The 103,664-nt window shown below is 42.2% G+C and overlaps 2 protein-coding genes and 1 long non-coding RNA gene across 6 annotated transcripts; 2 read left to right on the forward strand and 1 right to left on the reverse strand.

Moving 5' to 3' along the window:
* Nucleotides 1-35,781: 35,781 nt before the first annotated feature.
* Nucleotides 35,782-73,896, reverse strand: LOC142992951 (uncharacterized). Its single transcript, XR_012961089.1, has 4 exons — nt 73,789-73,896; nt 73,560-73,690; nt 72,211-72,257; nt 35,782-35,830 (listed from the first exon to the last, which is right to left on the reverse strand). It is a non-coding gene; the product is annotated as an uncharacterized LOC142992951 (long non-coding RNA).
* Nucleotides 73,897-74,443: 547 nt separating this feature from the next.
* Nucleotides 74,444-77,134, forward strand: LOC142993008 (zinc finger protein 503-like). The gene is made up of 2 exons (XM_076143603.1): nt 74,444-74,982; nt 75,568-77,134. The coding sequence occupies exons 1-2, from the start codon at nt 74,728-74,730 to the stop codon at nt 77,005-77,007; spliced, it is 1,695 nt and encodes a 564-aa protein (XP_075999718.1). The 5' UTR covers nt 74,444-74,727; the 3' UTR covers nt 77,008-77,134.
* A 22,513-nt stretch (nt 77,135-99,647) lies between these two features.
* Nucleotides 99,648-102,678, forward strand: LOC142993028 (hydroxycarboxylic acid receptor 3-like). Of its 4 annotated transcripts, none has more exons than XM_076143626.1 (5): nt 99,648-99,861; nt 100,609-100,664; nt 100,753-100,840; nt 101,119-101,695; nt 101,876-102,678. In XM_076143626.1, the coding sequence occupies exons 4-5, from the start codon at nt 101,315-101,317 to the stop codon at nt 102,587-102,589; spliced, it is 1,095 nt and encodes a 364-aa protein (XP_075999741.1). In that variant the 5' UTR covers nt 99,648-99,861; nt 100,609-100,664; nt 100,753-100,840; nt 101,119-101,314; the 3' UTR covers nt 102,590-102,678. The 4 variants fall into 4 exon arrangements, with proteins under 4 accessions (XP_075999741.1, XP_075999740.1, XP_075999743.1 ...); XM_076143625.1 differs by having other exon boundaries at nt 100,785-100,840; XM_076143628.1 differs by having other exon boundaries at nt 100,789-100,840.
* Nucleotides 102,679-103,664: the final 986 nt, after the last annotated feature.

Below are 103,664 nucleotides of genomic sequence, written 5' to 3' on the forward strand. Positions count from 1 at the left end.
GAATGATCCGAGTGCTCATTTGTATTTATGATGACAGCAAAAAAATTGTCAAAAGTGGCTTACAAGGTTCTTTAGCAGAGAGCTTAATTTATTGATTGTTACTTAGGCAATTCATCATGCTGGACGATAGTGCATAATAAACAGAAACTCTATCCCCTTCAAGACAAGACGAGAAACAAATCAAGACTGTCTGTATATTGTACACAGAATGTACAGTATTACAGTGATGGGATTCTTGGTTCCATGCAGCCAATAAATAAACAATAAATAATCAGTACAAATCACTTTAATACAGTACTATGCATATGTTCCAGCTCAGTTGCCATAAACATATCGTTAATGTAAGAGAGGTTTGAGGGATTCTTGCTCTCAAAGTGTGAATGATGGTAGTGACGGCACTGTATACAGCACAGTGATATATCTGTATCATAGATTCCTTGTCCAGCCAGCTAAGGCATCTTCAGTCTCCACTAGAGGTCTCTGTGGCTCACCCCCCTTTGCTCTATATTATATCCCCATACAGGGACATGTAAACACATTCCTCTGCTTGAAGAACTGTAAACAGGGCCAGAAATGAAATGATGAAGGAGATGGAAATGTGACTTTATGTTGAGAAGAATTGTGACAAACCGCAGGACAGCGTAAAAATTTGTCATTTACATATTTTCCGAAGCTCTCTTTAATCAAATCAAATTAAAATCAATGACCCAGAATCCTCCAGTTTGTGAAGACCCCCAAACAAACCCAGTATTTCATGTCACGCATTCGGGCCTCACAGAAGAATGAACTACAAGCTTCAGCAGAGGTAGGTTGCCTGGCATGGCGGGGCATTCTTCACACACTGGCAGCATGAGCGATGTGGGTCACTTAGCGAGTGGCCAGGATTCAAAACAAAGAAAAGGCCCAAGCAATGGTGTCCACTGGATGAATTTGTCAATGTCTTGTGCCTTAAGGCACCCAGCCTCGCCTGACCCCAACCTCCCTTCTCAAGATAAATACCTCTGTCACCATTCACCTTCAGTCCCTGGACACAAATTTAACTTGTCATCCATCATCCTTGTGCGGAGGTATAATTTTCCCCCTCCCAGTAATGAGTTTAAGACCCCAAAACAGGCCAGGGATGGGACCTCGCCGCTGAACATGACAAAGCATTTTGGAATCCAGATTTTTTTGTGGTTATTATTTGTACAAAATGACTTGATCTCACTCCCTACCACAAAAGCTTGCCAACTGGATAAATGATTGACTGTGACATTCATTGCAACTGTGGGTCCATACAAAGTTCAAGCTGTGGAAGGTGGAAAGCTTGGGGTATTTGTTTCCCTCAAATGGCCACAGCTGACAACCTTGTATGATAATGTGCCCACTGTACATCAACTTAATTGACACTTAAATCTGTCAGCAGCGGTACAAATGCCGACCTTCTTTGGGGAACAAATCCTTTTTAATGTGCATTCTTTGTGAGTGATTGTGCATGTGTGTGGGTAAGGATGCCGTGTGTGGGGGTGTGAGGGAATGAGAACAAGATGAAGAGATAGCTGCTGAGATAAAAACGCACAAAGGACTGTGTTAAAGCTAAGCGCGCTGTTTATATTGACAATATAAGCGGATATCAAGCAAAATATGAAAACACTGGAAAAATCTTATCTACATCTTAAGTCATGGTGTCTATTATGGAGGTCTGTTTTTTATAAAACCAATGGAATACAGCCTCAACATGCTTCTAAAATCAAACAGTTTGATTTCATATAGGAAAAGAGTCACAATCATCTATGTACACTGGCATTATTGTCATTTTCATTCAGATTTCTTAACAACTAACATTGACAGTATCTATGAGTAGCAATAAGTACTTCAGGTTTCAGGTTTTTGCAGTGTTATTAAGAGGCCATCGCTGAGTAGTATTCTGAAGGAATTAAGGAATCTGTGAATTTGAGACCATTTTGGGATAGACAACCTTAAATTTGATTGCAATCCTCTCACGACTCTTCCATCTACAAGGGTCCCAAATCTTTAATTTCTCCTTTACCATCTCAGTACTCATCATCCCATAGCCCTATACTATTTGGAGTCCTGACACAGCGATTGGGAAACATTGCTTAAACTTTTTATTGCACATCATATATGTTTGGTTGTGTCAGGATGATTAAGTACAATATTTTCCTCTGCAATATAATGAGAACAAGTATAAGGTTGCAGGACCATGTACCTACGTCAATATACTTGGCCACTTTTCTATGGATGGAGTTTGCACAGTAATACGGCGTTCCAAGGAAATGAAATCAAATTGCTTCCAAATCCCCTTTCACCTGTCTGATTAGGATATTTTTGCCATGTAATGTTATTAGCAACCTGGTTAAAATGGAGCCGCTGTGCACTGGGGGTTGGCTTATTAATTGTTGTTTTCGTGTCACCGCTGCTGTGTGCACCCAGTGATTTAATCAGCTAAATTCACTGCCATGGGAGCAGGGCTGAGCCAGGTTTACTGCTATAGGTGTAATAATAATATAGTGGGCAATGAAGCTGTCATTACAATTCATTTCTGGGCATGATTAAGATCCGTGCACGCTGAATATCACTGATTAGCCAAATGGGATGAGCTTATTATCTCATTCCTTCATTGCATTAATCCTGCTGTTTCATTAATTCAATTTTCACTTACTCCTCGTAGCCCCATCAGTACATCAGCATGTCAGCTCATCATGAAACATTGCTTTGACTGGCTGACAGTTTAGGGCAAAATAGTAACCCTATTATCCCCTGGACATTGATAAGCACTGAGTTGTGTGTGCCTTCTGCTTCCTGCTCTCAGGGCAGTAATGACCTGGGGGCAGCGGCTTCAGTCTCCCTCACAGGTACGATCTTGTTTACCTCAATCCCCCAAAGACCCTGCGCACCTTTCTCTCCCCGGAGACCTGATCTGGCTTCTTTATCTTCATCCCAGTCACCCTAACGGAGCCCTCGCTCTAATCACAAAAGCTTCTCCCTGATCCAAACGCTGTGTTATCTGGAGGGGACGAGGCCTCTGGCACTCACTGCAATTAACCTGGGGCCTTGTTACCAAAACACTCAGTCAGTCAGTCTCCAAGGGCGAACGGTGCAAACGAGGCCTGGCTACCTTGCATCCATTAATGAGGGTAACAGTGGTGACAAAGCCTTTGAGTGTATATTTGTATAAAACCCACAGTCGGTAAAATCAGTGCTGATAGAAGCAGTGACATTTTAAGTCCTGGGTCTATTTATGTAAGAGGAAACGAGTAATAACTGTTATGTATCCAAAGTTAAGGTAGTCATATTGAAGAAGAGTATTGTGTAACAGATGGAAGGAAAGATGCCAAAAAAAAGTAGTACATGAGAATTAACAAGATAATGGAGGGAAAGCAGAAAAATAGACCTTATCTCATGTTGAATGTCAAATCTGAGCGGCCGAAAAATGTTCCCACAGCTGTCGTAAAATTCTTAAATGTCAAACGTCATGCCAAAATAAAGAGTAAAGTGGATGATTTTAAGACTCTCAAAGGCTAGAGGTATGTTTTTCATGTAAGAGTGAAATACTTCCAAAAGTAACTTCATTATACACATTTTTTTAAACATATATACCGTAGATTGATGTGTCATTCATCGCTAATGTTTGCTAGCCTAGCCTAGAGCATCTGTGTTAGCTAGCAGACTTGGGAGGAAAGGTTAGTGTTTGGCATATCATTAAATATTGCTGACAGTTTGGTTATTCAGCAAAATAATGAGCAAATGAATAATGTTGGCTAGTTTAGACACCGACATAAAGATTTTACAGTGGTTTTACAAAATAAACTAGTGACTAAAATATATAAATGTCTGGTGTGGAGTAAAAAGTACAATTATATGTTGTGGGAAAATACTGCCTCAATACCTCAATTCTGCACTTATGTACAGCATTAAGTAAAAGCACTTAGTTACTGTTCACGTCTGTGTAAAAATAAATAAATAACAAAGGTCTGATTTACTGTGTTAAGCCTCAAAGTTCAGAACAGCAAGGTCAGGTGAGATTGTGACACGAGGTAATGAAATGACACTACCATTATTCCGAATCCTTTTCCCGGGCGGAAGGGTTGCAAATTGAGGCTCCTACAGCCATCACTCCTCACAGCCAATCCACTGAACGACAACAGACGGCTACAGTGATGTAAAGACGGGTGGACAGAGATGGATGGATCGATAGACGAGTGCATATGCAGACGTGCCTATTGATAAACTCCTGCTGACAACGGGCGAACACTTTGGGCTTATTGGTGGAAACGTCAGTCATGCCGACCATTAGTTTGCATGCATTTCAGGTCGGATGTCCTCAACCTGTGACCACGAGGTATTAAGGCCAGCCCACAAGGCCCGCGACATGCCAAAACACTTTTTTATCACTCGTCACTTCAGATTCCTGCTGGTGTCAATCCAGAGTTCTTCACTATGTGACAAGGAAGTCTGATGTTTGACTTTAAGTACCTATTGATTATGCAAAACTGAACCAGGTTTGATGTTGTACTACTGTTTATTTATGAATTAAGTATTCTTAACATACTATAACTAATAACTTCATATGTTAACAATTTTGTGAGTGATTTTCATATTTTTGTTCAAGGGCAAGAGATCAGTCTCTCCATCGGAGGTCATAACCTTCCAAGTCAAAGTGTATCCAAATTAATGGGCTATAATTGTTCTATAATACATTAATAAATTATTTGAACTATTAATAAAGCCTGTCGTATATGAAAGTGCTACCATGTTTCAATGTCAATAACAAATGTTAAACCTGAGCCTTTTCCATGTCTGCCTCACTTTTTCAAAGCAATGCCAATGTCTCTTCTGTGGCGTGTCTGACAAATCGGCAGAACCCTCGGCGGTGCTCTACCCACTGATGGGTAATGGCTCATCGCTGTAAGAGCTCCCAACTAGCTCCACAGTGGAGAAGTCATGTTTGTATTCTAACAAGGCCATTCTGTGTTGGGAATGGCAGTCAAATCAAAATTCTGCTCAGGCAGCAGAGAGAAAAATGCCTGATGAATTTGCCAATACTGCAGGAGTGATGGGACTCATATGTGTGTAATGGACTGGATGCTTCACAGTACAGATTGCCTGTCGAGATAGGAAACAATAATGAATGGCATGGAGCAGCATGGGAAAAAAAACCTGGCATTTTACCTGCATTAAAAAGATGTGACATGGTTTTAAAGAAAACGTTTATATATCCTCACTCTTCAGTGAAAACAATGAATCCCCAGTTTTAGGTTTTCAGGTAAAATGAAGGATATGTATATATCTCAAACACTAAGCTTAAAACATAAAAACAGATTCATTTATACTACATTTTGCCTTTATCAAAGTACAGACAAGTAAGAATTGACTTACAATTGACAACAGTATTCCGTCATTAACTGAATATACCTGACTTGTTGCTTATTCCTCTAATTTCAAGTGGAAGTTTGCAAAGTGTGGAATTGTGTAAAATATTTACACGAGTACAAACTGATGGAGCATTACATGTATGGAATTCAAAGGATTCCAAGGTCTGCTGAATATACAAGCATTGCATAACCGCAGTATGAGGAAATGCATACACAAGCAGCTTACACCAACTTTAATGTTTACTTATAGTTACACAATCTAGTCCCAAATTTACTCATAGTCTAGACATCTGAGTATCCCTTATCCATAAATAGAGGAAAATACAGTCCGCGTGAACTAGAAATGGGTAGAAATTCATGAATAAAAGGTGGATTTGCACAACAATTACATGAAAGCACAAAACACCTGAAAAATAGAATAATACAAATATGTTTTAGATTTATCATTGTGCATCTACTGAAAAAAAGAGGATGTATTATTTGCGATGCTGACTGCCAAAATTAGCTCCATAGAACAATAAATATATGTATAAGTATATATTTGTAAAAGTATTTTTGTTTTTTTATTTAAATGTTCAATTGGTTTCTAACAGGCAAGTAAACATAATGAGTTTGGTCATGCATGATTTTCACAGGACACTGAATTATATTTGTGAAAATTAAAACGCAAAATAACTGGATTAACACCAGCATTGAGCTCTACATGCCCACTTAGCTACAGTTTTTGTAGGAGGGCTGAGGAATAGGGTTTGAGTAAAACCTTGGATGAATAATAGACTGCTTGCCAAGCAGCGGCGCTCTTGGTGGTAGGAGGTTAATATTCTCACATGTCATTAGGTCTGCTGGCTCGACTGATGGCTCATTGAATCAGGCAGCAAATGATTTCCTCATGCTGCAGAGGACAGAGCACTTCAAAGGGAAGGGGCTGAGGTCAGGACAGCACTCCGCTTTGATTAATGACCGGGGCTCAGCAGAGGTTGCCCGTAGGTAAGAATGTGACGCTGGATTGGATGTGAAGGGGGCCGACTTTAAAGCTTGATTTGACCCACCTCCAGAAAACTTGCAGATACCATCATGAAGGCTGGTTTGATAAATTGTGACTGAAAAGCCTTCCGACCCTCTGGCCTTTACAATCATAAAAATCAAACGCCCAAATTGCCAGATGACAAGCTTACCTGACATGATTGAATAATAAACACAGACACAGCAGCTTTCACTCTATTTTAGTCGTCCAGTTCTTGGCTGTATGATTTCCACATGCATACACAGCTGTACAGTCAGGCTTATTCATTCATTTGTCCACTAAATTCAAAACATTGCATAAAATACCAGTGATAGTACTACAACGGCACTGTAAACTCAACTATGTAAAATCATCATACACCTACATTCTGTGTCTTTACATTTTTTTGCTTGCATTGTGATGTTTACCTCTATATCGCAATTTACTCTTCAATTTCAACAAGCCTACAAACTGCACTATTTCAGACAAGACAACGTCTCATAGCCACTGTCACAGGCTGGTGGGCTCAATGATAAGACAGTGGATTTCAAAGGGCATTCAAATGTATTGTTTTCCCTTCTCTGCTTCTACCTTGACTTGTCAAAATGTCAATTGTGTTATAACAAATATTCCATTCATGTTAAACCATCTAATTGTTTAGGGGCATTAGTCTTGAGAGGGACTTAGGCACAGCACCACCTGGGTTGTCATTCTCCTGGGCCCCATTATCGCCCTCCTTATTAGTTTTTGACTCGGCAGAGTAAAACGTGACCGCCTCGATCTTTGATCTCTCACGCGCTGACACAAATCCTTTCAAGCCACCCGACGTTCCTCTGCTAAGGTAATTAGCACTAATTAAAAGGTTTCCAGCTGCCTTGTGTGCATTTTTGTTCCTCCGCCACACATTGTCTACACAGGTGCATTTCCCATGTTTACTGTGGCCGCGTCATTCACATTCCTCTCCGCTTGTTCACAGAGGATGATCAAGGAGATTAGGACCATTGTTTGGGAATGATAAAGGACATAAATGCCCAACTCCTGGCCAATGGGAAGCCATTATAGGAGTGCAACGCATCTGGCATAGGACTGGCTATTCTATCACTTGGCCTCAAGCAAAGAGGCCATGATAGAAAAGTAAGTTTAACAAAACAACTTCTTGTGTTATTGCATCCCTTTGCGTTGCTGCAGTGCATTTCATAGCTGATTTGAGAGCACATGCAATATCTATCTCCATATCTTTTGAGTGACTGATTGTAAAGTCAGGTGCATGGCTTTAATTAAAAAGTGGATGCCTGGTCTTCCAGAACTTGTTTCAACCATTGTTCTTGCGGTGAACTATTCAAATTCAATGGCATCTACCGAAGCTGCTTTGATACAACAAAGTAATGCTCTGTTATTCACAATCAAGTGTCAATAGGCAAGTGGTTAGTCTCATTAGCATTGAAATAAAGATGAGTACAAAGCCAGTCCTTTCCTTTGTCGGTCATTTCCCTTTAAGTAAAAAAAACTTTTCAATGAAGGAAAATAAAGTCTAATTTTACTGAGAAAACATATAAAGTGGTATCAAAGACAGTCTATATGTCTACATGCAGTTTTAAAAATGAGATTACACTGTTATGCAATGTAAATAGATGTTTTAATGCATGAACACGTCTTAATCAGAGTATAACCTACAAGGGCAGGCTCACCTCCTTCTGCTATTACGCAAAAAAACACCTAATGTTTACTCAGAGAACAGCGGAGTCCTATTGACTTCAAGCATGTACTGTATATATGACTCACATTTTGGCCTTTAATCACGTTGAGAACAAATAAAAGTATTGACTGGGCTTCTACGTATTGACAGACTGGCTGCTTGTAATACTTTAAATTAGGTTCATATGAATACAGCTTCTACTTTCTAAATGTTTACAACACGTCTCACTTCTTTGTAACTTCAAAAACTCAGGTACCCACAAAGAGGGCAAATCTTGTAAATTCAAGTGCAAGTAGAGGAGCCCATAAACATCATTAACCATCATTTCCCAACCCACTCCAGTTACATGTGAAGTGTTCTTTATTGTGTAATGAGCCAAGAATCTGAAAAGATTGCCACTTCAAAGCCTCCCTAGAAAGCTGTCGCCCATGCTGCCTGCTGACATGTCAAACTGGGATTAAACGTTCCCCCATAATCATTTCTTTGTTTTCAAATGAGCCCATTGTTTATCTGCACCTTGGGTGACAGCCGTCAGGGCCATACAGATTTGTGGAGGCACTAGAAGTGGATATACAGATGCTCCTAGTGTTTGCGTGACATTCACTTCGGCACATTTTCAAAGTTTTGCCGGGTTTTGAAAAGATTTGTGGCTCTTGGAAATTCGGATTTAGTTTTGTGTGACTGCCAGAGTTTACTGCCAAAGAAAAGGCAGTTTGGGAGATTAAACAGAAGTTATGAAGAAAATTTTGAATTGAGTTGTGTTGTGTTTCTCTGCTACCTCAATAAATCCTCTGATACATTCTTCCGCTGTGTCACTTTTTCATTACTTGGCCTGAGAATGAAAAATTCCGGATGGAAAAAAATGTCTTTGTGGACAATATATTAAAGACTCGATTATCTTATTATTTTGCAATCTTTTAACAAATGTCGAAGAGCTTGATTTAGAGCACACAAGAGCTGCATTCAAACTGCATGCACGCCTCGTCTCAATTGTTATGCGGGGAGATGCTCCCTCCATCATGTCTTAGAAAAACAGGTCTTTGTCCAAGACCAGCAGTGTGTCATCAGTGCTGGGCCTCCTGTGAGGCGGGGACATTGAGCCTGGGCAACAGGGGGACACTTCTCAGGGCCTGTAAGAACTACAGTAAATCTTCAAACAATTTATCCAAACAAAGGCCACTGTGTAAGGAGGGAGACAAGACACAGGAAACAGATGAATAAGCAACATCAATTACTAGGCCCTGACCTTGAGAGCCCCAGACCAGGGCGCACATTTCATACCAAATGACTGCAGATTGGGGCTGACAAGCTTGGAGTCGAAAGACGAGCCCCCACAAGGTTACCCACCATACATTTCTGGGGGCCAGGGAACTGGGGGAGAGGAAAGTGGATGTGGAGGGAGGTGGGTGAGAAGTAAAGGAGCCATGAATGAAAGATCACCATAATAGATCTTGGTTTGTTTTAAAGTGAAACAAAATGGCTCAATTTGAGCACTGAGCCTGACAAAACGGTTGCTGGAAGGATACAAGAGTGACATACAAGAGGTGAGCCAAATCAGTCAGTACGTTCACAGGCAATAATACTAATAAATTAAATGAATCAATATTTGTAAACACCATAATTAGCCAAATCAACCCAAGATAACGACAAGTATCAGACTTTTTATACATAGAATAGAATTATAATTGTAAATTGTAAAACAACACTCAACACAGTTACATGGTTAAGCTTGTTGAGACGACCAAAACAAAGGCACACACCACAATCTGCTCTGCTCTCGGCACTTGGCGCTCATTATAGTTGGATTAGGCAATTATAATTAAGTGTAATTGGCATTCCTCAGAATCTTATGAATTCCATCCATGTAGACACTTTACTTTACTTTGAAATATGCCTGAATTGCTCGCAAACAAATCTAACACTTTCGGTGTATACTAAACGTTTAAATGTGTTGGTAAGTGGTAAGTAGGAGCCTGTAAAGACAAATGTCCAAAAAAGCAAAACAACTTAAAGGAACACCATTGGATAAAGTCCGATTTAATGACGCTGTGGTTCATTCAAACATAAAATTCATTCATTCATGTAAAAGAAACAGAAAAAGAGGGAATTAGAGAGAGAGAGAGAGAGAGAGAATTAATATGGTTGGCACTACATATTTCCATCAGACCTATCATGTTTCATCTGTCATATCTAGTCTCATCGTCATCTAGATTCTTGACACATCACACTCATTGGCAATGGCTGCCATCACCATCCAGGCTGAAACAGCGAGCTGACATTGAACCTTCGGAAGGGGAATGGCCACTTGACCTTAAAACGCTCTATGCAGAGCTCTGTGCCATTAATTACCCGACAACATCCCTCGATGACATGCTGTCATCCCGCACAAAACAACAGATTCGTGCTTTTTGCATACTGAATGCAATGCACGCAATTAATTCAATCTCAGTCACCTCCAATTAGCCAGTGAACCAAGAGGTCCAAGCCCAGACCAGCAGACCACACACTGATGACGCTAATACAAACTGACAGAGATTTTCAGAAAGGAGGTGCAATGATTGGATTCTACACTTATTGTCAAATAAAGTCCATAATGTTTGTGACTTTTCCATTGTTTTTCCTATGGCATAATAAGAACAGCAACCATTACAGCCATGCACTATAACCTAATCACTTACTTTGTCTTCAACTTTAAGCAGATAAGCCTTTATTAAAGGTACATTTGTCTGGCTTTGTGGTGGTGACTCCTTGCCAGCTAACTCTAGCCTAACAATGTGTGTATGCTATGAATAAAAGCATTATTTGTGCATCATAGGCAAATCCCAGGCAAGTTTCCTACCTCTTCTTGAATTTCCGCGGTTTTGGGACATTTCATCCTTTCCTCAAACATATTTTTAAATTCCATTACTTTTCCAAGACTTTCATCACTGCAGAAGTTCTTCATTAGTGATATAATCATAACCGTTTTGAGTATGATCCTAAGAGTACAAGCAGCTACAGAGAATGAATGAATGAACGAGAACGAATTCATGTATAACCAATCGATCTCTTTCTTAGCTACAGTGTTAAAACTCAATGAACAGTTAAGCGAAGTGCTAATAAAGTACCTGTGCACTGCAGCTAAACCTTCAGCTATTAACTCACGCCCTGATTGAATTAGTGCACCCTTTAATTAGGGAACCATCTTAAATCAGAATCTTCAATCTGCTGAACTTTTTCACGGTGTGCTCTGGCTCAGCAATTTGTGGTGGAAAAGTGAATTAACGCCCTGTCCATTCCTGCATTGATTGTCATAACATTAAGAGAGTCCCCGGAGTTTCGGTGCTGAAGGGACCAAACTGTAAGGCATTACTCACAATAACACATATGTAATAATCACAGAGAACTTACTTAAAATTCAATCCACTTTGGCATCATTATCATGTATCAACATAATGAATGACTCCTTCAGAGTATGGTAATTATAATTTGATAAATCATCAGCAGAAAATTAACTAGATGTCAAAACATTCATTGGGAAGGGTGATGAATCGAGGATGATTGTGGTGATGAATTGTGTTAATCTGCACAGTATGTATCCAGTGAAATGGCTAAACAGCCCAAGATGGATGGAGCACAGAAGCTGCAAGGTCAGACCACAAAACCGCAGGAAGGGGGAGAAGAGAAGAAAAGCTCTGCCTATACACGTGTTTTACTGAGGTACTTTCTGTTCCTGTTTTTGCTTCATTAAATACCAGTCTAATGAGTGTAAATTACATCATGGCTGCACTTTGTTTGTGCGCTAATTAATAGTGGAAGCGGTCCTTAAATCCTGTACTTAAGTGCTGATAATACATGTAAAAGATTATTGCAAGTTAGAGGCAAATAGGCTATGAAAAAGTTCTAATTTAAGGCTTTAAGGCGAATTGGTATGCAAGTTGGAATTCGGTGATTGCCTGTACATTAAGGTTGTACTTACTTGACTTATATTGTCCAGAATCCCAAGTTCTTATTAGTACTATGGTCTATTTCTAAAACTTTACGTGTGCAGTATAGGTGGTTGGATTCATGCGATGAGATCAACATGTTACTAATGTAAAAGTAAAAGCAAAAATATAACTTTTCCTACAACATTTTCCTATGGAATGCATTGGATTCAAAGCCCAAGCACAAGTAGTTCAAATTTGGACTGAAAAACTATATTTGAATGAACGTTCTTAGTTACATTCCACCTAAGTCACGGAAGGAAAAAATATATACCAGCCTCCAATCCCCACAGCCATGATCATGATTCCCTCCTCGATGATCCCAGAGTGAAAGATGTGTCTGCTAAGTGAGAGAGGTCAAACATGAGTCCAGATATTTATTACATGTGCTGAAACCAGATGGAGGCAACACATTCATCACAGCGCCCTGTCACCGAGGTAACACCCGCTCCCCATAAAAAGTGCCTCCCTCTTCCCAGCATGGCCACTGGCCTCGACTGGTGTTTACAGCAAACCAACCCTGGCTTAGCACAACAGTCAGCCACCTTAATCATCCCCACCTCGCTCAACCTCGCTCTCGCCGGCGTGGGGTTATTTTTAAAACTTTACTTTTATCAATACTTTTCAGAGCTGTAGCTTGGGGGGGAGATATTAAAGCCGCGGCAGGGCAAAGAAGGGCGTTTCTGACACTTGCTCCCTCATTTATCAGTCCCCTTCGTAGGCCCCGTCAGTGACAATGAAAAGATTTCACAATACCGCTAGGCAGAAACTCATTCCACCAGTCATCCATCATGCTCAGCCCAGCGGCCGTTCCACTGACCTAATCGGTAATGCCTGGCTGCGTGCGGGAGACTTCTTAAAGCCCCCCTCCTTCATTAGGCCTAGTTAGAATGAGGCTGGCCTGTGGCGAGTCATGGGGCTAAACCCTGATGCTGGGTGGGACCTACAGTAAAGCCCTCACACCCCTACCTATTAGCTTCTGCACCACGTTGGGCGCATCTTCATTTCAAACTATACGTATCTGTGACTTTCAAGCCCAAAAGGTTTTACAAAATATATATTTGCACTTCCATCTACAACCTGAGCGATATCACCTGGCTGATATTACCATTATATTACCATCGGTTTGTTTTAAAGCAACCCAAGTTGTTTGCATCACACTCGCAGGCACAAGGCCATGCGTGTGCCGCACGAGCATGGGAGTGACATGTGAGCGACCCGACAGTGGGCGCTAATGCTGATCAGCAGCCGTTGGCGGTAATTGGCTGTAAGAGGCTGCAATGTGCCAATAAAACAGTGAGGTGGAAGAATGTAGGTAGGAAAAGAGCGTTTGAAAATGTTTTATGAGGTATGGAATGCATTCAACGTTTTTGTTGGACCTGGAGGATACGCAAATTGAGTGAGAAACACTGGATATAGAAAAAAAAACTGTTTGTTTACTATAAAAAAAAGTCCACAGGGGAACTTTTCATATGTTAATTACCCTGCCCCTGTAAATATATTCTAAACTACATTCTCATAGCCAAAACTAAACCAAAACCCTGAAATATCAAGTATCAGCATTGAACATCTAATATCAGTCAGGCTCTGTTGCCGTCTATATATCAAGGGAATCTTTGAAAGGCATTAAGAGTTTCATAAATTCCATGCTAAAAAGATTTATCCTTTTATGTAACCTTGAAAAAAAAAAACAAGGCACAACAACTGGGCGGAAAAATACACGCCATTAAACATGTGATACACAAACGGCACATAAAACCACACCAACTGAAACAACAGCAGTAAATACTTCACTGCACTCCCAACAGAGATAATTTGTGTTTTATTTCAAAGTTGTATTTTTGCTGGGAGATGGAGATGGAGGAGGAGGAGGAGGAGGGGAGGGGGGGTTAAATCTGCCTAAATCAGCCTTTGAGTGGCTCGGAGGACCTCTTTGGCAGTTCCCCCCCTTCCCTCCGAGGGGGCAGGAGGCAGAGGTTCAGCCAGGTTACGGCGCTGCTGTGAGTTCGGATCCCTCTCCGTGCCTCTGCCAGCCCTGGGTTCAGGCGGCACACTGGTGAGCGTTAGTTAACACGCGGGAGGACAGAGGGGCTGGGAGTGCTCTCTGACCCTACACTGGCTATTATAGAGAGATTATTCCCTTACCCCCACAGCGGAGTTTTCTGGCACATTTCCCTTATCTGCACCACTCCTTCTGCTGCTCCATCCATTACGCCTGTCTAATGTGACCCGTCTCCCTTTCGAAGTCACTCTAGGAAAAACGGGTCTCATCTTGCCAACATTTGGGTCAAATTAAGTTTCAAGAAAGATCTTCATTGTCAGATAGTTTAAGGGAAAATAGAACGCAAAACACTTCTCCTGCAGTGTGGTGCCAGCGCTGTTAGAAAGTAAAACTCAAGAAGCACTTTGGGCAAAAGAGCAACTTTACATAAATACTAAACTCTGGCTTCTTTATTCAGACTAATTGGGCTGAATGGTTTTAAAGATATCCAAATCAGCCTGGAGACAGACCACTATGAGACCCCGGTGTGAAGGTTTTGGATATCCTGTCAATGAGAAACCCTGATGGTTTCATAAAGTGCCAACTCTCTAAACAGAACACAGCGCGCAACGTGTTCACTGACTGCTGCACTTTTGAGGTCGCAGTTTGCTCTCGTGGAGATCAACCAAGAAAATAATGAGGGAAAAATAACCCCTGACTTGTACTGAGGGGGCGTGTGGTTCCTGGTGACTTTGAAACGGTTGTGTTTGTCCTGTGGTGTTCGGTACCTTGTCTTGTTAGCAGCCACAGGCAGGAGTTGTTGTTGTTGTGGAGGTGTTGATGCTGGGCGAGACCACAAATGAGATCACTTGACAAAAAGGCACATATTAAACAAATTACTAAATTAAATCCTTGTCTGACAGTAAAATAAGAAATGATTATCCCATGTGCTCAAACGCATACAAATGTTAGAAGCATTCATTTGGATGAATCATAACATGTACTACACACTGTATATGAATACTTATTGTCCAAATATAAATACTGCATATACATATCATAGTTTATCCTTGTGATTGATAGAACATCTTGGTGTGTTTTGGCACCTGGAGTGCTTTTTCTCATTCACCGATGAAGATTAATGTTGTAACGTGATCTTAGTGGGGTTATCCCAACAATCAGCTTTACACAGAAAGGGTTTTGGTGAGTAATGTCATTCAGATAACACAGTAAACCTGTTTTTGGGAACAGGCCTCAGGAGATCCAGAGGTACAACACATAACTCACTCTAGTAGACTTTCATCTCAAACAATGAGCAACCTCTAGAGATCTGGTGTGCAGCAACAGGATAAAGTTGAGCAAGAACGTGCAAACATATGTTTTCTGCAGCTCCTATGACATCTGAGCTGGATTGTCCAAATCATCTACACCGCACACACACACACACACACAGTTTCATCTGTGTCTATTGTAGTTGCTGAAGTAGACTTTTTTGATAGATTATTGACGGATTCTCTGCAGATGCATTGCTGTGGTGAGATCTTTTCTCTAGCAGCAGATTAAGGGTTAGCTGAGTGATAACCTACTGCTAACACCTGAGTCCAATACGTCTTCTTCCCCTATTTAAGAAGTGTGCTGGCCTAGATTTCTGCAAAACACTGATGACGTTCCAATAACTGAAACATTTGTCATGTCAGTTTTTCACCAGAACTCTTTTTGCATTACGTAAGCATCTTTTCCGAGTAAAGAAAATATGTTTTTTCTAATTCCGGGCCTGCCGGATGTATATTTATAAGCGTTATCAGCAGAACTTCTATTTCAACTTTATTACCTTTGAAGCAAAAACTGTTCAAGGCATCCACAATTACACTTTATAAAAAAAGCAATAAGCTTTTGATGTTATTGCGGGAACCTGCAGAAACATCACGTGTTAAATCCATTTAGTTATCATTGCAATTCATCTTTGGCAATGTAGAAGAAAGCCTTTTTTGAAATCCTTAGTTGATGTCTTGGTTCTGTTCAGCCCCGCTTGGGTTAAAATACCGTGGTGTAAGCACTGCCAATACCTAAATAGTGTGAGGAAAAGGCATTCTGAAGTGTGTGTAACAAATACCTTTAAAGCCAGTGCCGCTAGTAACGCTCATATCCTATTATTCTGCTAACTATCAGCAATTATCTCCCTGTCAAAGCTCCAGGTGACAAATTCCCCCCATATCCCGCCTGGCAGTATCATCAACCGGACATGAGCTTCATGTGATGGAAACTAAATCACTGGCTCTGCTCACAGCTCTGACAGACAAATGGGGTGCCTTGGAAAAGCTCGGCCCATCATTCTGGGTTGGGAGGGGAGAGAGAGGGAGAGGAGGGGGAGTCGCTCTCCCTCCCAGCTGACCTTTTTTTATTCGCCAAGAGAGGAGATTAAATACCACAGATTCTGTATGTATGGTCTGTTTCCAAAATATGAGAATTATTAATGGCTTTTGCGGAGGGCCCTTTTAATCTTCTGCCAAGTCGCAGTCATCGTTTTTACCTTGGGCTGTGGGTTTTTTTTTCTTACAGATGGTCTCAGGAAAAACAGGAACTGTGCTTTACCCTTACTGCAAAGGCAAAGGAAGTGTGTGGGCAGCGTCTAGGCGGTAATAATATGACAGAATAATCATCCCTCTTGAGGCTACATATAACATTACAACGCTGACACTATTTTAAAACATGTCATGAAGCCCATGTGAACATTCTATAGACCTGGCAAGGAGGCCAAACACATCTCAACAAATTAGTTCCTATGGACACTTAATTGTTTCGCACGTTTAGTGAGGTTTCTCACTGTGCCGCATGATTATTTTCACCAGGCCAGGATTAATATCTTGTGTTGTTATTAGCCGTGTGCTAGTTTGGACCAGAGATGCCAGAAAGCTCACCTCCCCTGAAGTGTGCATACCTACAACCACATGCCACTTTTCACACAGGGGCCACAAATCAAGTCCCAAAGCCAGAATGACGTCTCAATCACAGCAGCACGACACAACTAGTAAATTATTGCCGTGTCTTTTTGACCTCGTGGCCCATTGAACCCTGGATGAACAACTGACCTGCTCGGTTAACTTAAATAGATTTGGGGAAAAAATTGCATTTGCAACTGGGTTATTTGCATCTCAATGAAAAGCGCCTCGCTGTGCACGGCTGTGTCAGCAACTACTTTACTGCTTTAGAGCTCACTTCATTTTCATTCTACTTTAGCAGCAAATAACTGGGGGACATTAGTGTTACACAACCTGCTGTGTTTAAATGAAAAGAGAGCTAACTTTAATGACACCAAAAATTAATTGCCCTAACAGACAGACAACTATGAGACTTCATTAGAGATAATGATTGTACAAATTAGTCGCTAGGGTCACCTTGAGTATCAGACACACCGACATATATGATGGATTTGACCAGGAATTGTGATAACGCAGGCTGGAGGTCATTCAAGAAGCCGTATACTTGTAATACTATTCAATTTATGTATACATATCGACATACTTCTACTACCTAATTCAACATAGTCTGTATGCTTACATGTCAAATTTCTATTATACTACTATTATACTATCAATTATGGCAATAAATTGTTTTCTCAAACGTAGTGTAAACACCATAATTAGACTGAAAGCTGCAGTAATTGACATAAATTTACTTTGAGTAACAGAGTAACCTAGATTATGTGACTGTCAATTGATTCACTCAAGCATAAACACATTAAAATCAGAGTGACCTAAGCCACCTTTGCATGCATGGCAAACTCTCCCCATGTGCATGCATTGAGTCAAGCCAGTTTACTTACAATGAATTCTCTCTGCATTTTGCCTTAATCACAATGCAAACACGAATCATATAACGGTGTGCATGCAAATGTGCTGATTGACACACATTTTGTTATACTTCTAATAAACTGATAAAAGACTGAGCTCACATGTGCACCGACTCGTCGCGAAAGGCAATGTTGCTAATGTCTCTACCCTCTTCAGGTTTCCTTTGAGGGAGATTGAGTTATTGATACAGCAAATCCATCAGCCGCCTCCCCTATGACAGATCACAGAGAGCAGAAACTGCCTGTTACATAATGGTCACTTTGCCCTTGGCATTCAGTGGGCTCTGGCAAGGAATCCATAGCGAGGGACATTCGTGCCCCCACGGGATCAACAATTTAATTAATAACTTCTACCTCGCTTTAGAAGCTGCTCCTCCTATCTTTACCAATATATCACCTGGCAGTGTCCACATATTTAGAACTTCAGTAGCCTTTTCTTTCTGACCTTGGCATTTCTTCTCAGCCGCCGATTATTGATAATTTTCTGGCTGTGGTGCCTCTCCTCATTTGTCATGATTATTGCTGAATTTTTAAGCTGTCATCCGTGAGCATGGATCAATGGCTGTCGACTTCCCCTTTGTCATATTGGCAGCACAAACAGCCCTTCCTCTCTAAATGAGGCTCCTCTTGCTTCTCTATCTATTAGCTGTCTGACTCTCTGGGCACTTGATCCTTTGTTAGGTCAGTCTATACATCATTCCTCCAATCAAAGCCTGACACTTTTATATCATGCATGGACAACGACCAAACACTTGAAATACTGCTGGACTGTATACGTCCTGCACATGCTGTTACGTGTACATGTATATTCACCATTAACAATACTGTAGAGGTGGGTGCCTTCCAAGGTCAGTGCAGGGTGCCTCAAAGATAACAGGCCTCCCTGAATTACAACAAGAGAGCATGAATTTCGCTTTGAATTGCATTTATAATAGGATGCAGTTGACAATCCAATTGCTCAACTGTCAAATATTCCTTGTAATAGGCCAGATGTGTCAAACTGATTAATGAATTGTCGCATTCCAAAGGAATCAGTTGTATCTGGTAGCAGTCACTAGTGTCTGACTTTATCGTCTCATTCCAGTACATGTGCTGTACCTGTGGCCGGGCCAGTGGCACGCAAGCGCGCTTCACCTAGTTCCACTACGTCTGTACCTATTCCACCATATTCCCTCTTCCTCCCTCAACTGGCTGAACAGGTCTGACAAGCGGATTCCTTTTCTTTTCAATGTATTAAAGGCACTTTCCTGCTCTGACAGCCTGCTCTGTTCTGCCACCTTCTAGCTGGGGCTTCACACTACTCTGGGCAGCCACTGCGTCTTGACAGACCACTGTCACTTCCCATCATCCTCTCTGTAGATACTGCTCTCCCCCCTCTAAGCACGCAGACCCACTTTCCAACCAGTGCAATTATTTTTTTTGACAAGCCATCCATCAGCTTTAACTTTAAAGCACTTTCCACTGATACCCATTGTTACACTTCCGTGCCTTTTTATGCAGGCGGCAGGAGAGAATATGATACCAGACATTCAGACTACCCAACCATGTAAATCTACTTTGTTCTCTTCTTTATTTCCAATTTTCTGTTCCATTTTTGCCAAATTATGCATATTTGTTGTGCATAATATGCCCTTGTCAAATCCAATTAACATGTCCTAGCTGGCACAGTCAGAACAGGTTATAATTTGCCACTTACTCGAGGAACAGGGGCTAAAGTCAAAGTTAAACGAGTAGTTTAACTCCCTATGAGTCATGACACAGAACTGACGTTAGAGTAGCTTATCAGCCCCAATAGAAGACAAGATAACAAAGAATTAGATCATGTTAAATATGAGTGACGTCACCAAATCCCCCCGTATTGTTTAAAGTATGTTTAGCTGAACAGAGCAGAGACCTTTGTGGCTCGTGTGTCACTATGACAAACTGACATCGATACTAACACAAGGCCGAGCTGATCCATCTTGCCCTGGCCTATATAATTAGAATGACAGCTTAGAAAATTTGGTGTGATGCAGAATCTGTTTTATGCCGCGAGGAGTCCTAATTACTATCTCAGTGTGAGAGTTAATGATGAGAGGTGAGAGCAACCAGGGGACTGGAGGGGACACTCTCCCTGCCATGTCTTAACAACTGGGCCACCTATGGCCCTCAGTGGTCCACCCAGCGGACACACACTCATTACATGTATATGGAGTTTAAACAACGATTGCAATAAGGTAATAAATAGATTAAGTGTACACCTCAATACTGGATTCTGTATATATGTATGTATTTCTGTTGTCATTGTCATGTAAATGCGCTGACCCCTCTGTAAAGCATGTGTGTGTGTGTGTGTGTGTAAGAGGGGCACGCAAGACTGACGTGTTCGCATGTGTCATTTGACCCAATACAAGTTTATATTCTATTAAAAGTCAGAGAAAAGCAGCTTCCTATTGATTCCATCACAATATTTGTCTTATTGGAGGAAAGATAGTGCTGCTTGTTTGTGTCCTACTCTCTTGGCGGTCTCTGACACTGTACAGTCCTCTTCCTGTAAGACGAACTTCACATGAAATATTCAAGTTTTAAGTTCTTGGAGGGATGAAAAATGATACTTTTGATCTCAGCTGTCAGCGGTCAGCCTCTGTTGCAATTTGTCAGCTTTGGCTGTAGTCGTGTGCCTTGAAATGGGACTTGTGAACCCTTTGTTGTCATAGAAAGTTCAGTAAATAATTGTGTGTATATCATATAAACGCTGAAGTTACGTGAATAACAATACAAAGGTTTTTTTTCCCCTTTCAAAGTGATTTTCTGTGTTTCATATATAGATTATCTTTGGTTTTATTTACTATTTTTCAAGCTAATTACATTTGAAAACATTAGATATGGCATTGGTAAGTACCGATAATAGTGTGTTCATAGTTTTTAAGTTTTATATAGACTTATATTTACTTTTTCTTGTCATGAAATATCAGGTGCAAAAGTACATTTTGACCTGCCTGTAGCAGCATTCAACAGATTGCCAAATCATTGTTAAAATGTGAGATTGTAGGCAATGGGCTGACATCCCCTCTGAAAGATCACTGCTCTGCAAGGCTGTGTGAGCATGAAACTCAGGAATTACCAATCAAACAAAACCAAAGCCTGTTTTCATGAAACCTGCGCAACAATAACAAAGTGAGACCATATGGCAATGTGTGACCCAGATGGCGCGCTCATTCCACAAGACTGTTAACTTAACTCCTCCATCATGAGATTCCTGAGATGCTCAACAATTAAGCAGGTGTTGATAACACATAATGAGAAAGTCCTCATTCAGCCTTGAGTCTATGATTTCCTGTTTATTGGTTATTAGAAGCATTAAGCAGCGTATGTAATCTCGCCCTACAGACGATGACACGTTTAGTCTTCGTCTCTGCATAATCAGCCGGGGAGCTAATAACACGAAGGTTGTCACAGCTGTAAAAGACTGAGAGACACACTGCCCTAAGTGACAATATGTCAGTGATTGTCTACCAGATGAAAGCGCGGATATTAATAAATCAAAGTGACCCCTAGTTGAAACCAAACAGATGCAACACCTGGACATGTAAATTCTTGAGTAATGGATGCCATAAATTTAAATCGGAAGACCTCGAATTTAATAACCGTGCAGACAGCTGCAAGTGGGAGCAACCATTTGGTTTAATGTAAAAGACACTTTCAGAATACCAAGTATCATCTGTTCCCATCAATCAACTCTCAATTGTACAGTGCTGGGCAAGCAATTGAATTCCTGCAAGATCGTTTCTCTTCCGCTCCTACAGTATATCAAAGAAAACAGCACTGCAGCATGTATATTTAGGTATGTAAAGGTGTGAACAGAGTGTGTTTGTCAGTGACAGTAGCAGGCTGGCAGCAGGGGGTTAACCTTCTGGCTGCTGTTGGTGTATTAATCACCACTGATGTGTGTTGTAAAAGGATTGCTGCAGGAAATAAAGACACCATGGTGTCAGCTGCAGTGCCCTGATGTGACTCCATCAGACAAGAGGATGCTTATTGACAGGGCGAGAAAGGGGGACAGAGAGAGAGACAGAGGGAGCAATCAGTCCCGGAGTCAGTCACCTTGGCACTGACGCAATGTCATGAAAGTCCACACCATTACTCCTCCGACCGCACAGGAGTATTATTTAAAGTCAAACACCTAGCAAGGGCTGAATGTCAGCAGAAGGGCACCCAGTCAGACACTCACACACTCGCACCGGCACATACTAATGTGACACCTGAAAATTGTGGGGTTATTATTTGAGTTTGTCTTCGGAGGTGTAGCTTGGTTATAATAAGTTGACGTTCACGAGTTGATTCAGATAAGTTTTCCACTTTTCCAACAGTACAACTCACTCACTTCCCTAAACAGGCATTATGGGAAATGTAGTCAAAAAAAATAAATTGGCCCTTGAAAATAAGAACATAGAAATCTGTATAATCTATCCCCTATAATTCCAACGCTTGTCACAGACAAGCAGATTTACATCTATGCAGCGTTTTCAAAAGACTAAACACATGCATAGCTGATTGGAAGCACTGTAAGTCCAGTTTCCATAATCAGAAAATATCCCTCTGACTTCATTTTGCTCTTTGAAATCAATTCTAAATTCAATATCAACAACATACTCTTTCATCTATGAACTAATGTACCTGGTTTCTTCTCTCTCTGCTTGTTTCACCCTCCTCTCGTAGATCAAAGCTCTTCATCATGTCCACTGATAGCTGATAGGATACACTGATACAGCATGACCACTGGCTTTTCGGGGAGCACACACACACACACACACAGAATCTTACTTCTCTGCATATTACTATTCAATACACTGGACACTCCACATTTCATGCTACGCGATGTCCACTAACAAACACAATGACTGTTCCTGGGCCAAATTCACAGAGTTTTATAGTCGGTTGTGCGTTAATGAGCAATAGCTCCTGACTGATTCAGTGTTCACATTAATTACACGCTCTTCTCACCGGAGAGGTCGGATCGTTATTGCATACCTAAAAAGTTGAAGTAATTTGATTTAATCCACTTTATTTCATTTGAGCACCTAAAAAGTCATTGCAAGAATATATTACACAAGAGGGGTATAAATGTTTAGGACGACACTGGAGAGAGTCTGGGGAGAGTTTAATAAATGCAGTAATAAACCTGTTTGGGCATGTGTTGATAAAATACTTAGGAATATATTGAGGGGAATTACCTAAGCAAATGCACAACTCAACTACTTAAAGAATTTGTGCTCCTGTCCATATTTAACACTTTTCCTATTATTTTGCATACATTTTAGTCAGACAAAATGCTTTACAAATGATGCCAATGCCAAGGCTCAAGTTGCTAATGGGGGATTGAAGAGAGAGAGAGGGAGAGAGCTGAGATAATGTTCTATAACGTTATCACGCAGAGGCAGTAGGTCTTAGCTCCTTGACCCTTCTTGGTAGACTACCTTTCTAACCTGCCTCAAAATCGTGGGTTATTTAAGAAACAATTAGGAGCATACACAAAGCAATTTGCAGGCAGTCTAACTCCTCACGCTCACTCACTGAAGGGCCTTTCAGCGCTGATTTATCGCGCTGTCGCCTTCACAAGGCAACATAATTAATAGGAGCATGGACTTCTAATTCCACCCGCTTCCACGGCCAGTGGATTCCGTTTGATTTATGATGGCCGAGGACTTTGCATTTTATCAGTTCATTCGCTCGTTATTTATGCTGATGACCAATTTCAATGGGTCGCCATCACCTAACTCACTACTAATCAAAGAGAATTAGGGTTCACTGCATTATTTAGAAGCTGCTAATTTATCTTCGCAACAATGGGAGGAAACGTTGGCACGGTGCTGCAACAGATCTCTCTGCGGTTCAGCCGTAGCTCTGTTTGGAGCTTTAGCTAGTTGCATTTCCCTTTACATTTTCTAAAGTTAGAATAAAAAATAAATAGTGCATGATAAGACATATTTAGTGGATCATGAGTATGCATTGTGTTTTATAGTTTGATGTTTTCTGCCAGATAAATGATATTGAAAATTACAATAAGATGTGTTAAGCAATATCATATACAAATCTTGATTATTACAATGCCACCGACCACATACAAGTATGCCTAGTGTTTTGCATACATACAGTACAGATCATTGAGTGAGTAAATTAGGCTAAGAGACAAGGGTCCATTCCACTGTCCCTACAGAACTTAAACTCATCAGATCTCACACAACAGCTGCAAAGACCAGCATGAAAGCACAACTGGATTACCGTTGTTACATTTTCTTCAGTAGCAACGCTGAACAATAACAGTGAATTATTGTCCTGCTGAAATACAGGGTCATGAATGGCCCACAGATTAATACAATGTATTATACGAAACAGAGATAAATTGGGTCACATTGCAACTCTGTTTGTTAGAAAAATTACACCTGTTCCAAGTGTTATGAACCTGCAAATGCTATTCTGAAGGTTAAATTGTGTATTACTATAAAACAAATTGAGATGGAGAAAACGGTTGGCAGTGGAACATAATTTAACGTCCTTGCAGGCAGTGCTACAAAAGGGTAAGATTAAGATGCAATAAACCTTACAGAGTCAAAGAAAAATAACCCTTGTAAACAATGCAGTAAAGAAACGCATTGCTTCACAGCACATGCAGTAGGTTTAAGGCTTAGCATAAGTCATATTAATGCGACAGCAAACTTCCCAGACAGGGATATTACATTCAAAACTCCTTTAGATTAGGATTTGACCTTACTTGCTGCAGTAAAGCAATGCGCCAGATAAAAAAGCTATTGTCATTTTAATTTCTCAGCCTGTTTTGCAGAGGCACCATATTTCCTGACGGTCTTATTGTGTTTAATTATTTACAACAGCAACTGATACGGTGTTTTCTGACAAAATTAATCGCCCTGTTCAGCAGTGACACTCGCAAATGTCGGAGATGCTCAGACATCGACTGAGCTACATCCTCGCTGTTCACAAGGTGTATCATTTATCCAGGGGGGTAATAAGATGCAGAATTTACACAGGCCTGTCAATAGGTGTGTCGATAGAAGGACACTTAGCATCTATCATCCAGGGAATCAATGCCATTTTTCAGCTATGAATCCCAGGAAATGATAGCTTTCAAATAAATGGTGGAAAGAGAAACACAACACTCCTTGGGGAGAGATAGAAGCAGAGCGGCTCGATTTCCCCTCTTTCTCTCATCCCTTCGTCCTACAGCTCGTTGCCATCCAGCTCAATGGAAAAGGTCAGAGGACATTACGAGAGAAGATCTCCGTAACAAGACATAAAAGAGCAGCGGAGACATGACAGACAGATAACTGCGGCGCGAGACCAATTTCTATATCAATATCAGATAAAAAGTACAATGATGGCACAAAGGCACTTGGAAGTTGTGAACTATCAATTAGCAAGGTAGCGCTCAAGATAGCATCTGTATTTGTGGTATGTTGTCCAAATGAAACTGATCTCAGATCTTTTCCCTTTTGCCTTTCCATATGACGTCATACAATGAGTTGTTTGCACGTTTGATGATCAAAAAGCCCAAAATGTTTGAGTGTACGACACACGGTCCTGCCAACGCATTTTGAACCATTGTGGTCAAGACAACAAGCGTTTCTTCAGTTTGCAGTTTGCTGACCGTAAATAAGACACAAGCGCATTCCGAAAGAAGACTGGCAGCACGACTGTCAGCCATGTCAAGAACCAACATAAACTGGATGATTATACTGTCAGCTTTGGACGGGGTTAGATGGGCACGGCTGGTCGAACGATACCCAAATGCAACAGGGAGGGAGGAGAGGACGGAAGAGACACAGAGAGGAAACAGTTTCCTCAGCTTGGGGATGTGGGGCTCCTCGAAGGCTCAATCGGGAGCAGAACTCAGATTAATGCTAGGTAAGAGCCTCAAAGGACCAGTCAATGGATCACACTTCTGCTTTAAGATTGCCGATCTCCACATAAGGCGCAGTGGGAGTATAGACAGGTGCTCATATTGTTTTAACAGGCTTGCTTCAAATTCTCAGCCATCTGATTAAAAGCTTAATTAAAGCATCTAGAGTGACAATGGTTTATGTTTTCATAAAGGTTTTTCAGGTCAGTGTAGCAGAAAAACTAGCAAGCAAACTGCCAACACTTTCAATTATGTTACATGTCTGTCAGTACTGCTTCAAACTCTCAGTGTCAAATACATAAATATAGCATTTTCCTTTCAAACAGTAAAGCTCTACAGTTATGCAATGAATGAACTAGTCAAGCTACACTAAAGTAAACTATACAGAGCCATTCTAAAGTCCAAACGTCAACAGTAAACTCTTTTCAAGCGACTAGCAATGCTAGTTGTTGGTCAACACTAAAGGTAGCTTCACATACTAATAAAAAAGCAGTTTCTAAATGATCAAATATGTTATCTTTAATTATGGTAAGAGGACTTCCTCTAGTAGATGTCGTCAGTGAGCTAGCTTAAGTATTCACTCTGAGCTTTTTGGGGAACTTTGGATCATTTTCCTCACTTGTAGCAGAGACTGAAAAGGTGTGGTAATAGCTTGAGACACGCTAAAGCTATCAGACAAGCTACAAAGTTGGCAGGGATTTACTATTGATGTGTGGAGGAAAAGGCAATCTAGAGTTCCTTAAGGGTATGTTAAAACATGCTTCTTAAATCACACTAAAACAAGTCCACTTCTATACTTTAGTACAAGCTGGCAGAAATAAAAACAGCTCCTAAATCAGATGGAGTTAAGGTGGAGATTTTACAGTGATGCCGATATAACAAGAGTCCTCCAAGACAGACCTGTCATGATTCCTCAAGGTTGATTGGCAACTTGCTAAATCAACATCAGAACTACAGGACATTAATGACATCATGACACAACTGATTTTTATCCTTTGTATCATCAGTCTAGACATGGTTTGAACTCGTGCTCCTTCTACTGACAGTTGGGAATGGTGTGGCAGCTCATTAATCACCAGGACAGCCTCGAGGAGCTACACTTAATCCCATGATGGTATCCTCACCATCGTCTGCTGCTATTGGCGATCGTAAAAGACAGGGAGAGAGCAAAAAGGAAAATGATTTACACAAATCAATCATTCAGTGCTCTTGCTCATCAGCTGTAACACTGGCAGCCTGTCTTTACAGCTCAATTTTAAAGGGCGCCTGCTGACAACCACACTTGATTAAGGGTTGTGACTTCCTAACCTTTCATATGAAGAATGACTGCCACCGAGTGACACAAACTTTTTGAAAAATCCTTTCCAGGTCGTTTCAAGGCGACGATATTGGCATTCAAATTTGTGGCTGCTACTGTGAACAGATGTCACCTCAGGTGTGTAAGGGTAATGGCAGCAGCAGGTTTACTCATACTCCTGGGGCTAAACACCACCACACTCCAAAAAAATCTCCATTTTATGCAGTCATTTTTGATTAGGATTGAGTCTTGAAGGCTTTTCTTCCTCAAAACAAGTGAATAATACCTGACACAAACAAACAAGGCCTTAAGATTTGTTGTCGGGGCCTCATCGTGTTTGGCAGAAATGGCAAGATTTTCACAAGCAAAACTGTGTAGTGCTTTACAATTCATGATTTGTAACCCAAATCATTTAAGTTCCAGCAACTTCTCACTCTGTATAAAGGGAAATGTCTTTTTTAATACAGTAGAAAAGGAAGATCAGTTATTCTAGTGTTCCAATTTATGTGTGAGGTGACAGTTAAAGCGCATCCAAGGCGTTGATAGTTTTGCAACTCTCCTGGTTGAATGTTGTAATTGAAGTGAAAAACACAACACAGCACTTTGTAAATGTTAAATGTCAACTACAACTCCCAAGGAGCTTTGCAGTAAGACTCATCAACTTATGAACCACAAAATGAATTTCCTCATCCAGCCAATATCAGGCTGAAGCAAGAGCTGTTAAATACCCGATTGCACTAATGAAGCTTTCTGTAGTCGCTACAACTCTCACACCTCTAGCTAGCATCCTCTAAAGACATTGCAGCTCATAGGTATTGTAGTATTTAGAGATTAGCCTTGTAGGAATTTTCCAAAACAAAGTTGGAACACAAGTTACTAACTTACTGGTCTTTAGCATCACCAAACTAGTTCAAATATTTCACTTACCCCCATTGGATTTGTACTAGATAGTAGAAGGATACTAGATTACAGACTGTCTCACTTGTTTGTTATGGGATACCTTTTGCAGTGTAATGGCAGCAGCAGGCCCACACCGACTCCTGGGGCCAAACAACATACCAGCACAGGGCTTCAGAGGGGGCAACAGCCCTCAACAAGTGAGCCGTTTGCGAGCTGCCCTCCACACTCCTTTTCCCTTCTCTGCAATTATCATCAAAGAACATCTGTTTGTTGTTCCTCAGGCGCCCTCCCCTCACAAGTGTCCTAGCCTCACCTTGACCTACACTTTCAATTGTATTGGATGTTATGACTAAAAATAAACAGCACGAAGGAGTGCGGCTGGCCTTTGTGTGAGCAGGGCGTTTTCCGTCGCCGCTGCTGTGAGGAAGGATATCCCCCGACTAACACAGCCACTTCCTCCTTCTGCTCACAGCTCCTGACAGGTACATGAAGACCAGTGCATCAGTGGTGAATCACATCTGAAGTACAATCGGGCTCTATTTGTTATCAGCAGTTGGAGCAGCTTTAACGTCTCCAAAGCTATGTACTTTAAGGGAAACAGGATTTAGGCTTTCAATATCCAATACCTTTCAATAGCAAATCACAGGATGCGATACAGCACCAATGTTGACAGACTTTCCTGATAAACAATAACACGTGTTTGTTTGATCTGGCTTGGACGACTGCTAGGTTTTTTTATTCACACGCTTCACAAACTCTGCCCTGTTTTGGCTTCACTGCACAGGCTTCTTGTAAAATAAAGGGTCAGCTTTAAGATTCTCTTGTGCATTTACAAGGCTCTTGGCTATATTTGTGAACTTTCAATCCCAAATTCAGTCAGTTGGTCTCTTGAAGCCTCTGATCGGGTCACCCTTCGACTAATTTTAAGACCAGTGGTGACGGCGTTTGCTGTCGTCGCCCCAAGGCTTTGGAGCAGCCTCTCCATGAAAACATTCTTTCTGGATGTTTGCATTTTTCTATTTATACTGGCATTAGAAAAATGCAATATGAATAAGCTTTAACATACCCCTTGATGACTTTCTCTGCCACTGTAGAGAACATACTCAATAATAGAAGCTATTGATCAGTGCTGTGGGCCTCGCAGACCAGGAACGAGTCTCTCAGGCAATGACATAGAAACGTTTTACAAAAATCTGTTTCTTTGACTGCACCAAAGGTGTAAAGTATCCACGGAAATGATTCAATGTACAAGACTTACTGTAGGTCTTTTGATTATCATAACTTCTTATTGACATCTCGATGTCCTTTCGCTGGCGTCACGGTCCAAATGACCATCGAAGAAAAGTTCAATCGTTGCTGGCAAGCAATCCGATACAGACCCGAGGTTGTGGTTTGTACCGTTTCTGGTCAAACAATTTGGTTTACAATCTATATCACAGGGCCAGAGATGTAGGCCAAGTAAAGACAGAACGCTCTGGAAGACGGATCACTCACAAGCAGCTCAACGATTCAATGGTCACAACTAAATCAATTCTGGAAAAGGTGTGTTACTGTGTTACTTCTGAATTTGTTCATAGTCACAAGATTCCTTACACTGCTATGTAACAAGTGAGTAGTCGGTGTGGATGTAATAATTCACCCGCAGTTCTCATCGGTCACTCAGGTCAATTAGTAGAGTTGTGTGAAAAACAGCACTTCCTTACTACAGGGTACATCCAAAGTGCAGCGTGATTGACTGCGTGTGATGTATGTGGAGGATATACTGTAGAGCCGAGAGTCTGTGGTTGTGTTTCTTTTTACCAAATTCCACAGAAAATACCCAGATTTGTAACCCAAAGCATTTTTCTTCCAATTTACAGCTGATGAGAAAACATAGATGAGCTACTTATTGGTGTCAGTTTTCCTTCATAAAAAAAAAAACAATTACATACTGTATATTATAATACTAGTTAAGCCACAGCATGCCTGTTCAACAAATTCAGATTTTAATGAGCTAATTTTTACACATATTAAAAAAATTATCGATAGTTTCTTTTGATTTTAACTTTAACCTTTTTTAATAAATAAAATATACATTTGTCTCAATAATGTCAGAAGAGTTTATGCAGACCTATATAAAAATTATCGATTGATAAACAATAGAAAATGTGGGTGGTTTGTTTGGTCAATGCATGCGGGTTTGTCATAGATATTAAAAAGCACAAACTCATAAGTATGAACACAAACACGAGCTCTGTGTTGAAGGGCTCGGTCCTGTGCAGTAATTGTCACCTGAAATTATTGGGTACTATACAGTGTGTCTGCTCCCTGAGGATGTGTGTGCTGATTTGTGCTGCCTATTAGCCAAACAGCCATACCTGGCAGAGTGCAGCAATAAAAACAAGCAATATAGCTCAAAACAACAAAGTTTGATTCTTATAGTTTCTCCACCACATACAGAACTTAACATGTTTTGTTGGATTGCCCAGCCAGTTTCAAAATCTAAAGTGCGTGCATGTGATTTTTGTTCTGCTGTTTGCGCTGCAGTTAATACACCCAAAGGAACGTTAAAGATTTAATTTATGGAGACTTTTTGTAATGACTGATGATAACACAAAAGTTAAATGTGTCCTAAGGGAGGGCCCCAGCTGTGCGCCTCGGGATCATCTATGACCTGTTAGGCAGATGTGACTCCTACAGCTCTTCCAGGAAAAGCAGGGTTTCGTGTGATGACACCATGTAACTCAGCGAGCGTCTGTCTTCCCTCCCTAATCACTGCGGATCATATTACATTGCATGAGACAAGCTGTAACAGTGTTACTTTAATGATCACAGTCAATTAAAACAGATATGTATCTCTGTCTTTCACTTGGCTTGTGCACATGAAACTTTGTTTAGCAATTCAATGCTGTGACTTGCAACAATGGTGGAGTCAAACTGACAGCATTACAGATGACTGTAATTAAATAATGCGTAAGGCCATTGTGCTCTGAGCTGGACTTTGGAAACTGGATGGGTTCCAAACCATCTGTGTTTATCGGACTTCAATGGGTTTCTAATGTGTAAAAACAAATACAGATATCCTGAACATTAGATATGCTTGTGTTATGGGTCTTTGTTTGAAAGTCCCAGGAGAAATGTGACGGTTGTTCTCAGATTATTTCAATCACACAGCACGAGACGGATACGTCTGTCAAGCAATCACAACACGGCGGTAGTCAAACAACTTTATCAGTGTCAATCACTGAGCTGGAACCAGTGAAAGCCAATCATTCTTCACTGGGCGGGATCAGCAGAGCTGCTCTTACAAAGATTGAAGTTTGTAACAAAACGTGAAGGGTGACAGAGGTTATTATGATCTTCACATGGCATTTTTTATGCAATTTTAACAGCCTGTTTTCAATCCCCAACTGGGTGCTGAAAATCTTTTTTTTTTAAATAAATAATGATGATGATTAGGATTGATTGATAAATTCTGAATATTGCATTAAAAAGCTTTGAGTCGATGGTGTTACAGTTATGTTTTCACACTTCCAACTTGATGTAACATGTTCTATTTCTTCCATAGAAGCATCACAGCACTTGTTTTGCCTTGTATATTAGGCTCAAAACTTATCAATCTACCATTTGTACTGTGCAAAAAAAAAAGAAGATTAAATGCATTCCCAAAAGAGGTTGAAATAATCTCACTTTTTCCCACAAATTTTAAGATAATACTTTTAAGACTTAATAATGGACAAAATTGTCTTTCTTAGGATATAAATACAATACGGCTGACTGTACAGCAGCATAATCAGAGTACCTGACATGTGAGTGCCCTGTGTGCTTGTATTGTCAAAACAAGATGGAGGATAGTTGTGGGTGGGTGCAGTTTGCCTCTAGGATGGTCAGCGTGCTAGCATGTGGTCTACGATGTGCCAATAAATCTTCCTCTATCTTCTCTGTGGTGATAGCAGAAAGGGATGAGTCGCTCCCCCAACCCCCTTCCATCTCATTCACATGTCTATCTGCCTGTTATCCATGCCCTTGAGCAAAGATTACTGATGCCCTGCCTTTGATATATGACACATCATGTGCCACAACGTTTCATCCAATGAATTAACCCAGAGAGGGGAGGGGGAAAAAAAAAAGTGAACCCTGACTGCTGTCACTTCCTCGACTTGCTCACAATTCCCTTTTTGTGGCCTGTTCCTCTCTGTGGCTGGAAGTGTTATGGTTTGCCTAGCTCAGTTGTGAAGTGTTATCTGACCTCTGCAGGGCTCTGCTTTGTACTATCTGCTATGTGTCATATTAGATGCCATTCACAGGACACTTTGACCCCATGAGAGTTGCTTCCTAATCCGAAAAAATATCAAATTCTATATAGATGACGGAGTTCTTCGTTTGGATCTTTATGGTTTTCCCCAGTTTACGATACAATACCAACCACAACAAAGGCTACCTGGATTAAAACCATGATGTATTTGGAAGAAAGAAGATCAAAATACTTAATTTAATGTGGAAAAACACACATTGATGCACTTCTCCTCTCCCTTGGTGCACTCACTCTGGTGCGTCTCACTGGATTGTCACGTCGACATGTCCCGGAGATAAAGGTATAATCAAGAATGAAGCGTTCAGGGGCAGTCAGGACCTATGGGGTTCATCTGTCTAATAATGCTCAACACAAACTCCTATATTTCTCTATAAACTCTAGGGAAAATAACTAAAATCCCCTTTAAGATGAGCATTGGAAAAGAAAAATCACAGTTTCCTCCTATCAGTTTAGATTGTGTCTAAGGGTAATTTGATGCAGCTCTTAATTCCAGAATAAATACTTATTTCACCCACTGTCATAACTGTGAGCTAGAGACTCTGCAGCATTTATGAAACAAAATAAAATTTACGGCTGCGTGTTTGGCAGCGATGATACAAGAAGTTGAGTAAATGCGTGTTTCATCTGGCTATAAACGAGAACTAGCCGAAAGGTTGCATCTCCCCTCATTCATAAAAGGGCTCCATTAACAAGAACTGAGGGGGATACACGAATCAGACGCTGCTGTGCAACTGGCAAAGGAGAAACTTGGCGCGTCTGTTACAAGCTCCTGCATCTGACGGGGGGGTATTTGCCTTTTTAATTTGGCCGAGTGCCGCTCAGCCTCATAAACAGCCCGAGAACAGGCCTCCAACCAGGAACTAACTGTACAGATCTGTTCCATGGTCTTACAGCAGACTGATTCCTGACACAAACAAACTGTTGTGCCTCATTAATACTCCATAATAGAAGCTAACTGATTATTGATTACTGGGCTTTTTCCACCAGCAACGTCAGTGCACAATAAGCTATTTATGAGACAATGGCGGGGAAACAAGTGCGAGTTGAATGTGTAAGTAGTCATCATTTTGAGACACGGACAATAAATTCAACCTATTATGGTGTACGACACATTTTAAATATATGATCTTATATCTTTGTATATCAATAACTGTGTATCTTTGTATATGTTTCATTTTATCTTAATCATTGTGAGGCACGAGGCTGGAATTCTGCTTGATATTAACTGCAGATGTGTAAGGGGGCTGCCAGACATCTACATTGGTTTGAAGCATCAGTTGTGTACGTCCAGACTGGAATGGTGCATTTCTATTTTTACAGACTCCAACACTGCAATAAGTCATTTTGTCTCAATACAGATGACACAAATGGAATAATCCAATGTTCAAGAAAGTAAGAGTCTTAAGTCTCAGACATTTTTGCAGTGCAGTTAAATCGACAACTGTTGTTTTGTATGTTAACCATAGCTTTTTAACAAGTATAACCACTTCCGAAAATGTCAAAATATGCACAATTAAGGCATAGCGTGTAGTAAAAAAAAAAGTTCAAGATAAGGTCAACAAGCTGTGCGATGCAAAGTGCCGGCACACACACACGGCAGATGACAGGAGCTATAGAACGCCTCATCATAAACACTGACAGAGAGTCATTGTTGGGAAAATATGGGGAAAGCAGCGGTACATGCAGCACAGCACGCCACAAATCTTACACAAGTCTCTGAAAACAGTTTGTATCCTCCCTGTTATTCCTTTTACAGTCGAATCACCTGCCTGATACCCTTCAGCCATTTTCTTCAGAAGCTGTCACACACGCCAGCTATAATATATGGCCCCACCAATGAGAACAGCTGTAGCCAATCTCCATCCTCCCTGTCCTGGATCCTACTGCCTGTCCAGCATAAAATAATACATCAGGATTAATTGATTTCCTGTCAGTCTCATGGAAACGAAAATAAATTTTCATGTAGTCTGTTTCCTGCAGCACTATAATTTTGTACATGGCAAGTAATTTAAGTTTTTTAATTATGCATGAGAATGAAAAAGCGTGACAAAGTGCGCTGTCGCCAGGCCCAAGGCCACAGCTCCAGCCTTTGTATGTGCTGAGACAACAGTAGCACTTACTTAAGCATACATAAATAATATATATGTATTTACATGCTACACACCTCTGTCCCAGAACTATTGTAAGAGCCTGAGCCTGAAGGTCAAGGGCCAGTCGTTTGTCTAAAGCCCTGACGTTCATTTGGAGAGCATGAAACATCATTGCGTGCACCTTGATTCCAAAAGTCAAGAGCAGGAAAGTCAGGATCACTTTGAATCCAAGCCTCTGACAGAAAAACACATAATGTGCAAACAAAATTATGAAATACTGGAGCAGCTGCATCAGACGGGGGGAATATATTTCAAAATCTGTTTCTGTTTATGACAAAAACACTGGCCCCATAAAACAAAGGGACAGAAAAGTAAAAGCTCCACATTAAAGATTTACAGAAACGTTGTTTATGTGTGGCTCCTTTCATTGTTCGGCCGGATTAATGAGCGGAGGAGGGAATGAGCAAGCGTTTCCCTAAGTCGAGCTAAACGAGGGACAGAGATAGAGCAGGGAGAGAGAGAGAGAGAGAGAGAGAGAGAGAGAGAGAGAGAGAGAGCGGCAAACAGGGTCATCAACGGGCCAGGGTCTTAAATCAGACCAAAGGCCAGCTCTGGTGTCAGCCCGGGGACCAGAGGGGGAGGAAACTCACAACAACAACCAGGAGGGGCTGAGGAGAGGAGGGGGGGGACTATTTGTTGTGGATTCTTTTTTTTTTATTGGCATAACCAGCTGGGCCTGAAAAAGCAGCTGGGCAAAAACAGGCCGCAGTGTGAAAAGGCTGAACAAATGCCTCAGGGTCATGAGGAACTGCACTAATTCTCCCATATGAATGTCAACACTGCAAAACAGGGGGATTGAAATAAAGCCTCCAAGCAATTAGATGTACATTTTTCTGATTCCAATAAAAACAAAGTTACCGAGAACCACATGCACAACATTATCAGATCATTCATCATTCAAGTAGTTAAGGCTGACTAGAAACAGAAAAGCTGATTGGATGGTTGACACAATGATATCCAAAATATCAATGTTATGAGAAAACATAATAACTTTGCTTATTTCAGGAATATTGCTCTCTCATTAATTGTTTACCAGCTTGGCATTTCCATTACAAGATATTAAACAAGCTGCGGCAAAAGACAATAATGTTGTTTTTGACTTGAATTTCTTAAGTTTCATTATATATCAGGCAAAACAGGCTTCAATCTGATTATTATATGTTAGATTTAACATCACATCATGCATTGTTGTGACTACATTATCTGTTGTTGTTACTTCACACTAGATTTCCATCAGACTACTGAATAGCTTGCTTATTTCTAGCATGGCACATTTTGCAGTGCATGGAATGAGTTCCATGAGGTAATGCATTGGAAATGATGGCAGGCTTTGTTCGTTCAAGTTGCTTGAAAAACACAGTTAGAATGATTGATTCCATACCTTTTGTGCTCTTTCCTCCAGCAGTTGACTGTCTGACTTTGGAACTGTCGAAAAGGCAGAAATTACAGCGTCATAAATTGCAGCAGGAAGGATTTCTAGCGTTCCCACATTGAACCACATTCTCATAATGCGGCGGCATTTCAGCAGGAGATAAACACCGTTTATCTCCCGCTGTGTGTCACATCTGAAAACGTTTGGGGCCAATTGGTATTAGAGCATCAAGCAAGAGTTTTTGGGGTCAATATGATCTTTTACATGAAGTGTAAACAAACTTTTTGGGGGTATAACAGTCAAGCAACTTTATCTGGAAATCTCCTTTATTTAACACCAAGGTACCAAGGAACTATTTTGGTAATGGACGTATAGTTTCAGTGCCATTTTCAGCAAAACATATCAAACTTAAAATAAAGGAAACCAAGCTTGCAAATCTGACAACAGAATACAGTTTCTGCAAGCCAATAATGGTGGATAGTGATCAGCCTCACTGAGCTCCATCCTGCAAAAACCCTTACGTGTTTATGGACGCATACATCATTTTCTCCTCATCAACTCACTTGCTTTTATCCACAATCTCCACGCAATGAAAAATTTACCGTTGTATCATGAGAACACTTTCCAGAACATCAAAAGGATATGGTTGGACAAACAATCTGATATCCAAGGTTAAGAACACAAAGATAATAAATGGCTTGAGTGTCATGTTCAATTTTCTGGGCGGCATTACCCAGCATTATCCATAACAGGATTTAAATTGTTATCAGGACACTGAACAATCCACTTTGTGTCCGGCGAGCATCCTGCCGCTCGTGATTCATAGGGAGGAAACAACTATCACATTTTCCACCGTCCCACAGACGCGGCACAACACAGCGGCACTTCATGTACCGGGATGATTGGTTGAATAAATTGCTTCCATCCTGGCTGCTGTTGACACTCGTGTGACGAGTCCTATCACTTTTAATTGTCTGTCTTCCCTGGCGCAGGCCGTGTCGATGACTCCTTCCTGCCTCTCTGGTGAACAAGGCCAAGATAAATTAAAGTTCAAACTGGGATTTGGCTCTGAGCTGTAAAACACAGCCGAGAACAACAAATCTAATGTTTCATAAACTGCATCACATCTGCCACCACCTCTTTACAATCAAAGCATAACGACTTAATGTTGTAGTATAAATCACTGAAATGTATGTAACTTAGTTTGATTATACTAGGATTAAGATGTTTTTACTCAACTCTCATGTAAATACCATAATTAGACTGAAACTGGCTCATATCAACGTATATTAAAAAACTATATTATGCCTTTATAAATCAACTTACTCAGGCACGTAAACATCATAGTCACCTTCACATGCATTTCCTCACCTCGCGCCCTTTCCTCATACTACTGATTATGCTCTGTGTCATGTATAGTCGCCGGACCACAAAATCCTATTAATTCCATCCATGTATAAGGCGGCAGAGACAAAAATCAGAGCACTGAAACAGCTGCTAAATTTACCAACTCAATACTCTCCCCCTCGGACGAGTGCCTCTTTCAAACCTGCGTGGCGCGGCGACATGTTTAGTGCACCATCACAAAGCATAATGACCTGAAAGGAGCAGTGAGTGATTTACCTGCAGCCTCTCTTTGTGTTAGAGCCCCTTGACTTATTGATATACAATCCGTCCGGCTTTTTCAGAAAATCTGAAAACAATCAAGGTGCAGCGCCGCACAATGCCGAGGCATTAATCACAAAAGGCAGTATTTTATTCCACACAACCATGGGGACTGTTGCAACAGCTGCTAAGCATTCTGGTAAAGGGAATGATTTATGGCTGCGTAGCAATAACGATGAGACAGAGTCATTACCATATCGACAGGCTCCGAGATGGATTATCCTCATTGATTACTTCATGGCCTGTTGATAAGTATTTGTTTGAAACGCAAGTGGGGGAAAGAAATCTACAATATGGCCCTGTGCTATGGGCCAAAATAACCTGATGCAACAGAAAACATTTCCAAACCATCTCATCAATCAAACATCACAGGCCCTTTACTACACCAGAAAATGAAATCAGCACTAACTTATAAAAAAAATATTTTCAAACATTCGGAAAACAGGAAGTCAACAATTTTTCCGATGATTTATTCTCTCTTTCTCTCTTTTTTTTATTAATTTACCATGCCTACATATCACAAACCATACGGTAAGTACAGAGGTCTCATTTGAAGGAGAAACTGCATTAACAAGCCCCATGATTGCTAACAACAAGCTAAGCTAAGTGAACTAGAAAATGTTGTACGGCCCGGGTTGCTGCTGTACAACAACTCACAAATCTCAAATCTCACACTTGCTCCCGGCACTGTTTGAGAGGTCTGGTTTTAGGGTTAGATTGCACTTTAATAATTAACCAGTAACCAATACTGGTAATGGTGGCTAACTTGGCTAAATGCTGAAGTTTAGCCTAATAGCATGAGGACAAGAAACAGTAGAATTAGGGCCCAGACTGTCACAAAGACAGACCCTAAAAGTAGATAAGAATGTGTATAATACTATAATAATACCACTAAAATACTACTATTTCACTTTCAAGCAATCATATGAAGCAGATTTTTATTTCGCACTTGAAAATAACTACAGGATATGCTCTTGTGACGGGAGGTAAATAGTGTGGGTGATGACCAACAGCACAGCGAGTTCACGTGTGTAGGATTTCACAGCTAATCACTGGCCGCCCCTGATTCATGGTGCACCTCGCTCCTCACGCTCATATATCATCTCGCACATTCTTTTTTTTCCTCCCTCACCCACCCAAGCTTCCCATCCTAAAGCCTCGCCAAGGTCAGCTGAAGGAAATGATACCGCTACACCACCAAGATTTATGAGAGATTCACTCCCATTTCCCTCCCTGTTTACAGAATACATTGACTCCCCACCAAGGAGCTTCCTCAGTTCCCCAGCGGTTTTGCCATGCGGTCCTCATCTATTGGGTGTCACCCGGCGCCTGGACCCACCAGCTCATCTCCTGTGACAGGTGCTAATTGAGAACCAAGCACAGGTTGCATCCAGTTTAAACCTTTAAAATCCTCTTTTTGCCCTTCTGGTGCTGCACAGGCACAATGTGTAACCTTGAGCACCGACACCAAGACACAAATCGTTTATTGCTCTACATGAATTATGCTGATGGTTCGCTTTCTCAACACCTGTATGTTTTTAAAGCGGCAGATTGGTTCAAATTGATTTGGTTACAGGTCCCATTTAGGATCAGATTGTCCATTTCTATTAACCGTTTATGTTTTGTTTACCCCTTGGATTCATTCCAATATTAAGGAACCGGAAACAGGTGTGGACGGCTCAAAATAAATTTGTTTTAATAGAAATTTAAGAGGTTTTTTGTACAAATAATTCTATCAATACAAAACTTTATATTAAAAACAATTATCTGCAGTTCTTGTTGATCCCAATCTGACATCCCTGTGAGTGAAAGCTGAAGCTCCGCGGTCAGATTAATTGGAAGTGAGGATCGAGGGGTGACTGGCCTTCACATGTCCTTGGTGGCCAACCATAATGAAGGGAGAGTGAATGGGTGCGAGTGTGCACCTCCCCTCCCCCCGCCCCCCACAACGGTCAGTGACAGGGTGTTGCCCTGCCCCTTGCTCTGAGAGGACCAGGGCTTTAAATTGCTTCCATCTCTGAGACTCTGATTAATGAGAATACTTCTAATCGGAGTTCCTGAGGCCAACAGCATTAGTCTTAATCTTCCAGGCCCCATCCACCACCAACACTGACATTTAATGTAGTGCTAGTGCAATGGTAATGAGAATTCATTCCCCAACAAGGGAGCTGACTCGTCTACCCCCCACATAGGTTGGATTTGGGAAGGTTATTGGCCCTGAGTTTCAGGGGTTATTAGTTCTCTTCAGGCCATGAGGCACCTAAAATATCTCCTGTTTTACGGTTCACTTTGAGACTCCGCAAATGAAAGCCTGCATGAGCGCACAGGCGATTTAAAGGTCCTTTGCACAGCCAAAGACGCACATTCTGGATGTGCCTTTGTATCTGTGTGTAGGCAATAATCACAGGGGGATAACACACACAATGAAAATGTTTTGCACTCAATTACAATATGTCACAAGAACTGTGCTGTAGGATCACAGATCGAACCTTTAGTGCATTTCTTGCGTAAAAGTACTTTGTTACTTAGGGAGAAAGATGAGTACTCTATGAGTTAGGACTCAATTTACTCCAAATTCGGCAGTTGCCAGACTAATTAATTCTTAGAGTGCAGTTTGAGAAGGGCAGCAACGCCTGATTAATTGCAATCGGATGCATTTCTAATACATCAGAAATTGCGGTCGTCTCTCTTGCAGTTTGAGTCTCAGGAGCCAATTTCCTGAAGTTACAATTGGATTTTGGGCAGATAACAGCAAAGCCACCATTAGTGTGTGCCAACATCTTGTAGACGCCCCCATACTGATTTGAAAGGGGAAAAAAGTTTTCCTGTCCAGGGGTGGCGTTGAGTGGGATGGAGCTTTACAGAGTGAACAATGAAATCACACAATGAGTGTTTCAAATGAGTTAGATTACTAAAATTGTACAATCTTTGCTTGGCAGTACACAGCTCAAAATAGTAGTCATAGTTAAAGAGACTAGCATTCTGTATATCATGTGAATTTTTGTGTCCCAACAGTAGCAGGAGGGTCGCCTGTTCGAGTCCCCGTGTGGATCAAGAAAGTGGACTGGCAGCTGGGGAGTTGCCAGTTTGCCTCCAGGGCACTGCCGGGGTGCCCTTGAGCAAGGCAACGAACCCCCAACTGCTCCAGGAGTGCCGTAGAGGGGCTGCCATGCAATTTCAAATTACGTGTAATAAACATTGTGAATTGCATGTGATCTGGCCAGAATAAAGTGTCTTATCTTATCTTAATGTGCATTTGTCCGTGTGTGTCTGTGCGTGTGTGCAGGGGCATACACCAGTGGGTAAGATTAAGAGAGAGTGTGAGCTCTGGCACTTAATATGTATGAATTTGCCTGTATGTGAGAAATGGGCAATCATAAAACAACAATGTAAAATCAGGGAACTTCTATCAACTAAATGAAAGCCATTCCCTCCGTCAGGCTCACTTGTACCAATGCAAACAATCCTCCAGTGCTCAGTTAGCAGTAAGTAAATTGCTCTGGGATTTGTATTGCCGGAATGCTTTAGCAGGTAATTCCTCTCTGTCTTTCATTTTGTTTGTCTGTGTTAAGTTCCCACTCTGGCCCCATCCATTCTCACATCCAGTTCCCGGCTTTGTCCATCCATCAATGGGCGCACTTTGTCAGTGCTGACTTCATCCTGGCGGCTGCAATCACATCCGAGCAGGGCCTTACTGCCACTGGGGAGCTTTTTCACCTCCCATCTGCATCTCCCCGATCTGCTGACGGGGCCCCTGACGTGCAGTGTTTTCTATTGCACAGGCAAGCAAAAAACACTAATGCTGCACCTCATTTCTCCAGACTACTCCTGGCCTCGCACGGCAATATAGAGCGAGCGGAGGGGGAGAGGGAGAGCGAGGCAGAGAGAAGAGGAGAGTGAATGAGGTGAGATTGAGAACGGCAGGGAGGTAAAGAGGGGGGACATTTTTCAAGAGAGATTGGCTCGCTGGTCAGGCTGCAACTCAATTTGCCTTTTCTTCTCAAATACATCAATAGACATCACGGGGGAGAAAATGTATCACTAATTAAGGGCTTGATAAGCAGCGAGTCAACTGGACTTTGGGAGAGAGGGAGTGAGAGAGGAAGAGAGAGGGAGAGAGAGAGAGAGAGAGAGTCAGACAGAAAGGAAAAGAGGGAGTCAGCAAATGGTAGTTAGCAACCAGGGGGTTCACTGGCACGAGTCCGTCTAAGAAAATGCAAAACATTTCAAAACCTTTAAATTTATTGACAATGGAAATTTGGGATAAATTGATTTGAAACTGAATCGAATGAATTGCAAAAATATAAGTTTGTCAGCTGATTGAAAGGCCCTACCGTCTTCTATTTACAAGCAATCTTCGTCTTCGTCTAACACTATTAATCATTAATAATTCAGATTTGGTTGTTGACTGCTGTTCGCCTGTGTATTAACCTGTCAATCAATTTGAAAGCAATAGCAGCTTTCAATACTGCCGTTTGATTTTTTTAGCAGTGGATTTCCCTTTTAGTTCACATATTAAATACATTAAATGATTGGCTGCCACTGTGTTATAACGGTACCAGGCTGTGAATAGCTGAAGTTAGAATAATACTGCAAGATGACAAAGTTTAGTTTAGTGGTCCATAATGATGTTTTCTGTTTTTTAAGTTCACAAACTTAAAGTGACAATCCAGCAACTTTACAAACTGTCATGACTTTCTGGTAAAAGTGTGAAGTAGGTCACTGACAGTTTTTTTTAGTAAGTTGGAGCATTCTTGTCTATTTCTCATTTATTTGCCAGGTCTGTAGGCCCTTGTTTGTAGGCCATGTAATTTAGAATTAGATTTAAAAAACACAATTAAGGTGTGCTTTAATGTTTTTTTATAACGACAAATCGGCAAATTGTCTATTTGCCAGCTGCTTGTAAATGACATACATGCTCTTTACCTGCATTGCTAACACATATTATTGATTTCGAGTTTATCATTGTATTAAACAAGCTGTCACATCATCTTGAGTGACAGCAGCTTCTAATGCTGTCTTTTCATTTTGACAGTGGGACGACCCTCGTGTTTACATTCTGATCACTGACTTACACTTTAAAAGAGGCACTGATGACACCAACAATGATCATTATAGGAGAAATTCACATAATTCTTCCACCGTTCAGAGTCATTTACGTCAGGGAGCACTAATTAGACTGCAATGGAGGGTTATTAATAGGCTGGACATTCCAGAATGATCTTGTTATAAATGGGCCCTGTCAAGGCTTTCCTCAACCTCCAAATGAGTATTCTCACTTCACTGCCCCCATCCCGAGCATCAGCACCAGCACCGCATAACAAATGATTGCTATTAACTGTATTGTTAGTAATGATGCCTGAGAACAAACAAAAGTCCATAAATAACAATTTGCTGGGGAAAAATGAGGCCTTAAATAAGACAGATACCGAGCGGAGTTGTGGTAAATGACATCTGAGCGCCCGCAGAGAAAGAGAAGCGGCTGCTGCTGTTGGGGAAAGAAGAAGAAAGAAGAAAGAGGGGAAGAAGGCCCGACAGAAAACGCCCAAGTCTCGTATAATGGAATGAAGATTTGGCCGCACTGACCTGCCCTGTGCACCGTGCTTCCCATGCAGGGGTGTAATGTTATTCGCAGATTACAGCTTACTCCACAAACCCCCTCACCGCCACCAAGCGCTCAGCTGAGTGGGCTTAAACAACAAAGCGGCTCCTGCTCAAGTCGTTTACCCGGACACAAAGGCAATTCCTCATATTAATTAAGCGCTGTCACCGACGTGCTCGCTCCCTCTCGCCAAGCACATGTCCGCAGCTCTGATATGTGGGCTAAGTGTTTTCCCTGATGCCTCACTCTCGGCCTGCTTTTCACATAAAGCCTCTAGTCGGAGCCGCTGTTTACAGAGTCAGTTCCACTTACGCAAATCCCCTGCCGTGTAAACAATATCCACGGCGACTACACACGGCTCGGCGCTGTATGTTTACGCCATGAAAAATGTTTATCCAATTAAGTGACACTTCAATAACATAATCCCAAAACCATGAAGGCTTTTAACAAGATTACATGACCTATAGAGAGGCAAGTAAGTCGCCCATTCTGTTGCTCTATAACATTACGAGCTGCTCCAAAATATTGAGCAGGATTTTACTTTTTGGCCTTTAACTGGAACCTTAAGTCTTAGCGCCAAAATTCAGCTTCTTCATCTATCGATTTAGGTCACGACCATGCGCCTAAGATTTCCTGCCATTTAGAGTTTTTTTCTTAGTTAATTTGGATCTCCTCCTACAATTATGGGTCAATTATTGTCTTAGGTTTTTTATATAATTGCCAGCCAAAGTCAGTCAGCTTGACAGTTGTTGAACCTGACATGGTAGAATCAAATGTTTGCTGGGTTGTTCGGATGGTTTGTAAATTGAGAGAAGTAGTCATTGCTGGAGGACTTCTCGGCCTTGGCAGAGGTATGCACTCTCTGAGCCGGAGCCTGTTGTTTTTAGCTTGAGGTGACAAGAAGCAGTCAGTCAGAAAAATTTATTGGACAGTTGCCACAGTTACATTCCGAGTCATTTTCTCCTTTATCGACTCTGATTTATATGTACCCCCGCTGCGAATAGCAGCAACTCTTTGTAAACACTGATTGTTTACAGGCGTTTATGGGTTCAGTTGAAATGTCAAAAGTTTTCCCAAGCCTGTAGTTCTGTTTCTTGTTACAAAATGAGCTAAATTGCAGCACAAATACTCAAGTAATAACCACCTTTCTGCTGCATTTCTGTTTCTTTCTGTTCCGTAGTGTATGAAGCTACAAAGACAGTAATTTTATGGTTGGCCTGTTGTGCTGCGCTTGAATTATACGCTCACTTTTGCTTTACCCCATTAGTCAGTGTAACTACGGTAAATATGCTGTGTGATATTTCACCAGATTACAGCTTGTATCGAGTGTTAGTTGTAGTTTTTGCAGTATAAAGGGAAAATAGTGACGTGATCAGAGAGCGAAACACCAAAAACATGAACAGAAACAGATTAAACTCAAGTCAAGATAATGAAAACCTAACCTCCCATGATTTCACAATGGCTCTGAGCAGTACAACCTTTAGTTAGTGCATCAAAGTAATGGGACACATAAAACCAAGGCCCCGTGTTATGTGCAGAAACAAAACTGGAAGGAAAAGGTATCAAAATAATGAAAGATTGTTTACGTATTGTGGCATGAAATGGGAGGGTGTGTGAAAATGGCAGTGCTGGGCGAGGTGATGGTGACGGATGGACAGAACTGACAGTGCGGTATTCATCCTGCACGCTAGAGCGCACGTCCTGCTAGTGGCGGTCGACAGAGCAATAAATCACAGGCCCTCCATCCTGTATCTACAGCTTATTACATCCACCATGACAAATAAATAATAATCCCTGTCAGCACAGCCCTTTGCTCAAGGATTGAGTCTGAAAGCGTTTGCTCATCACTCCTGCTCCTGAGTGAAAACACCAGAGCCGCAGAATTGAAAGCCATGCTTTACTGGCACTGAAACTTTGAAAGACAGTGTTAAAAAAAAAAGTGACACAGCAGCCAAAGACATGAAAAATATGTCAGTGACTCAAACACTAGAACACGCTATGGCTGCAAATAATGAATAACTTTCAACCTATCTATCAATTTTAAGGTAATATTTAATAACTTATTCTGAACTTTCTCCAACATAGTAGTTTTTGAGCTTTTTCCATGGCCTTTTTTAACATAAAGTAGACAAAAAGGCTCTTGAATCAGTTCAATCAAGCTCTTGAGCAATCTGAAGCAATGTTACTATCAAATGACCCTGCCAGCCAATAGGAAGCAGGCATGTCTGTAACAAGCTGTGATGTCACCAGAGATGTAAATACACAGCAATATCTTTGTCAATTCTGATCGTTGTAAACCTTTAATAGTCACTGCTTTTCTATTTGGGTAGATCCAGCAGTTATCTAATTGTATCATCAATAAATGTGCAAAGCTGCTGGCTGTATTGTTTGGATCGATACAAATTGATTTACATGTGTCTGCAGAGTAACACATCCTCCTCACTGCTCGTTTCCCAGCTCGCCTCCGACTCCCATCACATTATTCAGAGGGCGCGTGCTGCGAGAGCTCATTCCAAGCCTTTGTCCCACATGCCCTTATGTTTCTGTAAATCGTATAAGACCGCTTAATCTTCCTTAGATGAGGAACCGTTTACTTTGCACTGTCCTTCAATAAAAATTAAAAGCTCTCATAAAAACAGGCATGAGAGTGGAACGCCCTCCACTAAATCAAGGCATGTCGTTTGTTGGAAAGCAGAGTCTGAATAGTTCATGGGCCTGTTTTATTTTGACATTTGTAGATGAGTTGGAGTGTTAGAAAGAAAATAAAATGCTGATGAGAGCCTGCTGTCGTTAAGGTTACTGGACTGTAAATGGCGCTCTCCGTCTTCTCTTATAATCCGTATAAAAAAATTGTTAACACACCGACGGATGTGAGCTGGCGTCCTGCAGCCCCCCTTCAGGGATTACATAAACATTAATCATGGAATCACTCGGCCATGTTTAATCACAAGTGCCAGATCACACCAATCTATGAGAAGGAATCAGAAAGTCATTACGGCTGTCTCGTAATATTGACTGTGACTGGAAAGCGCACAAGGCTAATTTTAATCGCGAGGAAGTGATAATGTATCAACATCAACTACATAATCAGATAACTTCTACGCATAAACATGACGACTAAAGGCTTGTAAAATATAGTACAACAGCAAGGTATGTTTCTGTAAATTACGGACATTTCTCAACCATTTCGTCTGAGGTGAGTAAATGTTAAAGGACCAAACAAGTGATTTGATGTGTTTTAGCCAATGACAGATACGAATGAGGTCAGTAGAACAACAGCATTGATCAGAAAGTGATCAGACACCTGGTAAGGATTCATTTAATTGCCTCGCTTATGATTTCTGCTGTCTCTTTCGCCTTTAAAACATGAGTGGAACATGATCTACTTGACTGTTGCCACATTTATTGAAATTTTCCTTCTATTTTAGCAAAATCAGAAGGAGTTATTATAGAAGCTATTATTTGCTGTTACTATTTGGCAGGTTGATATGGGCAAAATTCTTTACTCTCTAGATTCAATTGGGTCTGTTTGCATCCATGCATTGCCTAACTGGATTTTGTGCACAATTGTACATGCGTTTTTCTAATATATACTGCAGATACAATAACTTTTGCACCTGACAACCTGACATCTAAACCTAACATTGTAGAATCCAAATTCCTCAGAAGTCAATGTCATTCTGCATGGTAGGAAAGTAGATTTTGAAAACTGATGCAAGACAATGAGCAGCCATGCGATTAATGCACCATTTGTACATGTAAAACTTGCAAAAACACAACTGTGGTTGACTGAAGATCTGATCTCTGTCTGCGTGAGTAGAAACCATACATCATCTCGAGAAGACAGAGTCTAATTAACACATTTTTGGGAAAACAGTAAATCCTTCCCTAGCAAACACTGCACCTGAACTCACAAGAAAGGCCAAAATTCCACACAAAGACCGGGTGAATATTTGGTGAACTAAAGCATGTGTCAGGCTTTTAGACGGTGCTTGGCAGAGATGAGTCAGCGGCTTTTTCTCATTTAATCACTGAATTATTCAAATAACACCCTGACATTTCAATTTTAAGGGATTACATTCTCCTAAACCATTTCAGGTGGGATGTGCTTATTTAGCCTGAAGGAATACACTGAAACCACTTACCAAGCATCGCATTTTGTTCTAATGCTGTGAGAATTAGTGGATTAATGAACTAGTCCATTTTAATAATTGCCATTTTTTCTGACTCAAGGCTAGTAAGAAAATATTCCAAACATTACATGTCTCCAGCTTCTCATGTCATCATTTACATGAAAGTGGACCGAATTTTGAACTTGTGATGCGCATTTGCCTCTACTTTTGTTTAACTTTTTATAAATCAAGTGCTTAGAGAAATAAACAGACGAACTAATAGCTGTGGTTGTGTACAGTTCCATGTTTCATGCTATCAGATGGATGGCGTATAAGCACCCGGGTGGGAGGAGACAGATAAGAACCAGTTTTCCACTGCTTACCCTGTTACATTCAGGGGGTCACGAGTTCACGCCCCTCTCTTCAACTTTTCAGGCTGGGTTTTGAACTTCTGACCTACTGGGAGGTGTGTGTGTGTGTGTGTGTGTGTGTGTGTGTGTGTGTATGTGTTGGGGGGGGGGGGTGCTCTGTGCACAGTAGCCGCATTTACAAATGCATGCTGACTCCATGCCAGCAAAGCGGAATCGAGAGGGCTCTGATAACATCTCTCTTTAGAAGGAGCTGTTCAGCCAAGCCTTTGTATTTATGGGCAAGTCTCGTGGTTACCCCCCCAACCATAAATCATGTTAATTGGTTTACTGATAAAATGTCTGTCAGGCCCCATTCACGTTGTGCTATGGCACCCCCAGTTACTGTTTAATCGTTGTCCTGCAATAGTTCATCTGTTTAACTGACTGAAGGTGAGAAGGAGTGTAAAAGGGAATTCTCCTCCATATCACAGCACAACACAGTGTGATGCTAATCCTACCCATTGCTTGTTTGACGGAGATTGATTGATAAATGATGTGATTTTCTCTTAAAAACAATTGACTAAACTGGGATTCTATTCAATTACTACAGTTTGGTACCAAATAAGTAAACCACCTTCCGAGGTCATTAGATAAGATTTCTTTGACAATAAAAAGCTATTATCGAAAAACACAAGCGACCTTCTAATTAACATTCTTCACGTGTGTCTCCTCAATATATTGTGCGACCGCTCTGTCAGAGATGATGTTGTCGACAAATAAAAAAACAATCTGAAAAGATGTTTTCTGCAGCGATAAGCCGTAGCTGGGGTTAAGACTTCTCAGTAAATTGTATTGACTTTCTGGCAAGGACACTGAAGCCCACAGGACTTAACCGTCCCTCGTGAACAGATAGACTACACACAGACTCTCATTTACCTGTCAGATTAACATTAAAAGTGACTCTGCTTCAGGCCATATGGCAAGCAACCAGAAATTGTACTTGAAGAAAGAACTACTTGTCTCTTAAAATGTCATAGTGTATTAATTCGAGAAAATCAAGACAGTTTAGCAAACAAAGCACATTAAGACAATTGGGTCTATTGGAACATGCAAGAACAAAAAGGAGAATTTTAAACTGTGAAACTTTTCTCAATTCATTTTCGGCTCCAAATAATACAAAAAGCAAACAAGAAAACCAGCTGTACCCGAGAGCTCTTGGTCGTTTATTTATATACAAGTTACATTCTAAGTGGACCATGTGACTCCATAAGGAGTTTGAGCAATGCAATGCAATGCAATCCCCTCTTATTTGGCTGGCGTTGATCTTTGTATGATTAATGGTTCCAAAGGATCCAGAAAAAAGGTCAAATTCGGAGTTGGGGATAGAGCAGCTACGCGGGGTAATTAAGACAAACATGATTAATAACCCCAAGCTGCCACTGTGTTCTGTAAACAAGATGCAGCCAGATGGGATGCATATTTCGCACATGACTGTGGCGCATTTGTTTTCCGGCAGCATAAGGTCACACTGCTATTCAACACAACTTCAAATACGACTGATGTTAATGTGATTTAGAATAATTTGTGGGGTATGATTAAGCGTAATCATTCACACTGTACTGTCCATTTGAAAGACCCTACGGAAAAAGGTAATTTGACTGACCTGCTCTTAAGGTCTGTATTGTCTCCAGAATATAATAACACAGGTGCAATATAATTGTTCCATCATGGAGACTTTCACAACAAGCTGTAATTATAGTCCTGCACTCTTATTCAATCCATTATTTGGACTGCGTCTCTCCCTCTCTCCCTCTCTCTCTCTCTCTCAAGTGACTGACAGTTTGGAGGGACCAGGTCCAGCTTGCCGCCAAAGCAGGGAGACAGGTGTCAAAATGGTCCAGCAAGCAAATCAAACCCTCGCTAATCACCCCCGTTGTTCCTCCACAATCCATGTCTAGTCCACGACTCTCGTTCCGTATGAGAAACAATTATGCAGGCTTGAAGTTTAGCGAGCACTAACCCACCCGTCTCTTCTGATAAGCATAAAGACCGAACGAGGGGGGAAGTAGAAACTGAGGCCGGCGAATGAGAGAAAAGTGCAGAGAACGAGATCTAAACCACTTCATCTCCAACATACTAGCATATGCTGTGTTCACATCATGTGGAAATTTACAACTCTCTGGTCGTCTACGTCTACACATTAGCATCCAGGTGTTTCTAAAGCAGTACAGGTCTTCTGCTAAAGCCCCCCTAGTGTTGTGTTATTGTAATTGCATCCCTTTCGTCAGCTTTTCTCCCGGGTCCACTTATCTTTTATTCCCAAACAGGCTTTTGTTCATGGAGCTCTGTCCTCTGATACAATCACCAGACCGTATTAGAGGACTCGCAGCTCAGGTGTCTTTGTGCATCTCTTTTCACAAGCATTCACACAAGACTGTCATGACGCAGGTTTGTCTTAAGCGGATGTGACCAGACAATTCCAACTTAATGGAAATACAAAACTTAAGAGGATCATTACACCCTGCCAGTCTGACATGCCGAATATGATAGATATGAGATATACTGAAAATAGTCATATATTCTCATGAGAAAATGTAAAAATGTTAAGATGATATATGATAAGTGCTAGCGGCTAGCAATTTATTTTGACAGATTTAATAAAACCGACGTAGCCCTTGACATCAGTTCCTAACATGGTGCAAGCGAGTCATTTGACAGCTTTATCATGTCGTTAATGAATCTTCACCACACTCGGGTCTAGTCTTTGCCTAGAATCCCCTTTTCTTGCCTTTTCACTCTTTCATGTAGCTAGCACCATTAGCAAGCAATAACACAAGCTAGCTAGCTAACGTTAACGATTTACACTGATTATATCTGAAAATGATCATCGAGGACAACTGCAATTTTACTCAAAGTAGTTAACATTTCTTTCATCATATTAATTACATGGTTGTTGATTACAACAATTTCAGTCGAGCTGAAATCATTACATAAACAAACTGCAAACTGGAGATGGTACACAACACAAAACCAAGACAATTTAATTATTTTTTTAATTGGAAAAAAGGTCAGACCAGCTCAGGTTATGACGAAAACTAGAAAAAAAAAACCAGAAAACCCAAACAACAGGTAAAAACAGTCTTAATATCCTAGAGCATGCACCACTACTTCAAAGGGAATTGTTCAGAGCAGGTGGAGGATACGCAAGCTTCAGAGAAACGAGGAAAGACAAGGCACCACACTCATGTATTGAAATAATAGCTGACAAAGATCCTCAGCATTCGTGTCAGCGTAATGCTCAGTGGCACCAAAAGCAGCACCGACCACCGAGGCCCGCGCTTTAATTTGTGCTGATGGGCCTGGGACTCTCTGTGGACGAGGAGGCCCACTGATGCGGTCGGCAGTCGGCCTTAATGCGCTGGCTTGATGGGAGATGAGCGAGGAGGGGGGAGGGGAAGGGGCGATGGCAGCCAATGGGCACTTGCTGAAGTAAGACCACAGTGACAGTTAGCAGCTGTGAGAACTTTCACTCCCACTCAGCAGGAGTCAGCGCTAAACAAGAGCGTTTGAGAGGTTTGACAGAGGGGTGTCGCAGAGCCGTGATTAAATGGCAACTATGTGCAGACCTCAGCGAGTGGCTGCGGGTTGACAAACAAGCCGACCAATCAGCAGGACAGTGACAGCGGTATCACTGAGCGTATTTCATCCGCCATTCATGTCTACGGGTTGGGAAAAAGCCTCAACTAGACTCTAGAGGGCGCTGTTATTGAGTTCCGACAATAGCAATACTGAACGACTTCCAGGTGACCCAAACAATCACCGTTTGCACCAGGAAAAGCAACACAGTTAAAGTTCCAAAAAGGCCTTTAGATTAATCTGAACCAAAGCTTAATCGTTTCAAATTTGGCAAGTGGCCTTTCACATTGAAATACCTCGAAATGTGTGAGGATGTCATTAGTGGCCCTCGTGCAAAGACCAAGGAAGAAGCATTTGTCTGGACTGCTATGTAGCTAACTGAAATCCACTCAGAGAACAGATTTACGTGATTGGAACTTACTAATGCTGTTGTCACTTTGTAGTACCACAACGGGCACAATGCCATCCAGAGTAAATTTGGAGGAACGTCCTGTCCCCACTGCCAATGAGGTAAGTTTGATGATAATGAAGTAAAGGCAATTCCTGCTGTCTTAGCCTTCCTTAATGTTTTATCAATTTCTGTCCTGCTTATCATATTACAAAACTGTAATAAATTGCAAATGACTTTACTTCAACGTGTGCAATCCAACCCCTACAGGGAGAAAAAGAAGGAGCAATAAAAAAGCCACAACTCCCGGCTTGGGACGGCTTCACTTTCAGGGTCAGTAGACTTTCCAAAGTAACAAGCTGAGCATATGCCGCGGCGGTTCCCCTTATGTCCCAAGAAAGACCCAATTAATTCATCAATCTGTACACCTCTGTCACTGCCTAGTGCATTTTAGCCCCTTGCCAGCAGAGCTCCATCCATTAACGGCCAGGTTGTTCAGCTCTCTCCCCCCCAGCCAGCCTGCCAAACAGCCAGCCAGGGTGGCTGCTGGGTAATTACACATTGCCTTGACAACACACATGATTGTTTTCCTAGCAGTATATTACTTCATTAGTACTTCCCAATATGCCGTATTTTTTAAATGTCACTTTTTCACCCAACTCCGTCCAATCTACACTCGTCTGTATATCATAACACTCATTAATAACTGTCAGTCGGCAGCATCAGTTCAACACTCGGGCTGCCTCATTAGCATGGCCCAGCATTTGTTCTGTGGAGAGGCTGATTATTTTCTACAACAGGCCAGGCCAATTACTTTAGCGAAATGGTATCACATAAATCAAAACTTAACAAGGTGGCAAATTTGAAGTTATCAGATTCCAAGAGACACCATAACTAATATGTCACTGTCACAAGTGCTCTCTGCAGGTATGCCTCAGACATACCAAATATATCATCCCACAGGGTCTCGCAGGCTTTCTCCGGGAAATTACCATATTCAGAAAAATGGTATGAAAATGTAAGCGCCGCAGTTCAAACAGGCCGGTTTTGGGACACTGCGAGGCTGAAATGATAGAAAGAGACTGATCCCGCTATAATGTCTTTTCAGGCCATCCCGAGCAATGGAACATGTCGGCCCTCTCCGCCAGCTCAGACCGTTGCTTTTACTCTTTACATGATGATGTTCATCCATCACATCATGACAGCTACATCAAACCAACAACAAACATGCAAACCCAGCAATCTAAAATATGCTGACGCCACGCGCGGACACATAAATACAGACTACTTTAGCTCGGCCCTGAGTGGCTTTTTTCTCTGTTTAAACTAGATTTTTCCCTCTACTGGGAATTCCCACAAGCCAGAATGTGTGATAAAGTACACTTCTGTCAGTTAGCCAGTGACATGAGAGGGATTGCAGGGGCTGTGTAAATGGGTTTCTGTTTGTTTGCCCTTGTTTCTCCCTCCTCGCAGAAGCCGTGCACTGTACAATGACTGGTTTTTAGTCACTGTTAGTTAGAGAGGGATTACGTCTGACTAAAACATTCGCCTCATCTTGATGTTATTTGTTCCATTTGTTTCCCACTGTCGGCGGCGGCGCATCTGCCCATTTCTCATTTTCAAGCGAGGATTGAGGACAGATGGATGCGAACTCAAAGTTTCTGATCTTTAGCAGAAGTTATGGAGGGTTATCTTTGGCTGTATATCTCCGCTCTGGCAGCGTTCCCCTGGTGATGAAGGATTAACCACCGCAGCTGTCTCTTCCCCAGGATGATGCAGTGCACTGCTCCCCGACACGACAGCATCACTTAATCTTAATGTCCGCTTCTCCAGAGCGGCCGCACAGGACAAAGCCAATCAGCATCACATGCCATGGGGATGGACCTACAGCTTGGCCCTGGAGTTTCTCACCCTCACAGGCCTATTCATCAACTTCAGCCACACCAATCCCCGAGTTCTCTTCTCACAAACCACAGCTGAGCCGGCCAGTGATGTATGGGACAGAGGGGGGGCCTGGCGTGCGCAGGAGAACACTTATCAGATTGCACATTATGCACTGCTTTGTGTTCTGGAGGAGGAAAAAAAACTGGGAAGAGAAGTAATGAATGTACTCAGCCTTCCCTCAGCCCAGACCACCTATTTGCTGTGTTTAAAGAGATATCTGCTCAATAGTGCTCCGACATTAAGGATGGGGTAGATCTAGAATAATGATCACTGTTCATTTAGATAAATTGCACTCGGGGAATCCATTTGTAAAGATCTGAATTCAGCTGGAAGCAGAGGGCAATACTTCATTTGTTCAGCATCCTCCCAGTTAACATTACTGCGTTTAAGCGCTTCCAAAGCTATGCATGCAAAGCAAAATATGAAAAGGTGCATTATAAGATATAATCCCATAGAGATCGCAACGTTTATGATATAAAAACTGATGCACGACATGTGTTACTCATTGACTTCAAAGTGGAATGTACCCATTTCCTGCTCATATGACGTCTAACATGAATTACTATTGAAACGGAGGCATAAGTTAAGACAGTGGCACATGAGGGAGAACGTTTCCATATGGAAAAGTATTCAGAATGGATCATTTAGAAGAAATATTCAGCTAATATTAAACAACCAGGCCTGCATGAAAGCACAAATACAGACATTTAATCCTTTAAACGTCAAAGACCTTTGATCAAAAGATGACACTTTAATGTATAACCATATCTATGACATATCCTGACCCGGGCTCATAATGTAAAATTATGCTAAACAATATCGGGCTGATAGCCTTTGCATAGAAACGCGTGCACTCTGCTAACACAAGTCATCAACCCCCATTCTGAACCCGATAATAAAGAGATGACACTTTTATGATACCGTAATTAACAGCGCTCTAGGATGAAATTAAATCAATATGCCCATCTAATATCATTTTCTCTAGTTATGCAAATCAAACATTCAAAGCCCTCGGAAAATGATATGAATTGCTTTCACATTTCAGTTCACACATATTATCGTATCAGACCTCTTGGGTTTGATGACACGGAGGACGAGGCGAGTTAGAGGGAGCGACTTAACGATGTGAGGACTCGGCTGAGGAGAGAGGCTCTGACTGCTGATTAGCTCGCAAAACACACGCGCGCACACACACACATGCACAGGCACACACACACACAGCCGAGACAAGCAGGTGCTAATGTACTTACATTAAAGTGAGCCCACTTCATTGTAACATGAAACAAAAGGCCTGAAGTGTATATGAACGTTTTTACTGGGTTTGGTTTCGCTGCAGTTTTTAAAGAAATCCTGATTCAGTGTCAAATCTGCATATCACATCTAGAATCCCTAAAACAGAACACAAACACCAGTATCATCAATTTCTATTCTGTTCCTGAACAATACTTAAGTAAATACATCTAATTTTAACAGAGAAGGTCTATATCATTCTTTTAAATCAGACATTAATTTGTGCGAATCTGCAGAATGACACTGATGAGATGAATTATTAAGGTATTGAACCTGAGCAATGAATGGCACCGCATCTTTCAATACTCGATATTGACATTTTCAATAACAAGTTTATGCAGCAAAGGTTATTAAAAAAAAGGGATGCTTTAAACAAAAACAGTTTATTTACTGTTTGGCATTTTACCTAATTGCAAACAAAATCGGCGATTAAAACACAACCCGACTGTTACGGATCCAGTAGACATCCGCTGTATAATGTAATGTTTGACCTCGGAATCAAACGCCTTGTTGGAAAACCTCTGCTGAAGAGCAACAAAATATCTTCCAGGGCATAAAGAGATAAATTATAACTTTTAATTCCCCCCAAACACATGCTCGCACCCCTTTTTAGCCTCCTTGTATCTCTGCAGTGGGAGGTGAGGTGAAAGTATACGGCCTTTCCCTTTATGGATATGAGACAAAAGGGAGGCAGTGATGGCTGGGCGCAGACGAAGCGAGCGGCGGCGGTGGGGGAGCCTAATGGCCGTGATTAATGACAATGGGCCAGAGGAGAGCTGGGACACAGGCGCTACATATATCATCCCTTCTCATCAGTCTATGCACCTCTGTGGCCCCTTCTTCTACTGCAAACCAGCACACTACTGTCGGGTGGGGGGGAAGAGGGGGGGGGGAAACACCTCATCTGCTCTCAGTCAGCACGCCAGCGAGGAAGCTTCGCTCAGCTTTCTTTATGGGCCTGGCAGACGAGAGCTGAGCAAGGAAATGACATGTAGAATAAGATATAATGAGTAAAGGGGAGATCGCTGTGTGTGATCGCTCATGTTTTTCATGAACTGAATACTTCCTGTGCTTAAGTCACATTTCCAAGGTCTAATCTTCCATATGGAGGGGATGAGTTATTGGCTATTTATGAATAGGAGTGATGATGAATGGTGCTGCATTTATCTGCATAAGTAACTCCAAGGGCTGGCACGGAGGTTCATCCGGCTATAATAAACATAGTTTGCTCTGAGGGGGCAACTCTTTATTTATGAGGGGCTGCGAATAGATATTACGCGGCCACCATCAGTTCCTTTCGTTCCCTCGAGGAGAGGACATAGAATAGCTCCACTGTAAAGCCGTCGTTTCAGAATTGAGGTTGGTTTATTTTAACTAGACTGGGTGATCAAGTCTGCATGGTTTAGTTAGGGAACCATTAATGAAGTATGGCCTTACGGGAATTCTAAGACTCTCTGGGATTGGTGGTTTTAATTAGGAGGAACCTTGTTGGATCCCAGTTAATGCATTTAACTTGGTGAAAACATGACAAATTAATCCCTCATTAACACTTTGGGCAGATTTAGTCATTATGGAAGTCATTTCTGTATAAAAGGGATAAAAATACTGCATATGTAAATGCTTTAACCTTTATTTTGTGACGGTAAAGATCCATCCATGCCCTATGCACCCACCAGAGGGTAAACCATCACCAGCCTGACCTCCACAACGCTGCACAGAAGTAGCTGAGAGCTGCTTTATGATGTGGACTTACAATAAAAATGACTCATACGCCGCAGCAGAGCTCTACATTAACTTTACAACCTGCACACCTGAACACTTTCTTATCAATTATAGCAGATAAGCACATTTTATTTAGCTTTTCAGCTTTCCTACACACTCCCGAAAACAGCAAATAAGGTCAAAAGGATTAATAGCCGAGAGTAGATCAATATTTTTGTCGGGCCGTGAGAAAGGAAACTGAAAATCTCTAAGTCAGTAAAATATCAATGTAAACTGGAGATATCAATGTAAACCGACCAGCCTGGGTTTGATGAGTTTACCTTTAGATTGGTTCCACAATTAAAATAAATATGTTGTGGATGTAAACACCAAATCTGATGACGTCATCACCCGTAATAGTGGCTTTGAATCACTACAGTGAGACAGCAAACGTAGGGGAAATATGTCTGACATTCACTTCTATTCCAGTGTGAGTCCTGCATAAAAAAGAAACCATTCCTAATCCTAGCAATCGCCTTTTCATTTGTTTTTCATTTTGAAATATGGAGCCTTCATGTAATTAGTCACGACTCCAGTCAGCCATGTTTTCAAGATGTTCCCACTGACAAGATTCCTTTTTTTTAATATTCTGTTTATTGCTTATTAAATGCCTCATGCAACATCTTGTGAGGAAACAAGGCCGCTTTTGTCTCACCAACTGTTTTCGCTTATTTTCCATGGGTGCTGTGTATAATTAATATCTCAGCGGTGCCGGGGGTTGTCATTTTTCAAATGGTTTCCCTGGAAATGTTCTACACCTCTTAATGGCCCCGCTAATGCTGTAGCTGTCATGTCTTGGACAGCTGCACTTTTACAAGACAAACTCGGCGGTGCAACGGGCCTCTGTGGACACGCTCACTCAAAAGGCTTACAGGCTGGTGCTGCCAGCTGGTGATAGTGCACATAACATTTGATTAATCTTTATCTTGTGCCCACGACTGGCGAGTCACCTTCCAACAGTGTCCCCGGTGTACCAAATATTTTTACTATTTTATGATGGATGACAGATCGGTTAAATGGCCCCCAAATATAAATGGAGCCAGGTGACCGAGAGCAAGTGGCGGCCAGTGTGCTGCGGCACTGAGATGAAAAGATGAGGAGAAAGTGCTTTCAGACAAGTTTAAATGATAAATAATCTGAATTTATTTGTACTTCAGGCACAATTTTTGCTTAGAACTGATATCTTTTCTAAGTGGCCCGTATCTGAGAACTGTGAAACAACTGGAATACACAAACAAGGGTTTTGTTTCCTAATGCAGAGGGCAACAAAATGCTGCAATGGTTGCAAAAGGCTACGAAAGAGACTGAAATAATAAAAGCAAGTCGCTAACTATACTCTAAGGTGGATGAATATTGTCAGCTTGGGCATGTGCAGCTACGCGCATGACTAACTCATTCATATCCGCACGGACGCGGTAACAAACTTGAAATAGCAAGGAGTCGGAATGAGAGCCGGAATGGCACAGAAGGTCCAAATTGTGTGTTTGGATGACGGTCACACGCGTGACATCAGATACGCATTGGATCGTATCTGAGAATATCTGATACCATGTTCACAAAGTCAGCCTGATATGTGCCACGTGTAAGCAAAAATGGCAACTGGGTCACTTGTATCTGGTTTTGTGAATGTGATATGAAAGTCATTGTGCTATTGAGCTGAACGAAGGGTTTTTAACAGATAATGGCAATATTTAATTTGTTGCTGTCATGTTGAATTTGAAGTTGTAATCTGCAAAGCATTGGTGACTACAACATTCAGAAGATAAAGTAGCAAACAGTAGAATATTTCCCTGTGAAATATCGAGAGCAGAAAATGGAATTATTATTATTTAGAATACGTGCAGCACTCACGTAAATGTCCTACGTCCCTCTGCTTTTGCAATCTTGCTTAGTTTCAGATTTGCGATTAATACTTTGGCTTTCTGCACGCATCATCCAGGACTGACCACCTAACATTCTCCATCAGGGATATTAAAACTAAACATGCGGTGAGGCCAACACTGTATGGCAGCCTTGATAAGTAAATCACCATGATGTGTAATATAATCACTCCCAAAGTACAAGTGGCACTATTTTCTTCATTTCAAACACTATCTCTCTATTCCTCTTGTGAAAGCAGATACTGTTGTCTGTGAGATGGTTATCATAATTCATGAGGGTTCAGCCCGAGTTCAGGACAAACACTCCACACACTTGTTACTTCCTAATAAGATGACACGGCACAGATAAAATCCCTGTTTGGACATGTGGATAAGTATGCAGTATGTATGGTGGGAATAAAGAATCCATTGTAACCTATAGCAACGCAAAGAATTCAAGAAGAATTGTTTTTTAAAGATGATTAAATAACCTTAAATGTAGCGAAGTTTCTAATGCAACTATATTTTCCATAGCTTGGCGGTAGCTGAGCCCAATTTCATTAATTACATGTCATGTGAAGTGGAGACTTGACGAGCACAGCTGCCATAACTGTAGCCAAATGTTATTCAAATCACACACACACACTCACATTGAACTCTCCAACACACGGCTAACAGCATGGCCTACACCTTTGAACACAACCTAGCATGCATCACTCTACCAACTCAGCTCACGTAGCCTTATGGGAAATGTAGTCTGTACATAAACAAATCCATCACAATGACACATCGGTTTTCCTTAAATTGCCCAATGAAATCTATAGTTTTTGTTTTATTGCAACTTTATGCATTTACAGACAAAGAAATTGCTGTGTACTCTCAGTTTACCAATCAAAAACAGGTTTCAACCTTGTTTCATACTGCAACTGTCGAACACATGGCAGAAAGTCCTAGAGATAAATTCCTATAACCACATTTTCCTGCTTATTCACTATAAGATTAAAACATCAGATTTACAGCAGACGATATAATAGTAGCTTCAATGTAGTTTGTCACTTCTCCTGTCGCTAGCTACTTTATTATGACTAGTTTGGCTGTGGATGAACTACTTTAAATCGTGAAAAATACCACGTCAAACTAACTCTCATAACACCGCAGGCGACACCTCAAACAGTGTTAACATGCTTGTACTTGATAGTAGCTCCTGGTCATAAAGCATCGTCTACTTTACAGGACACACGAAGCTTAACCACAACAACAAGTTAGCAAAAAGGGCAGACACCTTACAAATGCTAATTTTCAACATGTTTTCAGCAGACCCTGAACAAGCCAGCGAGGGTTTACGTCTCTATCTTTGTTTGAAGCACAGCATGATGGTGGCCCTTCAACCCCCATTTTCCAGAAGCTTAGACCTGGCTGTTTGATGAGGGCTTATCCCTCAGCTGACATATTATCGTTGGACAGGCCTCTGGCTGCACCGAGAGAACAAGCTACGCAAAGGATTAGCCCGCACACTCGTGCTAATGCAGTCAAACTGTCAGAGAGATCAAAGCCACTCACTCCAGATTAAGACCAATTAAAGTAGGTGGCCCTACACAAATTAATAGCATAGAGCGCTCACCTGTTAAAAGGAGGAAAAACACTGACAGGCTTTGTTCTCTCGGTTGTGTTTAAGGTGAGAATTGAGTATCATTTAAGCTAATTTGGATTTACAATGACATACATTTAAACGGACATTTAGCAACGGACATTAGGTCCTTACAAAGTTAGAAAATGCATTGATGTACCAAAACACAGTGTACTAATGTCTAACCTTGTTACATTAAATCACGTTAAGGGCTATAAATTCATTTGATTCAAAAACTTACAAAAGTACATTTCAAAGGCTCCAGATGGAAATGTAGCTTGTATGCTATCAGATATGTACTGATTAGTGCCTTGCATATGGTAAATGTATTTATAATGACATAGAATTGTTTCTTGAACTTATCATTTCATACTCATGAAGGAAACTTGGATACTAGAGAAAGCCTCCATTTCGGTTTTAACATATTTCTGACCCACTTGAAAATAGAACAAAATGCCTAGTTTGCTCTCAATTCCGCCTGTTACTGCTGCCATTCCTGTTGTTTGTAAGTGAACTCTAAGTGCTACAAGTGCGGCCGTTAGGTCCAAATGATGGAAAAGCTAACGCGACACAATTGTGACTGCCTTCCACCTTTAATGGAGCAATTCTACATAACTGCCACTTTGCTTTAAGGGCACCTCTCCATTATTCACCTTTGATTTAAGCATTTACAGGACTGTACATTATGTGACATAGGTTGCAAACGGCTGCCAAATCCACTATAATCCAGGCTACGCTGAGCACATCTGATTTCATCTCTCTTTACTCCAAAGATGCACATTTTGAGGCAGTATGTCATGCTCGCGTATTTGATGGTGGGTTTTGGTTGCGCCCCACTACTTTTCCTTCACTGGTTTTGCGGTGGCAGTGTTCATACAGTATATCATTACATCATTGTACCAAAGAATGTATCTATGATGTGATTTTAGACGAAAGACTTAACTGTGTAAACGTTAATGTGTGATGGTTCACTGCAGATTCATTCACCAGCGCTTTCCCTTGTTTCTCCTTTTTAGGTTTATACTGTATATACGTGTGTGTGTACATCTGAGGCAAAACAGTGTTGGAATTCACTTCTCACTTGTGGATTCTTTTTTCGTGCGAGCCAGTGACAGCGCCAGATTAGCACAGCCGCAAACAGATGAATTATTGTTGCGTTCGCGGCAGTGCGGAAGGGGTTAATCGTCCCAGTTATTACAGTAATGCGAACATCTCCGACTGAGGCATCTGAGCCACAGCTGGTCAGATGCACTGCGGGTCATCCCAGGGCCAACGGAGGCTCTGCTGATCAAGGCCTCGGCTCACGACAGGGGGATGAATGATGGCCGCAGAGTAAATGCCAAAACTATAAATTTCATCCCACACTGACCCAAAGCTCCTCTAAAGTTTATTTACATTTTCACATAGCATCTACCCTCGAACGTCACTGTCAAAGTCTTTCAAGGCAGGATGAATTAGTGATCGCACTGCATGCTCTCTAAAACACACACTGCTGGGAAAGTTCATTTCGCTCTGACATGTCCGTTGTGAGCGCCACTGAAGAGCCGGCTGAAAGGATCTTTCATTAACTTGTCTTTACTTGTTACTCGCACTGAATCCCGCTTTCCGTTGGATCCAGCCGGGGTTGAGTAAAACCTGGTGCCACGTCAAAACTGCTTTTGAAATACAGCCCCGAGTCCCGTAAATTAAAAACACTAATTTTTATACGTGGAAAATAAATAAATAAGCTCGACACCCCCGTGGTTCACTTTTCAATGGGCTTTGCCGAGCGCTGCTTTTTGATGTGCATGCCTAGAGTCAACTGTGTTTGGACAGTCATGGGGCGGTGCTGCCAGGCTTTTTAACTGCTCCAGAGAACACAACCCACCACAGAGCAGCACATAGGAGTCCCTCTGTCCTGAGGCGGGACACGAGCTGTCAACTGAGAGAATGAGAAGGAACCACAGCGGGATTCCTTCTGCTGCAAGCCTTGGAGGGGCAACAACGGCACCCCTAAAACTGTGGAAATGTCCTGGACGTGTCTGTGCCATGGGTTCACAAAGGAGGTCTTCACTGCATAGCTGAACGACAGGAATGTTGTGTCTTTGATTCTGGGCAGAGGAGGAAGTCCTAACCAGATTCTGACCCCGACTTTGACATGACAAACTCCTACTGACCCCAGCCAGGTCCCATCATAACCCAGACAAGCGTAAACTTAACTGTCGCAGCTTATAAGTCCACAATAAACCCCAAACCTAAACTTCCGGCCGGGTGGGCAAATCACTAGACTTCTTCTCATAACCCTGGTAATCATTTCACGTCCACTGCAAGTGATTAAAAATGGAAAATCAATGCCAGGAGTACGGACCGTGCTGAGTCTTTTTGTATTGATTTTCCGTATTCAGTATCTGTGTTTGCGTAATATAAAAAGGCAACCATTAGTTTTCAGCAGAACCCAGTCCTCGTTGTGAGCTTAAGGAAATATTTTAACAGAGATCTGTCAAAGCAGGAAAACACACACAGGGATTTATATTTGGAGGAGGTGGAAAGAAGTCATTGCTCCTGTTTTGTGGTGTGGGAGGGAAGCGTTGCCTAATTTGAGAGAACGAACATGCTTAAGTTATTACTGCAGGAAGGCAATCTGTCAAAGACGGGCTGTTTTGGCATGGAGCGTACCGCTGCTGAGATCATAGAGTCAGATTCTGCTTGCAATTACTGCTGAAGGACCTTGGATGCAGGCAGACGGCCATTAATTCTGTTTCTGGCCCCGGACGCTTTGACATGTCCAAATCCTTGCTGTCCTCAGTGCCACGATTCAGGAGAAAAAAATGCGCCACAGTGGCCAAAACCTCACCAGAGGAGTAATTGATGCCATCATTAATGTAATTAGCTTCACTATGTCCACAGTATGTTATGATTTACTTTGTATTGTAATGTAGTAGAATTTACTGGAGGAGAGAGGAAACCACAGACATTTTCAGTATTAACTTGATTGCAGGGGGGACGATGAAAAATTACCAACAAATTTTAAGGTGCTCTGTGGCACAACCAGTGTTTGGGTGAGTAATGCAGCACACACACACACACAAGGATGCACATGCATGGGGCACAGCAGATTTATCAAACAATGAATGTGCATTCCAGTCTGATTTGTTTTGGGAGTTTACAGAGCTACAGCTTGAGCAATGACGCTTGTTTAGCTCCTTATTTTGCAGCAACTTTCGATACCTCTCAGCTGTTTCTTACCCACAGACCCCACGTGCATCTATATAAGGTGATTTGCTCATGCATTAGTCTGCCTAAAGGGTTGCGAGATAGCCCTGCATGTCAGACACAAACCCTCAAAAACTGCTCATATACAATTCCACATACCGTATTGACAGTTGGTGGTGGTAACAGTAGTGCAGAAGCATTAAAGAACATGACCACCAGCCAAACTAATCAGGCCAAAACCTTGAAAAATGCATGCATGAATGAATGTAAACAAGACCACTTCTTGTACCTTCAGCAGTCCACTACACTAGTCGAGTGTGTAAAAGGTGTATAGGATTGCGGCCTTTCAGTTGACATCCATACGCACGGCAACAATGCCCCGGCAGACACACTTGGAGAGCTCTATTCACTCTTTGTCCCTGTCACAAAACAGTGTTGTTTACCATACAAAGACTGCGGTTTCATCTGAGTGAAAGCAACACAGACGTGCTGAAGAGCGTCCGGCTTCAAAGGAAAGGGATTCATCATCATGTCGGCCCCTCCCACCCCCACTACACCTCCGCGTCGCTGTGATCAGGTCATTTAGCTGTTTAATGTGGTATGACATGATATCCCCGCCTTGAGTATCTTAAAGTAGCGTGTTATGCACAGGGGAATTTCACTGTCAGCAAACGCCTCAAGAGTTGCTTTAACCCTCTGAAATAAAAGGTGGAAGCCTGGAAGATCCAAACCCTGTAAAACAAGACGCTGGTGACAGTTTCAAAACCTGAAGATGAAGTTAATTTCACAAAGAGAAATGCTGTAACTTCAGATCACTGGCTGCTTACCGGGGACATGTGAATGACAAATGCTGACAAGTAAAGCAGGCGGGCTTGGCAAAGGCACAAATGAACCTGTAGGAAATGCTAGCGAGTCAAAATCCCATTTGACATTCCGTGAACTGTAGCGATAAACATTTTGTCACGCGTCCAGATATCTGCATAGAGGCTCATGTTATGCCCGAGCATCTGTGTCCGATCTGAATAACTAGCATGACTCCCATGCAGATGGTCACAGGATGTGAGCACCTCATATCGCCTGTTCCCATCAATCCACCAGTAAATAGCCCCTTTGACACTGCATATCCCATTTTTTTTTTTTGTCTGAGGCGACACACACCATCGCTGCCATTTTGAAAACAACGCACAGGAAAGTCGAGGCAGGGGGAGGGGGGGAGAGGAGATTTTTGCCATGCGGTTACAAGAACCTCATACCGTACATACTGTGCGCGTTCAAAAACTTTTGACCCATTTCTGACACGCCGCGGGTCACAAGTACGCCATGTCCCTATCACTCCTTTGAAATCTTAATGTCCGCCTGCCCCCTCCGTGTGGCCCCTTGCCCAACAGCTAAATCAGATTTATAACTACTGTCACAGGGAGGGATGACAGATAAATTAATCTTCCCTTCATGAGTTTACATCTTGGGCATCTGGACTGCTGATCTGGCCCTAACAAGCGCGGAGGTCTCGGCGAGCTGTCTTTTAATGTTGATGTGTTCATGGCGGGAGATGAATGGCTCTGTCATAGGAATCTATTTATACTGCAGTTATATGGCAGTGCCACCAGATCCAGGACATTGCACTTCCATGAGGCGAGCACCAGCATCTGTCGGAGGAAGTCAGCAAATGACACTTGTTAAGGTTTTAGAGTGGACAGTGCAGCTAACAAAAACAACACGCACAAATGCCTGCCTAGGCTGCTCCGACGGTCGAAATGTGTTATTTTGAACCGTGCTATGTCATTGTAATGCCACCTATAGGTAAAATAACGTTTTGTGGGATTAATCGGAATTAATTGATGTACACCAGCAATGAAAAAGTCATTCATTGGTCCGAAGGAGAGGGAAGAATACAAGACACAAAGGCAAAAGAAGAGGACAAAAATGAAGAGAACAAGGATGTGTGATGTACATGTGAATGAAGGTAAAGGGAGAACAACCAGAGCGACAGCAACCAAGAGGTAAGCACATCTAACAAGACATCAGTCACACACACATACACACACACACACTTGTACACTCTGAGATGAACATGTCAATATCAAACATTCACCATAGAGAACAGCAGAGTGAAATATTTGAAAGAATGCATAAAAGACCAAGACCACCGGGACGGCAAAGTCCGAGCTTGTCATTGTCTGGGCCCACCCTCCTCCTCCTCCTCCCCCTCAGCACCTACCACACCTCCTCACCCTCATCACATGAATCACAGGCCACCACCCTCCACTGCCTCCTCACACAAAAGATGCTTTGAGGTCATGCTCCTCGTCTTTGTGGCGGCCGCACGGTGCGAACAGAACCACTCAGGACAAGAGCGACTTACAGAGGAAGCTCCCGATGTAAAGGAGTCCATCATAAAAGAGCCATAATGGGGATATTCAAATAAAGCAGACGTGCCATCGTTTTTTGCATCTGTGAAACATCGAAAATTAAAGCCGATACATTTGTCATAACTCACAAAAGTATCTCCATTTGACTTCTCATTTTCATTTTCAGCTTGGTTGATAATATGTCTGAGCTTTAAGCTGAATCCCACCCCTCCAGCTTTTTTTATATATATTCATCGGCCCAAAGAATCCTCCGTGGGGGTTTAAAACTTCAAACAGAGCCTCATGAAAAAGTCAGGAGGTGTCAGACATGTGTTCCCCCACTGCCACCCCCCTCCCCCATCCGCCCAAACCCCGCTGGCTTGCCAACACCAAAGGCCAGAATTGATTTTTATGTGAGGCGGGACAAGCTCCGCCTCCTTCAGGGATCACCTGCCTAACCCCCACCTGTGGCTCTCACGCGGCGGCAACAATTAATACCAACCGCCAAGAAAAGGGAACGGCGAGGCAGAAACACCATTATTGACTTCGTACTGCCGTCTGGCTTGTTGCTTATCGTCGCAGGAAACGCGCGAATCTGCATCTGAGTTTGTTCTGCGGCGCGCGATTTCCTGTGAGAACTTTCGGAAGAGCGGTGAATTGCAACGGTTAAAAAAGTCCTGCTCCGATTCCACACGTGCAATCCTTGTGTACGAGTTAATAAAGTGAGGTTTACGGATGATTCGGCGCAGATTATCCAAGGTAAGAGCACTATCCTAAAGCCAGTGAGCAGGGCTTTACAGTTAGTCCGGCTGTACATAAGAACGCGCCGCTTTTAAAAGGTCACGAAAGAGCCAGCGGAGATAAAAGTCTGAGGTGGCTTTCATGTACGCTGATCCAGTGACGATCCCCTTTAAATTAAACATTCTTTCCTGTTTGTCTGTTCCGTGTTCATTCTGCCAGGGAAGAACACCGCACAGAATTTTGCGTGATGTTTAGCTCCACATGTGTCTACACTAGATGGAATGTTAGTAGAAGTAGAACTGATGTAAGAATTGAATTCCTAAATGAAAATTTGGACTTTGGCAATGGCAAAATGATGGAAAATACCGTCTCACATGAATTGATGAAGTTCATAGAGGAAGTGATATGCCAGTAACGGTCACTAGAGCCCTCTGCAGCTAATTCAGATTAGAAGTACTAACATTGATTAGCTACAATCTCTCCCAATTTTGCTCTTATATATGGCAAAACAAATGCAGTTGCGTGCAAAAATGTTTACTTTTCCATCCATCCTTCTCATATTGGTGTTAAAACACAGTATTGCTCTATGAACACGTTTCTTTTCTATAAGCATAACAACCATTCCAAAATAAAAGCTGAAAATAAAATGCTAATGAAAGACTATTAGTCAATGATGTGTTTATATACTGTGACTACACTTTATGCACTATAATAAAGAAAATCCATAAAGTTTTGAGTTGAAGTTGATTCCAAATAGTGAGATCAGCGTAACTGCTTAGACTTTTACTTTCCTAATAAACAAAACTATGCCTACCACAATGGAAAACACTCCATTTCAAGATGACATACAGCATTTAAGATACACTGGTACAAGAAAGCAAAACTCCACAAATGGACAATACCTCACATACATGTCGCTGATGTGGATGTTCAGTCAATGTACAGTACTTAGTTACTTCATTCCTCTGCACATAACACACCATGTATCAGTGGGTACATTTAAATGCACTTTAAAACATTTACTATGCTGCGATTAAGGCACTAAACCTCATGCTGTGATTACGCAACACATCGCCTTTACTCTGGAGAACGACAGAGTCCTATTCATCTCGTCCACGTACGTCTTAATCCTGGAGTGATCTCAGTCTGCAGCGTCATATTTGTCTTACTGTAAATGACTTATTAAACTGTTCATAACGTGGAAGTGCTGCGGCTGAAGCGAGTAAACAAGGAGGCATCTGTGACTTCACTTCCCTTTTTGTGAACGGTGGACGTTTCCACCACCGGCTTGATGTCAGCCTGCTTTTCTAATGGACAGCCGCGCAGCTGACAGGCCGTAAATCACCGCAACTATGGAAAGCCATTAGTCCAGGGATACACAATAAAAAGCGGTAATGGTCTCATAAACCCTGCAACACCGCAGCAGACATTCTGATTCTGTCTATTAAGGCCTGCACGGCGCTTTAGACGAGGGGGGGAAATCAGGAAGCTATTTTTCTATTGTGCATTGTTGCCCGGGGGGTCTCTTGTATGTGATCAATGTACGGTAAGATGCATGGCACCTAGAGCTATTTATTTACACTGTACTCTGGCTGAGTGAATACTATAAGAGAACATTGTGATTATGAAGTGGGTCTATTGAGCTACATGTTACAGATGCCTCATTGATTTACAGTGAGAGTGCCAGATGTGCTCAGAGTGCAGCTTATAGCATCCAGGACAGCTAGAGTCTACTTTAAAGTCATAATGGGGGGAACAATCTGCTCCTCGCGCCCTTTTATGGTCACATTAATTATGTTTACCTTCGCCCCAGTGCTGGGACAGTAAATCAGTCTCAACGTGAGATGTGAGCAATGTTATGTTGACATTGACTGCCGCAAATTTGGGCCTAAAAAGATGGAACCTGAAATGATTACATTATTAGTCAATCATTAACAAGAGTTTATTTTGTAAATTGGCAAAACAGAACTACTATATTCATTTACAACAGCATCATCTTGGACTGTTAGTAGGTGTAAGCATACAAGGATTTGTACCGATTTAAATCCAACTACTGTGTTTGAAAAAAAATGATGTGTAGAAAACGTATCGTCACTAGAACACCTCTGGATTCTGATAAAATATGCAATTTGAAGGCGTAACCTTGTGCTGTGGCCATTTGTCACAATTTATAATGTTTTAGAAGCACAGAAAATCAACTCGACTTATCAATACTGACCTGAATACCTGATTGCCTTTCAGACTGTGCCAACCTGTTTTTGCTATTCATAAGCAGTGAGCTAAAGGTCAACAGGCTCGTCCTGAGTTAGGCTGCAGCACACAGAACTTGCCTGCACACAAGCTACACTCTTGTCTGATGTCACTTCCCATTTCCAGGCAGGCTTCTATCTCCCCTACTGGCTTCTGCCAATAATAGCTCATCAAAACAACACAACACTTCTTGGCACCAAAATAAAGGCACGAGTCCACATCTGTGCCACTCTGTTGTCAATTAACGGGCCTCTTCACTCTGACACTTGTGACTTAAAAGAAACAGTCAAGACCGTGATGAATCTGAGCCGACAGACGAGAAGCTACACGCTGCACTGCGGCACCATAATGTGCTTGAGATATGGATAATAACTGACACCAGTGGCAGCTCTTATGAAGTTTGATTTCATTTGTCAGGTCTCCTCTACTTTGTCTTTCAGCCCTCCCTCCCTCCCTCCCTCTCCCGCTGTCTTTCTCTCCGTCTCTCTCTGTAATAGCTCACTCTGATAGCCTGAAGGCATTCACCAGACAAGCTCACTTCCAATGGCACAAATAGGTGCCGCTATATCATATACAGTATATATTACAGTAAATATATCACATATATATACACACATCTTAAGCTTCCCAAACGTAGTATTTATTGCGGGCCTCTTCCATTGGATTGCATTAGATGGTACAGGTGGTAATTCAGTGTGTGACGCGTGCTCAGATCGAAGAAACTGCAACATGGATATACATATATATAAATATATATAAAATGCATATCAAATAAACCATAAATGACAGAGGAAATAACCTTAGCATTCAGTATTTGATCACTAAGAAGACAAATGGAGCAGTAAGTGTCCAAGCATGTCTTCACAAATACCTTGCATACTCGTCTCCAGTCCACCGCTTGACGCTAATTCCTACTCCTCCCTGCGAATCCCTAATCCTGAGCGTGAAATGTGACAAGATCATTCTTTAGGCCCGCTTTAGTCGGAGGAATCTGCCCATCACAGACATTCATCCCAAACGGCACAGTGCTTCCAGTGTCATAACCTGATACCTGTACGTCTGCACCCAGATTAGGCTCCATAAATTAAATCTAGACATGCAAATCACAAGGGATCCACACATGCTGCTGCTGCTGCACACTGGTGGGGTATAGTCCGAACATTATTGGACCATATAATAGTACTCTTTCAACTGTAAATACCCACAATGAAAGCTGAGCTAAGGGTAAAGGAAGGAAAGGTTTGTGTATCGTTTGGATTTGAAAAAAGTGAAACACAACAATGAATTTCTCTTAACCCATCTATCAGTGCAATAACAAATGCATTATATCTGTAATTAGTCAATGTTTGCCAACACTGACTTACAGTAAATATACACCCGGTTGTCAAAGCAATAAACTGAAGTGGCTTGAAACAGAAAACTCTCATACGGCTGTTAGACAGGTAGATACAGTCTGTATTAAAGGAGCTCCCTGAAGTTTCCACAAAGTTCAGAATCTGGTAATATGGCAGCTGTCGGGCTGAGTTGAATCAACTGTGCCATGCATTGGTTCCAGTGCTAACAGGGGGGTGCATGTGAAGTTAACTCCCCTTTACAGCATGACTACCACATGCCAACATCCTCACCTGCCTGACGGCAAGTGGACGACAGCATAATCTCTGCGGGCTTTACATCCCGCGCCCGACCAGCTTTGACTAATTGAGGAGACAAAGTGAAAAAGACCCTTCAACCGACGCGATCTTGGCTGCTACTCAACTTTTCTAACTCCTTCCGTCATGCTGTGCTTCTGCCCCCGTCTGACTTCCGCCACCGTAGCGTAAATTCATGTCAGTTCCCCGAGTTGAGCTTTTTTTTTTTTTTTTTTTTCGCAAAACCATGTCAAAGCTACAGTTTTTGACACAGATGGAGGGGAAAAAGTGTACCATGGGCATACTCAGAGGAAATGGCTATGACTTCTAAGCATGTGAAATGTCCCGTCCTAAACACATAATATCTGTAATACCTCCTGACACGTCCTTCTAACCTCTTATTCCGTTCCAGGATATGTGGGGACCTTTTTTTTCTCCCTCCTGTCTGGGCGACCGCGCAAAGCAGTCTATTTTCTTGTCATATTGGGTTGAAAGGCAACTCCCAACTCGGAGTCTAATTTCCTGCACTTTAAGACAGTCCGCATGCAAGGTGCATTACCATGCTATCAAGGTGATGGGAGCAATTTCAAACTGTCAGTCAGTCACAGAAATATCAGAGACTTAATGTCTGCTGCACCCTGTCAGAGGCTCTTGTGAGGTGCCAGAGAGCATAATCTCACTCACTCAACACCACTTTCTTGTCGCTTTACATCTCTGGGTGCATATATATATACAGTACAGCTTCTAACGTGCTAATAAACAGTAATAAGTTACTTTTACAAAAGAGATGGAGGCAAAAAGGTTGAAACCGAAGCTGAAATCTGCACTGCTACACATCGGACGCATTCAGATTTGCGTTCTTTCTGCTTTTTTGTCTCTGTTTTTATAAAAAATGTTAAATTCTATATCAAATCACACTTGCACATGTGCATCCTGGATCTGTTTCATGACCACTGTGGAGTAGTTGGATCGGAATTCATGAGGGTTTAGTTTGAATTACATCTTTCAGGTTATTTACAGACTTCAGTCAAATCGCTTCTTATTGCTTTAAGGTCTGGGAAGGTGCACGTACACATAAAAGGACCGTAAGTGTGCATCACATCTATGTTATTGATGGGTTACGCATTTTTTCGGTGCACATCCATTTGAAAAGGCTGCAAAAGCGCACATGATTTGCAGTAAACGGATTAGAACATGTAGAGAGGCAAAGTTTCCCCCCCTCACAAAGATTTACTACTACACTTTTTCCTTTCAAGCACGGTCCTCTATGTGTCTCACTACCATCATTTGTTTTAATTCATCCCAGCTGCGATCAGATCCTCCACTTCTGTTATACGCTTTGCATTGTGGGACACCGGTGTCCATCGACACCCAAATGAAGAATCAAGCGAGTTTAGTTTGCATACAGGGATTCATAATTGTCCCTTTTTAGAATCGGAATATCACGCAACTGAGCTACAATAAATAAATAAGTAGAGTCTCAGCATAAAACGGCGGCGCGCTCTTCTGATGGTGCATTTCAGGCTTCACAGACACCAGTTAGTTAAGGCTGTTAATTTCCAGATAGACGCACCACTCTGGGTGACACACTGGGGCTGTACTTAACCATTATTAATGTGACAAGCCTCAGTGCAAAGCAAATCAATTAAACAGAGGCAATCACCGTAGTCTGGATAACGGCCTTTTAAGACCGTTTCTCGAGTGACAAGGAGGTCCTTGATTCAGGCCTCTGTGCCGGGACCTGACAGGTCAAGAAAGCGCTGTGAAACAATAGCACCTTCTAACCGTCATCTCCCCTTTTTACCTGTCACATCCAAGTCGGCCTGTCTCGCCGGCTGATGTGGCGTGCCCCTGTGCCGGCTGCCACCAGGTGAATTTTCATGTCATGTCAAAAAGGAATTTCTTTATTCCATTTGCTAAAAATTACAATGCGGCGTTTATCGGCCGGGATCCTATTTTTTTTTTCCCTTTTTCTCGCTTATCACAGCTTTTTGCACCTGAGTGTTTTGTGTGAGGTTTGTCTGCAGAGCGCTGACTTACCTTCACGCCGGATAGATGCTTCACTGCCGCTTGAAAACTCCAGATATCTAAGAGAAGGTAAAAGATAAAGACATGTTTTGTTTCTTAATCATCAGTCATCAATAGTTACTACAACATCTCAACACAACAGTTCACATATTGGACATTATACAGAGCATTGCATTGTTATTGTGTGAATGTGCTTCTTTCAAGGTTCATGTTTGTGGATTCATGCACCAGACTGACTTTTCCTATCCAACTATAGCCCAGAAAGTCAAATCAGTAAGATCATAAATAAATACAAAGAGACTATTCATACTTTTGCACTTTTAATGTGCATATGAAAGCATCGCAGGCCTGCTTCAACTCAACCATTTTGTCTTCTCTTTGTCCTTATCTTTAGTCTTGCCTGTGGTCAGACCACTGAAAACATTTGACCCAGATAATTTGCTGAAACGGCTGAAAATCCTTGTAAAGACATTTTTACATTTCCTTGGTTTGAGAAATACAGTAAAAGTACGTCTGCGGGATGAAAACAGCTATTAGTCATCTTGGCAAACAAACTGGTGGGGGAGATTTGTTTCTTTCCACAAGACCAATTAAAAAAACGCACCTTTTAATTTGCTACAGTGAGTTTTGTGCTTCGTTTTTTAAAGTTGTTTTGTTTTTCTGCGTGATGACGTCAGGCTTGAGGTCACAGTTTTGCCCTGCTGCTTATAAATGGCTGGATTTGCACGGGCCGGCTAGTTCGGAAAAAGCACCCTCATGAGAGATACCGGAGGGGATTTTCGGGCTTTCTTGTTTAATCGCAATGAATTATGGCAACGGAAAAAATGTGTAGCCATTTAAGGATAATGCAGAGAATTTGGTATCTGCCGCTGCGAGCCATCCATCATGTCCACAATAAAGGAGTTTTTGCCTGACGGTCGAAATTTATGGTCGCCCTTCTCTGCCCTAATAACTCAAAGCACTGTGTCAGAGCCTGACAGCCGTTGCCGAAAACAGCGCCCCTGTTATCAATCAAAAAACACTTGCATATGTTTAACTTTCGCCTGATCAGCAAGACATTTATAGGCTATTGAGTAATAAGATAAGTGGGTCTATTTTGGAGGGGAGAAACGTGTAAGCTTTAATGATTAATGACAGGCACAGGAAGGTTTTTAGTCCTGTTTAGGGCGGGGAGATAGGAGCAACTTTTGGCTTGGATGTGGTGCCGAAGAGGAGGAAGACTTCAGATTTCTGAGAAGAGAAACTCACACCCTTGTAAAATGGCAACTAACAGACTGAACACCTCAGGGGTTTGTTGCTTGGAAGTACTCGCGTTCTATTAATTCAACAAACCCCCGAGTCCGAGTCGCCACAAGACTTACTCGCAGGCCTGGATTATGATGATGATGGAGGCCGGAGGAAGAGACGGAAGTGCCTCGCAGTCCTTTTCTTTCCACACGTCTCACAGATTCACTTTACAGTGGCTGACCTGAATCTGACTGTGAGGAGGGCGCTGGAAGTAAAAAAAAAATCAGTAAGACAGCTGACAGATAACTGGCGTGCGGGACAGAAGTGACAGATGACAGAGAGTGATTGAGAGGAGAAAGTTACTGAAAATGTGGAACATGCCGACGGGAATGGGTGGCAGTTTGACTGAGTGCCTATGAGCAGAAACTCCAGAAAAGCACTGAGCTGGTCATTTCACTTCCCAGTTGTTCACTAATGAGTCACTACAGTGCAAAAAGAATCGGTTTAGGACGCACAGACAAGGCTGTAACACACTCAAGTGGCCAGAAACTGTGATTTCCAAGTTAGAGTGTAAGTATTATGCAACTTTTTAAAATCAAAATACGGAGAGAATTGATAATAATTGGGCATTGATTGTCCTTTTATCCTTTTACCTTCGCACCTAATGGTTGTTAACGATGTATACTTAATGCTTAACTAGTTAAAACTGAGTCAAATGTTGTCATGGGATGTTTTGGTCACTTCTAATTCTTATCAAGAGTCCACCTAACCAAACCACCCACGACGCACCGCCATTGCGCATGCGTCGCCGCTCCAATTACGCATGTTTAAAAAAAAAACTTCAAATTAAAAGCCTCTCGGAGTGGATGAAATATGAAAACAAGCAGTCCGTGTGAGGAGTCTACGTCAGATTCCCTCGATCCTCCCATCAAGTCGGTCTCTCTTTTGATCGAGAGGCGATGAAGGGGAAAAAAAAAAACAGGGCTGTGTGATCTGAGGAGTCGTTGAGATGCTGCAGGATGGGAGGGGGGGGGAGTGTTTTTCCTGCCCACGACCCGCGTAGACTGAGTCTCCTCTCGGACCCGAAGCCACACACACTCAGAGCGACGCCGGGGATGAAGCTGCACCACATAGTCGGACCACGGATTCGTTTGTTTTTCCCTCTGACATTCCGCGTCTCTTTCTGAGGAAAAGGATTTCAAACCAACGTTTTCTCGCAACCCGCATGACACTTTCGAGTCTTCGAGTCTTTCTTCCGCCGTTGCACATGCGTTTTGCCACCATTTCCACGAGAATTGGGTCATGATCACATCGCCCACGGTCTCTGTCCTGAGATATAGCACGAATCCGGCGTGGGAGAGCGGCTCCTTTGGGGTGAGGGGCGCAGTGACGATCAGCCAGCTACACGCTCGCAACTCCGGCTCTCCCGCAGATCCTTCACGCCAAGCCGGGCGCCTTCCCATCAAGGTTTTGAAAATGCTTACGGCTCGGGCAGGACACATTTTACACCCGGAGTACCTCCAGCCTTTACCGTCCACCCCGATCAGCCCCATCGAGGTAAGAAACGCAAATTTAAAAAACTCTTTTCGGTTGTTGTTGTTGATTTTGCCATCTTTGTTTTGGAAATCGAATCCCCTAAATCTTTAAACGTCACTTCTTAAACTTCAGACCCCGTTTTATTGGCTTGATTTCGCGAAGAAAGTGTTACAAAACGGACGGCAACCTTCATATTTACGTGAGAAATTGCAATATATTCGACATTTAGTGCCTAGGTTGATCCAAGGTCTTTGTCGTTCTGGAACATTTAGACGTTTTTTGACTAATTGGCTGATCTCTTTCTCTCTCTGCGTTAAAATGAGACGTTAAATATTAAGTTATGGCGCAGTGCCCGTCGCTGTAACACATTGATCCCCCGTGTCAGCGCAGTGTCATCCGAACGGTACGGAGAGTACACACACACGTCGGTCACACACACACACTTCCTCACACACGCTGAGTTATACTGAGTTTTATCGGGAGACAAGTTTATGCGCAATGCGTAAAATATGCGTAAAGGCCGTACGCGTGTTTTTGCCTCAATACGTCGATCAGTAATGAGTTTTTTGTAACTTGTATTAATTTTGTTTTGTCCCGATTTCACAGCTGGATGCCAAGAAAAGTCCGCTGGCTCTTTTGGCTCAAACGTGCTCTCAAATCGGCAAACCGGACCCTCCGTCCTCCTCCAAACTCTCCTCCGGCTCGTCCAATGGATCTACCGACAAGGAGAGCAAGTCCGGCCCGCTGAAGATGAGCGACATCGGCGCCGAAGACAAATCCAGCTTCAAGCCGTACTCCAAAGGGTCGGAGAAGAAGGAGTCGAGCGGCGGTCTGAGTGGAGATAAAAACAGTTTCCGAGTGCCTAGCGCCACCTGCCAGCCGTTTACGCCCAGGACAGGCAGCCCCAGCTCCTGCACCTCAGTGTCCCCGCTGCCGTCTGAAGGCAAACCGGGGGACAAGGAGGACAAGAAGGAGTCTGACAGCAATAAAAGCGCCGGAGCGACAGAAAGCAACGGCGGCCATAGGATAAGTGGGATTAACTCCGACGGCGGCCAGCACCAGGAGAACACGTCCGGGTCCAAAACAGTTACGTCAGACTCTACATGTGTAACTACGTCGGCCTCCTCCGTCCTCGGGTCTGGACTGGTGGCCCCCGTTTCCCCGTACAAACACGGCCACACCGTTTTCCCGTTGCCTCCCGCTGGTATTTCGTACCCTGGAAGTTTAGCGGGCGCGTACGCGAGTTACGGCCAGCCGTTCCTCCCGCACGGAATGACCCTTGACCCCACCAAGTCCAGCAGCCAGCTTTTGAGCGCGCAGTTCGCCGCGGCTAGCTCTATGGGTTGCAGTAAAGGGACGAGCCCCTTAGCCGGAGCCTCGCCCCCGACCCTTATGTCCGCGGGTCTGTGTAGAGACCCGTACTGCCTCAGCTACCACTGCACAAGCCATTTGGCCAGCGCGGCCAGCGCGAATTGCGCACATGACTCTGCGGCCGCAGCTGCCGCCGCCTCCGCGCTCAAGTCCGGATACCCACTCATGTACCCGACGCACCCGCTGCACGGCGTGCACCCCTCGGCCCCGGCTTTCACCGGGCACCCGTTGTACCCCTACGGCTTTATGCTCCCCAACGACCCCCTGCCTCACATTTGTAACTGGGTGTCTGCGAACGGACCTTGCGACAAACGCTTCTCGTCCTCCGAGGAGCTTCTCGGCCACTTGCGGACTCACACGGCCTTTGCCGGGACGGAGAAGTTAATTTCCGGCTACCCGGGGTCGTCTTCGCTCGCCAACGCAGCCGCCGCAGCCGCAATGGCGTGTCACATGCACATGCCCCCGAACGGAAGCCCGGGCAGCCCCGGCGCGCTGGCCCTCCGGGGTCCGCATCACCCCCTCGGACTGACCAGCCGCTACCACCCGTATTCAAAGAGCCCCCTGCCCGCTCCCGGGGCGCCGGTGCCGGTGCCCGCGGCCACCGGGCCATATTACTCCCCCTATGCTTTGTATGGACAGAGACTGACCACAGCCTCGGCCTTAGGATACCAGTAGAGACAAAGAATTATACATAACATTTATAATAAAAGGAGATTTAGGCCCCAATGAGTTTTATATTGTACTTCATGCAGGGACTGGATCCATGTGGTGGATCAGTGTATTTATTTGCGATAGCTTCAAGCGTGACTAAAATAAAAAATAATTATAATATAACTTTCAAAAGCCTGGGTGTGCATTATTTTAGGTTATTAAAGTGTATTTTCCTGCTGTGCATTGGAGTTTTGTGGGAGATTAAACGGGCTTGTTGGTATATGTGTAAGTCATTATAGGGTATATAGATTTGATACTTTGTGCTGAGTAAACTTAAGCTTTGCACATACAAAATATTGTAGTTTTGCCTCATGCAGCCGGTTTGTGTTGTGTTGCTGCCTGTTCAGTGAAATGACAGAATGATGGAGCTGGAAAATCAATCAGAACTACTTCTAAAATGCTCATTGATCCACTCTGAGGAGCTGCTGTGGACATATTTACTTATTATAAAGTTGAACAGAAGCTTCTTGTGCTGAGTCATAGGTCAACACCCACACCGCTGATATTAACATCATATCAGTAATAACCCAATCCTAACCTTAACTCATTATCATATTAACAGGAGAAAAATTATATTTTTTGCGTGCATCTTACCAAATGCTTTAGTTAGAGGTATTTATTTAGTTTTCCCTCTTCTGTTTTATTTTTGGAGGTTGGTTTTGCTGTGCAATGAAGCTTAAAGCCTGTTTACAGTTAATGTCAGTGAGCTTTTCAAAATAGTCTGTGTCCAAAGCTATAGTGCTCAGAAATTCTTATTGAGATTATGGGTATTGGATAAATAACTTGAATAATAATAATATCGTTAAGAATTTGTGTTATATATTCTGTCATAGGTCACTTATTTTTCAAAATAAGCCGTACTTCATTTTGAATAATAAGTGAAATATAACACCATGATTTGTTTTGACAATGCAGAGCCACCTAATGCCAAACAGTTATTGGATTAGTCCTGTTTCTATTTAATACAAGATCATATTCGTGCTTCTATTCATACAGTTCTATGTTTCTAGTTTTTAGCTTTTTAACAGAAGCCAGGAATGGAAAGTTGTAAAGTAGTCCTCAGTGTGTGTGTGTGTGTGTGTGTGTGTGTGTGTGTGTGTGTGTGTGTGTGTGCAGCATCTCCTGGGCTTAAGGGCTTATCTAGGAATGTTGAGTTTTCTCAATCACGAGGTCACCGATTATCCTTTCTTTAACGAAGACAAATGACAAACTGATACCCATGGCAATCTGACTAAACAATGATTTACAGCGACACCAGATGTGGAGAGCCCTATTTTTTTTCTCCACAGCTTTTGCGATCGCCATAATGAAGCCGTGACGCAAAGAGCAGGAAATAAAGCATGGCCAAACTATTTAATCAGGCCCTTAAAACCAAATCAACTAAATCAAGCCGGCGGTGTCATTACTGATCCTCAGTAAATCACACTGTTCCCCGGCAATGAAATCGCCATCATTAATGCTCAGATGTCATATTCATCAAATCCAACCATTCTTCTTGCAGATTAGCTCCAAACATAGCTCAATGATATATGGCAACATAGCCCCTAACCCACAATTCACTACTGCAACCAGTCAGCCATAAAGCCAGTGGGGATAATAAGCTACAAGCCGCCTCTTCTCTCATTTACAAACAGCACAATGATGCAAAAGGAAGCAATGAGATAAAGATTTTTGCGCAATAATTCCCCTTTATATGGATGGATGCAACAACTGATACATTATTAAGTAATCTGCAACTATATATGATCAGATAGTAGCGGTGGAAGAACAACAGAGCCTATATACTTGAGTACACAAGCTGCATTCTGAAGTAAACCCAAGTAAAAAGTAGCGAGGCATCCACACTGACATGCACAAAGTGTTGAGATGGATCTTATTGTTGTAGCTGCTGCAGGTGTGAGTACTTTACGCACAGCTAGGTAGTTAATTCTATAGCAATGAGCTGAGTCTTACGAGTGAATATGTTTACGTGAAATATGTACATGTTGGTGTGAGTACAGCTGAGCAGAAGCACCGTATTTCACTCACCGGTGGAGTAGAAGTTGCATAAAAAAGGGGAAATATTTAAGATTAGGACACTCAAAACTGTACTTCAGCAAATGTAGTAAATTTTGTCAGATAGCCCTAATGTAGACGTCTATTGGCTCATTTACTATACATAAATAACATACATATAATATAATTTAAAAAACAAATAAGAAATGAGCAAGTTGATTTGTTATATTATTGCTTTTGTTTCATTTAGCACTAACACAAATTACAGTAATGTCTAAATCTGCTTTTATACTGGAAAGCTACAACGCGTATTTGCCTCTTGTTAATTTGACAACATCAAATATAAAATAATAATATTGAAACCGGCTGCATCAGGGGCAAATGCAACGTCTCTGTTTATGACATTAAGTCTCGCGGTGCACTTGGTGACATCACATCTATCCATCCTTATAGGACATCAATCACCTGGCAGCGGAGGATCTCTTCCCCACATGCTCCTACGTTTAAAAAAAAAAAATGCAGTCTGGACAAGAGTGACTGGATGTCTTTTGTGACCGCTTTGCTGAATCATGGGACGGCCCCACCTGTTCCGCTTTGAACTGCGGCATGAGGAAGACATGTGGGCCTTTTCAACTGAGCAGGAACGCAGGCGCACGTCCCGCGGTTGTAAATGGCCGACGCGCATTACGGCCTGGCCCCCCGTCACATCTGCGCGCCACGTGTCGCGCCGGCCTCGACTCTGTTATTGCCAAGAGCGGTGAACTTCATCGCCTGCCGAGCTCGACCTGATGTTTCTCGTCAAAAACGCCCGCAGACGTGCACGAAAACGGACATGTAGGACGCCTTATTTGCTAAATAGACTCGTGTTCATGCATCAAATACATACATCAATACTTTACTGCAAGCAGCTTTCAACTATGTATACACAGTGTCCTAATATAATGAGTTTAACGCAGTTTTGTCAGCCATATTAATGATCCAATCAGGGGGATTCCCAGTTGTTACATAAACTGTTGCTGGTTTGAATAAACCCAACTCGATGCTTATGTACTTTGGAACGCCGGGCGAATCGCTGTTTACAGATGCAAAGGAAAAAAAAACGAGGACCTTTGGCTCGTTCAATCAACTGAGAAGTGTGTCTTCCATCATCCGGCGGGTTTATTTTTGCAAGAGAACAGCTTTGCGTCTCCAAACATGCGCCGTATTTATCATCACTCCATCATTTACTCCCTTCCAACGGGGCAAAGTAAATGGCACGGATGCAAAGTTGAAGCAGCGTCTTGCTCGACCTTTCGGAGTGCGTCCTCTTCTATTAAGTTTAAAGTTAGGCGCCGTAAAATGGCGGGCGGAAGCTAGCTCGGGCCTCATCTTAACGTGCATAACTTCTGTGTGTGTGTTTGTGTGTGTGTGTGTATATCCAGTGCGACTCACAATAAAAATAGTAAGTCTTTTCCGAGTTGTACACCAGCCAATGGGGAATGGAGAGGTTTGGAGGTTGGGGGTTTCCCTTGAAGAGAGTCTGTCAACACACAAAGCGAAGGAAAGAGCAACAGTGAGCTAAACAGTGGGCCCTTGTCTTTCAGCACTCAACATGCCCTATAATTTACACACCACTGACAGGGGCCATTTTGAAGTCCGTCATAGGCAGCAAACTTTTTTTTGTCTCCAAACGTCTCGCTCACAGCAAGCCGACTACTGGTAGGGGCCACGGTGATTAATGACTTCTGCCCTTATTGTGTGGAGGTGGCTAATTAACTACAGACTGACTGAAGACACGCTATGAAAACCCTCCGCCGATAACCCCGACTTCTCCCCTTTCCTCCTTTCGCCTTGGCATGTGGAAGCTCTTACTGACAAATTTGCGAGAGGCAGAGCGGCGTTGAGCAAGATGAATGGTCCCTGCGAACGGTAAACAGCCTTTAATTTAACAGTTTCTAAATGTATGACATGCCGGCATTGTACTTCCTCTCCGTTCGTGCTCTCTGGTTGGGGAACGGAGCCAAAGTCTCTTCCCCTGCATCCCCCTCCACCCTCCCACCGCTGTTGGTTTAAAATTAGGCCTGGCATATTCACGTGTGGAGTTTGAGGCTATAAGGGCTGGCGAGCATGTGTTTGCTGCCTCTTTAAGTTTTCAACGGTTTCTTCACACTGACGTGTATGAGACAAATACAATCAGTTTCTGCAGCGCGCCGGCCCAAACTGCACAAACTGAGGAGGGAATATAAGGGGAGCGCGTACAATAACAAACTGTGTCATGTCCTTTGTACAGCTGGCAAAAAAGGTTCAACTAGACACTGATCAACAATAAAGTGCAGATACTTCCTCTACACATTTCCACATTTCTTCTACTCCAAACACTCAATGATAAGACAACCGCTTTGCCCTTTGTGACCTCAAAATTGTCTGAATTTGGTGGACGACTTGACTTTTAAGTGCAAATAAGTCAATATTCTTAATTGGACCTCCACTATTTTCGACAATATGAACAAAGTAAGACTTCCTGTTTCAAAAAGCGATCTGTGACTGACCCGGTCTACAAAGCGTCGAGGTTTAAAACATGCCTGAATCTGACAGCAAAGTGGTTTAAGCCAGTAAAAGAGAGAAGTTGAGCAAAGGAGAAGGAGAAATACTGATTTTAAATGGATGACTTCCAAGATTGCCGCCATGTCATCTCATTGCAAACTCCCTCTGACATCACAGAGGGAAACCCCCTCCACAAGCTGCTCCTTCCTGCAGCAGACCCCCCCCCCCCTCCCTCCCTATTATTAGGTTTGTTAACATACTGTATTGCCATGTTTGCACTCGTGTCGACAGGCCAACTTAATCAAGTTACTATTGAACTTGTGCGCTTCGCCCTCCGCCGTGTGCGACAGCTTTAGTGGCAGAGTTACGGCCTTGACCTATGAGAGGAAATTAGCTGCGGACAGAAGCCGGTGACTTTTTTTCCCCCTTTCGTTTACCAGGCGTGTGACAATGATGAAAAATACCGAGGGATAAAAATGTCCCTTCGATAATATCGCCGATGAAAAAACGCCACATGGACCCAAAGCTGCACAACACGCATAATGCCAGCTGGCAGATCATTACAAGTGATGGACATTTCACTTACCTAAGTCAAATATAACAGACTGCTGTTCATTAATATACAGGAGAGCTGCAGAATCAAGGCTGCCATCTGCTTAAATCGACAGAGTAATCTACAGCTCGTGATTAGGCCTGAGGAGTAAAGTTTCTCTTTAATCTTTTTCAGCTTTCAAAAAAAATTTCCATCTGCACCATGTGGCACATCATCTTTCCTAAGACAAATGGACTGTTTCTGTATGATCCAAAATTAGATCTGCACAAAAACAATCCATCTTGTAAAGAGCCTGGGAAAAGAATTGAGAATTGGACTCCGTCTTAGGCGTCTCACCTCTCACTCTGCTTGCATCAGCATTCCTCCCATGATGCTCTATGCTCAGTGCCATCACACAGCACACTGGGTCCCAGCATGGACAAAGTGATGAATATGAAAATATGCATTAATATAGAGATCCCCTCTGCAGCATTGTTCCCTCTGGCACTCCACAACAGATGGTGACCTGTGAGCGTCTGTGGCACGCAACTTAAATCGACACTGTGGCAGAAAAAGAAGACAAAACACTCAGAGTCATCCTGTCTGCAAATTAGTGAGATGACACAATTGTCAGGTGCCAGCCTCTTGTGACAGTTGTCCCCCATTACAGGAGCACTGATGCTTTCACTGCACGACAAAAGGGAAATGGCTCCGTGTTTTTTTTTCTCTCTTTATAGGAGACCTGTCTGTCAGCTGGCTCTCAAGTCATAACAAATCACCGGCACTCAGCTGAGGCTGAACATTCAGGGCGTCAGGAGGAAGACGGATGACCTGCAGGCCTTTGAAGTGCTCTGGCAGTTCAGATGGCTCAGCGGCGCTGACAGAGAAATATACACAACAGAGCAACCAATAATGAGAACATTAAACATTCCAGCCACCTGACAGGCTGACAAAAACAGCCTGGCCCCGCATCAATCATCTGCCGAGACATAACCTTGACAATTAGTCCCCTCTGATACTCCCTGTAACCCCTGGGCCCGCACTGCAGTGTGACTCCACTTAAGGACTATGAGGGGAAAACCAAAGAGCTTAATGTAATTCCTTAATTCTGATTGATATAGACGTGCTCGCAACAGAGGCCGCAGTAGATTGGTTCCACATATGATGGATGCAGAATTGGTTGGAAAGCTCTTTGTAAAGTAATAGCTCTCTCAGGATAGATCTGAAAATAGAAAAATGCACACACTGTACTTCAATTATTTTTCCTGGCCGCTTCTGATGATGTCGTGGCTAAGGACAGAAATGTATCCAGCATATGTTTATGGCTCTGCCTGCTCAAATATGTGTATTAATGACGCCCCACAGGCATTTGGAAGCTATATAAACGCTTGCAGCAGAGCCAACACTTATGTTTCAGTGCAACTCCAGGCATGGATCAGCATTAAACATGAGCAGCGCCTTAATGCACACATGCCTAACAAGGTTACATATCTTACATCTGAATCTGTCCAAACAGGTCCTGAATGTCAAGCCTCCTATAAAAAAAAAGCGCCATAAATTTGACTCACTTTCGTTAATGATCTAAAAAAGAAAAAGGAACACCCGCAATTGTTTGCCTTGTAAGCGTTTTCCTCATTAGCCGTGGACAGAATGAGACTCTTTTTATAACTGCTCTTTAGGATCTTTGTCAGAGCCGCAGAACTCTACACGCCATCGTTCAAATCTAAAGCAGTTGACCCCCGGAAAAAGTCTCTGGGCCACATTGTCAACACTCTATTCACTCTAACTACGCAGTTACCGAATGACAAATGAGGCATGAGGAAACGACATTTCCCTTTTGCCTTCACACCTGTAGAGAAAGACGAAACGGCTGCGACAGATGGATGGATGACGGAGCCTCAAAACTACTGTATCTCCTTCTGGTTTGGTGAAACGGAATGAGCTCAGGTCTCCGCCGGGCCAGCAAATGTTTACAACAAAAAGTACCTGAGACGAAGCTGCGTGCTTCCAAGCCCCGAGGATGATAAATGACTTTTCTAACCCTGCGGGACTGCAGACCCAAATGAGGACGGAGCTAATTGCCGTGCGAAATACTTTGGCATGAATGGAAAGAAAACGCAGGCGAGCCGTAGCCAAAAAGAAAAAAAAGAAGGGCCCACTCGCCGCTCTGAACTCTTCGGGTTGGCTTTTGCTTACAAGAGTTCACTCGCCGTCCATAAATCACCGACTGCTTACAGTTGAAACTGCCCTTAGTCATCAACATGCAATAGACTGAGTGACAGATTCCATCCTGACTACATTAGCCTCCAGTTCAAACGCGGCTCCTTTTTTTTTTTAAAAAAACTCTCCTACCATCTTGAACCTCGCAGGAAATGAAAACCAGATGTCTCAGGATTTTGGCGTATAGCGTAAAGCTCAGCACGGATGAGAGAAAAAGACACAAAAGAGTCGGAGGAGAAAAACATATACGTTGTTGATGGAAATGACAGGGGTCAATTTGAGGTATCCAGCATTTCTGATACTGTATCCTTCAAAAATTGCCTAAAATACGGCTTCATCCCCAGGCTACGATCTGCAGCACATTACTCATTTTGGACTGACAGGCGAGCTGAAATGCGGCTGAACGTCTCCGTTACACCCACACAGGTGAGCGCGAGTGCAAACTCCGCACTCATTGTCAGCTGCGATCATCACTCGTCACAGATTCACATGTATTTGATAAGTTGTAAGATTCAATTAAAATCTCTTGAAAGGATCGCAAACAGATTGAAAAAAACTCTTGCGAGTCTTTCGCCGTGCAATCATTCAAATACAATAAAATAGTTCATACTTGTGAGAAGAAAACAAAAGCAACAAAGCGCCATGTGGAGGAGATTATGAGCCATTTGAAAATAAATGGTCTTGATCTGTGTTGGGATCTTATTCAGCCGTGTTTTTCACTTTCATCCGAGTAGAAACGGTCGGAAAATCGGATTGGATGATTGACACAAAACTATTATATTATGAGAAACAATCTGAAGAACGCTTAGCAAGTCATTTAGTTGGTTGTTAAGCTGTATGTACGTTCAATTTCAATTTCCTAAGCCTGCTTGCTGATATGATCCTCAACATTTTCTGCAGGTTTGAAAGTCAGATAAGGATTTCTAGTGGCTACTTTCACTACACGACCGAAGATAGATAGATACGTATGTTAGAATTATATAGAGAGAATACAGTTCACACTTAATTAAGCATTGTCTCAGTAAATCTCATCTAACTCTATCTCCAAATGTCCCTCCCTGCTCAGCTTTCAAATCTCTTTTTAACTCCTTTGATTCTTAATAGTTGCAGCTAATGTTTGCTCATGTGCCTAAGTACCAGCGTGATTAGACCTTCAAAGTTTCTCTTTTCGTAATCTATAATGTAAGGCCATGGAAACACATTATGCGCCGCCGGTTAAGTAAACATCAAAGTTAAGATCGCAAAAAAAAGCCTCCTGTGGACATAAAGAGCTGCGTTACAGCTATGCCGCCTCCTTCTGCAATAAATGGCTGCAATATGGGGGGAAAAGCAATTTATAGTGCAAAGTAAGCCTTTGTTTTTAATAACAGTGATTTATATATATTTATCTCGGCAATGTTAACCTCACAATAGATTCCTTATGCGAGCTGCAATCTGGTACGCTTTAGGTTCGCTTGCCACCATCAAGCAAACCAGGGTAGACCTATGAAATATTCCCACCTGCCCTTCATGCTTACATTATTTGTGGTTTATTTTATGAGGAAAGCTGGTGGTGACTCATTTTAATTCAACAGCATGAACTGAGCGCGAGCAACAATGTGGTTTTGATGTTCTCTGGCTCCGTGCTGAAAACACCTGCCCTGTTTCTCGCAGCTAATATATTAGCTGGTAAGTGCCGGAGCAGATGTTGGAGGGTCAGCATGGAGCCCGGGGGTGGGAGGGGAGGTTTGGGGGGGGAGGCACACACACATATGACTGTCGGGGTTTACAACACTCTATATTTATTGGGCCAGATCAGAAGGCTTAGACGTGACCTGTCGTTCCTGTTGATAAATCACCTTTTACAAACAAGTAGAGCCCCAAAAATCAGCCGCCACCTTCCTAGAAACACCTTTTCCAATTAGTTGACCCCTAAATCAAGGCTTAAGTACGCTCAGCTGGTCATGCCACAGGGAGCTTGGTACTTCATATCAGCACCAACAGTATAAAAAAAAACAGTATCAGACTAAAAACACTTAGCTGAACACACTAAGGGCTTTTACTGCTAACATACTTAGTTGAGGAATTAACTAAGCAACTAACTCACTTGGTTTTATATCACACGACAATAACAGATGTGAACACTGTACCTCAGTAGAAGACATGCTTGCTAGTTCCTGTTGGTTGGTCCCTTCAGTATGGTCACTAATTGATGATGTCATCAAAGCCATGGCTCCAGGAGAACCTTGGGAAATGTAGGAAAATGGCAAAAATGACAAAATGACAAACACTCAGTTGGGTTCAGTTGAGTTAAAGATGCTTTATAAAGTAGTTGCGCAATTTAAAACATTCTCTGTGAAGATAAAAAGGTATCAAATTACTATTAATAAACTCTATTATTACCGCACAACTTTACGATCAGACGCTGGAATGCTTTATTTGTGTTTGCTTTGCCATCATTCAGAGATCAAAGCCCACGCTGAGGGCCTCTGTGTCAGTGCAAGACATGGCTGACATCTTCCATTCACGCTGTGTCTTCTCGTCGCGTCTCGCACGCGCTCAGTCATCGCATCCCACAACAAAGCGAGATGCCCCAAGTTATCATCCATCAAACCCAGCCTTTTATGGCCCATCAAAAGACAATGAAGTGTCAGAGTAAAGGAGCGTTTGCAACACGATGTGACAGCCAGCGCTCCAGACACGTATTAAATAGTGTCGGAAATGAAACAGCTCCATAATGTTTGGGTAATTTGTGAGAATTAGATATTATTCATGTTTATGAAGGGAAGAAACCTCACACATAAGCACAGCATGAGTCCCCACGCTGGTATTTCAGGCAGCTCAGATTGCTTTGGTTTTGAAGTATGGGCTTCATGAAGTTACAGAGTGGAACAGTTTGTTTTTCAACCATCATAAAATGTCTTCAGCGCCTTAGTTCTAAGGTACGAGTCTACATGATGAGATCAAAAACAGGCTTATTTTCACTTGAAGGCACCCAATTTATTCCATCTTCCATCAAAACCAGGAGGGGGTTTGGGGAATAAGGAGAGCCACTGGCACTAACTGTATACTTCAACATTGTATACAATGGAAGGCTTGCAACATCAACGGGTCTTTGTATATTATCTCCCATGGATTATTCCTCTCAAGTCAACCATCAAACACTGCGGGTACGGCGATGTGTGCACAGTCCTGGTGTCTCACCGCCACGTGCTGGCTGGATTTTGCTGAACCATCCAGCAGAGCGGCAGAGTGAAACAGAACACTGCCATGATTAAACTGTATCCTGTCTGGGCCTGATTTATTGTGACAGCAGAAACTCCCCGCAGAACCAATGTCGTCAGGTGCTATGACTTGTGCTGCGTGGGATACATGATAGGGTTCAGGCTCTCAGTCAAGACCTCCTGAAAAAAGTCCCCCAGAGACACGGCTGAGAACGCTCAAAATCCTCATTACTAAATATACAACCACACGTTGGCTAATGTTGAACGGAAACAGAGCGGTCATGTTTGACTAGAAGAGGAACAGCTGTGAATTTTCTCTAATCTAAGTGCTTAAATCCTGCACATCTCCTGTTCTTCTGGCACTTCCTTTGGTAGCAACTAGTCACTGCAGGGGGGTTTCTGCACAGCACGTCTCAATTTTTGGAAACAGCTTGGTGCCGTTCTTTTCAACGGTATTATGATTCAGCAAGAGGATCTTAACAAATCCAATAATGAAATCTAATAAAAAAAAATGCTCCAATGATTGATGGAGTCCTGAAACAAAAACAAATTGCATCATTTCCTGCTTTCTGAGCTACCTGACACCACACATTGAGGACAAAAATTAAAGCAACGAGTCTCATAAAGTGCTGCAAGGCTGAATCGTGTTGCACTACAATTAAGTCCATTCAATGGTGCTATAGCAACAGGCAAATTAAAGGGATAGGAACAGGGGGGGTTAAACATGTTGGGTTAAATAACATTATGCACAGATATGTACTTATTTGTGCATAAGTGTAACCGTTAGATGAGAGGGTTGCACTAAGAACGGTCAAGTGATCGAAAATCCAGAGGGAGCAACCAATGTCCTGGTGTGTGTTTGTTCCATTTGTGATGACTGGGGCCCTTGAATAGCTCAGTCACATACTTAATCAAGGAGCTGAGCTTTGGCTGTCAGTATCATTTGTCCTTGTGATTCACAGCAGTCAGTCATCAGTCAGGTGCAGGGATGCTGCTGACAGAGCTGTCTTTAGAGATCTGTCAGGAGGCCGTCCCTGTGTAACCCAACGCATCCGGACACCGCTATCAGCGACAGGGGAGCGTCTCACTGCGGGCGAAGAGGGTGGTGGCACTAGTGAAGACGGGGGGGGGGCAGGTGGGTTGAGGATTAGCTGGTTTTCTGGGCCGTGGTGTTCCTCTTTAGATCCCGCTTAGAGGGCTGTCAGAGCCACTAATTTGACATAAAATCTTATAAAAAAAAAAACAAAACAAACTACAGTATGCATCATTTCTCAGTTGTCATTATTTAATTCCAAATTTAAATGCAGTGCAAAGCTTTCCACAGTATGTCATTGCTTTCATATCGTACTATTGGGCAGTATTCTTCCATTTCTTTGGTGTATTGCTACTTTTAAAAGAATGAGGAGTATTTCGTCCTCCGTAGCCTGACAGAGGGTTTATTGCTCGACAGTGACTGCATGTGTTCCGCCCTTGCGTTGCACAATGGAACATCTTAATCATTGCTTATCACTCCATTGTCTCACATCACATGACGTATGCACAGCCCTACGCGCTATTTTAAGGGTCCGGATGAACGCTTTTCCATATGTTGCTCCTCTTGTTTAACGCCCTGCCATTAAAAAGCTGCATTCAAATAATTCTAATGAGATATTCTGTAGTCTAAAGTCAATAATTAATGACACGTTGTTGGTTTTTGCTTTAATCCCATAAAGGAGTAATTCAAAACACATTTAATTAACACTTTCATTAAATACTTCCCTGAATAATGTTGCTTGTCTTCTGTCAGCCATGATATGTATGTTGTAATGTATGTTTGCTGAGGGTGGCGGGGAGTAAAGAACACAGCTCACAGCCGTATCACCTGAACGCAGCACTTTGAACATGAAGGGAGGCATTTTTCAGAATAAATGGATTATCAGGAAACCAGCATAAACGACTAAATAAAACTGTTAAGCAGGCAGCCAGCGGTGGCCACCCATGATTAATCGCAGGCATTCCAGCTCCAAGATTGGATTTATTTTGTCTTTTATTTCTCCTTTAATGACTCGCCACTAACACCACTCTTAATATATTGCCCGTGTTTCTAGATTACCAGTGACTAATGAGGATTCAAAATGGCCGTTATCTGCATTAATGTCTTTTTATTTGAAAAGTCAATACTGCCCATGTGAGTGCGCAGAAGAGGAATATTCCAGCGAGAGAGTCTTCCACTGGAGACATTTGTTATAAGCTGTCCAATTAAAAGGAACCCCTTGCCGAGCATTAAGGTGGGCTGGCATTTATGTGAGACCGGGCTCCGTTGTTAAATCTGTAGTAATGAATGTCCACCAATCTTGCTATTACTCATCCCAGAAAAGATGAGTCTATCTATTATCACCCTAACTACACCTGATTATTAAAAACTCAAAAATATAGCCTCCGAGAATGATACACCCGGTGCACAGTGAAGCTTTTTGGGGGTAATTCATAAGAAAATGAGCGTAGTGACTACAAAGCCTCATACCGAGTAAAGCCAAGCTTCCCAGACATTAATTAGCACAGCAATCAGTATGTTTACATGCCGTTAAAACTGCAATATATATGCAATAAAGCCAAACAGCGTCAGGTTTGAGGCATGAAGCAATGCTGTACTCATATGTTTGCCTTAATCGCAGTACGTAGTAATTATCATAGTACGGAACGCATGTAAACACAGCGAGTGTCGCGTTACCAGTATGTTGTTGTAATGGGGGGTCCTAGTAATAGCCAATTAAAATCATGCGAGTTGATGAGCGGCTTCATATTTAAGAGGCAGGCCAAAAATGGACACGTCAATTTGTTCACTGCATTCTGATACTTCCTTGGGGGGGGATGGGCGGGTAGACGGGCTGTTGTGTGTAAATAAACTGACTAATCAACTGAATCGGCTTATATGTCACTTGTATTGATCACCGACATGCGTGAGACAACATCAGACAGATTTTATACTGCTGAAATGTTGCTTTCAGTCAGACTGAAACATGTAATCATATTCTGTGCCTGTGTGTCATGAATAGCTTACATGCATGCTGCAATCGAGCGGATAAGCCTACAACGGCTTTTGAGAAACGTGTTGAATTTAATGAATCCGATTAGGTCACAAATACCAAAACAACCTAACCACCTACCTTGAAAATAACAAATACATCTATTCTATGCTATCATATCATAATTCCTGCGTTCGTTTTTACAGTGTACAGAGGATCGATGTTCTACATTTGTGGGATAAATTAAGCCATCCTTTACACAGCCATGTTGCCGTTTTCAAAGTGTCTTTTTCCCTGCGGAGGCGCCGCACATTCTTGGTGGAGCTCTATCAGAAGGCCCTCGTTGAAGCCGAAGATATAGTTCATTTTAATGAAAGAGTCCAGCGCAGTAATGACCGCAGTGATTCATACATTTGTAAAGGAAATCAATCCCACATCAGCTAAGTGCGGAAACAGGATCTGCTGTAGCCTTAAATCTTGGCACTGGGTAATAAACGCTGAACTGTAGATTACATTAAACTGAAACTGAAACACTGATGTGCGGAATAAGACGGATGAAGTTCATTATCGGAGTGAAAACAGGTATGCTCAGATGCAGACGAAACATCGACTCCTCTAAGGGCGGTAGACAGAATATAAAATGCGAGCCCAAGGCACTGCTTTGTCACTGAGCTCAGGCCGGACTGTTGTACCAGCAGACTGTTGTTCTTTCCGCCTATGATTTACCACAGCAGAGCCTGGCTCGATGGCACCCGGGAGAGGACTTGATTTTCATGTTTGCCAATCTTCTTTTATACCTGCCCACGGTGACCATAAATACACTTTTATGCCTCCCGGAGAAATGCTTAAAGAAGCAGTTTGTCCAAGTCCTGTACGGACTCGCATGGCAATATTCTTGATTGATGACAACGGCAAAGTTTAGATGACGCCCTGGAGAGTTTTCCCAATCTCATTTGTTTGGGAGTTTTACATTTGAACATAATTCCCGCTTGGTCTTTATGTGGGTTTTGGACTCCACTCTTCAGAATGCTTTGTTTCCAGTCGACACTAATGAGGAAGATCGCGAGCACCTCAAAAGGATCTTTGTGTTTTCGGGCAACGCTGAGATCTGGTCACTCCAAAACCATGACAGTGATTCTCAACGTGGCTTAAGTCTAAGAGAAGGACGGATTCACACAAATACTTTTTTCAGTTTAGAAAGAAGCGTGACCTGATAGAGCTGTCATGCACCAGTCAGGCCTCCATCTTTGAACCATTAACCTTTGACCCAAAACCTACAGGCATAATTAAACACATAAAATATGGCCTGCTTTCTTCAAAACAACCTTTGACAACAACAAAACACTCATAAATTACATCACATTTACATTTTCAGTATCCCGTAAAAAGAGTCATAGGGTCCACAGTGATGCAATGAATCTAGATCTTTTAGTATTTTAATTTGGGTTAGCTTTTAACTTTTTTGTACAAATGTGCAGCCAGTAAATGATCGCAAAATACTATTAGATTTTGGGTTGATCAGTTAATCTATGAATTGTAGTTTTCATGCTTTCAGATCAGGCAAAGTATTACTATGTTTCTTGATGGATAAATATAATTCACCACTTTTGCAGGACTGCTTGTATTAAGCTACTGGTGTTAACATTTTTAACTGGACACATTGATTCTCAGTGCAAGGATGAGCCAAGAGTTAAGATGTTGAAATAATCCTCTACAACAAATTCTACAACTCACTTTGTTGCTTCAGATGGAAGTACTCATAAATACTGTTTACATGAGATTCAAGTAAACGTGGGTATAGTTGAATAAAATCATTTTCACCGTATCCTGACTGCGGCGTGAAACAAGGGGCGAGTTGCTGTCAGCGTTGTTACCACCTTGCCACCTGCTTGACCCTCTTTAGTCGGGGTTATACTCAAAACTGGGGGGTCTGTCCAGGAGATGAAGCGACACCCCAAAATAACAGCCAGCTGAGCTATACATAGAGACGTGTCCCGGGATTGATATATGGCAGCAGCCTGACAGAGAGGACTCACGTCAAGCTGTCCCACCCCACCAGCTCCAAGATATCATAAATGCCTCGTTTTATATAGCAATGGGGGGTCAGTGCTGTGACTTGTTGGTAATATTTTTACTTTTTAGGAGCAATGACAACTATTTAATGTGACATCTGTTTACGTATCACATCGCAGCTCATTTATTTACTCCAGGCACTTTCATCAACGTCTTAGGCCTCGGTGTCACCACTTTATTCTTATGTCAGAGATATGCTGATGGGTCACTGACCCAAGCGTAGCTATTTTAATACACAGTATTACATTCCTAATTGCTGTCATCACATCAAGCCGAGGCCGAGCAAAGTGAAACAACACAGGGACAAAATTAACATCCCTCAACAAATATGAGCAATGTCATTACTCCTTCTAAAACAAACGGACACCCTCACATCTGCATGGTGCCACGCCCTGGTGTGTGTCGTGTTATCGCCAGAGCAATGGGCTGAAATCTGTAAACAATCATTACATGAGAGGCTCAGCCTGTGGCTACATTCAGATCCTATACAGGGAAAAGACTACAGCGTATGACAAAATGAAAGACTGCACCAACAGATGGAGTTTATCACTCTAATCTCCACGTACTCGAAGGACATTGGGAATGCAAGCAAGGAGCCCAGTGAAGGAATCGTCCAGATGCACCAAGTAACAGTAATACTCAGATCCTTTACTTAAGTTTTAAGTACTAGTACCACAATTTGTTTTTGAGTCTGAAAATATATACATAACTGCCGCTCAGTAACTGGTTTCATTCTATAATTCATGTTTAATCAATTCCCTAAACCTACTTTTGAACTATTTTTCATTCATTTTCATACATTACTATTATTATTAGTAGTAGTACTAGTAGTAGTAGTAGCAACAGCAGTAGTCGTAGTATTAGTACTACTTCATGTACTAATACTATTTTAACTTTTCTTTATTTAAACTTTAATTTAACTTCAATTTGCTGGCTGTGCAAATTGTTCCAGTGGTCTCCATGTTAAAGTTAACTTTACTAAAATATTATTACATTACTATTGTTGTCTTGCTATTAATATTCATTTTGTTATAATAGTTGATACTGCTGTTGCTATTATTGTCAATCCTATACTTTCTTATTTCTGATAAAACTACTACCACTAAAGGAATTTCCCTCTGAGATGTGGAAAGTAGCGAAAGTTGGACGTGTACTTTAAAAATATACTTAGGGGTTTACTTGAGTGTGTTAAGTTACTTGTCACCTCTTCAAACAAAACAAAGATGTACTTAACTTTGCTGTACCTTGAGCTTATTCGTTGTCATCTTTGTCCACCATCATGAGATTCTGAAGTATTGACACATCAGGGAGCCGGCCTGAGGCATGCTGGGTAATGTGAGCAGAAACTGACACAGAGGTGCTGTGGGCCAAAAAGAACAGAGAGCAGAATGAATAAATGGACAGACGTGCTGTAATGTAGCATTTAGAGTCACATTACAGAGCCGTATGGTTTCTCGGTCAATAACGAGATGATTGGTTGGCAGCGGCGTGTCTAGTTAGCGGGACATTGTCGCGCTTGACATTTATCATCGTTCCGGGGTCGCGAACTCGAGGCTAAACAGCGTCTGAATCACTGAATGTGAATGGCCGCAGCTTTGCCCGTCTCGAAGGCATTGACCTCAGTGTTTTCATGCTGAAATGAGTGACTAACTTCCGCTAAGCTAAACACGTCTTTGTTCAAACTGGGACACTGTGCGCTGATAGCGACATGCACTCCAGGGTTGGTGAGACAATGGTGGCTTTAACAAGAAAATAATTTGCTGCATTTGATGTAAATACCAATTACTGCTACGGATGGATGTCTTCCTGTAAACCAAGTCATCTCTTTTGTCTGTAGAGGCCAAAAAAAAGGAGCAATTATCCCAATTTAGACTGAGGAAACACTCACTTCTAATACGCTAGTTAATGGAGATTAGCATAATAACTGCACCATATCAAAAACACTTCACACGAGGCAATCGAGAGAGACGCAGATGGCTAAAGGAACTACACCAAACAATAGCTCTGCCTTATCTACAGCATTTAAGGGAGGCCGTTTACCTCCACTCGGCAAACTTTCCCTCCCCGCCGCCGTAGACTTACATTAGCCGTGTCGCGCGGCTAATGAAAGTCCCTGCTTGATTCACGCAGTGCGGCGGCTTGGAATTACACAACAAAAGCAGTTGGGTTATCAGATAAATTCATTTGGAGTGCACAGTCTTGTGGAGGAATAAAACAATCCAAATAGCCCCATTCCTACTCCTAGCTTAAAGCAAATAGGATTCTCAATAAAAACATTGCGGCGGCCCTCTCTGTTAAGAAAATCAATAACTAGAGGACAAAGAACCTATAGCCATCACTTAATTCTCTTATCACAGTGATTTAAAGGACAAGGATGATGTTAAATAACTGTAAATCCTTATCTTTGACTTTGTGGGTGGTTTATGGCAGTTTCAACAGCAGTTCAGAGACAGAATGTCCATACCTTCTGCCCGGATACACGATTTATAGCTTTATTACTCTTTGTCTAAAACAGAAGAGAAACATAATTGAAAGGAAGAGATAGCAGCTCGTGGGGTGGAAGCACTGAGCATCGTTATTGCCGGGAACATATCACGCCGACAGGTTTATGGCGGAAGGATCCAGCCCCCTCTGTTGTTGCTTTTTTTTGGCTCCCTTCTTTCTTTTTTATGAAACAAGCCAAGATCCAATTTTCTGATTCATCTGCAAATGGTCCCCACATTTGAGATTTGAGTTTAGTATTCTGACACGGCGTTACCGAACCAGCCCAGCCCCTCCTGCCCGAGCATAGAGGTCACCGCCAGGCCTTGAGGAAGTTGAAGTCATGAGTTTGTGCTCACACTGTCACAGCCCCGCTCATATTTTTTCACCCCTCGGTGACAACGAGCCTATTGTTCTCCCCCGATAAGGCCTTCAGTGTGCACGGTAATGGGAATTAAGCGGGGCATAAGTCAGGGAGAAATTGGGTGACAGCAGATCAATAGATAGTGGTGAACCCTGAGGGACCATTAGTGAAGAGGACCCCTTTGTTTGTGCAGCGGCGGGGAGAGTTAGTGGACGTACGGCTCTGAATTAACTGTCCGGACTAAGAATGCATTGAGCTCATAACAGAGGGGAGCACAGAGAGACACTTGGTGACACGAGCTTGTTCGCCTGACACGAGTGTTTGTGAAAATAGTGAGAAAACAAGCACTTACAACACAGCTTCTCCTCAAATTACTACTCAATCATAAAAATTAATCAAAATAGTGCTTTCTGACCTTTTATCTATAAAAGGTGTTGGTGACATCGAGGTTCAAAGGTCATCCCCATCAGAATGTTAAACTCTTAATTAATCGATCTGCCTGTTTCAAGTTATTCCAGCAATCGGTCTTTTCTGTTCTTATGGAGAAAGAAAAGCTTCTCTGTGTTCCAGGCGATTTTTTGAGGGGAACTTTGCGAAAAGTGCGTAAGAAGATCATAGACGGCCCCTCAGCTTTACAGCCTGAAGATAAAACACACTCCCTCTCATCTTTACACTGTTCAAAATGATCCTCCAGAACATGTGACAACTCGAATAAAACACATTCCCCCATTAAGTTCCCAGTGAAAGATGCATATTGTAGCCATCACTCCGAGTTCTTTCCCACTTAAACGCACAGATAATTTGTTGTTGCGTCGCGTTATTCCCACCGCATAACCACACTGCGGCCCGGTGGGCAGCGTGCCAGCCTTAACTAAAGATATTAATTAGTATATCATGATGGCAGCACATGCATTTTCACAATTAATAAATTCCAAGCCATCGGGTTGTGATTTAATTATGAATTATGTAAATGGTTGCCATGAATCATTTAGGTCCGTGCATTTTATTAGCTAAATGGGAGAGGAGAATGGAGGCGTATCACAACGATGAGGATTTACACACTCAAGTGATGACAGCAGAAGTATGAGAATATTTAGTGACCATATCACGGCCTCGCTAATGGCGGAAAACATTTCACATTAATGAATAATTAACAAAAGATGATGTTTAATGGCTATTAAAGGGTTATGTTTACCCATAGGTCCTCTGTTTTAAAAGTTTTGTGCCGTACACATTAATATTACGGCTTTAAATTATGCATGATTGGAACCAAACCATTCACATATACAGTATAAGCATGCATTCCTTATAGGTTTAGATCCACAAACTAATCCGCTTGTGTCCATTCAGTGCATTAAGGCGTCGTTGCACCAGAAAAGAGAGGAAATGCTTGGACATTTTCAGACATTTTGCGGTAGTAAACTGAGAAACAGGCAGCAATAATATCTTACAGATCTACATAATTTTCTAACCACTTCCATCGTGTCAACTTGATGCAGTGCCAAGAACAAGACGTATACGTTTAGTTTGAAGAGGCTGTCAAATCAATGTGTCAGGCCGCACACTTTCTGATGCCGTTGTATCACTCGCTCGTCTGTCAGCCAAAGCAAACGACGGCTGCCAAAGTCACATTTGAGAGTGGCGAGCTGCAGACTCACGTGACTTTTCATCGCCTGGGAGAGAAGACGAGGCTGACATGCATCGCTGAGCTCTTCTTTTAAATGCATTTGAGGAGAAGTGCTGTGAGTAACAACAAGGTGTGTTACTAATTCATATCTCCCTCAGAGAGATATTAGATTCTTAACTTCATTTCCTGTACTTTGTGTGTACTTGTTCTAAGGCCAATGCTGACATGAAATATCAAGGTGGTAATCTTCCTAAATATTAACGCAAGAAATGTTTGAGAAAGACCTTCAATAACAATGTAAATACAGGGCAAAACTATCACATACATGTTGATAATTAGATCTATTAACAGCCCATTTTATGAGTCCAAGAAAAAGCATTCTGATGGAAAATATGCCTGCTGCGTTTCCAAACATTACTAATGTATACAAACCATTAACGGCATCAGTGCGCATTAATAATTCAGATTTGGTTGTTGGCTAATGTCTCTGTATTAAAAGACCTTTCAATCAGTGGGATTGTTGACAGCAAATCCTATGATTTCTGGTTACTAGGCGGCTGTTTTGTTGTTTGGATCACAGATTCGAGCGTTAAGGCTTAACAGACGCTAAAAGGGAAATAATAGACTCCTAATGTTTCCTGTAGCATATTGCCTCATACACACTTGCATAATAAAAGGTCTATACGTATTTCTGAGCATGTGTCACACAAGCCTGTCACTTCACACAGACAGGAAAGACTCCTGCCAGCCGACAAAACGCAATCATCACAACAGTGTCACACATTGTACTGACACACCAGAAAACCCCCACCACCACCACCCCCGACCTGGCAGTGTGCGTCTCTGCTGGATTGCGTTGGTGTTTACTCACACAAGAGGCGTACCCCCAAGGCAAAGCTCCACACCTCAATGGGGCTGGATGTGTGTCTCACAGTCCCCCCCCCCCCCCCCCAACCCCCAACGAAGACTCTGTCTCCCCTGCTGTCCAGACGCTGTCAGCAACCAACAGCTGCCGCCTGGGAACTGGAGATGACTGTGCAGAGAGTGTATCAGCTGGCAAATCATACATCAGACAGAGCAGGCAGGAAAGAGCTGTAATTTACAAAACCAGTACAGGTCCAACTGTCTTCCGTCAGAACACTGCGAAAAGAGGAACACCACAAAGCCTCATGATCTTGTGTGAAAGGGATTAAGTCTTATTTTTCATATCCTAGGACAATTTTCAAATCAAGCCCTTGTGGAAAGTGAACTGGCTGGATGACATACTCATATCCAAAACATCTGTTACGATGATAAAAAGGTTGCTAATGTTGCCTACTTCAAAAATTTAAGCATTCTGAAGAACTTTTAGCACGTCATATTGTCTGTTATCAAATCCTGAAAGTCCAACGGCCAAAATCATTTCAACTTGTTTCCAGAAAAACGTATCATATGTGTTGCATTGGACTAAGTTATTCAATATGAACGTAGTGTTGGTCATCTGAAAGTGATTGTATCACTCCTTAGTGGTGCTGGTCAGTCAAACACCACCACATATAACACAAACATGTCTTTTGTTCCGTTATGAATGTCAGTATAATCACAGCTGTGGTGATCAGAGTAAAGGCAGATGTCCGGGTCTCTGAGCTTCATTGCTGTAACAACACTGCCCTCGTCTGGAGGAAATGATGTATTACATATATTTTTTTGCTTCCAGCTTTATGGTTGTACAAACCCCAATTCCAATGAAGTCGGGACGTTGTGTAAAACGTAAATAAAAACAGAATACAATGATTTGCAAATCCTTTTCAACCTTTGTCAATTTAATACACAACAAAGACAAGATATCTTGAATATTTAATGTTCAATGGTCAATTTGGGTGAATATTTGCAAAAAAACAATACAGTTTAGGGTTAGAACATAACAAATATATTGTGTTTGTAGTGTATTCAATTGAATATAGGTTGAAAAGGATTTGCAAATCATTTTATTCTGTTTTTATTTACGTTCCAACGTCCCAACTTGGAATTGAGGTTTGAAAATACAGTATAATTCCTTGATATTCACCCAGCAAGGAATACTCTTATTTTTCTTCTAGTCCTTATTATGACAATCTTCAATAAAGTTCTGAAACGGATGAAAGTGTTGAATTAAGGATTTAATGTTTTATCCAATGGTTTATGCAACTTATTAGACCCACAGGAAGGAACTGTTTCATATTAGCTGAAGTTGTCAGCTATCTATAAAAGAGTAATTTAAATTCAAATAAAGACAGCTTGAAAATGAACATTCATGCACGTCGACCTAAGAGTAACACAATGGCCTTTGATCTCCCAGAACAAGAAGCAGTCCCCATTACAACTAAGGAATCCAGCAGATGGTCACAGAAGTGAAGAAGTAGACAGCAACATAATCCACACATAACAGCCCTGCATGAATGCTAAGCAGCACAACGCAAGCAGCTACTAACACTTGGCTCCCTCAAGGCGAATCATACAAGCTAAACCACAATCGTCCATCCCCACCGGCACTTACTTGGTCGCAGACTACATGGAATGCAGGTAGTACTACTGAGGAACATACCAGGGGGTGGCACAGGCGAGGAAAGCCACTTGACTTGTTGTAAAGACATCACTAGCAGCTGCCATTCCGGTAATGAAAACAGGTTCTTGAAGGAGATTAATGATAAAGTGCTCTGATGTGCAAGATGTTAATTCAATTCCAGCCAAACCAAGGAACAAATGTATTACTATCCTCGCCCTCGAATGGACAAGTTCTTATGACTGGACCTTGACCTCGACTCGCATCTAGAAAGGTAGGTACAAGTGGATGAGCAAATTGATTTGACCGAGTGCCAGGATGTGGATTAGATCAGCACCGGCATTCTTAAAGGGATTTTCCAGTGTTAATTCTTGGTGCCTTATCAGTGCATCTACCGCTGATTTCAACTGATTTCAAAAATACAAAAACATGTGGGGAAAATAAAAGGTAACAGCATGTTACAATCATTTTCTTGATGAGCTAGAAAAGTAAAAAATAAATAAATAAAGAAGCTGCTACACATATAACAATGATTAAATATGGAATTAGAGTGTTTTGTATGTAAGCTAAAGAAGAAAGCATAAAGACGCATAGTCGTCAGTGCTGAAGATGCTTTTGCGAAAGCGATTATTGTAGCACGCCCTGCTGACACTGCAGAAATATGCTTGGCTTAATTAACCTGTTTGTACAGGATGTTTGACAATGACAAAGACATACTGTCAAAGTCAAAGACTAGCAATTACATCTAAGCAGGAACGTTCAATTCTCAGAAAAGCACATGGGGCTTGACCGGAAGTTGTCAGCCTGTTCATTAAACTAACAATGCAGCACAACACATTATTGGTCCCACTGCGATACATCAGACTTGGGAGTTGAAACTATGCTTCATTGTGATGATGATTATTATTATTATAGTTTCATCATCATCATCATTATTATTATTATTACTAGTAGTAGTAGTATTGTTGTTGTTATGCTGGGTCAGTCATGCACTCATGTTTCTGTTCCTGTGTTTCGGAAGAGAACAGTGTTGGACTGAAGACTGAAGACAGTTGCCTTGCAATTTCTGTGCGAAAGGTATTTAATAATATTTATTTAGTAATAGTTTGTAGCAATCAGCTGTGTAAAATGACTGTATTGATATTTGTGGCTGTGTCGTTCCCAGACATCCTGACTGTTTTGTCTGTTTGCCCCAAGACAGGAAACCTGTTTCAAAACCGGGTCACCATCTCGCCTGAAGTGTTGACAAAAAGGTAATGAGCAAAGTAGTGTCTAAGGTCTGTAAGCAAACTAACTGTGCAAAGAATGCATGTATTTACGAGAAAAGCATCCCTGTAAATAATAATAATATTGCCACATTCGTGTAGATAAGAGACAAGAAAACATTCATAACAATCATGCAGCGAAACCAAACTAACAATTGGCTTGGACTAATGGCTTCAGATGTACTGGTACTGCTACTGCTGCAGTACTGGTGAAACTGGCTTCATGTAGCATTTTGTAATTATGAACTGTATGTTTTTATATACAGATGATGAAGATTGACCTACAGAAATAAGGAAGAGGGTAAAAAGAGGAAGTGGAGTTTCCTGATTGTGGTCCTACCTATTCACCATCAGAGATGTATAACCACTAAAACCCATAATTTACTTTTAATTTTGGCAAAGTTCACCACAAACTTGAACTACCACCAACAGATACAACCAAATATTCACACCTTCACCAAAATGCAAAACCTCACCTCCATCGTACCAAACAACACAACCGCAGGTGGCGGCTGCCCTCCCGTCGGGATCCAGCTGGAGGGCCGGATCCTCCCTCCAGTCCTCGCCATCGACGTCCTACTGGGGCTGCTGGGAAACTTCGTTGCTCTCTGGATATTTTGCCTTCGACTGAAGTCCTGGAATCCCATCAACCAGTTCCTCTTCAACCTGGTCATCGCAGACTTCCTGGTTCTCATCAGTCTGCCTCTGAGGATCGACGCCTTGCTCAGAGGCCACTGGGTGTTCGGGGATGGCATGTGCCGGATCAACCTCTTCCTGATGTTTTCCAATCGCTCAGCCAGCATCGCCCTCATGACGGTTGTAGCGCTCTACCGCTACTTTAGGGTGGGCAAAACCTTAGAATCTGTTTCTAACCTACAAAAATGTCCACCCACATGGTTTAGAAACATTGTAATGTGTAATGTAATGTTTTTGATAAACTTGGTTTGGATCTAGGTACATTATGGTATATACAGTACGTACCCATTGATGAGATGATAGTTGTACGCTGTTTTCATGTCCCAGGTGGTTCATCCTCAACACCGCTTCAACCGTATGACCAAGCGGCAGGCCAGGTACGTGTCAGTGTTCGTCTGGCTGCTGGTCATCGCTCCTCGGATTCCCATGCTGGCGTACAGCCACATCAAGCACATCGGCACCACAACCCAGTGTTTCTTCTTCACGTCTTACAAGGAGGCATCGCAGGCCATCCGCGTCCTGCTCAACGTGCACCGGATACTGACAGTGTTTGAGTTCATCATCCCGCTGGTCGTGTTGCTGTTCTGCTCCGTCCGGGTATTCAGAGTACTCAGAAAGTGGCAGACAGGAAATCCAAAGAAATTTCGCAAGGAGATGTGGGTGTGTGCTGCCATCGTTGGGGTGTTTGTGTTGTGTTTCTTACCCACTACAATAACATCCATCGGCCTGTGGGTCATCGCCTCATTCCGCCCGTCGGACTGCGCCTCATTCTACACTTTCACCCAGCTGACTATTGTGTCGTTGGGTTTGAACTTCCTCAACTCGGCGCTGGACCCCATCATCTACTTTTTCACCAGCTCCATGTTCAGGAAGGTGTTCTGCAGCGTCCTGCCCGCAGCTCTGCGCTGTGGCGAGGCCGCGGTTGAGGAGGGCGAGACTGCGGCCTCCTCATCAGGAATCAAGTCGACCACGCATCTGGAACTGAGATCCATGATGGACAACAGAGGCAGGGATGCACTGGAACAAGCCCAGATGTTATAGAATACTAGCAAACAAGTATGACGCAAGCAAGTATGAACAGTGTGCGAGATGAAGTCATTTTCTGTACTATTAACTGCAATAAAATAATTGTGGAGATCCAATACTTTTGTCAAATGCACCTTATTTGAGAATCAATTGTGAGGATGTTTAATTTCAGCCACAAATCTGTTACAAATCTAACAGAGTAACAACTGGCAGGAAGTCATACGACGAGCAGGTACTGCCTTCAAAATAAAACCACATGGACAAGCAAAATTATCATCACAGTTGCAATATTCCAACTGACACATTTTACCAAATTAAACTAGATCAACTGGAATATTGCAGAGGTGTATGGAACACATTTATGTATGAATTTAGGACTACGGTATTTCGTAGGGAAATTATGAATAATTAAGCTAATCAATTGTGGCTATTGGAGCAGGAATGGATGAGCAGTAGGAACAAACAGAATGTACTTGGATTGAGCTGGCACATATATACAATTTTTACAGATTCAGAAAAGGACATTTGGGGACTCAATAAATTGAATTGTTTGTTTATCTATCACGTAAAAATTATTAAACAGTCTCAGTCAGTCATCAGTTTGTCATGACTCACACTGTGTCGTAACTATTAATGTTTCCGACCACAGGTGCAAGTAATTAGGTCAATCAAGCCAAATACAGCTGTCAAGGACAACCTGATGTCCCACGTGTTTCCCTCAGGCAGTGCCAGACCTAAACATTAAGCAACACAAGCAGCTGCTCGATGGTCAGGGCGGCCTCCCGAAGAGAGTTTAGCCATTTATCCTCCAAATTAGACTTTAATTTGAGTAGTGCTAGAGCCAGTGCTGCACACAGGTGTCCATATTTTGCTAGGTGAAGTTGTTTTGCACAACTGACAACATTAATCTTCACAACATCATGAACTGACTACATCTGATCCTGGGAGCTGCGTAGTTTCAAATAATTCCAGACTGCAACAAAATGAATACCCTTATCAGCTGTGTAATGAATGTCTTGATATTTGTGGCAAATCATTTCCATACATCCTGAATGTTTTGTATGTTTGCCCCAAGGAATGAAACCTGTTT

Source organism: Genypterus blacodes, unplaced genomic scaffold (genome assembly GCF_046128005.1).
Source record: "Genypterus blacodes isolate CSIRO-AG114 ecotype Tasmania unplaced genomic scaffold, CSIRO-AGI_Gbla_v1 ptg000026l_1, whole genome shotgun sequence".
NCBI lineage: Eukaryota > Metazoa > Chordata > Actinopteri > Ophidiiformes > Ophidiidae > Genypterus > Genypterus blacodes.

Excerpts from the sequence above, each read along its gene's own strand:
- LOC142993008 (XM_076143603.1), top strand. The coding sequence starts at position 74,728 with ATGATCACATCGCCCACGGTCTCTGTCCTGAGATATAGCACGAATCCG. Across the intron at positions 74,983-75,567 it reads CCCCGATCAGCCCCATCGAG|CTGGATGCCAAGAAAAGTCC; the intron begins GTAAGAAACGCA and ends CCGATTTCACAG.
- LOC142993028 (XM_076143626.1), top strand. The coding sequence starts at position 101,315 with ATGCAAAACCTCACCTCCATCGTACCAAACAACACAACCGCAGGTGGC. Across the intron at positions 101,696-101,875 it reads CGCTCTACCGCTACTTTAGG|GTGGTTCATCCTCAACACCG; the intron begins GTGGGCAAAACC and ends TTCATGTCCCAG.